Source organism: Plecotus auritus (genome assembly GCF_963455305.1).
Source record: "Plecotus auritus genome assembly, chromosome: 1".
Lineage (NCBI taxonomy): Eukaryota > Metazoa > Chordata > Mammalia > Chiroptera > Vespertilionidae > Plecotus > Plecotus auritus.
The window spans coordinates 227466393-227610571 of NC_137770.1; positions in this window are offsets into that span (position 1 = coordinate 227466393).

Genomic DNA, 144179 nt, shown 5'->3' on the forward strand with positions numbered 1-144179 from the left:
AAGTATTCTTAGAAGAAGAAATCTTACAGGGTATTTAAAGCACTCACCACTTTGCTACTTCTCTGATTTCTTCTCAAATCTCTATGACATTTGCCCATAAATGAAAAATGCCCAGTACTGCACTTGGACTTCTAAATGTAGATGAAAATAGATCACCCTGATATTTTGTTCAGTTTCTCTCCATTTCACATTTTGTGGAGAACCAGTTTACTGATCATGGTTTCTTATTGTTTATGTGAAAAGTCAAAGCATGTTGTATTATATTGCTTTTCCTTCAACCTATTCATAGCAAGTAAAAAAGCTCCCCTTTAATAACCTTTGCTTCCAGCAAAGATACACAGTGAAATGTAGAAGCGCTTCAACTTTAACGTAGGTAATTGAGTAAAATAAATAATACACTATTCTGAATACTGATTTAGCATGACATAGTCATAACAGCAAGGAAATGAGTGCATATTGTGAACAGGAAGTTAACTGAAACATGCAATTGCAATAAAGTAGCTAAGAAGTGAGTAAAAGATTTGTTTAATCCATAATGCAGCATCTAGGATTTAATTGGCATAAATTGCTACAGACTGCAAAATGAATTTCTTTATTCACACATTTTGAAAGTGGTTATTTTGTGATTCACATGCTAAAAATATGACAACAGTTGTTATATGCAAGCCATTCTTATGATGATGTTCATATAGGCAGAGTAATTCAACATTGTATTTTGACTTAAAATTTACTTATTTTCTCAAAATCCCAACATATTTTCCCTTGAGGTTCCTATGACTGGACCATAAAAATATGCTTACAAATAGCACATGATTTAAAATGTTCAGAATCAAATATATTCTAGGTAATGTGGTCAGATACATGCTGAGTATTATCTACACTAATAAAAGAGAAAGATGCAAATTGACAGTACCTCTGCGATGCCCACCAGCCAATCAGGAGTGAGTAACCCAACAAAGATGGTGGGTTAATTTGCATATGCAGGCATGGAGCAAAGACTGAAGGCTCTGGCCCGAGCAAAGACTGAAGACTGAAGACTGAAGAGGCTTGGCTTCTCCACTCCGGCTGGAGTGAAGGCCTGGGTCCCAGGTGCCAGAGGAAAACCAGGGCCAGCAGCCAGGGGAAGGAAGGCTTATTGCACGAATCTTCATGCAACAGGACTCTAGTCATTTTATAAAGATTAAAAGCAAGCCAGGAACATAATTTTGTTTTATACTGCCATTTTGGGGTGACTTGAGATGACCAAGTTTATACTCTATTATCTATGTGTCACTCATTGGGCTCTTATTTCAACAGCTTTCATTGGCAGTTAAATCACCCAAGTGGCCACAATGGTCCAAGAATTGATATTAGTGATTATTGTGTTAATGGTGCAGTAGTAAAATACAGAGAAATGATTTTCTGAGTCAGGGAAAACTAGAATGAATATCTTGCCATATATATATACTAGAGGCCCAATGCACAAAATTTGTGTGTGGGTATGGTCCCTAGTCCTGGCCTGTGATCAGGGCCATCTTCCCCAGCTGCTCACAGCCGGCCCCACCCCCTGCCACCACTCAGCCCAGTTTCCCGTTCGCCATCGGGTGGTCGGTGCCTGATGGCTGGGGGAAGGGACCAAGAGGTTGGTTGTTCCCGCCTGCTCACCGGCCCCGCCTCCACTGCGGGTGGCCATCAGGTGATTGGAGCCTGCCAGCCAGGGAAAAGGGACCAAGAGGTGGTCAGTGTGCCTCATAGTGACTGGTCCAGTGGTTGTTCTGGTTATTCTGCCATTAGGGTCAATTTGCATATTATCCTTTTATTGCATAGGATAGAGGCCTGATGCCCTGAAGGGGGCCCTGGATCATGGTGGGGGGTCCCTGCTGAAGGGCGAGGGGCCGTGGGGTTTGCAGGCTAGCCCCACCCCCAATCAAAGTGGGGGGTCCCCGCTGGTGGGCGGGGCTGGCCTGGGCTAGGGGCCACAAGCAGTTTGCATGAAGGATGTCCGGAATGACATCTCTAAGACATCTAGTCTATCCAGTCTAATTAGCATATTACCCTTTTATTAATATAGATATACTGTATACTAGAGGCCTGGTGCACGAAATTTGTACACGGGCGGGAGGGCCCTCAGCCCGGCCTGCACCCTCTCCAATCCGGGATATCCTTCTCGCAAGCTGGGACTGCTGGCTCCTAACTGCTTACCTGCCTGCCTGCCTGTCTGATCACTCCTAACACCTCTGCCTGCCTGTCTGATCGCCCCTAACACCTCTGCTTACATGCCTAGTCACCCCTAACCTTTCTGCCTGCCAGCCTGTTGCTCCTAATTGCCTCTGCCTGCCTGCCTGATGCCCCTAACTGCCTCTGTCTGATGCCCCTAATCCCTCTGCTTGCCTTCCTGATCGCCCCTAACTGCTTCCCTGGCAGCCTGATCGCCCCTAACTTCCTCTGCCTGCTGGCCTGATCTTCCCCTAACTGCTCCCCTGCTGGCCTGATCACCCCCTAACTGCTTCCCTGCCGTCCTGATCAGCCCTAACCACCTCTGCCTCAGCCTCTGTCACTGGGCTTTGTCCAGAAGGATGTCTGGAATGATTTGGTTGTCTGGTCTAATTAGCATATTATGCTTTTATTAGTATACTAGAGGCCCGGTGCACGAAATTCGTGCACGGGGGTGTGTGTCCCTCAGCCCAGCCTGCACCCTCTCCAATCTGGGACATCCCTCTCACAATCCAGGACTGCTGGCTCCCAACTGCTCGCCTGCCTGCCTTCCTGATTGCCCCTAACTGCTTCTGCCTGCCAGCCTGATCACCCCCTAACCACTCCCCTGCCAGCCTTATTGATGCCTAACTGCCCTCCCCTGCCAGCCCGATTGCCCCTAACTGCCCTCCCCTGCAGGCCTGGTCACCCCTAACTGCCCTCCACTGCCGACCTGGTCATCCCTAACTGCCCTCTCCTGCCAGCCTGGTCCCCCCAACTGCCCTCCTCTGCAGGCTTGACCGCCCCCAATTGTCCTCCCTTGCAGGCCTGGTTTTCCCCCAACTTCTCTCCCCTGCAGGCCTGGTCACCCCCAACTTCCCTCTCCTGCAGGCCTGGTCCCTCCAAACTGGCGTCCCCTGCTGGCCATCTTGTGGTGGCCATCTTGTGTCCACATGGGGGCAAGATCTTTGACCACATGGGGGCAGCCATCTTGTGTGTTGGAGTGATGGTCAATTTGCATATTACTCTTTTATTAGATAAGATACACACACACACACACACACACACACACACACACACACATATATATGATAAGCTCTGCTATCTTTTGATAATAAATGAACAATGATGAGCCTCAATTTTTTAAAACAAATACTAGTACTTGCTCTAAACTTACAATGTGAAAACTCAATAACTTTCTACAAGGACAGCAGACAAACATGCAGCTGATGTTTCCATCTGTATTAAGTTTATTTATTATCAAGGTATTGGACTCCAGCAGGTGTAAAATCAAGAACAGCTCTTTTTGCTTTGTGTTCTAAATCTCCATTGTCCTTTTAAGCCACAGCAGTTACATCATCCTTCCTGGCTTTGCCCAATGCTTGAGCTGATCCACAGCTTTTCCAGATACTTTCAAATATTAACATACTGTTTCTGTTTTTCAGATATTACTAACTAAAGACAATGTTGTATTCTGTTTTATTTCAAAGATACTGAGTGCTCAGGCTTTGCCCCCATCTCCAATCATGGTAACACCAAATCCTCATTGTCATTCTCTCTAAAACTGAGATAAAAGTCATTTCTGTTTTCCCCCTCAATTCAGCTAACCTCATTCCAGGGAAAATAGAGGCCACATCCCTCACTTGGATTGGCCCCTGACCATTATGCCAGAGGGGATCATAAAGGAAAGTTTCAGAACTTTTAATTCCTTTACAAAATTTCTTTTCTCTGGAGGGTAGCAAACCTCATTACCTGTCCTAGATCATAAACACATAAATTTATTTGCACTCTAGTTGCAATTCCATGACTAAAGTCAGGTCCCCTAAACTTATCTTATTTTTATAGTTGGCATAGTCAATTATTTCTTATACTAAACTATTTCCTCTTATTTCCTTAGTCATCAGCACCCCCAATTTTCCATATGAATGATATAACTGACACTTTATGTAAATATATGATTCAAAGGAAAGTGTTGTTCATTGTAAATGAAAACACATTGTTGTCCATCTTCCACCAGAACATTTGAGCCTTTTACAGGACTAAATGCTGTCTTTTTCATTTTTTTGGATGCATGTGCTCACTTTTTATTCCTGTTGACTAACTCCTCTTTGTCCCAAGGGCAATATTGAGTATTTGTTAGATACTGGAAACATGGGTTTAGACTGCCCTGATTAGACTCCTGCTACTACTTCTAAACCAGCTGGGTAAATTTGTGCAAATTAGCTTTCTTTTCTGTGCCACAGTTTCACTGTTCAAGTCAGCAAGTTAAATGAGAATGGAAAAGGAATCACCATCTTTCCTCACAATGTCATTAATTTCTTCTGTTCTTATGCCATTCTAGAGCAGCGATTTTCCAACTGGTGTGCCGTGGCACACTGGTGTGCCATAAGAATTTTTAAAACATTCACTACCTGGCTATTTAGTCAGGGGCAATGACCTCTTTTCCCTTAGATCAGTGGTCGGCAAACTCATTAGTCAACATAGCGGCAAACCGCAGCTCGCGAGCCGCATGTGGCTCGCGATCCGCAGTTTGCCGACCACTGCCTTAGATTGTCAAATATAAGGAATGACAACAGCCAACATAACAACAGCCATCCAGTCTGCCTGAATCAAAATTATACCTATTGTTTTGTCAGATCAGCCAAAACTATATTTTTGGTGTGCCGCATAATTTTAATGATTAGCTTATGTGTACCTTGAGATGAAAAACATTGAAAATCACTATTCTACAAGATAGACGGAACAGAATTCTTCAAAGAAGCTCACTGTTCCAGGTCAATACATTTGAATGCCTTGGAGAACGCATTTCCTCTGGGCCCTTTCAGGGATTATGGTTAGCAGGTGGCTGATTAAGTTGCTCAAAGTGAATTAATTCTAACATTTTCATTGCTTGAACCTTGAAACTCCTTTATAGTATGTAAGAGAAATTTCAACAGTTTAACTTTATTGACTATCTGTCACTATTGAGTCCAGGCTTCAATTAGTTAACCTAATAGACTATTAACAGCACTCCCAGTAGATCAAAACAACACATAAAATCCCCAAACCTGGGTAAGTACACCCAGGCTACTGACTTTGTCTAAACTGAGTCTGATATTTGACTTATCTTTTGTCTATCTCCCACTCCCTCACATGCCCTCCAGGACCTTGCTGATGTGAATTGAAATGGTCTGTTAGATATTTTTAGTGTCAAACCCTTGTCTGCTTATATTTCTCTCTCAGGCTTACCTAAGTCTTGTGACAGGACAGGTGGCAGAGGTGCTGATAAGACCACCATTTCCCTTTTGTATGTTTCCTATTTCAAAACAGGATGGTTTCCTGAAGAGTGCCATGGAGTTGCCTCAGGCAATGTAGTTCTGGATTCTGGAGGCTGGCTTTCTCACACTCATCTGCGTTTGCTCAAAGACTCCATCGCATATCGCAGGGTCCCACAAATTCTCCACAAATGCCATCCTTATAGCACCAAGGTTCATAAGCCTGTTCTTTCAAGAGCAAGATAAGAAATATTTTTTGTATTGTGGGCCATATGGTCTCTGTTGAAACAACTCAGCCCTGTTAACTCTACCATTACTATCATGTAAACCAATGTTGTGACTATTCCAAAACCACTTTATTTTTAAAAAGAGGTGGTAACCAGAGATCTATAGTTTGCCAATCCCAACCTTAGCATCCAGGATTTAGTAGGATTTAGCCTTTAATAGGAAGTGCAACTTTTCTACCCTTACAATTCGATACAAGCTGGTCTTTAGCTATAGCGGCCTGGTGATTACAGGTGAAAAGAAACACCTTCAAGTTGTGCAGGTCTTCTGGCTCTAGACACGGGTTGCAATTTGTATCTTCGTCATTTTTCAGTGTTCTTTTCTCCTATATGTGTTCTCTGGGAATGTCAGAAGAAGCCAACTGCCTATCCCAGCTTGTATTTATCTTGTTACCCATGGCACCTAATTGTCACAGTCATTTGGATTCTTACCACCTTGTACCTCTCCTGTATTTCATTATATCAGGAATGATCGGGATAATTAAGATGTGTTATATTACCCCAATAGTGAGATCATCCCAGTACTGTTTGAATATTTGAGAAAACCAAACTAGTCTCCGGTTTTCACAGTTGCATGGGGTCCCTTCTGGTGCCAATTATTGAATCAGTGATAACATAACAATCCATCCCAGCAGATAACAAATGATATAAACAAATTAAAGTCATTTGAGGATGTTTAACAAAGGTGCTATTTACAAAGGGGTGGGCAGTGTGTAAAAGGACATTATGCTCTTTGGCAGATGTTTTATCTAAGAGAAATTGATTTGTATTCATTTGAATTTCAGGTTGATTTTTCAGGATATCTGTTTAAAATATTGGAGCTATATTATGATACCTTCTTATGCAGTAATTACAGACTGCTTAAATACTGGTAGAAATAGCTGTCAAATTACAAACATTGGACTCAATCTTTCATGGAATTTATCCCTAATAGCATTATATAAAATTGAAATAAATTGGGATAAATTTTGCAGATATTGGTTTTGCACGAAACACCATTAAAATCCACAATTTTGGGGAGGGAGGAGAGAAAGAAGGAGAAAAGTATATAGCTTAGATAAACCATTAGTTTTTAGTACTAAAATTAAGATAAATATAAAGTATAGAAAAACTTGGAAATATATATGTATATTCTCTGTTACATATAAAATTTTAACTAGCTAAAGGTGTTCTGGTTAAAATATTAAGAATTGGAAACTTGTTTAAAACCACACATATATTAAATGGTAGATCCTAGGTGAGCAAGACAATCCAGTCCACAGCCCCTGAACCACAAGGTCCACAGACCACAATTGATCCATAATAGTAGGGAACTATCAATAATTACTTAGAATGGTTATTACTAACATGTCCTCCAATCTTATATAAAAAGCATATAAGGTACTGCAAAAATTGCTTAATCTAAAGTTATGAAACTATTCTTCCTGCAATAATTTATTTTGGTGTTTTATTGCTAATTTTCCACCTATTAAAATCTAGTTTTATGGCCTGGCTGATATGGCCCAGTGGTTGAGCATCGACCTATGCACCCAGAGGTCTCTAGTTCCATTCCCAGTCAGGGCCATGCCCGGTTGCAGGCTCGATCCCCAGCAGGAAGCCTAGAGGAGACAGCCCATTGATGTTGATGTTTCTCTCTCTCTCCCACTCTCCCTTCCTCTGTCTCTAAAATCAATAAAAACATATTTTTAAAACTATATAGTTTTATGTTAACCTTAAATTGGCCTTTTACAGTTTAATTTTTGCCAAACCTAACTGCTGAAATGTAAAAAAGATTTGATGTATACTGGTATAATACCTCCATATTTAGAATTATTTTTCTTATATTCAATCAGAAATTTTCATGTTTTTTTTGTTTGTTTGTTTGTTTGTTTGTTTTGTTTTGGCCTGGCCATCAATAGAAATGTTAAAGTTATATGTCCATTTCTCTATATTATTTAATATCAGTAATTTCTAATTCTAGTTGTTTTTATCAAAATAAAAACAAATAAAAATGTCCAGGAAAGAAGTTATACATTATGCAACTCAGATACTATTGAGATAAGTATGAATAGAAAACAAGGTGGTAACCACAAAAAGGTAGAAGTTTAAATTTAGGGAAACTCACACCTTTGATTATAAAATGCATTTGCTTGAGGAATGTGTAAGGACCTATAGGATTTAGGTGATATTCATTCTCCATGTGTTTAATATTTAAACAGTACACCAATATTACACTCAAAAGGAATAATATTCAAAATTCAAATATTAATCATCTTCTTTAAACTTAGTGGCATGTAGAAATGCATTTTTTATGGCTATACATTTTTATCTTTTAAGATAACTTTGCTATTTCCTTTGCTCATGATAGCCTTTTCTCTCACATGAGTATTTGGTTCATATTTCATTTTACTGCCATGAAAATGTAACAGATTTGGGTAATGCTCACATTTCTATTCTCTACAACTAAAGTTACTTCCATGCAACACCCATTACTCTTTTAGAAGCACCCTGATTTTTACTATATATCTAATAATATAAAGCTACCCCAATGAGTCTCATTCTTAGGGTCAGCACACTTCATGCCTTTTATGGAAAACCATCAGTGGCAACTCATAGCTTCTTCTACTGGGAGATATACTATGCAGTCACACATAATCACGTATTTCTTTTCAGCTGGGCTTGACTAAATAAAGCTATCATGTAGAATGTCCAATGGCTATAAACAGTCTTCAACAAAAGGTTATGTATTTTGTACATTTAAAAACATATATTTGTATTGATTTCAGAGAGGAAGGGAGAGGGAGAGAAAGAGAGAACTATGAATGGTAAAAGAGAATCATTAATCAGCTGCCTCCTCAAGCCCCCTACTGGGGATCAAGCCTGCAACCCAGGCATGTGCCCTTGACCAGAATCAAACCATGGACCCTTCAGTCTGCAGGCCGATGCTCTATCCACTGAGCAAAACTGGCTAGGACAAGACATTGTTTTCCTTACACACCATTCTGTAAAAACTGGGATGTGAAAGATCACATAAGTAAAATAACACTTCTCCAAATTGTATTACTGCCTTCTCTCAGATTCACAAACTAAGAAAAAATAAAATCCTCATCAGCTTTTCTGGCATCCCATATATCTTTATGTTTATATAATTTCAGTAAGACCTTGATTTTGAGTCTAAATGAACACAAATATAAAATTTCGTAAAGCAAGCAAATAACACTAACAAAAAATCATACTGTGTACTTAAAATTAAATATATAAAGATACTTGGACTGAGAAGTGATAATATATGTGTAAATAGAATGCTAACCTAGTATACAAGAATGAAAATATCACAGAATTTTTCTTGGAAAGCTTTGATTGATTCTGAGGAATTAATAGAATGAAGAAGGAATAAGCATTCTAGACAGAACACAATGAGCCCCAATGAAACACCATGATACATTCAGAAAGTAATCATTTTATAAATCTTACCCCTGTAATAGCATGGAGGGACCTGGAGAGCATTGTGCTAAGTGAAATAAACCAGTCAGAGAAAGACAAGTATCATGTGATTTCATTCATATGTGGACTCTACTGAATAAAATGAACTAACAAGCAAAACAAAGACAGACTTAGAAATAGAGATTTAGGCTGAGCAAATAGAGATTTAGGGATTGAGCAAAAAATAATAAAAAAAACTAATGCACATGGACAACAGTGTGGTGATTATAGGTTTGGATGGGTCAGGGTAGGTGGAGGAGGGTATAGTGAGGATAAATGGTGATGAAAGGAGACTTGACTTGGGGCAATGAAAACACCATACAGTGTCAAAAAAGAAAAAGTAAATGTAAAAAGAAATCTAGTGATGTAATCTAAATATGTCTAGACCCCAGTGTTTTAAATGATTGGTATCAAGATGGGAAATGAAAGGGAAGGACACATTTTGAGAAACAGTAATGAGTTTAGCTTTTGGGATTTTGAAAGTGAGTATCTGTGGGACATTCAAGAAGACCTATACAGCTCTTCCTGATTCAAGAAGAAAAATCTGATAGCTAGTAGTCAAAATCTTTGTATGCAAAGATATCAATAGAGTGACTAGAAATCTAACATTTAAAAAAAATCAAGTCATGCTTTACCTTCCTCTACATAGCAAAGAAACCATAAAAGATAGTTTAAATAAATAAATTAGTCAAGGAATAAAATGAACACCCTCCTATCTTACTAACAAGGTGCACTTATAGCTTATATTCCCATGCCTCAATTCAGAGGAATTAAAGGAAATAATTACTGTAATTTAGACATGTGAAATATTGAAGTACTTTTTCCGCCTTGCCTGTAATTCTGTCCTGTATATAAACTGACCCCTAAAAGAAATAAAACGTGCCCTCTATGATGTCATTATTAATAAACCCTTCATAACCTTCAAAAACTGTGTGGAAGAATCTGAAAAGAATATTAAATATGGAAAGAATCCTGTGATCACATAGATTAATCTAATAATAAACTTTTAAGCTAATGACTCTTAGAGTACAATTTAATAATTTAGTAAATGATTCAATTCCTATTCCTATAGACCTTTTGAGATATAAATTTCAATTTAGTATTTCTCTGGCACACTAAAAGTAAAATACATATGCAAGTCAATGTCTTATTTAAAAAGACTTTGAAATAGACCAATTCATTAACCTTTTTCTTCTCTGCCATTTATTTCAGTTGAATAAATACATTTCTTCCCTGTTTTGATTGAATAAGTGAGACAGAATATGCCTTTGTAATCCTTGTACTCATTAATAGAGTGTTCTTAGAATAGACAAAAGAGAATTAATGCATTCATATCTATATTAACAGGCATTTATTCTGTGATTTTTTTAAAAATGAGGATGAGGACTGATTAGTTGTATAATAATTATTCCTAAAGTATAAGTGTTCTAGCTAATTATTTAAATTTGTGTATAAAATTATGTTTAAAATGCAAAATTTTATAACTTCCAAATTCTTTCATGATTATAAAATATTCTATGTAAAAATTCTATATATATATATATTTATATATCTATAAAATAACATATCATGAAGACACTAAAATTATAATATGATAGCATTCATAATATTAAGAAAACATGTTCACTATTTTTAATATGCATAAAAAGTACATATAAAACAAAATATCAGAATCAAATTTTGCACAAAACTATATAGTACTAAATATAGATGCACTCAAAATGTAAGTGTTTTGTAATGCAATGTTAAATTATGATCAGTTTTTATTAACTAATTTTGGATAGCTGTACTTTGTTCCATGAAGATATGTCATTTTTATAATGATAGAAACTAAAGAAACAAACAAAATAAAATGACCACAATACATTTGTAAAACATACACCAAGAAACAAAAGAAAACTGCTCACAGTTCTGCTTCCATAAAATTTTAGAAGGAAATTTACTCAGATATAATCTATCTGGCAGCCAACACCAGGATAAAAAGATACAACTAGTATTATTTAAGACAAATAGTGAAACCTTTAGCAGTAATACATTTAAAATTAATCATTGGTAAATTTCAACATAGTTCACTTGATTTCTTATTCGGTCAGAAGTGTTCTCATGTAAACCAACACACTGACTATACTTAACTTCCATAAAAATGACAATTTCATATCTGCATTGAAGGAATTGGTGCTTTAATCATGGAAGTCTCTTTCATACAAGTCCAATTGTGTCATTCAGATTTTTTTTCTTATTTGTTTGTTTGGAATGGGCATGGAATTGAAAGCTGGTGGGAAATGACAGTTTGCAATGACTTTTGTACTTAAGATCTGTTTTAGTTATCTATCACTGCATTACAAAGCACCCAGAATTTAGCTGCTTAAAACAGGAGTGCATTTTTAGCTTTCATGACTGGTGAATTGCTACACATAGTTGAGCACATTTTGCTTGGGGTTTTTCAAGCAATTGCAATCAGTTGTTAGATGGGACTGCTGTCATGGAAAGCCTGAACTTGCTGGATGCCCCAGGAGGCTCACTCACCAGCCTGGAAGTTGGTTTTGACTATCTTCTGGCTGCTCAGCAGGGCTTGTCCCTGGGAGTTCCTGCACATAATTTCTCAGTGTGGCCTGAGCTTCCAAATAATACAGTCAGAGCACCATGGGTTCTGTGGTGTAGCCTCAGAGTTGTTGCATCATTGTCCACATTGCATTCTCTTGGTTACATAGACCTTCCCAGATTTAAAGTGAGAGGAGCTGGAGGAGGAGGAGAAAACCAGGAGTGGCTCATTGGGGAAGGGGTGTGGGGGAAAGTGACATTTTTTAAAGGTAGCGCCCTCAATCAGAAAATTTACAAACCATTTGAAATCATTATTTGACTGTTTAAAAAATACTACACTCACTGAAAATAATTCTCTAAACTAAATGGATCTACAAAAAATGATTATCACTTTAAAATATTTTCAGCCCCATTTATATACTCCTAGTGGCATTGCTTCCTGATTTTGATCTATTTCTCACTGTCTTTACTTTTAATTCATTGATTTTTTTTTAAATCAGGAAAACTAAAGCATCTAACACTGTATCCCAAACATGAGTTTGGTTTTTAAGTGAAGTGAATACCACTACAGTTATAGTCAATTATAAAATAACCATGTACTGGGTGAGGGTGAGGGAACGTTCAATATGAAGTAGACATTTGAAAAATATAGGATATTGCATTTACACACTCAAATTATCCTACTACAATCCACTCATCTCTGTAAAACACTATTTTATTGTCTCCACTATTTACTAAGCTTGATCAACTTCCTTTTTTATTCCATCCCTGCTTTTTAAAAAATATATATTTCTTTATTGATTTCAGAGGGGAAGGGAGAGGGAGAGATAGAATCAATGATGAGAATCATTAATCGACTGCCTCCTGCACGCCCCCTACTGGGGATCGAGCCCACGACCTGTGCGTGTGCCCTTGGCCAGAATCAAACCTGGGACCCTTCAGTCCGTAGGCCAATGCTCTATCCACTGAGCCAAACCAGCTAGGTCTGTCCCTGCTTTGTTGTTGTTAATCCTCACCCGAGTATATTTTTCCATTGATTTTTAGAGAGAGTGGAGGGGAGAGGAAGAGACACAGAGAGAGAAATTTCTATGTGAGAAAGACACTTCCATTGGTTGCTTCCTAAAATGTCTATTTAGACGCATTTCTAAAGTTTTATTTTATTATAATCATTACTAAAAATAATTTTAAATAGTATTTCAAATGAAATTATCCATGTTACATGTCCTAAATAACAGTACAGTGGCATGCCAACACACACACCCACACACTCATTGCATATCTTTCTTATTGGATTGAAATGATCAATACCTGCTTATTCCTTTAGTTGAATCAGGAACAAGGTAATTTACAGGTTGCACTAACTCTTTCTTTAGCATTTTTTGAAAAGATAGTAACTATAAAAGGCATAAAAGGAAGATATAAGAACCCAAAGTGAGAACTTAATTGTAGCTGAGAGAATTGTAGTGATCTTGGAATGTACTAAGCATATAAATGCAACCACTTTAAATGATGCTGTAAGGCCAAAGCCCATGAGGCTTTTAGAAATATTATTTTATTCATTTTTTGTTTGTTTTGCAACCTTACCTCAGAGACTAGTATGTTTATATAGCTTCTACAACAATACGGGATTTATAAAAACAGTTTTCTTAAAAATCTTAATAATAAATACCTTTACTGACCCTATGGGGGATATCAGGTTGTTCATGTTTAAACAATTGATTATTTTTTTGACATACAAAAATGGATCACAGACCCAGAGCAACTTAACTTTAATAATTCAAATAACATCCTTGATCACAGAGATTTCTAGAAATATTATGAGTTTATAGTGAATCAAAATTAAAGCTATATTTTTGTTTGGATTATTTTTGCTAGGTTTTTTATTACACAGAATAACAACACATCAAAAAAAAAGAGCGTCTCTCTGTGTTTCTGATTTAATGTAAAATGCTATATGAATCAGAGATGAGATACAAAGACTACATTAACTTGCAACAAACATATAACTTACTCTAATTTATTTAAGAAAAAACATAAAATGAAGCCTCATTTTTGTAAATATAGTCTATCTTTCAGTAACATGATTCATCAAGATTTATTTACCAGCTTTTTTTGTTATTTGAATATAAACAGCCATCCTGAGTGTTTCATGCTTTCAGAATTATAAACTCTATTCATCTAAGGTTTCAATGTATGTTTCTGAGAAAAGAAAAATGCATAAACATTCTTTCAGTGTAATGCACATTGAGTAAATATTTCTATTCAAATTATAAATGAAACGGGCTACTTCTGAAGCATTAAGTTGCTGGTAAACTTCGAAAAAAGAGTGATGATGTGGAAACATTATGCAAAGATTAGATGTAAGGAATGAGGTACGAACATGTGCAAAATTCCATGTCCTGTTGTTTTCCAAAATGCCTAGGAAAAAATGTACTGTATGAAAGGACTTGCCAACATCTGCTGAATTTCCTTGGCTGCCATTAACAATGATAATAATAGATAATTACAAAGCATTACTAAATTAGGCACTGGTCTAACCACTTTACATATAATAATTCACTCCACCTTGGCAACAACCTCATGTAATATTATGTCCAAAGTACAGATAAGAAAACTGGACATACCAGATTAGGTAATGAACCAAATCAGAATAAAGATCATAATTGTAAAAAAAAAAATTGAGCTTTAAATCTTCATAAACATAGGAAGGAGTTTGACCCGTGGACAAGTAGGAGGAATTTTTCCCTTGTGGTCAATAGAAAACACTGATGGAGTCATTTTCTAAACTAAGATTAAAAAAGCTGCCTCTATCTGGTTTTGGTATTAGGGTGATGCTGGCTTCATAGAATGAGCTTGGAAGTGTTCCTTCCTCTTGAATTTTTTGGAATAGTCTGAGAAGGATGGGTTTTAGTTCTTCCTTGAATGTTTGGTAAAACTCCCCTGTGAAGCTGTCTGGTCCCAGGCTTTTGTTTGCTGGAAGCTTTTTGATGACTGCTTCAATTTCTTCCATAGTTATCAGCCTATTGAGATTTTTAGATTCTTCCTGATTGAATTTTGAAAGGTTGTATTTTTCTAGGAATATGTCCATTTCCTCCAGGTTGTCCAGTTTGTTGGAATAGAGTTGTCCACAGTATTTTTTAACAATCCTTTGTATTTCTGTGGAGTCTGTTGTTATTTTGCCTCTATCATTTCTGATTTTGTTTATTTGGGTCCTCTCTCTTTGCTTCTTGGTGAGCCTGGCTAGAGGTTCATCAATCTTGTTTATCCTTTCAAAGAACCAGCTCTTGGTTTCATTGATCTTTTGTATTGTTTTTTTGGTCTCTATGTCATTCATTTCTGCTCTGATCTTTATTATCTCCTTCCTTCTGCTCACTCTGGGCTTTACTTGTTTTTCTCTTTCTAATTCTTTGAGTTGTGGAGTTAGATGATTCATTACCATTTTTTCTTGTAAAGGCAACATAATGAAAGAGAATTACAGGCCAATATCCCTCATGAACATAGATGCCAAAATCCTCAATAAAATTCTAGTTAATTGGATCTAGCAGTACATCAGAAATATCATACATCGTGACCAAGTAGGATTTATCCCGGGGATGCAAGGATGGTGCAATATCCACAAATCAATAAACGTGATACATCACATAAAAAAATTGACAGATAAAGATCACATAGTTATACAAATTGGTGCAGAAAAATCATTTGACAAAATCCAACACCCGTTCTTGATAAAAACTCTCAGCAAGGTGGGAATAGAAGGATCATACCTCAACATGTGACAAACCCACAGCCAACATCATACTCAATGGGCAAAAACTAAAACCGTTTTCCCTAAGAACAGGAACAAGACAGGGATACCTACTTTCACCACTCCTGTTCGAGTACTAGCAATTATGATCAGACAAGAAAAATAAATAAAAGGCATCCAAATTGAAAAAGAAGAGGTAAAACTGTATTTATTCACAGATGACATGATACTCAACATAGAAAATCCTAAAGACCCCATCAAAAAATTACTAGACTTAATAAATGAATTCAGCAATGTAGCAGGATACAAAATAAATGCAAATAAATTTATGGCATTTCTATACACCAATAGTGAACTTATAGAAAGAGAGACTAAAAAAGCAATCCCATTTACTATCATACCAAAAAAATTAAGATACCTAGGAATAAACTTAACTAAGGAGGTAAAAGATCTATACACAGAAAATTACAGGACACTGAAAAAAGAGATAGAGGAAGACATAAACACATTGAAGAACATACCATGTTCATGGATTGGTAGAATTAACATCATCAAAATGTCCATACTACCCAAAGCAATCTATAGATTCAATGCACTCCCCATTAAAATACCAATGGCATATTTCACAGACCTAGAATGAAATTTCCAAAAATTCATCTAGAATAAAAAAAGACCCTAAATAGCTGCAGTAATCCTGAGAAAGAACAAAGTAGGTGGATCTCAGTACCAGATTTCAAGCTGTATTACAAAGCCACTGTTCTCAAAACAGCCTGGTACTGGCACAAGAACAGACATATAGACCAATGGAATAGAATAGAGAACCCAGAAATCGACCCAAACCACTATGTTCAATTAATATTCAACAAAGGAGGCATGAACATATAATGGAGTCATGACAGTCTCTTCAATAAATGGTGTTGGGAAAATTGGACAGATACATGCAGAAAAATGAATCTAGACCACCAACTTACACTATACACAAAAATGAACTCAAAATGGATAAAGGACTTAAACATAACAAGGGAAACCATAAACGTACTAGAGGAATCCACAGGCTGATAAATCTCTGACATATGCCGAAGCAATTTCTTCACTAATACTGCTCCTAGAGCAATGGAAACTAAAGAAAAAATAAACAAATGGGACTACATCAAAATAAAAAGCTTTTGCACAACAAAAGAAACCATCAACAAAACAAGAAAGTCCACTGCATGGGAGAACATATTTGCCAATGATATCATCGATAAGGGTTTAATCTCCAACATTTACAGGGAACTCATACAACTTATCAAAAGGAAGATAAACAACCAAATCAAAAAATGAGCAATGGACCTAAATAGACACTTTTTGAAAGAAGACAGAAGGAAGGCCAAGAGACATATGAAAACATGCTCAAAGTCACTAATCATCCGAGAGATGCAAATCAAAATGACAATGCGGTATCATCTTACACCTGTCAGAATGGCTATCATCAACAAATCAACAAAAAACAAGTACTGGCATGGATGCAGAGAAAAAAGGACCCTCGTGCACTGCTGGTGGGAATGCAGACTGGTGCAGCCACTATGGAGAACAGTATGGAGTTTCCTCGAAAAGCTACAAATGGAACTCCCATTTGACCCAGTGATCCCACTTCTAGGAATATATCTCAAGAAACTAGAAACACCAATCAGAAAGGATATATGCACCCCTATGTTCATAGCAGCACAATTCACCATAGCTAAGATTTGGAAACAGCCTAAGCGCCCATCAGCAGATGAGTGGATTAAAAACTGTGGCACATCTACACAATGGAATACTAAGCTGCTGCTGTAAAAAAGAAGGGATTCTTACCATTTGCAGCAGCATGGATGGAACTGGAGAGCATTATGCTAAGTGAAATAAGCCAGTCAGAGAAAGATAAATATCACATGATCTCACTAACTTATGGAATATAATGAACAACAAAAACTGATGAACAAAAAGAGATCCAGAGACAGAAAAGCATAGATCAGACTATCAAACCTCAGATGGAAGGTAGGGGAGGGTGGGGGTAAGGGCGAGAGATCACCCAAAGGACTTGTATGCATGCATAAAGGCCTAACCAATGGACACAGACAACAGGGGGGTGAGGGCATGAGTGAGGGGGGGTGTTGGGAGGGTAATGGGGGGGATAAGGACACAAATGTAATAACTTAATCAATAAAGAAAAATTTTAAAAAGCTTCCTCACATCCCTTTGAGTTTATCTTCACATTCACTACAGCCTGTTTAGAACTGTTCTATTGTAAAGCTTGAGGTAAACTAATTGTACTAGGCCCATGTTGCTGTTACATGACTAAGCACAAAATGTAAGCACTTGAGTTCTCCAGCCTCCATTATAGTCTAAACTTCTTACTGCTTCAAACTTCCTTTCCCTGGGTTAGTCTACTCCCTGCTTCCCAACTTTCCCAAACCATCCACCTTACATCCACAAGGTCATCACATGTTGAAAACAAAAATTGCCGTGTATCTTGCAAATGCTCAGGTAGCACCATGTAAGAGAAGACTTTGCAATGGAAAAAAAAAAGGCAAAGAGGACTTTATTCAAGACTATTAAAATAAGGCCGAGGAGCTAGAACTGGAACTCAACTTCACTGAAACAAAAGGTGGGAGGATTTCTGAGCGTTGGCATGAACTAGTAGAAGGCTACTGAGGGATAGTACGGTAATTGAGAGTTTGGTCAAAAAGATGTGCCAAACATATTGAGTTATTCCTGAGTTTGTAAATGTTTTAATCTGTGATTAGATCATCTGTACTTGCTAATTTGCAGCAATGGAAACTAAACTCCTACCCTCACCCTGAGACTGAAAAATAGTGATGCTGTCCTTAGTGAGAACATTTTGAAAGGATGGCTCTCAGGATTTTGTAAAGATTTACATCTCAAAGGGGCACAGGAGTAATTTACAATAGCACATTTCCTAAAGTAAATACTCTAAGAAAGAGTGGTCAAGGGCCTGTAGTCAAAACGTCTTAAAGTTTCAACTGAAATATTAAGTCAGTCTTGATCAATACTTAATGCCTTGGGCTCCATTGTCTTAAATGCAACCAGAGTTTTCTCTGAAGACAGTTTACTTTTCTTGGGTATAGGAAAGAACTTAGTAACAGAAAGTGTGGCGGTATTTCTCTTGTGCATGCACTGATTCATTCTCAGTTGTATACTCGTGCTGGGTTCTCTACAAATCTCTCTAGTTCTCTTTCTGTGTAGCTCTCTCTTTCACAGTATTCTTTTCAAAAAACTTATGCTGGTTGCTCTGCACTCTCAGCTCATCTCCCCAAATCAGGGATCTGCAAAGATCTCATTAATTACCTTTTCCATGCACTACATCCTAAAAACTGTTAAGGGATGACCTTGGAGTTTTGCTAATGTTTGTTTATTTGCTTTTATAAAAACTAGAGGCCCAGTGCACGAAATTCGTGCACAGATGGGGGGGGTGTCCCTCAGCCCAGCCTGCACCCTCTCCAATCTGGGACATCCCTCTCACAATCCAGGACTGCTGGCTCCCAACTGCTCACCTGCCTGCCTTCCTGATTGCCCCTAACCACTTCTGCCTGCCAGCCTGATCACCCCCTAACCACTCCCCTGCCAGCCTGATTGATGCCTAACATTTTTGCCCCTAACTGCCCTCCCCTTCAGGCCTGGTCACCCCCAACTTCCCTCCTCTGCTGGCTTGGTCACCTCTAACTGCCCTCCCCTGCAGGCTTGATAGCCCACAACTGCCCTCCCTTGCAGGCCTGGTCCCTCCCAACTGCCCTTCCCTGCTAGCCATCTTGTGGTGACCATCTTGTGTCCACATGGGGGCAGGGTCTTTGACCACATGGGGGCAGCCATCTTGTGTGTTGGAGTGATGGTCAATCTGCATATTACTCTTTTATTAGATAGGATAGAGGCCTGGTGCATGGGTGGGGGCCAGCTGGTTTGCTCTGAAGGGTGTCCGGGATCAGGGTGGGGGTTCCCTTGGGTTGTGGGGCGGCCTGGGCGAGGGGCCTGTGGTGGTTTGCAGGCCGGCCACGTTCCCTGGTGACCCAAGCGGAGGCCCTGGTATCTGGGGTTTATTTATCTTCTATAATTGAAATTTTGTAGCCTGGAGCAGAGCCAAGCCTTCTGCTTGCTCCGTGGAGGCAGCCATTTCTGTTGGGATTCATGTATCTTCTATAATTGAAACTTTGTAGCCTTAAGCGGAGGCCTGGGCCAGCCAGGATGTGCGGAAAGCTTGGCTTCCTCCATCACCGTGGGCTACCCTAGCCTCCTGCTCTTTCCAGCTTTGTGGCTGCCTCCATTTCTGTTTGGATTTATGTAACTTCTATCACTGAAACTTTGTAGCCTTGAGTGGAGGCCTAGGCCAGCAAGGGCCGGTGGAAAGCTGGGCTTCCTCCATCACCGGGGCAACCCAAGCCTCCCTCCTGCTCTCTGTGGTGGTAGCCATCTTGGTTGGGTTTATTTGCATATTCGCTCCTGATTGGCTTGTGGGCGTGGCTTGTGGGCGTGGCTTGTGGGTGTAGCGGAGTGATGGTTAATTTGCATATTACTCTTTTATTAGATAGGATTTACATTTTTTACCATCTTTTACCTTCTTTAGGGGAGCTAAATTATATCCAACAGGACAATTATATCCTCTTGCATCCATATCAAAAATTGTGCCCACCCCAGATATCAACATCTTCATCATAACTAAGAGACACCTGAAGCTAGAAATTAGTGTATGATAAAACAATTGTACTAAGGCCAGACCCTGCTGCTCTAGACAAAATATGATGCCACCTCTATTGCAATGTTTGACATGGTGTAGTTTGCATGATTTGGCATTTGCAGGATTCAGGCTTCAGTGTCTACCTTGACTTCCTGGGCAGTTAAGGAAGAAATGTAATATGTAGATAGAGTGTTGTTACTCAATAACTCAACCTCTATTTGGACTTGAACTTACAGTTTGTTACCTTTATAGAGAATTCAAAGTTCTGAAAGTCAGTTTGAATGGAATTTTTAAAGCAGAGACTAAAGAGATGAAAATACAATTTTATTTGCTCTATTTTATGGTGTGAACAGAAGCAAGATTGAAAGCACAATGGGTAGTAGTAAATCTGATTTTTTCTAAATCCTACTGTAAGTAGTTTTAGGGATAAAATAGGTAGGTTTAGGGAGTTTTAGGAATTAGGGGGCCCATAGGGGAGGAAGGAATAGGTGAGGACTTGGAGCTGCTAAAAGCATACATTCATAGAGGAAAAAAAAAAAAAAAAAGAGGTGCTACACTATAAGGGGAGAGGAAGACATCCATTCACAGAAGATAGGGAAAAGTCACAGGGCATGGGGAGGAAAAGGAAACAAACTTTCACAGAGGATAGAGAAATGCCAACAAATGGGGGAAAGAGGAAAATAGATTTTCACAAGAGATAGAGAATTCTACCACTGAAAGGGGAGAGATAAAGAGGAGGGAACCATGTGGGGTTTGTGCTTTGAAGCTGATATAGTGACCAATTAGAAAGGAATATCTATATATATAAAAAGCCAGAGACCCTAACGCCGTAATGACCATAACAACCTAATAACCAGTCACTATGACACCCACTGTGGCCAGCGAACTGGCCTCATCCACGTGGCTGGCAGAAATTAGGGGTCTGGGGACCTTGGAGTTGCTCGGTCTCAGTCTTGGGCAGCTGCACTGGTAAAAATCTCCTTTGGTGGCAGTGGACCCAGGATCAGGCCGCTGGAGTCAGGGATGGGGTGGGGAGGCTTTCCTGGTGGCCACAGCAGTCCCCATGGGCTGTGCTCAGACCTGGGCATCTGGCTCTGGTCAGAACAGCAGCAGGGATAGGGGCCGCGGGGTGCAAGGGGCAGCGGCACACAGGAGCCAGGAGGTGAGAGGCCTGATGTGGGCTCTTACCCTGCCTGCTGGGCCCAGCAGCACCAGTACATGGGCCATGATGTGCAGCAAGGTGCTGTGCCGCAGATGGGAGGGGAAGTGAGCTAGGAGGGCAAGGCCCGGCGCCAGACAGAGTGGAGTTGGCGGGTCCAGAGATGGAAACCCTGGTGGGGTGGGCAGGGCTGCAGCCCTGTGCCTTTTCTGCCTTGGCCTTGGAATTCAGAGGTCAACCCCACTTTAAGAGAGAGGATGTAGTGGAAAGTGGCAAGGCCTCAGGAGAGATAGGAAATGTTGTGGCCATCTTTGGGAAACACAGCTGCCATGGTCTTCAGTAACTATGAACAGTAATCTTTGGTCTCGGTTCTACAGAGAGAAAGCTGAGACTCAAAGAAGGAAGCCTTCCGCAACACCTCACCCACTTCTCAGACCTGACCCTGTGCAGCATTGTTTTCATTGAAAGTAGAGGATCCAAAATGTTTTTAGATCTTTGCTATTTTAGGCAGGAAAGAATTTAGCACAGGGAGTTGGTACTTGGGAAATCATCGGAAAGCTGGAGGAGAGGGTATTAGGCTGGGCCCCCAGGAAAGACTCCTAGCCCAGAGGGAGGAGCTGGCCACTCAGCCACAACTGAATTCTGGGACACTCTGGCACAATTGTGACCTGGGGATCAGAAAACTGCTGCCCCCGCAAGTGCCCTCCAGCTCCCACAAAACAGGTCACTGGGCACTGCCTCTGCCACAACTGCCTGTGCACAGCCTGGATTCCGCTGCAGAAAACCTCACACATCTCTGCAAACATGATCACCAGCAGCAAACAGCCCAAACTGCAGGAAGATGCCTCTGCCCCACTTCTGCCTTCAAAATATTGTGCAAGTGCATCCAATAGGCAGAAACGAATTCATATCCAGAAACCTAGCTGCAAAGGAGGTTGGGCAATTTCAGACTTTCATCTAGGAGTGAGATCTTGCCAATGTACCTCATGTGCCTGGTTTAGAAATGTGACCTGGCTGGTGGGTCTCAGTGGTTGAGCATTGATCTATGAACCAGGAGGTCATGATATGATTCCTGGTCAAATTTCGGGCTTGATTCTCAGTAGGGGCATTCAGGAAGCAGCTGATCAATGATTCTCATCATTGATGTTTCTATCTATCTCTCCTTCTCCCTTTCTCTGAAATCAATAAATATATATATATTTTAAAAATAGGGTCATGCTGTATATATATGTTATAATGAGTTTTTCACTTCATAGATCACTAATGTCTTTCCTGTTAAAACCATACTTAAAGAACATTATTTATTTATCATTCATTTTAATAGATCTCAGAGAGAAGAAGGGAGGGAGAAACATTGTTCCATTGTTTCTTGCACTAACTGGACTGGGTATTGAATCTGCAACCTGGACATGTGCCCTGACTGGCAATCAATCCATCACTTTCTGGTGTATGGGACAATGCTATGCTGGTACTCTGACCCCAAATTCCAGTCTCTAGAACTGTGAGAAAAATACATTTCTGTTGTTTAAGCCACACAAATTTATTATATTTTGCTATGGCTGTCTGAGCTGACTAAGCTATACTAATAAAAGGGTAATATGCTAATTAGACTAAGGTCAACAGAACATCTTCTGGTCATCCTTCTGACAAAGCCATGGTGGTGGGGGCCGAGGCAGAGGTGGTTAGGGGTGATCAGGAAGGCAGGGGAGCAGTTAGGGGCAACCAGGCAGGCAGGTGACCAGTTAGGAGCCAGTGGTCCCAGATTGCGAGAGGGATGTCTGCCAGTTTAGGCCCTATGGGATTGGGCCTAAACTGGCAGTCGGACATCCCCTGAGGGGTCCTGGATTGGAAAGAGTGCAGGCTTGGCTGAGGGACACACCCCTCCCATGCACGAATTTAGTGCACCAGGCCTCTAGTGAAGAGACAAAGAAATGCAGCCTTTATAAACCTTAGCAAAAAAGAGCTTGGAGGGTTAACCCCTTGGGACCTCCTCCCTATGTGGGAGTCTGTGTGGGAAGCCACCCACTGCCCATACTATCATGAGTCTGCACCAAGGAATGTGGAAGGCAGATGGACCTTGGGCATTAGCAGGGCTGATGCTAAGCACCTCATCAGTTGAGATAGTGGTGGCTCAAGGCAATTCCCTAACCTGATAATCCTCTTAACTGTTTATCAAACTTTACCTTTGATATGTCTGTATGCATTGCTAGAGGGCAAGATGTGTATCTAAAACTGAATAAAAAGCAGAGGGGTGCCTCTGGGGTGCCTCTTCAAGAAAGAGGTCTCTACCTGGCCCCCAATGCTTTCTAAATTCATATTTCTTGTATAGCATTTTCATTTGTGCATCAGCCCCTCCTTCATATCCTGAACCCCGCCGTGAAGGTTGCAGCAAGTCTGTACTTGCTTCCAATAAATTTCCACCCTTTTCATCAACCACCTTTTGTTTGTGCCTTCATTCTTTGAATCCATGTAGACAAGAACCTGGGGAAGAAATCACCCTTGCATCCTGCTCAGGAAAATCCACCCAACTCACTAGTTATTCCCATTCATGTTGACAAACCCAAATTCGAGAATTTCCAGAGTTTTCTTACAAATAAATCAATAATATGTATTCAGTCTCCAAACTGAATATCCATCATATTTCAAATTTTACTCAAATTTCAAGTCATATCCAGAGCACTAGTATGCAATGTGTAATTGCCAAGTCTATTTCCCATGCACTTACATGGACCCTTTCTTTAATTTTTCACTTTAAGAGTCCAGCAATGATTTGCTATGTAAGTGGATTTATGTCTTGCAATTTCTATCTTTCTCTACCTTCTATTTGTTTTTTCTCATGCTCCCCCAAGTTTCTGCACATTTAATATGGAATAGAAAATTTTATCTCCTGCAAAAAAGAGTGAGAGGTATGAGAAAAACTTTCAGGTAATACAGAAAAATGCCATTTTTAGCCATTCTAATATAATCAGAAGCTAGATATGTAGCAGTTATTCTAACTCACATCTAGTTTTGATGTCACACTCGCTTATAAATTAGAGATTTAAAATGCACTTTGAGAGAACAAGGGGCATATAAGGGCCATTTATTGAATTGTAATTAAGATGTTACTGCATGCTACAAAAACAGAAAGGAAATAAAAACAACAAAGACTATCATAGCTAAGAATGCTGGATATGCCAGAGAATATTATGCTCCAATCTTAGTGTTGTTGTTTTTTTTTTGTTTTGTTTTGGTCCTTTGCATATCTATTAGTGTTCTCTTTCTAACTATCTATATTGGTCAAGAAGTAGAAAGTAGTTTAATCAGTATTTTTCACTATTAATAAATGATTTTGTTAAGACCTACTTTCTGACTCCATGTCCTTGTTCCCTAAGAAGTACAATGCTATGAAAATGTAACTGAGCAGTTTTTTTTAGAGTGCCTCCAGCAGGTTATGATGTCTCAGCATATGAATTTTTTTCTTAATGAATGAGTCTTTTCATCTAAAGGGAGGATGCTAATTCACACCATATTTCTCGCTAATCCTAAACAGCATGTGTTAGGACTAAAGTGCTTATTGATTTAAATTTCATTACCTGTTTACTGCGAAATAGAAAATAGTCTTGGCATTTTTTTTTGAAATATTGATGAAAGAAAGAATAATGTAAGAATGAAAAAAGTAACTTTATTGAAGCTCTGTAATAAAATGTAATGTATCCTTAATGAAAAAGATGAATTAGAAAGTATGACCATATGGCATCTACACACCTGTGTTCATCAGCATATGCATGCAAGGAGAAATGCCAGTATTTCATAAAATTGATTTTATACTAAGCATGGGAAAAGTTCAGCACATTAAATCAGGGACAATGCTATTATTTAAAGTGTCTTCTGTTTAGGAGGAAATAAATGTCTCTTTGTAAGAGTCTTTTCTCTGGAAAACAATTCTGGGTTTAGAAAGCAATTCTTCTTTGCAAAAGCCACATGTTAAGCAATTTTAATACCTTCTGTGTAGAAAAAATAACGTTTAGGTGTCTTAAGGCTTTGTAATTATAAAGAATTCCACATATGTGAGGCACAAATATTGGTTTCAGAATAATCCCAGGTTGTAGGTCTCACTGTGGCTTCACTTGCTCACCACTTAACAGCAACATGATCTCTACTCATAATGTCTGGATGTCGCTTTCTACTGCCTTTCTTAACACTTCCCCTTTCTTTTCTTTTACTCTTACTATCATGTTATTGATATTATTATTTTAATTGAGGAACTTGAACAAAATTCAATCTCCATTATAATTTGGAAGATCCAGTAAATCAATCCTAGTGTCTGATTCCAAGTCACAGCTAAGCGTGGCAGTTCTCTTTTCCAAACCTGGGATACGCCACATGAGAGCAATCAAATGTGTCAGTTGGAAATCTCACCTCACAGCTATTGAACAGATGGGTTTTAAGTGTCCATCCCCTTGAAGCATCCTGACAAGACAATCTGGTTTGGTTGTTAAGAACAGTGTCCATGTCTGAGCATGTCTATACGCTCTTTCCCAAGAACCCAATGAGGTTGAAATTAACTCTGAAAATGCTTGAAAAACTCATAATATTAAGAATCCTCTTTCATGAAATGTTTTATTTTTTCTTTGCTGAATAGCAAATTACTACAAATTTAGTAGTTTAAAGAACACAGATTTATTATCTTATAATTTCTGTAGTCAAGAGTTGAACACATTTAATCTGGATCTCCTCTGCTTGTGGTCTCGCCAGGCTGAAATGAAGGTGGCAGTTGAACAAATCTCAACTAAAAGCTCATCTAGGAAAAGACCCACTGCCGGGTTCCTTCAGGGGATTGATAGAATTAATTTTCTTGTGGCCATAGGAAGTACTGGTCTTTTGCTAGGTGCTGACCAGAGATCACTCTTAGCTTCTACATGCTGTTCTCAGGTCTTTATCATGTGGTTTCTTCTATATCAGCAACAAAGAACCTCCCTCTCACATTTCATATCTCTCTGACTCTCCTTCAGTGACCAGATCTTTCTTCTTTGCCCTTCTGTTCTAATCAGAATTGAATTATGCCTACCCACAGTGGGGAGGGCAACCTATTTTAATAAATCCATTGATTCAAATGCTAACTTCAATCAAAACATTCTCACAGAAACACCTAGAAATAATATATAATCTGGGCACTCCTTGGCTCAGTTAAGTTGACCTAAAAAATTAATCATTACAAGCTCCCTATCCTAAAGTCAACTATGCCATATGGTATAATCATGGGAGTAAAAGCCATCAGACACTTAATCTCAGGGATTACATAAGGCATGTACACCAGAAGTATACATATTGGAATTCCACCTAGAATAGGTGTGGATCAGTTATCTATATGAAGAGTTTAGTTTTATTCCATTTATATCAGTTCACTCCATAGAAGAGAAAATCAAAAGAAACAAGCACCAAAATATTATCTATGAAACTGACAGAGTAATCTGTAACATCAATGCACTATATGCACACACACATCTTGGAGGAAGATATTAACAACATTTTTTTAAGTTACTGGAGTCCAGTTTCATATTTATTTGGATTCTTCATTTACATCAACATAGCAATGTAAAAATTGAAAATTGAATGTATTCAACATTTATCTATTATTGTTATTGAAATTATTAATTCAATTTTTGTCATATGAGAAATTACTTTATCTCTTTAACAGAATAATATCCCAAAGTATTAAAAATGTTGGCTATAGATTTCAGATTTTGCATAGCTCAATTGAAACCAGACTATGACCTAGGCCAAGTTTCATATTTTATCAAAGTATGGCTTTATTAATCTCTAAATCTGGGATGATAAATTTAAATTGAGATATCAGTAAAATGCGTGTAAATCACTTAACATACTTACATGGCAGACAGAATACAAAGATGGTCCTTATGAATGCTGCCTATTGTGTGTGATTCCTGCCTTTTAGTGTGGGGGACCTGTTGATATTACAATAAATCACTGCCCTGATTATGTTAAATTGCAAGGCAAAGAAGTTTTCCTGATATAATTGAGGCACATGACGTTTTGATTTATATACCTGAATTCATGTACCTAGTATACAAACTAATTTAATCAGTTGGCTTAATACACAATGAGAATCTCTGGCCTGGCCCTGACCAGATCAGGTGGGGACTTAAAATCTGGAAAACCTTTCAAGAGTTTAGAGATATTTAATGTGCAAAGGGGTCTATGGAGGAGCCAGGTGGCAGGGAGTTTATTTGTCTCTAATTGCTGAGAATGGGCCCAAGTCTCAAGCCAGCAAACAGTGGTCTCAATCCTACAATGTCAATAAACTGTTCTTGAAAGAGAACTCCAAGCTCCAAAAAGATATATAACCTTCCTAATAACTGGAACATATCCCTTTAAGGCCAATCATCACAGAATTGGGTCACATATGCCTGAACTTTTGATTAAAGAACTGCCAGTTACTATATTGGTGTTGTTTTTAAGCCACTAAGTTTTAGTAATTTGTTACATGACAATATAAACTTAATACTGTTTAGCTCATGTAATCCTATATAATAAAAGGCTAATATAAAAATCAACTGAATGGTGGAATGACCAGTCATTATGAGGTGCACTGACCACTAGGGGGCAAACACTCACTGCAGGAGCTGCCCCCTGGTGGTCAGTGCACTTCCACAGGGGGAGCGCTGCTCAGCCAGAAGCTCTGAGTCAGGCTGATGGCTGGTGAGCACAGTGGCAGTGGCAGGAGCCTCTCCCACTGCCGAGGCAGCACTAAGGATGTTTGACTGCCGGCTTATGCCTGTTCCTGGGGAGCGGGCCTAAGCCGTCAGTCAGACACCCCCCAAGGGCTCCCGAACTGTGAGAGGGCACAGGCCAGGCTGAAGGACCCTCCCACCCCCAAGTGCATGAATTTTGTGCACTGGGCCTCTAGTCCTATCTAACAAAATAGTAATATGCAAATTGACCATACCACCACTACACCCACAAGCCACGCCCACCAGCCAATCAGGAGAGAGTATGCAAATTAACCCAACCAAGATGGCTGTGGCCACGGAGCAAACAGGAGGCTTGGGTTTCCCCGGCAATGGAGGAAGCCAAGCTTCCTGCACACCCTGGCCAGCCAAAGCCTCCGCTCAAGGCTACAAAGTTTCAATTATAGAAGATAAATAAATCACAGATACCAGGGACTCTGCGTGGGTCACCAGGGGGCGTGGCCGGCCTGCAAACCACCACAGGTAGGCCCCTCGCTCAGGCCGCCCCACACCCCAAGGGAACCCCCACTCTGATCCGGGACACCCTTCATGGCAAACCAACTGGCCCCCACCCGTGCACCAGGCCTCTATCCTATCTAATAAAAGAGTAATATGCAAATTGACCATCACTCCAACACACAAGATGGCTGCCCCCATGTGGACACAAGATGGCCGCCACAAGATGGCCAGCAGGGGAGGGCAGTTGGGAGGGACCAGGCCTGCAAGGGAGGGCAGTTGGGGGTGATTAAGCCTGCAGGGTAGGGCAGTTAGGAGTGACCAGGCCGGCAGAGGAGGGAAGTTGGGGGTGACAGGGCCTGCAGGGGAGAGTAGTTGGGGGGGATCAGGCCTGCAGAGAAGGGAAGTTAGGGATGACAAGGCCTGCAGGGGAGCAGTTAGGCATCAATCAGGCTGGCAGGGGAGTGGTTAGGGGGTGAACAGGATGGCAGGCAGAAGTGGTTAGGTGCAATCAGGAAGGCAGGCAGGCGAGCAGTTGGGAGCCAGCAGTCCTGGATTGTGAGAGGTGTCCCAGATTTGAGAGGGTGCAGGCTGGGCTGAGGGACACACCCCTATGCACGAATTCCGTGCACCAGGCCTCTAGTTTATTTAAAAATATAAATGATGGATATATTTATCATTACTGTTATCTTCCAAATTAAAAATAGTGCTCACAAATTTTTTTAGAGAAATGAAGTAGCTGCCCAGCCAGAATGGCTCAGTGATTGAGCATCATCCTATGAATCAAGAAGTCACAGTTCGATTCCAATCAGGTTACATGCCTGGGTTGCAGGCAAGATCCCTAGTGTGGGGCATGCAGGAGGCTGCAGATCGATGATTCTCTCTCATCATTTATGTTTCTATCTTTCTCCCTCTCACTTCCTCTCTGAATAAGTAAAAATATATATTTAAAAACACAAAAGAAAAAACATGAAGTAGCCAAAAACTTTTAGAAATAGTTGAAACAATTTTAAAGTGGTCAAAAAATTTTAGAAAACATAAACATTACATTTTATGTATCTCAGTAAAAATCATCACCAAGATTACCTGCCAAATATTTTGTATTTTTATACACATAGTGAGCATAACAATGACTGAAATTCATAAAACATGAAATCTGCTAATTAATAAGATAGTGATTTTTTTCATTTTAATAAGCTTAAAAATTTTTGAGACCTAAAGTTCCAGTTATTTTGAAAGTATGTTATGAAATTATTAAAGAAGAATGACAAAAAGAAGGAGGCAAGATGAAGGTAGTAGGTAAAGGAAGAGGAGAAGGAGGAAGAAGGAGAAGGAGAAGCTATCATCATTGACAGAGCCATGGCTCCTCAGGAAAAGAAGTGATATATTAAGGTATAGAGTACATTGAAAAAGCACAGAGTAGAGGAAAGAATTGGAATTCCATAGCTTGAGGAGTAACTTTAGAAAATGATCTTTGGGAATCTCCTTCAAAGTCTAAAGCAATTTATAGGACATGGAAAAATGACAAAAAAGAGCAGGAAAGGCACCAAATGTCACCATACAATGGCATATTTGAGGTACAAGTTATATATGGCTCTGTGATATTAATAAAATGATACGATCATAAGAAATAGCAAGTACCCAAAAGTAGGTATTACTAACACTTAATACACCTATACAACTTTATAACATACCATGGTGGAATGTTAGTGTAAAAAAAAAAACAGAACTCTGAAATAGGAGGCAGAGATCTGAGTTTTGCCCCTAAGCCGGGTTCTGATGCTTTGAGCCTCAGTGTCAAATGAAAGAATAGCTACAGGATTTTGGTGATATTTCCAGCTAGAAAATTGTGTGACTCTGAAAATTTCTACATCTAGACACCTTCTAGTGTCTCTTGGGGATTTTATACAAGTAGCATATCCACATAGGATTTTTTTTTTTCCTTTCAATTTCTGTTAAGTCAATATCTTCTGTTAAGTCAGTATCTCCATTTTAGCAGGTCTCATTCTTCTTAATTTATCAATCTTGACAACCGAATCTCCTCTTTAGATGAACTAATAACCCTTATTTCTCTGGGGACGGCAGTGTCTTTGCTAGTAATACAGCTCCACTCTGGAACAACCTCTCACACTTTTCTCTCTGAATGCAAGACTTGATCTTCTGAAAGCCAGTCAAGCAAGAGATTAAATAGACCAGTGTAGATAGCTCTGAAGCCACCTCTATTTTCCATTAGGAAGGCATTAAGAACTTCACTTAGGACATTGGTCAGCAAACTCATTAGTCAACAGAGCGGCAAACCGCGGCTCGCAAACCACATGTGGCTCGCGAGCCGCAGTTTGCCAACCACTGGCTTAGGATATTGGACTCTATTAAAACCTACCTATAGCTCTTACTAGGTTAATTTTTTTTTTATTTTCTATTTTCAATATATAGGCTTCCAAAATTCAAAATAGATAGGAATAGAGATAAATAACTGTGTAGTAACTATTTAAAACTTTAGAAAATTTGTCCATAAACCATTTTAGTGAATAGAGCCAGTTTTAGCCGGTTTGGCTCAGTGAATAGAGCATTGGCCTGCGGACTGAAGGGTCCCTGGTTTGATTCCAGTCAAGGGCACATGCCTAGGTTGCAGGCTCCATCCTCAGTAGGCAGCCTGAAGAAGGCAGCCAATTAATGACTCTTTCTCATCATAGATATTTCCATCTCTCTCCTTCTCCCTTCCTCTCTGAAATCAATAAAAAATATTAAAAAAATAGAGTCAATTCTCAGAAATGAGGAAGGTCTTTAATTGTGAGCTGATAATTAATTAATCAATGAAACAATTAGCTGTAACAAGGACTTTTTTATATTTACTGGAACATATTTAATAAAATAGCAATCATTTGTCAATCTACATACTTACATGAGATAGATAGTTTAGTTTGGTACTCTGTACAAAATAGGTGCTCAAGTAATGTTAGTTAATTGTGAATTACATATCAAAACCACCAGCATGATGAACACACCTAGTTACTATGGGATGTATAAGCACTTAAAACTGTACTTGAAAATCTACTATTCCAGCAGATGATTAGTTTGTGCCTAATTCACCAATTTTGAAAGAGCAATGAGTTGCTCCGAGCTATTACATTCACTGAGATTTATTTACATGGAAAAGGTTTTATTTGTTATTAACACAGTCTATCAAAATAAGGCTTTGTAAACAAACCACTATGTTTATTCTGTTATTTCATGATATATTTATTCCACTAACCCCACAGATGGTATAATGAAATCTATTTAGCTATTCAGAAACAGAATAATGCAGTGATCTCTTAGGTCAAGCTTTGAGCATTCAATGATAATGAAATTTTGTTTCCATGTCTATTCAGTCTTTGTACCAATTCTTACATTGATCCGTCAAAATAGATTAAAAAACAATAATGATTTCTATAATTACAGTTATTTCCACCACAAAAGCCTAAAATCACTGTATTGTCCCATGTTTGGGCTCCAGGTGTAGTGAACCCCTTTCACATCCCACATGGTTCAGGGTTCAGGTTCAGGGTTCAGGCTCTGGAGGAGGCCGCATGCAAATGAAAGAGACTAGAAAATATTAATTTGAAAATATTGGGGGCCAGGCAGCAGCCCAACTCAAGGGGAAGGACTCCACCTTGCTCTGGCCTAGTGATCCCTTTATTAAGACTGTGGGATACACCCATAGCCTTTAGGCAGGCAATTCCAATAATAGCCAATCAGCAAGAATTTACATAAAACTAGAACGTGGAAGTTGCTTCAGCTACCATTATCTCAACTAAACAGTGGGTGGAGGCTCTGACCTTTCAGAGCTTCAAGGTTGACCAGCCTTCCAGGTTCCTTGTCCACACCTCTCTGCTAGTGAGGACAATGGGCGGCTTCCAACATCTCCCCCGTATTTTTTTCCTTAAGAATTCTTGCATCTACAGACTAGAAATAAACATATAAGAACAAAAATGAGACAAGCAATAGTGATTATTCTGAGAGGCAAATGAATCAATCAGTCTATAGTAAGTTTCTTTCTAGGCCAACAGTTCCTTCAGGCCCAATTTCAATGTCCAACAGTTCCTTATGTGTACATGTCAGCAATGATATGCTAGTTCTGGATGGTAGACAAATGGTGGCAATGCAGGTCCGACCCTCTCTGGTTTGGTCCTGGGCAACCTGCAGCAATGCACAGCTGCTGACTGCTAGCATGGCAAGGCGTCTTCACCATCTTCCTCCTCTGAACTGTTTCTCCTATTGTCTTCATGGCTGGAGCAGTCCTGTCAGATCCTCTCCAGGATCTGTTGTTGTAGGAATCCACATGGGCTTTTCTGGAAATATACAAATATATTCTCAACCAAAGGTTAATAAAAGAATTCTTTTCTATAAATTTGACTTGGGATCCTTTTTTATTTTTGCCCAAATGATTTTATTTTGGCTTATTTTGACACCATGTGATTTTTCATGGGTGTCTTGCTATTAGCATTACAAATGAAAATTAATTTTCCAAAGTAAAAAATGTTGATATAATTTATTTACAGGATATTTCTCCACATATATTTTTTTTACTATCCCCCCTTTTTTTATTTAAATTTTAGGAGGCTTTTGGAAATTTTATAATGCAGACTTAATAACTATAAATTTAATTTTTTGCATAAAACTATAACTGCTTCAGACTCATAGCATGTTTGGCAATTTTACTATGAGATGAAACATCAATAAAAATTTTAGTTAATAGTTCAGGAACAGTGTTTTGTCCAGTACAATTAAGTTTTCTTGAATATTCACTTATTTCAATTAGCCAATTTAAATTAATCTGAAATAAGGTTTAGTTTTTAACTTCACTTGTCCTAGGTTATGGACAATAAATGACATTAACCAAATTTTTGCAATTAGTCTTTGAGTAACTTTACATAAATTTTTTCAGGGAGACAAAAACATAAATTATTTACTTCAGTTTATCACTGCCAAGCCAGCAATGCAAGAAATGCTAAAGGGACTGGTGTATAAAGAAGAAATAAAAAGGTAAGAAGGAACACAGACACAAAAAATAAAAATGGCTACAAATAAGTTCCTTTCAATAATAACTTTAAACGTAAATGGAATAAATGCTCCAATCAAAAGACATCGAGTGACTGAATGGATAAAAAAACATGACCCATATATATGCTGTCTACAAGAGACCCACCTCAGAACAAGGGACTCATACAGACTGAAAGTGAAGGGATGGAAAAACATCTTTCAGGCAAATGGAAGTGAAAAATAGCTGGGGTAGCAGTACTTATTTCTGACAAAGTAGATCTCAAAGTAAAGGCCATAACAAGAGATAAGGAAGGCCACTTCATAATAATAAAGGGATCGATACAACAAGAGGATATAACCCTGATAAACATATATGCACCCAATGCAGGACCACCCAAATACATAAAAAAACTCCTGGAAGATATCAAGGGAGAGATCAACAACAATACAATCATAGTAGGAGACTTTAATACACCACTGACATCACTGGATAAATCCTCTAGACAAAAAATCAGCAAAGAAACAGCAATTCTAAATGACTCACTAGATCAGATGGACCTAATTAACATCTTCAGAGCATTTCACTCCAAAGCCACGGAATATACGTTCTTCTCAAGTGCACATGGGACATTTTCAAAAATAGACCACATACTGGGTCACAAGCAAAGTCTCCCCAAATTCAAAAAGATTAAAATCATATCAAGCATTTTCTCAGACCACAATGGCATAATATTAGAAATAAACTACAATAAAAACATTCCAAAAAATTCAAACACTTGGAAGCTGCATAGCATGCAATTAAACAATGATTGGGTTATCAATGAGATCAAAGAAAAATTAAAAACATCCTTCAGACTAATGACAATAAAAACACAACAATGCAAATACTATGGGACACAATGAAAGCAGTCCTGAGGAAAGTTTATAGCTCTACAGGCCTACCTCAAAAAAAAAGAAAAAATGGTAATAAATCATCTAATTCAACAACTCATAGAATTAGAAAGAGAGCAACAAGAAAAGCCCACAATGAGCAGAAGGAAGAGAATATTAAAGATCAGAGCAGAAATGAATGACATAGAGACCAAAAAAAAAAAAAAAAAAAAAAAAAGATCAACAAAACCAAGAGCTGGTTCTTTGAAACGATAAACAAGATTGATGAACCTCTAGCCAGGCTCACCAAGAAGCAAAGAGAGAGGACCCAAATAAACAAAATCAGAAATGAAAGAGTAGAAATAACAACAGATCCCACAGAAATACAAAGGATTATTAAAAAATACTATGAACAACTCTATTCTAACAAACTAGACAACCTGGAGGAGATGGACACATTCCTAGAAAAATACAACCTTCCAAAACTTACTCAGGAAGATACTAAACATCTCAATAGGCTGATAACTATGGAAGAAATTGAAGCAGTCATCAAAAAGCTTCCAGCAAACAAAAGCCTGGGGCCAGACAGCTTCGCAGGGGAGTTTCACCAAACATTCAAGGAAGAACTAAAACCTTACCTCCTGAGACTATTCCAAAAAATTCAAGAGGAAGGAACACTTCCAAGCTTCTTCTATAAAGCCAGCATCACCCTAATACCAAAACCAGATAAAGACAACACAATGAAAGAGAATTACAAACGAATATCTCTCATGAACATAGATGCCAAAATCCTCAACAAAATCCTAGGAAATCGGATCCAGCAGTACATCAGAAAGATCATACACCATGACCAAGTAGGATTTATCCTGGGGATGCAAGGATGGTACAATATTCACAAATCCATAAACATGATACATCACATAAACAAACTGAGAGATAAAAATCACATAGTCATATCAATTGATGCAGAAAAAGCATTTGACAAAATCCAACACCCTTTCTGGATAAAAACTCTCAGCAAGGTGGGAATAGAAGGATCATACCTCAACATAATAAAAGCCATATATGACAAACCCACAGCCAACATCACACTCAATGGGCAAAAACTAAAATAATTTCCTCTAAGAACAGGAACAAGACAGGGATGCTCACTCTCACCACTCCTGTTCTACATAGTACTGGAGGTATTAGCCATTGTGATCAGACAAGAAGGAGAAATAAAAGCCATCCAAATTGGAAAAGAAGTAAAGCTGTCCTTATTTGCAGATGACATGATACTGTACATAGAAAACCCTAAGGACTCCATCAAAAAATTATTAGACTTAATAAATTAATTCGACAACATAGCAGGATACAAAATTAATGCCAAGAAATCTATGGCATTTCTATACACCAATAATGAACTTACAGAAAGAGAGACTAAAAAAGCAATCCCATTTACCATCGCACCAAAAAAATTAAGATACCTAGGAATAAACTTAACTAAGGAGGTAAAAGACATATATGCGGAAAACTACACGACACTGAAAAAAGAGATAGAGGAAGACATAAACACATGGAAGAACATACTATGTTCATGTATTGGTATAATCAACATCATCAAAATGTCCATACTACCCAAAGCAATCTATAAATTCAATGCACTTCCCATTAAAATACCAACGGCATATTTCACAGACCTAAAACGAACTTTCCAAAAATTCATCTGGAATAAAAAAAAGACCCTGAATAGCTACAGCAATCCTGTGAAAGAAGAACAAAGTAGGTGGGATCTCAATACCAGATATCAAGCTGTATTACAAAACCACTGTTCTCAAAACTGCCTGGTATTGGCACAAGAACAGACATATATATCAGTGGAAAGAATAGAGAACCCAGAAATAGACCCAAACCACTATGCTCAATTAATATTTGAGAAAGGAGGCATGAACATACAATGGAGTCAAGACAGTCTCTTCAATAAATGGTGTTGGGAAAATTGGACAGATACATGCAAAAAATGAAACTAGATCACCAACTTACACCATACATAAAAATAAACTCAAATGGATAAAGGATTTAAACATACGATGGGAAACCAAAAAAATACTAGAGGAATCCATAGGCAGAAAAATCTCTGACATATGCCAAAGCAATTTCTTCACTGATACTGCTCCTAGGGCAATGGAAACTAAAGAGAAAATAAACAAATGGGACTACATCAAAATAAAAAGCTTTTGCACAGCAAAGGAAACCTTCAATAAAACAATAAGAAAGCCCACTGCATGGGAGAACATATTTGCCAATGATATCAACGTTAAGGGTTTAATCTCCAACATTTACAGGGAACTCATGCAGCTTAACAAAAAGAAGATAGACAACCCAATCAAAAAATGGGCACCTGATCTAAATGTACACTTTTCGAAAGAAGACAGAAGGAAGGCCAAGAGACATATGAAAACCTGCTCAAAGTCACTAATCATCAGAGAGATGTAAATCAAAACAACAATGTGGTATCATCTCACACCTGTCAGAATGGCTATTATCAACAAGTCAACAAATGACAAGTGCTGGCGAGGTTACTGAGAAAAAGGGACCCTCGTTCACTGCTGGTGGGAATGCAGACTGGTACAGCCACTGTGGAGAACAGTATGGAGTTTCCTGAAAAAAAACAAACATGGAACTCCCATTTGACCCAGTGATCCCACTTCTCTGAATATATCCCCAGAAACTAGAAACACCAATCCGAAAAGATATATGCACCCCTATGTTCATAGCAGCACAATTCACCATAGTTAAGATTTGGAAAAAGCCTAAGTGACCATCAGCAGATGAGTGGATTAAATAACTGTGCTACATCTACACAATGGAATACTAACCTGTGGTAAAAAAAGGAGTTCTTACCATTTGCATATGCATGGATGGACCTGGAGAGCATTATGTTAAATGAAATAAGCCAGGCAATGAAAGAAAAATATCACATGATCTCACTCATTTGTGGAATATAATGAACAACAAAAACTGATGAACAAAAATAGATCCAGAGACAGAGAAACATCAATCAGAACGTCAAACCTCAGGGAAGGTAGGGGACAGTGGGGGTAAGGGAGAGAGATCAACCAAAGGACTTATATGCATCTATATAAGCCTAATCAATGGACACAGACAACAGGGGGGTGGGGGCATGAATGGGACGTGAGGGGTAATGGGGGAATAAGGACACATATGTAATACCTTAATCAATAAAGAAATTTTAAAAAAAAGAAAAAGAGTGACACTACAAACCTAAAAAAAAAAAAAATTTGCTTTATTTAGAAATTTTGTTTTGTCCTCCTTAGATGCCAAAACTTTCATAACATTTATAAGTAAAATATAGTTTTCATTTTTATTTGATAAAGCTTTCAATGCAATTTCAAGTATATTAGATTGGTTAAATTCAAAATATTTCCTTTAAGAAGAGAGAATAACTTCTTGAATTACTCCAGGCGCCCTTGGAGCTCTCTAAGAATCATCTCTCGGTTAAAGCCTTGAAATTTTAACTTGGAAAAAACCATCAAACAAATATCTATATATGATTTAAACATTATATTACTTTTTATAATTATCTTAAGATATCAATTAAATTTAAATTGGTTTTTATTTTAAAACTTTTGGTTGGGATCACAGAATTAATCCTTCTTATTTAATTAGACCAATAAGCAACATATTTTGAATTCCTAATTATTAGAGAAAACACATTTTAAATTTCTATACTTTACGCATTTAATTACCACTATAAATTTATCCCAATTTAATTTAATTTGAATCTTTAAACTTTTAGAGCTGGCAAATCAAATATTTAGCAGTTCCTAAATTAATAACTTTACATTTCTAAGAATAAATTTCAAAAATACAAGACAAAATCAATTATGTCCTCTAGGTTTGTCTCATGAGGAAGCAAATTCAGATTATTGAACAAGTTTTTATCATTTGATTTAGTAAACTTCAAAGTTTTTAAGTTTCAAGTGGACAGGCCTGGCCCAGCTGCTTGACTTTAAAATGACCATATTTTTTTCTGCTGGGGGAAGAGCGGCTAGCAAACTTGTAGCCATTTAAATGCAAATTAGCACATTCTTTAAAGATGGCTGCTGGTGGGAAACTGGATTACCTGTTCTTCTGGGGGAAGGGCGTCTACTCCTTCCTCCATTAACAAAGGGCGTAGCCAGTTACCTGGGCTACTTAAATCTTTATAATATATTTTTCAACAATTTTTGAGATTTAAATGCAATTCCAATTATTTTAAGGCATTTGCTTTTGTAACACAATTCACTGATTTTCTTGAAGGCCTTAAAAGTTAGCTTTTAAACACCCTTCATTAGCATTTTAAAAACTACTCTTTATTATGGAAATGCCAATCTGCTGCTGGAACTAGCTTGAATTTCTTTCCTTTTGGTCAAATCCGCCATTTTTCTTAGAGAAAAAAAAAACAGTCTTGGGTTTTTCATTTCTGTAGCCCTTGTAAAGAGTCAAGTCCAGCTTAAGACTTTATCTAATATCCAAAATTGGACCCTGCGCACATTTTGTCTTACACTAGCTTTTCTCTTTACACGTGCACAGATATCCCAGACGCATTTCTAAATTTTTAAGGCGAGAAAACTTTTTCATGGTGAGAAAAGAGACTTTAAATTAGCATACTGGGAGAGTGGCCTTCCATATTGGATTGCCACGTGTCTCCCTTCCCCCACATCCTGCTTACTCTGGGGGAAGTTTTCAGTAAAAGATCTGGCTGCGTATCTTTTCATGCTTAATAAATAAAGACATCTTAATTTTTTTCTTTCTTTTTCGCTTTCTGAAGTAATAACTAGCACCCAATTTGGCCAAATTTTGCATTTCCCTGTGAGTTCTTCTATAATTTTTAAACAAAACTTTAAGTAATCTCATTGCCGGAGAATGGATAGCCCTGCCCTCTTTTGCCACCTTTGAATTTCTCTGAATCAGAGGTTTTGGCAGCGGAGTTTCATTTCTTATTACAGATTCCAAATACAAATTAAGATTTTAATGTGAACAAGAAACCACATTCCTTAAGCATGCAAACCAAAAGTCTATAATAAAGTTTACTTTATAACCTAATTCTGCCCCATTAACCTGGCTGAAAAAGACATTCCCACCCTACTTACAGATCTCGACTTCTGCAGCTGATCGTGGCTTTATGTGTGGTGAATTTCCTTCACCTATATGGTGATCTTTTCCCCACCTTTTTGGTGTATTTTTTCCCCCACCTTTTCGGTGTATTCTTCCTTTCTTCGCTCTAGGCGAAAATATCATCCCCTCCAGAGGTCCCATGTCAAAGGCGCCAGTTTGTAGTGTCCCACGTTTGGGCTCCAGTTTGTAGTGAACCCCTTTCACATCTCACGTGGTGCAGGGTTCAGGTTCAGGGTTCGGGCTCTGGAGGAGGCCGCATGCAAATGAAAGAGACTAGAAAATATTAATTTGGAAATATTGGGGGCCAGGCGGGAGCCCAACTCAAGGGGAAGGTCTCCACCTTGCTCTGGCCTTGCTATCCCTTTTATTAAGACTGTGGGATACACCCAATAGCCTTTAGGCAGGCAATTCCAATAATAGTCAATCAGCAAGAATTTACATAAAACTAGAAGGTGGAAGTTGCTTCAGCTACCATTGTCTCAACTGAACAGTGGGTGGAGGCTCTGACCTTTCAGAGCTTCAAGGTTGACCAGCCTTCCGGGTTCCTTGTCCACACCTCTCTGCTAGTGATGACAATGGGTGGCTTCCAACAAATCCCAAATTTTAGAACTGGTAGGGACTTAAACACAGGCACTCACATTAGGAGAGTGTCTTGGCTAATGTGGCTCAGTTCATTGGGAATCATCCCATGCACTGATAGGTTGCTAGGTTCGATTCTAGGTCAATGGTTTACTCTCACATTGATATTGATATATCTCCCTCTCCCTCCCTTTCTCTTTCCCTAAAAATCAATAAACATGTATGAAAAATGTTAGGAGAGTTATACAGTTTATGTGTTTTAGTAGACAGTCACTGCTATGATTTAGTCACCAAAGAGTTAGTATTAATATGAAAAAAAAAACAACACTTGGGTCTTTTACTGTAGCGATTAGGAGTTCAAAGTGAAGAAAGAGCAACTGAAAATTAGATAAATAATCAATTTAGACAACATTGCCAGAGCTCATCTTCTATATTATAGTTGAGGATATAGGTGTAATATTTTGCTAAGACGGTAGTAACAAAAGTATAATACAGTGGGTGGCTAAAACAACAGAAATTTGTTTTTGTAAAATTCTGGAGTCTGGAAGTCCAAGATCAAGGTACTGGCAGTGTTGGTTGTCCTGAGAGCTGTTCCCTTGACTCACAGATGAATGATGCCTTCTCTCTGTGTCCTCACATGGTCTTTCCTCTGTACATGTGCCCATCCCTACCTTCTCTCCTTCTTCTATAAGGACACCTCATATTAGCTGGATGAGGGTCCCAGCTACTTTTAATCTAGTCATTTTAAAGTAATCATTCTGACATAATCACCTCTTTAAAGTGCTTATCTCTAAATATGGTTACATTCTGAGGTATTGGGGACTTTAGCATATGAATCTGTGGGGACACAAGTTAGCCCATAACCTAAGTATACTTAAACATTATGCAATTTTTTACGTTAACATTCTAAATATTGTATTTCCCGCATACTGTAGCATGCTGAAGTGGAACAGACCAGGCTTATGTAAAAGAAGGCATGTGCTGCCCTGGTCAGTTTGCATCAGTGAATAGAGCTTCAGCCTGCAGACTGGAGGGTCCTGAGTTTGATTCCAGTCTAGGGAACATACCTCAGTTGCAGGCTGGATCATCAGCTGTCTCTCTTACATCAATGTTTCTCTCCCCCTCCCTTCTACTCTCTCTAAAAATCAATGGAGAAAATATCCTCCAGTGAGTATTACCCCCCCCCCAAAAAAAAAGGCATGTCTTTTAAACCTTACTGGCTTTGAGACAGAGCACTTAATACCTCAGACCTCCAAAGTTATTCTAGATAAAATTAACATAATATCAAATATGTAAATATTGTTCAATATAATTAAGTAGCAAACAAGATCTTTTCTCTAAATTTTTTGAAGGTTATAAACTGTATATAAATGGAGTCATTATTGTTATCTTCTCATGGTGGGAAAATTTGTTTTGGTCCTGAACATTTTTTATTTATTTATTTTATAGTACATTTTGGTTGAAATCAACTTTATGTTCAGCCTTTTCTTAATCATCAGGTTAATACTAATATACTAGAGGCCTGGTGCATGAAATTCATGCATGGGTGCAGTCCCTAGACCTGGCCAGCGATCGAAGCGTGAGCATCTGGTGTGGAAGGGCAGGTCCCAGCTGACCTTTGGGCCCTGGGCAGCACCTGGGCTCCCAGGCCTCCGTGCTCCTGAGTCACGGTGCCCGAGTCCCCATGAAGAAATGCGATGAGCGCAGCCATACGCTGCAGGCCAGGGTGCAGCGTGGGCTTCTGGGACACCCAGCGGTGCCACGTGGAAGCCGGGTGGGCGGTGCACTCTCTCTCAGCCGGCCTTGCAGACCGGCTCCTGCACATACCCACTGGGAGCCTGACTGGCTCCTGTGGTCCCAGAGGCTGTGGCCTGGCTCACCTGGAAGAGGTCACGCTGGTGTGGAATAGGCGCCTGGCACCTGAGTGTGGGGGTTTCCCCAGCACATGAGCCCTGGTATCCTGGCATTCTCACTGCACCACTGTCCCCGTCACCCCTCCCCCAGGTAGCTGGCTAGAGGTCACAACCCTCCGTCCCGGCACTGCAGGAGGTTGGTTGCCACCACCCACCCACATTTCCTCTTCCCAGCCTGGGGCCTGGCCCCAATTGGGTGATTAGGGCCTGCCAGCCACTGGTTGCCATCTGCAGAGCAATCGGTCAGGGCTGGGCCCCCTGCCTGGCTCCCTCAGTGCCTGGGAGCTGGGCAGTGGCCCTGCCCCCCACTGCTGCCACTGGTCACTTTCTGCGGGGTGATTGCAGGCGATTGGGCCCCTGTTTGCACCTACCTTGGCCTGGCGCTGCCCCACTCACCTGCTCCACCATCCCGCTGCAGCCCCTCTCTCATCTGGGCCCACTGGGGCCAGCAGCGCCTTCACTGCCACCCGCTGCCAGCACCGTGTTGCTGATGCCCACCATGTTCCACTCTGGCTGCCCCCTGGTGGTCAGTGCACATCATAGTGAGCAGTTGAACTTCCAGTAGAACTTCAGGTGGAACAATTTGCATATTAGGCTTTTATTATATAGGATGAGAATCGTCAGATTAAGGACATTGTTTCTTTGCTTAAGTGTGCTGACTTCCATATTTTATGTAGTTACACTGAATAATTTAACCTCATAGAAACTCATCACCCTGAATTTGCCTTATTTGAAATAGCTCTGAATCAAATTCTGTGGAAATTAGCCTCTTCCGCATGAGTTTAACTATGAATTATACCATGAGATTGAAAACCATCTTTAAAACTGCTATTTTTCCAAAGTATTTCAAATTATAAGCAGTTTATGCTGTTGTCGGATCATAAACCACTAAAGTATCAAATGTGTATGTGTCCTTTTTTTCCTTTAAATAAATTTTATTTTTTAGAATAGTTTTAGTTTCACAACAAAATGATGTGGAAAGTACAGAGAGCTCCCAGTTACCCTTTACCCTCACACACATACTGCCTCCCCATTAGCAATGTTCCACACCAGATGGGTTGGTATATTAGTTACAGTTGATGACCTACATTGTCACATCATGATCCTACAAAGTTCCTAGTATACATTAAGGTTCACTCTTGGTGCTGTTCAGTATATAGGCGTAGACAAGTGTATAAAGACATAAACCCACCATTATATTATTTTACAAAATAATTTAACGACCTTGGAAATCTGAGCTTCACTTGTTTACCTCTCTCTCCCTTGCTATAGTCTGGCAACAGCTGATCTTTTTACTGAGTCCTTAGTTTTATATTATGCAGAATGTCATTTGTTTTTAGGACATTGATATGAAAACATTCTTCTACTCTTTTAATATGGCCATGAATTTATATTAGCCCAACAGAGACCTGTTATAGGTATATTTGCATGAAGCAGAACATATGCACTCTAGAATTCTGAGTTTCTCATTTATACATGGCTTCCTTACAAACAAAACAAGATGCAGAGTCACTTACTTGTTTATCGTCTACAGCATGTGTTATTATAAAGAAGTGTTTAAGATCATTTTGTGTATAGACATAACAGTCTATAGACTTTATAAAATATAATGTAATTATGTCATTATTTTGAGAAAAATCTTTGAATTCACCTTTATTCCAAAGTTACTGTGAAAGGATGACAGGCCTTACCATATTTTGAGGTAATTAAAACATTCAGAGTTTAAAAATGTACTTTATAAGTAAATTGTATCACTACTATTGTAATAATTATTAAATATAAATGTGATCTTCACTCTTAGATTTAATAGCATACAGTATTTTAAAATTTAGTTTGTTTTTGATACATTAAAATAAATATTTTTATAATGAATAAACATCATTTGTTTTTTTCCTGGGACTTTTAAGCTTTGATCCCGATTTGTAAGAACAATTACAGAAAAATTTAGAATTGAAGTTTCTTCTATTAAAGTTTATTCTTCCAGCCAGTACTTTGCTGAGATGATTCAATGAAACCAGTGTTCATTGAGAACTTAATAATGCTTTGTACTGTGCTTTTCTCATATGAAAGAAACATAAGCTGAGGTCCCTGACTTCAAAGAGCTTATAAAACTCATTGGGAAAATGTGATTTATACACTGGAAACAATTACCTGGAAATAGGAGACAGGCTATGACTAGACAGAAAAGTAAGTGCTACTGAAGATGAGATGGTTCTTTTCATTTGTGACTTTTTATCTGGACATTTACAATCATCTTTTCTTTTGTCTAGCCAATTCCCATTACAATCCATTCCAGATATTGCCACCATTCAAAACAATCTTTCTTAAATGCAGAAATCTTCTGTTCAGATATTTTCAGTTTATTGCACATTTTTCAGACTAAACAAAAAATCTCACTGCTTGCCCATTGTGTTATGCCCAGATCTTCAACACTAACTCAAACCCATCTTTCCACTTTCATCTCCCTCAAATCCACACACAGAGAAGCTCTGGTGTAAATATTCTTCCACTATGTTGTCACCATGGAAAAAATTAGCTAATACCTCAAAGAGCTACAAAATTACTCAACATGCCCACTCAATGATTAAAATGAAGAAAAAAAGAAAAGAAAAAAAAATGCTGACCATAGCAGGCACTGGCAAGGGTGTGAAGTGTCTAGAACTCTCATACACTGCAAGTAGGAAAATGACTTTGGAGTCCTCTTTGACATGATTTACTTGAGTTGAACTTAATGTTGCTATAAATTAACAATATAACAACAATGTAACCTAAGGATATAACCAGCAGAAATGTACACATATGTTCACCAAAAGCCACTTAGATACATATGCAATAAAAATTAGTACACATGTTCACTTCCTAGACAATAAGCTGATTGAAAACACATTAAAAAAACAACAAAAAACTGAAAATTACTCAAGTATATGTCCATCAAAAGTAGAAGAAATAAGTGTATGATTGAATATTAACACAATGGAACAATGTACAGGAAAGGAAAAGAACTATGAGAATACCCAACAGCATGGATATGTTTTACAAATAAGGTGTTGAGCAAAAGAAAGATACAAAATATATATTCTCTGACTATATTTATACAAATGTTCAAAATGGGCCAATTAATCAATGGAGATAGAAGTCAAAATAATGTTTACTTTGGGGGCATTGGTAAGGGAAATGGAGCTTAAGAAATTTCTGGATGTTGTTAATGCAATATATCTGGAACTGGGAGGTGATTAGCTTTAAAAACATTCTTTCTTAAAATTAGTACATTTTCATATATATTTATTAAAGTATTTTATATAATTTAAGCATATGTAGTTATATTTATCATATCATATTTATATTTTAAGCAATGTGTAGTAGGTAGAACAACATAATTTCTTAAAGCATTGTGTAGTACATAGAATCAAAAGGAACTTAGTTTACTAAGAATCTACACTAATAATAGACAAATATGTAAATTGACCAAACCTCCGTGATGCCCCACAGCCAAATCAGGAGCAAGTATGCAAATTAACCTGATAAAGATGGCAGGCTTGTGAGCGTTGTGGAGATACGCAGGCGCCAAGTGGCTGGGGGCGGGGCAGGGCAGGCCGCTCTGGGCCTACGTGCGCAGGCACCGAGTGGCCGGGGGCGTGGTGGGCATCCCTGGGACCCCACCCGCTTCGAGCCTATGGCCAGTGCACGCGTGCACGCTCTAGAGCCGAGCAGCTGGGGTCCTGGGGATGCCACTGGAGTGGCCGGTCCTGTCAGCCTGGCCTGGGGTGGCTGGGGTTCACAGTCCTTTTTGTTTGTGCAGCCTCTGGACCAAAAGTGGGAACCAAGAGTGCGGGAACCAAGAGCGCGGGACGCACCAGGAATTCTGGGAATCATAGTTCTGGTAGCAGCCCCTGGACTGGAAATGGAAGCCCAGAGCGCGGGGAGCATCAGGAATGCTGGGAATAGTAGTTCTGGTGGCAGACGTGTTGCGGGATCTCCTAGACACTAGAGCAAAGTGAACCTGGAGCAAGTTACTGTTGCGGGTGGGGGATGGAGGGAAAGCAAAGGTGAGAAACATAAGTAAAGTCACAGTATTGAGGAAAAATTAAAGGGAAGATATCCTGCAACTTCTAGGAAATCTCCACCAATGGTTCAAAGAAAACAAAAAAAAGACTTCTATTATTCTGTGAGCACCAAACCAAACTGGGTTGGGGTCTCAGACAATTTGCTCATATGAATGCAAAGACAGACAGAAACTCCCAGATTGGAGAGGGCTCCCCTGAGGGCTCCCAGATTGGAGAGGGTGCAGGTCGGGCTGAGGGACCCACCCCCTGTGCATGAATCTTCGTGCACCGGGGCCCTAGTAGTAAATAATATTATATGGCTTCCTCCCCAAAATAATGGTGAAGCATGCCACATACACACACAAAAAACACTATCATACACATACATTAGAATATCATTCTTACAAATCTTGAAGACAGTATTAATCATGGTGATGGGGAGCTCCAAAATTTATAATCAGATATGAAGAACTCTTTTGCTCTAGATCACTGGTTTAAATGTTCCTGATACACTAATAAAAAAAGTTCATTAACTTCCAATAGCTGTTTGGTGTTTTATGTAAAATGAGATGATGGCCTCAGCTGACACCATTAAAAGTCATGTCTATAATTTAAATTACAAGAATAACTTTCCAGCCTATCTCCTCTGAGGCCAAAGATGAAAAGGGCATTGAGGTAGTAGAACTCTTTGGCCCTTAAATTTAGACTTCTATATCTGTTGGGTTTATATAACATAGCAAATGGTGCTGAAAACCTAGTGATTATTTAGATAATTGTTTAGTACCATCTTTTCATGCCACCATTTTTTTTTTATTTCAAGCACAAGGTAATCTTTTCTTTCTCTCAGGCTCATTTTGTTCATGTAAAACAGTATTTATTCAGTGGGTGGATGTGGCTCAGCAACTTCTGTGCCCATACTTTATGACCTGGCAGCTGGCAGAGAATATACAATTTGGCTCTGTCTGTGTGGATTGTGCAGTTTGGCATGATAGGCTTTGTCTTTGTTAGGAAGGTTGAGAAGAGAAATTCAATCGAAAGCAAATAAATAATCCCATTTGGCTGACCCTTTAAGGCATATTCTCCTTATCTATATATAGAAAAGCCTAAATAACTGAACACCCATTCAACCGGTAGCTATGATGTACACTGGCCAGCAGGGGGCAGACACTCAATGCACAGGCATAGAAACAGGGAACAGACTGATGAATCTCAGAGGGAAGGAAGGAAGGGGGAGGGCGGGAAGAGATTAACCAAAGATCTTATATGTATACTAGAGGCCCGGATTTGTGCACCGCTGGGGTCCCTTGGCCTGGCCTGTGGGGATCGGGCCAAAACTGGCTCAGTGCATGAATCAAGATGGGCTGGACACACCCTGGAGCCCTCCCTCAGTCCCTCAAGGCTGATCGGGACTGGGTGAGACGGGCTGGTCCCTGTGAGGATTGGGCCAAACCCAGCAGTCCGACATCCCCTGAGGGGTCCTGAATTGCAAGAGGGTGCAGGCAGGGCTGAGAGACCCCACAGTGTAAGAATCCATGCACTGGGCCTCTAGTTTAGATATAAAATAAATAGGGAGATTCAAGGAAACGATGAAGACCCAGAGCTGACAACCCAGGATGAGAAGTGAGAAAAAGTTATTGAAGAATATTTTTTCCTCATGCACAGTGATCTTACCACTGGTATCTCTCTAAACAACAACAAACCTTCTAGGCTAAATCTGTTTTGCTGAAAAAATGGGATGGTATCTTAGTTAACTACCTGGGTAACATAATTCAATGTGTCTGTCTAGCTATAAGATTAAACTCAGGGTAGGAGTTGGGGTAGCATGGAAAGCCTAAAAACAAGCCTGCTCCAGGTTTGGTGGAGTTGTGGATATGGAGGATATGGAATATTAATGGTATTAAGGTCCCAATTCTTTGCTTAACCCTCCAATGACTTGTAATCTTACCATGACTTCACATTCTAGCTTGGTCATGTGACTTGACTTGGCCAATGTGATGTTGCCAAATTTTATTCAGAAATTTAAAAAGTACATTCGTGTTTCTATTTATCCTCTTGCTTCTCTGCTTTTACTACTTGAGAAAAACATGGCCCAATCAACTCCATTGTCCCAGAAGATAGTCACTTAGCTGCCAGACATGGGAGTGTGCCCAGCTGAGATCAGAAAAATTCCTCAGTCAAGCCCAGCCTAAATCACCTATCCACACTAAAACTCTTAGAATTGGGGTAATTTGTTAAATAGCATCTATCCTATCTAATAAAAGAGTAATATGCAAATTAACCATCACTCTGCTACACCCACCAGCCACGCCCACCAGCCATGCCCACCAGCCAATCAGGAGCGAATATGCAAATAAACCTAACCAAGATGGCTACAGCCACAGAGAGCAGGAGTGAGGCTTGAGTTTCCCCGGCGATGGAGGAAGCCAAGCTTTCCACCTGCCCTTGCCGGCCTAGGCCTCCAATCAAGGCTACAAAGTTTCAATGATAGAAGATACATAAACCCAAACAGAAATGGTGGCAGCCACGGAGCTGGAAAGAGCAGGAGGCTAGGGTTGCCCGCGGTGATGGAGGAAGCCAAGCTTTCCGCACACCCTGGATGGCCCAGGCCTCGCTTAAGGCTACAAAGTTTCAATGATAGAAGATACATAAATCCCCCCCAAAATGGCTGCCACCACGGAGCAAGCAGAAGGCTTGGCTTTGCTCCAGGCTACAAAGTTTCAATCCCAGATACCAGGGCCTCTGCTTGGTTCGCCAGAGGGTGTGGCCGGCCTGTAAACCACCACAGGCCCCTCGCCCAGGCTACCCCACACCCCAAGGGAACCCCCACCCTGATCCGGGACACCCTTCAGAGCAAACCAGCTGGCTCCCACCCATGCACCAGGCCTCTATCCTATCTAATAAAAGAGTAATATGCAGATTGACAATCACTCCAACACACAAGATGGCTGCCCCATGTGGTCAAAGATCCTGCCCCCATGTGGACACAAGATGGCCACCACAAGATGGCCAGCAGGGGAGGGCAGTTGGGAAGGACCAGGCCTGCAAGGGAAGGCAGTTGTGGGCGATCAGGCCAGCAGGGGAGGGCAGTTGGGGGGGCCAAGGTCTGCCAGGGAGGGCAGTTAGGTCTGACCAGGCCTGCAGGGGAGGGCAGTTAGGGGTGACCAGGCCTGCAGGGGATGGCAGTTAGGGGAAAACAGGCTGGCTGGGGTGCAGTTAGGCATCAATCAGGCTGGCAGGGGAGTGGTTAGGTGGTGATCAGGCTGGCAGGCAGAAGCAGTTAGGGGCAATCAGGAAGGCAGGCATGTGAGCAGTTGGGAGCCAGCAGTCCTGGATTGTGAGAGGGATGTCCGACTGCCCGTTTAGGGGATCGGGCCTAAATGGGCAGTTGGACATTTCTCGAGGGGTCCCAGATTGGAGAGGGTGCAGGCTGGGCTGAGGGACACACACCCCCGTGCACGAATTTCGTGCACCAGGTCTCTTGTATATATAAAAGCCTAAGTGACTGGCTGACTGGCTGACCAGCTGCCCCAATGACCAGCCGACTGGCCAACTAGCTGGTAGCTGTGACATGCAATGACCAACAGGGGACAGACACTCTGATTGGTAGCTATGATTCACACTGACCACCACGGGGCAGTTGTGCAACGCAGGAACTGCCAAACTGTGGTAATTTGGCAGCTGCGGTTCTCGGATGACACATCCGGAACTAGAGAGGAGGGAGCCCGATTCTGGGGTGTATTACCTAAGAACTGCCCTCTCGCAATCCAGGACCCTTCTGGGGATATCTAAGAGCCAGTTTCAGCCCAGTCCCCACAGGCCAGGCTGAGCAAACCCACCAGTGCATGAATCTGTGCACTGGGCCTCTAGTTACTATATAAAAGGTAACTGATATAGTGCACATTAAGGAAGAATACCAGTGATATGTATTCTAGTGGAGGCCAGTGCACAGATTCATGCACATTGAAAGGAAATTAATTACAAGAAATATTTGAATATCGCTATTTGCCCTTTCTGTATAATAGAAGTGTCAACCAAATTCACAATCAACAATGACAGATCAAAACACAAAAGTGTGATTGGTGCCAGCAAGAGCTTTATATGTATCGTGTATGTGCGAGTCAACTTAGCCTTTTATATATACAGAATAAACTTGATTAATTAGACCTACTTTCTGAATTATCTAAACTTTTTCCAGCCCAGTGAAGCACCCCAACTTCTCTTTCAGGTAATTGTCAGCAACACAGCAGTAAATATCAACATGAAGCAGATTATTATTGTAGATCATGCTGGAAGAACAAAGGTTAAAATATTTAACTGCAGCAGTGTTTGACTATATTCTGTGCAGTGAGAAAACCTGAAGTCATTTTCAAGTTCCACCATTTCTTTCTTCTTTTCAGTCGGGTCAAGTTTCTAAACTTTCTAAAACTCTGTTTTCTGGCTAATGAAAATAAAATAGGATTCTACTGAATCCTCTGTCTACCTACTTTAGGACTTCTGTGAGGATCAAATGAGATAAGGCACATGAAAACACTTCACAAATATTTGGTTAAAGTGTAAAATGTTTGCACTTGGCTATAAAGCAAGTCATATTTCTGGGCTGAAGAATCTCCAAGGAGGCTAGTGGCTAGGAAGAAGAAGCCAGGCATTGCTATTTGACGTCATTACCCAGAGCCCACAGCGATGACCATTTCCGGGCTGGGCTGGGCTGGTCTGGACTGGGCTGTGGGCTGTGGGCTGTGGGCTGCATTTTGCGCCATGGGATCTTGGCAGCGTCAACTGCGATTTGGTGGGGTGTCACTCCAGGGTGGTGGTGGGACCTATGTCCCACTTGGGGGAAGCCAAGGGGTTGCTTTGTGGGTGCCAGGTCCGTGGTGCTGGCCAGTGTGCATCACGGCAGCTCCTGTGTTGAGCATCTGCCCCGTGGTGGTCAGTCCACTCACAGTGACCTATCGGATGGTCAGAAACTTAGCATATTAGCCTTTTATATATAGACTAGAGACCTGGTGTATGAAATTTGTGCACGGGGGGGGGTCGGTTCCCTCAGCCCAGCCTGCACCCTCTAGCAATCTGCGACCCCTTGGGGGATGTCCAACTGCAGGGATTGGGACTAAACCAGCAGTCAGACATCCCTCTCACAATCCAGAACTGCTGGCTCCTAACTGCTCGCCTGCCTGCCTGATCTCCCCTAACCACTCTGCCTGCCTTCCTGATCACCCCTAATGACTTGCCTGATTGCCCCTAATCACTCTGCTTACCTACCTGATCACCCCTAACCCCTCTGCCTGCCTGCCTGATCACCCCTAACCACTGGCCTGCCTGCCTGATTGCCCTAACTGCTTGCCTACCTGCCTGATCTTTCCTAACCACTCTGCCTGCCTGCCTGATCGCCCCTAACCCCTCTGCTTGCCTGCCTGATCGCCCCTAACTACCTCTACCTTGGCTCCCACTTCCGCGGCTTCATCTGGAAGGACCTCTGGAAGGTCGTTTGGCTTTCTGGTCTAATTAGCATATTATGCTTTTATTATCGATCTAATAATAGAGGAATATGCAAATTAGCCAGGACACCATAATATCATGACCTTTCAGCAGGGTGGGCAGGGCTGCGGGGCTGCCGTGTAGTACTCTGGGTCTGACACAATTTCGTCCTGCCCAGGCAGACTCCCCCGCGGCCCCGCAGCTGAATCCCAATGTGGACCTGGGGTTTACTAAACTTTACTGGAGCTGTTCCCCGCACCCCCACCCCCTGCCCCAGGACTGCGCTACACTCAGCAGGGCACCCCGGTAGCCTCCTGACAGGTGGGCGGCTGGGGAGAGCTGAGTGGGGCGGGGGCAGCAGGGAGCCATGGAGAGGCAGACATCTGGAGCCAAGTTACCGGGGGTCTGAGGAGACTGCCTGACAGGAGGCCGGACTGCAAAGAAGGAAGAGGAAGCAGCCACGGGGAGCTCTTCCAATTCCCTGCACGGACACCCTACCCCAGTCCCCACACTCCTGAGGGGCCAGGAAGGCTGACTGGATGGGGAGAAGACCCAGCCTCGGGGGTAGCTGCAGCCTGCACCTCCAACTCCCGATCTCTTCCCCCGCCACCCCTGCCAGGGGCGCCCACAACAATAGCACACTGGCGATGACCTGTCAGCACCCCTGAGGCACCCAGGGCCCGCGGCTCGCAGCAGCTAGGCCCCCTCTGCTGGGGCCTGGCACACCTCTCCTCCCTACAACTCCAGACCCAGGTGGAGGCAGGCCCGAGCAGCCCCCCAGGGTCAGACCCATCCCCCCCAACAACAGCAATGCTGTCTCCACAGTAGAAGCACACTGAACCTCCCAGCTCCCGGCCATGCTCCAGGAGTTTGGAGCCCTGACGTGAGCACATACAGCTGCTAAATGGCCACATACAATTTAAGGAATGGCGCCAAGCAGGGAGGTTTGATAGTTACTACCCCTTCGGCCTCACTGCCCCCCTAGCGCCCCCCTAGCACCTCCCTGGCCAGTGCCTCTGGGGATGACCACCACTACAGGGCTGCTGGCCAGAGCCCACCCCTCCGAGGTCTGCAGAACTCTCTACAAAGCTTCGATAGCTACAGTCCCAGGAAACAATCATGCCCTCCTCCCCTAATCAGCACCTGCTACCTGTGAGGGTACCCGTGGGCTTAAAAATAACAATCCCTTCCCATTTAGACATCACTTACTTGATGAAACATTTCTAGGTTTATTAGCTCACAACCTCCTCATGACAACCCAGTGAGGTAGGCAGAGAAGAGATTACAATTCCCATGGTATATGTGTATGTATTCAGAAATGAAGCTCAGAGAGGAAAAGTGTCAAGCCCAGTGGTTCCCAAGGTGCAGCACATGCCCCACAGGTGGGCAATTTGATTTTAAGTGGGGGCAATTCGAGAATGAGTTAACAGTGATTTTTTTTGCATTTCTTAAGGTTCTAGGGGGCCTCATCTACTGTGCATCCTATATAATAAAAGGCCAATATGCAAATGACCAAATGGTGGAATGACCAGTCCCTATGATGCACACTGACCACCAGGGGGCAGACCCTCAATGCAGGAGCTGCCTTGTGGTGGTCAGTGTGCTCCCACAGGGGGAGCACTGCTCAGCCAGAAGCTGGACTCACGGCTGGAGAACACAGCAGCAGTGGTGGGAGCCTCTCTTGTCTCCTTGGCAATGCTAAGGATGTCCGACTGATGGCTTAGTGGGCCTAAGCTGTCAGTCAGACATCCCCCCAGGTCTTCTGGACTGTGAGAGGGCGCAGGCCAGGCTGAGGGACCCCCACTCAAGTGCACGAATTTTGTGCACCAGGCCTCTAGTTATAGATAATAGATTGAGAATTACCAACTATTGATCATTATTAGAATCACCTACAAAGCTTTTAAAGATATCCATATCCCTCTCTAATCTATCAAATTCCTTGTACTGGGAATATGGGACTCAGCTTGCATTTAATATTGAGACCCACTGATTTAAGCATATTGTTTTAAGAAGTGGGAGGGAATATTTCTAGAATGGTTACACATTTTCTCACTATTTTAATCTGCCAATAAAGAGAACCAATTAAGTTTTATATTATGCCTTAATTATCCTTACAGCCATAATTTATTTTCCTAATCTATATTCTGGTCATGTGGACCATGAACTGAAAATTCACATAAGCAATGGGGACTTAAAATCATATATATATATATATATATATATTTTTAAATGCCCCCTAGCAACAAGATGAGTAATCATATTCATCTTCTTGATAAAGGTGAAAAGAGGATGTGGATGCATGTAATCTGGTCTCTAAAATGAACACAAGTTCCCTTTTTTAAAACAAAAACAAAGCAAACAAGCTAGTGAGGCAAAGCTCAAACAACCTCTCCCAAGACCAGAAAAGTGTCAGCTTCACTGCCAATTATTTTATTCCTCAACTATGATAAAACCTCAGGATTTTTACTCCACTGTTCATTTGCCAGGGAATCTTCTCATAGCTGGCTCCTTCCAATCATACTGACCGTCTCTGACCTTGCTATAAACATATTCTTGCCCATCCTTCTCTCCACCTCCACTATACATCTTTCTCTATTCAATTACTTCTTATTTCCTTCAGAGCAATTAGCATTGAAAGGATTACTGAATTGGGGGTATATCTATAGCACTAGTTGGATACTGGAGATCCTGTTTCCTGGATACTGGAGAAAAGGTCATTTCATTGATTAATTAACAGTCTTACTTTTGGTCAGATGAGAAGAAACTAGAGTACCCATAGAAAACTCACCACTGAAATTCATGCTTTCCTTGTGTTGCATATTCTTAATTCTTGATTGTATACAAAAGTCTTAATCATTACAAGCTCCCTGTCCTAAGGTCAACTATGGCATCCTATATAATAGAAGACTAATATGCAAATTGTCCCCTGGACCGGGAGTTTGACTAGGGGTCAGGGCTGGCCAGACAACTGCTCGGGACTCCTCCCCCCAGCCAGCCCCACCCCAGATTGGGCCCCCACCTCAATCACAGGTGGGGCCAGCTGGACACCACCTGTGCACAAATTTGTGCACAGGGCCTCTAGTATGATATAATCATGGAAGTAAAATCCATCAAACACTTAATCTCAGGGATTACATAAGGCATGTATACCAGAGGTGTACATATTAGAATTCTACCTAGAACAGATGTTGATCAATTATCTCTATGAAGAGTTTAGTTTTATTCTATATAATTTGAGTTGAAACTTACTGTAAATTTCTAGAGGTAGGTGTCTTTCTTTTTTTTTTTTTATAGCTTAGTCCTTTTGAAGATGCTCAATCATTCTTATTGTAACCACTAGAGATAAAGCATAAACACTTGGAATTTTGAAGAATTATACAAGTGCAAATTCAATTATCAATATGCTGCATTTATAAATTGATAATAATTCCCAAGATTGAAATAGTTATTTAGAGGATTTATGTCAGATTCAATTTTCAACACTTTAAATGCATCATTTTTAAAACTGAGGAAAATATTATCTGAAGCATTATTTCAGAATTTTCTTATATGTATCCTGTTGATTTATATGTAAATACTATTACTTTGTTAGTATGGGCATGGTGCAAAATTTGCTTTCTTCTTATGAATAAATGGAACATTATTTTGGCAGTTTTGAAGTAAAATACACAACTGATTATAAGATGTTGTTCCAGATAAAGAACTTGTTTTCCACATTTTCCATGTCTAGTCTAAAAATGTAATTATTTTGGAAGCCTTCTAAAGTCAACATGCTAAATGGCTCTCTTTGTTCTTTCATTTAAGTTCTAGCCAAAAATTCTCTTCAGCAAACTTGCTATAACTGCAATTTTAGGTGTAAAATATTGATGCAGCTGAAAATGAAACACACATTGTTTATTAATAAATCTATAAGTATGGGCAACATTTGCATAAAATGATTTAAAATCAAGTACTGTCAGCTAATTAGTATTTTTAATGAACAATAAAAACAAGTCCAGCCTTAGCTAGTTTTGCTCAGTGGATAGAGCATCAGCCTGCAGACTGAGGGGTCCCAGGTTCAATTCCAGCCAAGTGCGCATGCCTGGGTTGCGGGCTTGATCCCAAGTTGGGGGGGGTGGTTATGTGTGCAGGAGGCAACCGATCAATGACTCTCTCTCATCATTGATGTTTCTATCTGTCTATCCTCCCTTCCTCTCTGAAATCAATAATTTTTTTTTTTAAATAACAAGTCCAAGAGTAATAAAAAGGGTGTATGTGGAGGGCCAAAAAAGCTGGCTATAAAAGCTAAGTAAAAATAGGTATGAACTCTTAAGATTCTTCAAAAAGGCAATTTGACTTTTTGATGTTTTAGTGGGTGAGGGCTGAATATCTAATTTGTGGAGATTACCCATAAATAAGTTCGTAGTTTGTGTATGAATGTGTGGTATATGTCAGTCAGCATATGCCCAAACCTTGTTTCTCCACCTCCCTGCAACTTTTTTTTTTTTTCAATATGACTCTTCATTTCTGCAAAAGCTTGATATTTGGAGGATGGTAGTACATTGATTTGAAAATTATGAGTGTTGAAACCAGAGAGAAGGGACTATCATAACACAGTCTCTGAGAACAGAGTGAGATTGTGTTCACCTCCTTGGCAATAAACCCTGATAATTGAAGAGATAAAGAAAAGGTGAGAAAGTGAGAGGTGTTGTGTCTGCTTCAGCCACCTGGATAATCTATCAGGTTATGCTTCCAGATCAGACAGATCAAGAGTTACTCCTGGGTGATAACATTAAAATAAGATAGTTAATACTCTTAAGTTTTTAATGAATCCCAAGTACTTTTTATACAGGATATCATTCCACCATTACAACAACATTGTTATGGAATTGTTTTCTCCTAAAATTCCCTAGTTGAAGCTCTAACCCATTGTGACTAAGAAGGGAATTAAAGTTAAATGGGGTCGTAAGGGTGGGACTCTAATCCCAACAGGATTTATGAGAAGAGTCAGAGTCTCCTGGAGTTCAGATCACACAGGAAAGCCCATGTGAGGATGCAATAAGAAGGTGGCCATCTGCAACTCAGGAAGACAAAACTCAGAAGGAACTCATCAGTCAGACCTTGATCTTGGACTTCCAGCCTCCAGATTGTGGGAAAATAAATTTTTGTATTTAAGCCACCAGGTCTATGACATTCTCTGATGACAGCCTGAACAGATGAATACAAATGCCATCAAAAGAATGCTATTATTTCCACATTTTACAATTTACAGGAATGAACCTCTGAGAAATGAAGTGATTTTGTTCAGTGATTCAGGAAATGGCAAGGCACGTCTTGAATCCAGGTAGTTTTACTCTTGAGATTATATGATTTCATTTGCTTTATAAGTCTTCCTCTCTGATATAGTTAGACATGTACATGGCATATTTTTACTTCATTTACTCATTATAATATATAACAAGTTGTTTTATTGAACCCAAATTAAGTTTCCTGTTATTACATGAAAATCAAGCAAGCAGCAAGTAAACTCTATTTTCTTTGGTAATCCTATATATAGTCAGCTTTGTGTAGTCACCTGTGTAACTTGGCCCATAATGAGTTTTTCCATGAATCAGCTGGTTAATATTGGTAATGATTTACAAATAGAGGGTCCTAGATTCATACTTGCTAAGTGCTTATAGAAAACATTTTTTAATCTTAATATTTTATTCAGCTAATTATTGGAAATATTTGAGTTTCAATGAATGGTATTTTTTCCCCATTTATATTCTGCATGTGCTCATATTAGACAAGAGCTGATTGGGTATTTCTGTGGATGTAGAAAGATAAGCCTTTAGGAAAACTGTGCTAAATGAAAGTGCCTTGCAGCAATTACATCTTCTTATTTGCCCAATTCACGATTAATAAAATGGAGCAGTTGATCAATGAGGTGATTTATCAATAATGTGAAATCATTAAGTGAGAGACATGGACATACATACTATGAAAGGTTTTGTTTAGATATTTGTTTTCTATTCTGCAGGGTTCTTTTTTTTAATGCTTTATTGTTTAAAGTACTACATGAGTCTCCTCTTCTCCCCCACTGATCTCTCCCCCACCACCCCCTGCCCCAAGCACAAGCCCTCACCTTCCTATTTGTCTGTGTCCATTGGTTCTGCCCATATGCATGCATACAAGTCCTTTGGTTGATCCCCCCCCCCCCCGCCTTCCCTCACAGGTTGTACAGTCCGTTCGATGCTTCTGTGTCTCTGGTTCTACTCCTGTCCATCAGTTTATGTTGTTCATTATATTCCACAAATGAGTGAGATTATGTGATATTTATCTTTCTCTGACTGGCTTATTTCGCTTATAAAACTAGAAAACAGGTTAGATTTGGAAATGCCTAACAATATATAAAAATCATTTCATTATTTTACTAACAACTGTTTGTAGACAGTAATTTTACAATTCTTCTAATTGACAGACAATCAGTAGTGATGCCAGACAGTGCTTTCCACACGTGTACCTTCACAGAGGCAAGTCCCAGGCAGCCCCACAGATACCTTGATGCTAAAGTCCCCATGTCCTCAAGATATTTATACACTCCTATTCCTTGAAACCATTGAATTAATACTGTCTTTTCTTTTTCAGAATGACCAAACTCACTGTACTTTTTTTTTTTTGGGGGGGGGGTGGTTTCTTGCCTCAGAATTTGCTGCAGGTAAATAATTGTTCCCATCCCCTCCTCTTTTTTCTTATTTCCTTCTTAGAAGCTTGATATTACATATAATGGAGACTCAGAAATGACAGGCATATAATAAACACTGTGAGAATTAAAAATGATTCCTAAACTCTCTTAAAGTTGTTGAATGAATAAATCCTAATTTGTGTTGCTGACTTATTTTTTTATATGACAAGGAAGCCCAATGCCCACTCACTTCTGTTTTTCATTTTTTTAAAATCTATTTTTATTGATTTCAGAGAAGGAGAGAGAAACATCAATGATGAGAGAGAACCATTGATTGGCTGCCTCCTGCACGCCCCCCTCTGGGGATGGAGCCCTGAACCTAGGCACGTGCTCCCGACCAGATTGAACCTGGGACCCTCAGTCCACAGGCCAATGTTATATCCACTGAGCCAAGCTGGCCAGAGCTGTTTTTCATTTTTAAGACTGTATGTACTTCACATCTCTGCATCTACATTTACTCTTATGTATTATCAAGCAGTAGCATTAGAATCACTCCTTTTTTTTTTTTTAAATATATTTTATTGATATTTTACAGAGAGGAAGGGAGAGGGATAGAGAGCTAGAAACATTGATGAGAGAGAAACATCGATCAGCTGCCTCCTGCACACCCCCTACTGGGGATGTGCCCGCAACCAAAGTACATGCCCTTGACCGGAATCAAACCCGGGACCCTTCAGTCCGCAGGCCGACACTCTATCCACTGAGCCAAACCAGTTTCAGCACTCTTTTGTTTCTCTAAAAAGCTACAATTAAAAATAGTTTATCTTATATTTTAAAATGTCTTTTAAAGGATTATAACAGTTTTCAGAATCTAGTGAGGAGCTAAGAGAAGGGGAAATATCATAGCTTTAGTCATCACTCTATCAATATATGCATTTCAGACATGTCTCTATATGTCTAGCAGCCTGCTGCAGACTCTTGTAATAATCCCCTGAGAAGCATCCTGGGAGAGAGCTCATCATAAAGGAAGTCAGGCAGTCAAGCTTGGCTCAGTAAAAAGCTTTCATTATCAGCCAAGAGAAGAAATGTCTGAGTACAGCATGATGTTCATCACTCATATTTTTCTTTAAGCCTAACCACCCATGAACTTCTATCTGAATTGTATTAAGAAAAGAGAGACACACGTAAAAAACGGAGTGGCTGTTTTTTCAATTAATACTGTGACATCAACTACTTTGATACATATCTATAAATGGCACAATAAAGATTTGTCTCCTCTTGTGTAGATAACACAATGTGGATTCAGTGCTGAAAGTACTCAGGCGAATACCATGACTTGGGACCACCTCAAAGACTGATCCATCAATAGTAATAGAATCTGCTGGGAGATAGTATTATTTCAAAGCAATGGTTTATCCACGTGAACCATAGGCAGCCTGTTTCTCCAGAAAGTGTAGTGTGTAAGGGGATGATGATGGTGGTAACCCTCTATGCAATAGCCTATAGGATTTACTTTGCATATAAACATGACACATCTTAGGGATCTGCAAAATAATCATTCATTGGAGAAAGGCCCCATGATGGTTAGGTTTATGTATCAACTTGGCTAAACCACAGCACACCGATATTTGGTCCAACATTATTCTAAATGTTCCTATGAAGATGTGTTGCTCTTTTTTTATGAGATTAACATAGAGATTGGTGGACTTTAAGTAAAGCAGATTACCCTCCATAATGTGGGTGGGTCTTATTTAATCAGTTGAAGGTCTTAAAAGAGCAATAACCTTGAACAAGAAGGAATTCTGCCAGCAGACTGCCTTTGGGCTTGAACTACAACTCATGTCTAGATTTCCAGCCTCCTAGTCTATCCAGCAGATTTAAGCTCAACAAGCCTCCATAATCACAGGATCCAAATTCTTAAAATAAATCAATATCCCTCAATTTCTCTTTCTGTTTTTCTCTGTCTCTGTTTCTGTATCTACCTATCATTCATCTATCTATCTATCATCTATCTATCTATCTATCTATCTATCTATCTATCTATCTATCTATCTATCATCTATCTATCTATCTATCTATCATCTATCTACCTATCTTTCTATATATCTTTCTATCTATCTACTAGTATCTATCATCATCTCTATCTACACACATCCTATAGAGTCCATTTTTTTTGAGACCCTGAACTAAATACAGGTGCTTTGTTACATATGAAGCAGAATAATGGCTTATTAAAGATATGCATGATTTAATTTCCGGAACCTATGAATATGACAAAAGGGACTATGCAGATATGATTAAGTTCAGTATATTGAGATGAGAAAGTTATTCTGTATTACCCAGGAGGGCCTAATGGAATCACAGAGAAACACTGAAGTGGACTATGTGAATTAGAAAATGTTCTGGGGCAAAGTAACCCTGCAGAGTGACTGAAATGGGTTATCAAAGCTGCTTTCCGTTTTCTATTGGCTTTTCCATTTTCCCTGTGTACTTTGCTGTAGTAGGCAAGTTTATCCCTATCCACTTGTCAATTTTTAAAGGCTATTCAGAGTTATAAGCAAAGATGAAAGTCAATACATTTAATAGTATCCTTGGCCTTTATGATTTTAAGTTGGTAGGACATCACTAGCATGGGGGTTGTGGAGTAACTGAATTTATTAAGGCTAAATTGAACATTCAAGCAGAAAGTATCATTTTACTCCACATTATAGCTAACTTAATTATTTTTGAAAGTTTTCGGTCAAATTATAACTTTACAACCTTCTTTCCTTTATCTGTTGTTTCCTTCTTTCTTTATCTCTTTCAAGTTATAATAAAATATTAAACAAAATATTGTCCCATTTAGATTTAATATAAATTCTGAAGAGCTTATTGCTTATATAAATATAGGCGCATTTCAAGGATTTATTTTGAAAGAATGAGCTTGTAAAACCACAGGGAAAAGTCATTCTCCCTTGGGTTTTATATTGAAATGTTGAACACCATGGCAATATTTTAAGAAAACATAAGAAGCAAGTAAACTTTACCTTTGCATACTTTCTCAGTTTTGCTTCAGTAACCTTGGAGGCAATCTAATGAACTGTTACATCGGTATTCCCTTTTTCAACTACTGGAAAATTAATCTGATATCTTTGCCATCTGCTGCACTGTTCAATATTTGTTTACCCCCACACTCCCAGGAGGAGCTGGCTGTAACCTACACTTTCTTAAAGATTTGCATCACATATCACTTCCTCTGTGATGTTAGTTTTTCCCCCAAATGATATCACTCTTCCGCATCCCACAGTAATTTGTATTGCCAACTAAAATATATGCTTTGGTATTTTTTATAGTTCTTCAGTCATATATAGACATTCTACAGATACATGTAAGATATAACATAAATCACCCACACCCTCATCCATGCACTGTCTCAGTTAGAAATTTATGCCACATGTAATAATAAACCCAAGTAATAGTGGCTCTGTAAACATAGAGGGTGTTTTATTTTTTCACAATGTAATGAGAGATTTGGATGTTTGAAGTTCTGAGTAGATGCACCAGCTCTAACATGTCAGTATCAAGGTACCGAAGTTTCCCTTGTAAATTTATTTATTTATTTATTTGTTTGTTTGTTTATTTTACTGTCCGTTTTGAGAGGGCTACTGGAGCAAGGTCAGTGAAGTGAAAGCAAACATTTCTAAGATACACAAGGTTTCTCCTTACATTTCTTTCTACTTAATTGAATGAGTACAAGACAATCCAACACTTGTTTCCTAGTAAATAAGATGTTGATAATATCATTCACATTCAACATGGATGCAATTATCAGTCAATTCTCAGCTTTTAAGTCAATGTCCACTTGATCAGCTCAACTTCAGTCAATTTTCTGATCACTAGGTGTCAGTCAGTATTATTGTAATAATATATATTATGATGTTGCCTATTCAGATATAATTCAAAATTGATTTAGCTTACTGTATGACAGATATGACAATGCACTAGGAAAAGAGAAATAACACTACTCTATTCTATTTTATATACAACATTATCCTCTTTTAATATTGCAGAATTTTTTCATATATATATATATATATATATATATATATATATATATTAACAGATTCTATGTAATCCAAGCTAATCAATCTCGGTTTATCTCCTACTAATATATTAGTAGGAGCTTGGATTACATAGAATCTGTTACTATTGACATAAATAAACTTTTAGTATAATTGAAAGTCTCAAATTTAAAACATTAAAAATATCCTTATAAACAATTCAGTTATCTTAACCTTTTCAAACATCTATGAAATATATCACTTGTTTTTTTTTTTTAGCCAGATTTAGTTTCCAACTATAATTAACCAAAATCAAAATTTTAAAAAACATGATGAAAGAGATTTATACGAGAAAAGGTAAATGGCTCACATGGATGTGACATGTCAGCATTTCAGTGACAAGCCCACACATGTTAGGACTGATACTATTAAGTGCAAATTGTAATGATTGATCTATTAATCTTAATATATATACTCTCACAAACACATTTGCATGTATAAAAATGCATACTTATATACACATGTATCAGTGAATATAGTGCTGTTTCTTGTTCATATATTCATTCGACAATTATTTAAAGCCTAAGTGATATAAACTGTACAGGTTATTAGAAAAACAAATGAATAGACATTGCTTTTCCAAGATCATGATGAAAAAATAAAATAAAAAATAAGTGACAATATAGTATAATAAAATGTAAAAATATATGCGATAGTATGATGGAGACAAACATTGGCTGTGCTTTGAGAAATAAGGGATTTCACAGACTAAACAAGTGACATCAAATTTTGAGAATAAATTTGAAAATTGAAATATATTTGGTAGGAAAATATAAAGGAGAGGCAAGCTGATAATTTACTTATTCTATAGCCAAAAATCATGATTTCTTACAATTTTCCTTCTTTAAAAAAATGTCCTCTATGTTTTGACTGCTCACTTTTGTTGTTTAAAAAATGCAAATATTGATTGTTTCTACTTATGTCTGTACAACAACACAGTAATAATTTAAAAATGAAAACATTTGTAAGTGAAATGGACTTTGTGTTGACATGATTCCAAAGAAGTGGCAGAATGGTTTTGGTTTGCACTGAATTAATGAGTTGTATTAAAATTTGCTAGACAGGGGTATAAGTCAAACATTATGTCTGAAATATTATTTAGTTTCTTTTCAAAAAAATATTTTTTATTGCTTTCAGAGAGGAAGGGAGAGAGATAGAAACATCAATAATGAGAGAGAATCATCCATCAGCTGCCTCCTGTACACCCCACACTGGGGATCAAGCCCGAAGTCTGGGCATATTCCCTGACTGGGAATAGAACCCTGACCTCCTGGTTCACAGGTCAATGCTCAACCACTGAGCAACACTCCTTTCTGTTTATGTGCGAAGGCTTTGAGGGCTGATCAGGGAAAAACATAAGGCCACGAGGTGGCAGTGGTTTGCACAGCTTTATTGGGCCGTCTTTGTTTACAGCGAGTCTGTACAGCAGCTGCAGTGTGGGGGTCACTGCTCAGAGGAGGAGATGAGCCAGAAACTCCCAGGGAGAGAGGTTAAATCAGAGAGGGGCTTACATGTGTAGGGATGTCCCTCAGCCGCAGGTGGGTGGTCTCTGGGTCAGACCTCTCAGAAGAGTTGCACATGCTTGGGATCTTTATGACCTGTGGCTTATTTGATCTATTGCTGTCAGATGTTCAGTGAGGTTTCATGAAATATGCAAAACAGGCAGACTCTTAGTGGCTGAAATCTGCTTGTTTGGGGTATTTTGAAAATAGTTTTATATGTAAAAGTCTGAGTTTGGCACCAACAGGCCTTCTTACTAATAAATCTCAGCCTGCAGTGAAGAAATAAATAACCTAAAGGCCAAATCAGAGACCATATTTGGCACATTTATATAATAATTTGCAAAAATAAATAATATTGAAATGACTGAAAATGTTAATTAAGATTGACTAAATAGAGGGTCATATCAGCACCATTTTACTTTTAGGGTAAATCTCATGGATTAACAGCCTCTGATAATATATTTGACTCACCACAGCTTTGAAAGCTCCATTAAGACATAATAAATTATTAATTAAGATCATAATCTTAATTTAATGACTTAATGGTTCCTTAGAGACAATGCCAGAAAATGTTTGCTATACCTTTGTATACAAAAAAAAATCTGACATTAATGGCATTACCAATAATTTATATTTGTTTCTCTTATCTTAACCTACAAATACAGAGCAAATAAATTCTGTCTGAATAGTTATTAATGCAAAATAACTCATCAGCTAGAATTGAAAAATTATGTGTTGTGATGACACAAGTTAAAGAGCATGGTCACACCTTTAAGGCATCAAGGTCAAGTGAAAATGTTTTATTAATCCATGCATTACATTTTTAAAAACACGGATTGAGATGTCTTTCTTCTATGTCTTCACACAATCATTTGCATGTATCTGACTTGAGCATTCTTTCTCACATTACTGTCAATGAATGTGAATGTGTGTGTGAAGCAGGGTGACTGAAATCATTCAGAACCATGGTTCTTTCCTTATTTTACTTTAATTTTTTTCCATCATCATTTATCCCCTTTATGTCCTCTTCTACTTCCACCCCACCCCTGCAATCACCACATTGCTGTCCATATCCGTGAGTTCTCTCTCTTTCTTTTTGCTCAAGTAGGAAAAATGATAGAATGAGAGAAACTTCCAATCTTAAATCATACTTTAATTCTTTCTTTCCTTTTTAGTAAGTGGGGATCCATTTGAAAACAAGGAGCTACTGAATTCCGCTTCCTGTGATGACAAATAATGCTTCTCATTATATTTGTATCACATCATTCTGTTTTTCCAAAACCAAGTAAATCTCTCTGTACTCCTGTTGCCATGAGAAAAATTTTCATGAAAAATAGTTATTTGTTGTGTTTCTTTCCCAATCACACCTCTGGTTATCTGAACATTTCAGGGATTGTAGATTTCTATGTTATTCAGTCCTGTCCAAGTCTGCTTCATCCCCTGAACATAGGCAGGCATAGCTGCTTCTTTGCATGGGTGACCATTTGGCCTTTTGCTGGGAAAATTAATCAGTAGGTGATAGAAAATCACAAACATCTGTCCTCTAACCATTTTTAGTTAGCTCTGGATGCTTCAGTCTTTTCACATTCCACGTCAGAAAACAACCACTGTCCGTGATCGTGTACATAACACATTCAGCTTTGGAAAATAATCTTATGTGTGATTTGGAGATAAGGGAAATCTCAGATCTGTAGAGCTTCTGAAGTCCTATCCAGATGGAGGTTGGAAAAAATAAAATAAAATGCTCTATTTCTGAAATTTCCAAAGTTAAAATAGGGATTAATTTTCTAATAAAATTGCTGGCTACATTTATGTTATTTGGTTTTGAGCTGCAAATTTGTTTTCCTGTGCTTATAAAGAAAGTAAAATAGGTCTCTTGTTGATATTCAGGAACTGATCTTGTTTATTTTTCTGCAAAATACATAAAGGTACTGATTTTCATATTTTGTAAAAGGATTTGTATAAATTTATATGGCATGTTTATGTATATATTGAATGGAGCTTGAGGAACTCATTGAAGAAAATAAAGTAAGTATATGTCGGTTTATCATCTTATTCATCTTGCCTCATCCTTATTCTATTATATTTTGCTCTAATAAGACAAAAGTTCTGCAAAATCAGCTATAGGAAGGTTAAAGTAGATATTTCTTTTATGTAATAGATCAGAGAGAGAATCATATTAATTTATGTAAGGCAGTTTTGGAAAGCTACCAAGATGCAAAGATAAGAAGACTGCAGAAAGCAAATGAAACAACAACAAAAAAAAAACACCACCACAAATACCACAACACAAAACGTTTGGCAAATGATGAAAAACAAAAACGTTAACTGTATCTCCCTGTTTTGATTTGAAATTGTGAAATTTTGCCTGACCTCTGAAAAATGCAGTGTGCCATTGAAGTATTTTGGCATATGCTTAATCACACATTGGCTCTGCAATATCAGAGTCTTTGTCTCTTCTACATCTAACAGATGCCATCTTCCCCAAACACTCTTTTAACGCTAAAATTTTAAAAAGACATGTTGCCAATCCTCCCTATCCCTAATTTTTATTTTCCTAATAAACAAAATCTATGAAACAGTTGCAGAATCTATGTCAGGGCCCTGCTGCCAGGAGGAACTCAGTCTGACCAGATCCCACTGCTGGTTTCTGTAAGCCCTGCCCCCTTTTCCTCCTCAACCTGAGCTCTAGTGGTTATGTTCCACTGATTGCACCCTTGATCCCGGTGAGGTAGGACCTGAGTGGGCCTCCTGGGAAGCAACCAACAGTGTTAGAAGAGGTGGGCTCTTTCTACCACTGGAGCAACTGTAGGACCAGGGATACCCTCTTGGTGTGTCTCATTGTCAGCTTGGGGAAGGGACTATGCAGTCAGAGTTTAGGCAGCCTTCTTCCTCTTTTAATGTGGATATTTCCAGTCTCTGTGGATATCTACACTAATAAAAGAGAAACATGCAAATTAACCATCACTCCACTATGCCCACCAGCCAATCAGGAAGGAATATGCAAATTAGAAGGAGAAAGATGGCAGCAGCTCAGCTGCTCCAGGCATGGAGTGGCCGGGTGGGGCAGGATGCCTCCTATGAGAGGGAGGGCGGGGGGCGAAGGGATCTACAGGAGTGGCATTCTGGCCACAGCAAAGACAAAGACTGCGGACTCTGGCCAGCATCTGCAGCGAAGCAGCGAAGACCAAGATGGCAGCTCCGGCCAGAGTCTGCAGCAAAGACTAAGGCGGCAGACTCTGACCGGAGCAAAGGCCTGGGTCCCAGATGCCGGAGGAAAACCGGTAATGGAAGCCAAGGGAAGGAAGGCCTATTGCACGAATCTCTTCGTGCAATGGGCCTCTAGTTTAGAATAATGTCTTACCCGTGGAGAGTTGCTGGTTGGTCTTCTTGAGAGGGAACTAAAGTTGAAAACAACCTATGTTGTCTTCTTGATGATGTCAATCTCCCCAATGTTTTTCATTTTAATGAAGGTCCACTTTTCAATTATTTCTTTTGTGCATCATGCCTTGGTGTTGTATCTAAAAAAAATCTTTGCCATAAATGTGGTAATCTAGGTTTCTTCCTATGTTATAATTAAGAATTTTATAGTTTAGTATTTATATTCAGGCCTTTTGTCCATTCTGAGTTAATTTTTGTGAATTTTTTCTGTGTCTACATTCATTTTTTTTTTTATTGTGGGTGTCCACTTGATTCATCACCATTTATTGAAGTGACTATTGTTTTCTTTTCTGTATTGTCTTTGCTCCTTTATCAAAGATCAGGTGATTATACTCGTATGAGACTATTTCTGGGCTACATATTCTATTCTATATATTTGTCTATTATCCCACCAAATACCAGATTCTGTTGTCTACTGTAGCTTTATAGTAAGTCATGATGTTGGGAGGGTATGTCTTCCCATTTTGTTCTTCTCCTTCAATATTATACTGGTGATTCTAGGCTTTTTGCCTCTCCATATAAACTTAGAATCAGTTCATGGATATCCAGAAAATAACTTTCAAGGAGTTTGCTTGAAATTGCATTTAATTTATAGATTGATTTGGGAAGAAATGGCATCTGCACAATATTGAGCCTTCCTATGCATTGACAAGAAATATCTCTTCACTTATTTATTCCTTCTTTGATTTTTTTTCAACAGAGTTTGTAGTTTTCTTCATAGAAATTTTATATATGTTTTGTTTGAGTTATACCTAAATACTTCTTTTTTGAGCAATAATGTAAATGGTTTGTGTTTTTAATTTTAAATTTAGCTTGTTAACTAGTCACATGTGAGTTGCTCTTTTGGTCCCATTTATTCTTTATCATTTTACCTATTATAATCTATTCCCATATATTATATGCCATTTGGAGACTTTGTTTCCATTTCCTCCCACCCATTTCGTGTTATTGATGTCATTCATTTTACTTTTGTGCAAATAACCAACTTAAGATATTGTTAAACATTTTCCTTTAGACAACAAGAAAATGACTTATATTTAGCCTTATTTTACCATTTGTGTCCTTTATTTATTTATGTAATGCAAATTTTTACTTGGTATTATACTGTGCTTTTCCTGAAGAACATTTCTTACGGTGAGTATCACTGGGAATACATTCTGTTAAGTTCAAGTTGCTAAGTAAATTCTTTATTTGCTTTCACTTTTGAAAAAAAAAAATTCACCAGGTTTAGAACACTAGGATTAAAGATTTTATATATATATTTCAGAATTGAAAGATGTGGTTCCATTATCTTCAGTCTTGTACAGTTTCTGATAAAAATGTGCTGTTTTTGTTTTTAAGTATGCAATGCTCCTCATCTTCCCTTCGGAAAGTCCTAAGTTTCTCCTTTTAGCTGTATTAATGTGGTCTGTCTAGATATTTATATTTTTGATTGTTTGTTTTTTGTTTATCTGGCTTTTTTCTTTTTAAATCTCCATTGGGTTTGCTAAGCTTCCTGGTTATGTGGTTGTTGGAACTCAGTTCCTTCATCCTGCTCCAGTATGCCAACTGTCAGTCCGAGCCCCTCTGTCAGGGACTGGACCTCCTGGGACACCGAGTAGTCGATGGAGAAGCCATGAGAAGTTGTGGGTATAAGAGAGTCTTTCTTGTAGAAGCCAGTGGCCGAGTAGCCATTGCTAACAAGGAGCCACTAGACAAAGGGAGCCACTAGCAAAGTCCCATAAAGTAGCCGCACACCAGCTGACGAAGAATACAGCTTTCCCACACAGCAGCAGGAGCCTCTGTCCGACAATGGCCTCACATAACAGTAGCATGTTGGTCAGTAACATACTTTTACACCAACTCAGACCAAAGAGGCTTCTTTCCAAATAGTGACATCAATATACACGCTTGTGCAGTGTACGTAGTAAGATAGCTGTGTCCTTACTTCTTGCATCTGCGTGTAGTATCTCAGCCTTGAACATTCTGATTAAGATTCCCATGTTCAAAATGGCCTTGAACATCCAGCGTACCCTGAACAGGGCCTCCACTCTCCAATTGACCTTGAGCATCTGGCGTACTCTGACAGGATCCCCACAGTGGTCTATTAATTTTTGAAAATCACTGGTCATTATCTCTTTAAATATTGTTTCTACCCTGTTTTATCTCTTTTCTCAATCAGAGACTTCCAATAACATACATATATGTTATATTATTGATATTTGTTTATATCCTAAACTAGTGGCCCAGTGCACGAAATTTGTGCACTCAGGGATGGGGGGATCCCCCTGCCTGGCCTGTGCCCTGTCACAGTGTGGGAGCCCTCCAATCCATTGCCTCAAAGAGGTAGGCCCCGCTCACCCATCTGGGGCTCCTCGATGGATTGCCCCAAAGAGGTAGGCCAGAGATGGAGGAGACCTGTGGACCCTGGGCCAGGCTGCAGTGGAGGCCTGAGGACCCCCGGGGGCAGGCTCACAGTGGAGGCCTCCCTCTGCACACACCTGCCTAACCCCCACTGCGGCCCCACCCCTGTCCTCGACGCTACAAGGCCCCACCCACCTGCACCTGCTGTGCATGTGGCCTGCTGAGTGGTCGTGATGTTACGGCATCCCGGACAATTTTCATATTCCTCTGTTATTATATAAGATATCTGTAAATTTTCAATCTTTTTTCTTTTAATGTTTCTGTTTGTAAAATTTCTATTTATTTATCTATAAATTTGCTGATATTTCCTCAGTTCTATCTAGCCTGCTGATTGATTTTCTGAAGGAATTCTATATTTCTGATATTACTTTTTATTTATTTTTTATTTTCATTTATTTCTTTTTCACATCTGAATGAGAAGGGAAATACTGAATAACTCAGTGAATCATAGTTAAATAGATTCTTGTTTCATAAACAATAGAAACCAGAAACCTTCTGGAAATCCAGTTAGTGCAAATGAATACACGGTCTTGTCAGAGAGTTATTTTCAGAATGAATCAGCTTCTACCCTTTTTATCTTGAGATGTTCTCCTTAGTGTTCAGGTTCCAGAGAAATAGATTTAGATTGGCCTCACCTGAGTTATGTTCTCTCCCTTGCTCTTCCCAAGGCCTTACCGCACATTTTTGAAATGCAAATGAAATGCAAAATGGAGAAAGATAATTTAGAAACATAAGCTCTTTACTTACTGGGGTAACTTCCCAGGCACATTATTGTCTCTTATTTCTTATGGGTAAAATCCTCCTTATTTTATAGACTATTTTGACCCCTAAAATTTTTATTGTATCCTCCCATATTTACATAATCAAATTTATTAATTTATATTCCTGCTTTCTAGGAAGGCCCTGGCAGAAAAGTATTATAACCATATTATTATTTAAAATATAATATCAAAACTATATGGGATTCTCTTGTTAGGCAGAAAGAAACCTAAAGGTTTTATCTGATAATTGAGCATTATTTAAAGGGAAAAGTTATTGCCTATTTTTCATGGCAGAAATGATTGGCCTAATTGTAATCTCATTGCCTCACTGCAGTAAAGCAGAGTCAATGAGCAGGTTTCTCTCTTTTCAACAAGTGGAAAAAAACAACAAAAAACAACAACAACAAAGGAGTACAATATTTCCAAAAATATTTCCCGTTACAGGCATTATATATTTTAGTCACTGCAATAATTTGAAATTTATTTTTTTCAGAAGGTTGCATCCAACTAGTGTTTTTGTTTGAGAACAACAGTTACAAATCACAATTTGTTATTTTCACTTTTTAGCAATACTATTAGGAAGAATCATGCAATCATGCTTAGTGTTAAGTGTGTTTTTAAACTTGTAAAGAATATTTTGATAAACAATCTCATGTACAAAAACATATCTGAAGATATATAGGAATGATACCAACACTTAGCCGACATATTATTTTATAGGGCGTCAATGTTATTTAATTATGTTAAAAGTAACATGTGAAAAACATTAGGGATGATTCATATAAACTACTATCCAAGTTTAAGAGAAGTAACTTATGATTTCTTATTGTTTTAATCAGGGAAGACTTCAGGAGTTGGCTTATTTTAGTAGTTTTTTGAAAGATAAAGCTACTCATCCTATAAAATAAAGAGGTAATATGCAAATTGACCACCAAACCCTCACAAGATGGCTGCCATGACCAGTCTGGCAGGGGGTTTAGTGAGGGACAACCAAACGACTGAACAAACAGGCTGCGTGGGGCAACCAGGCCAGCAGTGGGGTTAGTGAGGGATGACCAAATGACTGAACAGCAGGCTGCATGGGGAGACCAGACCAACAGGGGGGGGGGGGGGCAGTTAGGGACGACCAGGCCGTCAGGGGGAGCAGTTAGGGGCGACCAGGCTGGCAGAGGGGAGCAATTGGGAGCAACCAGCCTGGTAGGGGGGGCAGTTGGGGGCCATCAGGCTGGCAGTAAGAGGCAACCAGGCTGACGGGGGGTGCAGTTGGGGGCAATTAGGCTGGCAGTAGGGGGCAGTGAGGGGCAACTAGGCTAGCAGGGGGGGCAGTTGGGGGCCACCAGGCTGGCGGGGGGGGCAGTTAGGGGTGACCAGGCAGGCAGGCAGGTGAGCGATTAGGAGCCAGAGATCCAGGATTGTGAGAGAGAAGTCCAACTGCCGGTTTTGGCCCAATCCCTGGAATTGGGCCAAAGCCGGCAGTCAGACATCCACCAAGGGGTCCTGGATTGGAGAGGGTGCAGACTGGGCTGAGGGGAACCCCCCCCCTGCAATGCACAAATTTTGTGCACCAGGCCTCTAATAGTTAATAAAATGGAGAGGGTAAATCCATGGATACAGAAAAGCATGAAAACTGGGAAAAGGCAAATATTTCAATAAATCACATGAATAGTTTTATTGGGGAAATAGTGGGAGATAATCCTTGGAAAAAAAGAGCCAGATCATAGGCATATGTTATGGAGCAATGTAAAGCAAGGGTGGGAAGTATGAAATACAGAATGTGGGTTAGCTTGTTCAGTGAAGAACTCCAAAAAAACCTGATAATGGCAGTGAGGAAGAAGAGATCTTCATGCAGACAGAGCAGTAAGTGAAAAGTTCTGTTGTGTTTAAAAACCATCAGACAAGGGCATTGTGGTTGAGATTGAAATAATGTTGGAGGTGGGGTGCATAGTAAAATATTCTGTGGTAGAGTTAGAGAGTATATTTTGAAGAGCTTTGCAGGCTACTACAAGAATATAGTGCCTTTCAATTTGAGATAAATTAGGAGTCCCTGGGGTATTTTGGGTAGAGAAATGATGTGATGCGGCAAACCTTTAACAGAATTATTCAGGTTGCTGTGTTTTAAACAGGCTGACTCTGGAAAGCAAGGGTGGCCAACACATGGACATAAGCTATGAAGTGGTTATAATCACCTAAGCAAGAGAAGATAGTGGCTTGAGTGATGATGTTAGTGAAGAAAGAGAAAAGAAACATTGGCATTTTGGATTATTTAAAGTGAGAGGCAATAGGGTATGATGAGATATAGGATGTATGGCATGAGATAAAGAGAAGAATGGGATATACAAGGTTTATGCCTTCCCAACTGGAAAGACAGAGTTATTTTTTATAGAGATGACACTTCCTTAGTTCCATTACTAAAATCTTTATTTACTTTCCCCTAAAATAAATTTGTTGGTATCTCCAGTCTTCTGATTGTCTCTGCTCTCTTATTGATTATTATTTTGAGCCTATTTATTTTCACATTCATTTTATTATAGTCTCAGAGAGAGAGGAACAGTAGCATAAATACAGTTTACATTTTTACTGGAAGGTCCACAAATTGTTTTTCAGAATTTGATAAATTGATACAAAGACAATATTTATGACAGGAAATAAAAATAACCTCAAATAATTAACTATTTTCCAAAGTAAATTTAATGTTAAAAGCAATGCTATATGTATACACTGAGAGACAGTATCCGCTAGCAGAAAATAGTACATTTTTTATGTTGGGCATACCTAGATTTAAATATTATTTTATTTCTAATAATTGTAGAACCCTAACCAAGTATTACGATTTTCAAAACACGTTTTCTTAAATGTGGAGGGAGAATTATTTGTATCTATGGCATAGGTTTTAAAGAATTAAATCAAAGATTACATGTACAGATCTGTCTGGTTTGGCTCCATAGGTGGGAGCATGGTCCCATACACTGAAGGATTGGGGGTTCAACTCCTGGTCAGGGCACATACCTAGGTTGTCAGTTCCATCCACAGTCAGGGCATATACAGGAGGCAACTGATTGATGCCACCTTGATGTTTCTCTATCTTTCTTTTCCTCTCTCTCTAAAATCAATAAACATATCCTCAGGTGAGGATTAAAAAAGTTATATGTACAGTAACTAGTACAATACTTGACAGGGCTTGATATATAATGAGGACTCAGCATGTTTAGATAATGCTGTTACTTAACCCTGATTAAGGACTAATGAATATCACCTGGGAACTTTATATATATATATATATATATATATAGACACAAACAATAGAGTGGAGAAGGCCTGGGAGGGGGCAGGTGCAGGGTGGAGGGGGTCCATGGTAAAAAACAAACCAACAAAGGGGACATCTGTAAGGCTTTCAACAATAAAGAAAAAAAATACATAAAGCAAGACAAAATCAAAGGAGTCAATGAGAGAAGACCCTATATACAATACTTTGTTCAGATGAGCTGTGTTTTGTTTTATTTTATGGTTAAGTAAAGAGTTAAATCCCTTCTATATAAAGAAACAAAAAACAGCAATAAAGAACTAATGAATTTCATTACTACAACACTATTATTCTAAACCAAATGTTGTTATTGGAAACCAAAATACTATTCCTCTCTATCCTCTCTATCTTTCCAAATAATAGAAGACAAAGCAATTATATTTTTACTTCAGTTTGTTTTAAATTAATACATGATGGAACTTAGACACATATAGGAACTCATAGTTTGAGTGACTTCATCTCACAATGACTTTTGTAACTTTCACCCTGAAAATGTTGTGACTGTTTCTCCAGGCATTCATTAATGCCTGGGCATTGTCTGAATGATGTGTGAAATGATGCCTGGTAGAGCAAACATATTCAATGAACCCCACTATGTGGCAAATCACTGGTAATTTACAAATTAATAGAATTACTTTTCTTTATTTTTTTAAATGTATCGGGGTGACATTGAATAATCTATTATATGAAAAGCCTGCAGTCATCATGCCATCATGCCGTAATGACCACTCAGCAGGAGGCTGTGTGTGCAGGCTGGGCGGGGCTGCATGCATGGTGAGGCATGTGCTGGTGGACGGGGACTTGACTCTGGAGGATTTGATCGGAGGTGCGGGTGTGTTTCTGGGTCCCACTGGGGTGGTGGGTGGGTTTCTGGATCCTGCCAAGCCGTGGGACTCTGGGTACTGGGTCTCACACGATTTTGTGCTCTGGGTCCCTAGTTACTTATAAAAACCCTTTGTCTTAATGCCTGTAGCTCTCTCCTGATGAGAGGCTTACCTTAAAGATTCTTCAAATATCCTCTCTACATATATATATAGATTAAAATAACCATTGGTATGCTTATGCCCTGTGTTCAGAGGGTGTTGATTGTGTGATATGTTTCAGATTTTGGCTATGGGCACTTACATATATTCAAAGTATTTGATAATTGGTTTTAGCATGGAGCTCAACAAATGAAGGAAAAGGTGCCTGTATATAACCTGTGTGCATAGCAGTGCAGAAACTGAGTAACAGCACTCAGATCTTCTCTCATTTGATCTTCACAGAGGGCAGATATAAGTGGCCTTCCCATCGTACTGATCAAAATATACAGAAAGTAAGAAACTTATTCAACAGCAGATAATTAAAAAGCATAAAAATTGAAATTTGAACCCAACTCTATCCAACAACAAATTGTCCATTGCTTTATTTTTGGTCATTTAATCATTGTCACTTTGCAAATGGCCTATATTCAAATTTACTAAAATGTGTTTATCCAATGCAGACTTTTAATATTTACATAAATCAATACTGCTTAGCTATGATAAAGTGGAGATCAGAGTGAGGTATCATGAAAATTTCATCTAATGAATCTGAGATTCTGAGTGTTCCCTCAGCTTGATTTGGTAATGCTAATAATTCTTAGCCTCAGTGCATTCTATTGGTCTGATAGACCTTGTCTCATTTCCAAAGATATGTAATAAGTTAGTTAATCAAAGATTACGAATAGATCAATAAGGAATTATGGTGCTCTAAATTATTTCATAAAGGAAGAATTTCTCCAAATCAAGACCCTGCCTGCAAATATTGCATAAAAGTAATGATGGCTTTGTCTTTCATGAAAATTTATAGATGGAGAAGATGACAACATCATTTACAGCTGCAGGATATAAATGCATGCTGCAAAACTTTGAAGATACATCACTTTTGGTCAAAAACATTAGCTCTATAGTTCAAAAATCCATCACAAAGCACCCGGTTTTATTGCAAAGCCTGAGGACCTGTACTAGAGAATTGTGCAATTTGAAATTCTATGTAAGCAGATGAAAATTCAGGTTCACAGAGGCCATGCTTTTCATGGAGATAGACTCCCAATTCCTTTCACGTAGCTCTCCTTGGACAGCACTCACATTCTGGGGGTACGTATTGTCTAGCATGAAACATTTGGCACTGCTCTTAGAGGTTTCTTGGGTACCCAGTGGCCCCAGTTGGTGTGTAGGATGTATACATAGTTCAAATAGTTCTCTTGACTTCTGGCAACTTCTGACAAACTGGAAATCCCAGCAGGAACTAAAATGACATTGACAGCTGTGGGATGGTCTGCATTGTATTTCACCTTCCAGCATTTTTACTCTTTCAATAAAGTATATCATCGAGGGGGATTGGAGGCCTGCCAGGTCACAACTACAACACAAATGAAAAATGACAGAAGTTTTGCTCATTGTATAAATAGGGTCTTATGGGGAGCTTAGTTAAAGTCATTCAGACTCTTACAAAATGTTGAGAAATATAGTAAATGAATTATGATGATTCAAAAATCTATTTGCCACGCAGTTCGATTTGAGGAACGAGTGAAGCCACCCATAAAACATCGTATTACATTTAATAAGATCTTAGGTCACAGATCCTTGACATCCATGGAACCCACCAGCTGCCTATCAGGGCCTCATTTCTAGGAACTGATCTCTTCACACATATGTTGTTGGGCACCTCTGTAAAGTCATCTCATTGAAATATTAATATCCATGAACAAGTACTCTTGAGGGGTAGGGGGAAGGTGATTATGACCTAGGGTGTGCCAATCAGTCCCTTTCTCAGGGATTTAGAATTGGGAATAAAAATAGTAGATCATTCGTTCCTGGGTGATTGGAACAATGAAATTAAAACTCGAGAAGTGAGTATTGAACAGATCCCCTTTGTAACTTGAGAAAGGAAGCAATAGAAATGCTCATTTATTTAAAGAGACAAAGGCAAAGCAGGAATGCAGAAAAGAGCAGGGAGGGAGAGAAAATGTATTGGCTCCTTATGCCTAGCTTCAATCCATTTTTGAGACCCATTTGTTTCCTGAAATAGGCCTTCTTTGTCTTTGTAACAAGTTTCTTCCCTTTTCCCTAAGCTAGTGTAAGATGTTAATGGAATAAAAAAAGTTCTCACTAATAGTCTCTACTAATGGAAATAAAGTGTTTCTCGCCATGCCCCTTTTGGCAGAAAGCATATATTAAACACATACCCTATCTTATAAAAGAGTAATATGCAAATTAATCATCACTCCGCTACACTCACAAGCCACGCCCACCAGCCAATCAGGAGTGGATATGCAAATGAACCCAACCAAGATGGCTAGGGCAACAGAGAGCAGGAGGGAGGTTTGGGTTTCCCCGGCAATGGAGAAAGCCAAGCTTTCGGCCTGCCCTTGCCAGCCTAGACCTCCACTCAAGGCTACAAAGTTTCAATGATAGAAGATACATAAATCCAAACAGAAATGGCGGCAGCCATGGAGCTGGAAAGAGCAGGAGGCTAGGGTTGTCCCCGGCGATGGAGGAAGCCAAGCTTTCCTCACACCCTGGCCAGCCCAGGCCTCTGCTTAAGGCTACAAAGTTTCAATTATAGAAGATACATAAATCCCAAGAGAAATGACTGCTGCCACGGAGCAAGCAGAAGGCTTGGCTCCACTCCAGGCTACAAAGATTCAATTGTAGAAGATAAATAAACCCCAGATACCAGAGCCTCTGCTTGGGTCGTGGGGGGCGTGGCCGGCCTGCAAACCACCACAGGCCCCTCTCCCAGGCTGCCCCATGCCCCAAGGGAACCCGCACCCTGATCTGGGACACCCTTCAGGGCAAACCAGCTGGCCCCCACCCATGCACCAGGCCTCTATCCTATCTAATAAAAGAGTAATATGCAGATTGACCATCACTCCAACACACAAGATGGCTGCCCCCATGTGGTCAAAGATCCTGCCCCCATGTGGACACAAGATGGCCACCACAAGCTGGCCAGCAAGGGAGGGCAGTTGGGAGGGACCAGGCCTGCAGAGGAGGGAAGTTGGGGGCGACCAGGCCTGCAGGGAAAGGCACTTGGGAGGGACTCAGGCCTGCAGGGGAGGGCAGTTGGGGGGACCAGGCCTGCAGGGGAGGGCAGTTAGGGGCAAACAGGCTGGCAGGGGAGCAGTTAGGCATCAATCAGGCTGGCAGGGAAGTGGTTAGTGGGTGATCAGGCTGGCAGGCAGAAGCGGTTAGGGGCAATCTGGAAGGCAGGCAGGTGAGCAGTTGGTCCTAGATTGGAGAGGGTGCAGGCTGGGCTGAGGGATACCCTCCCCCCACCATGCATGAATTTCGTGCACCGGGCCTCTAGTCTTATGATAATAGAGAATACCAATGGAATACCCAACACCTAAAGTTTTATGTCAGATCATTATATGAAGGAAGATTTAGCTGTGAGTTAAAGAGTTTGTATTAGTCATTTAAAAACCCTCAAACTTTCTTATTATTACAACCACATCTCTTTATAATTATACAGTCAAGTCTCATAACTGTATGCAAACCCTGCTAATAATGGCATAAAAGTGACATTATTTTTTTAACTTGGGAGTTCACTTTCAATTTTAATGTTGATACATATATCAAAAGATTTTAGGGTTACTTATGTCTATGTCAATGCACAGGTGATGGACGCATATAGCATGAAATCATTGTTGAGACTGTTGAATGCCTACTATTTCATAGGTGAGAAAACCAAGGAGCAAAGATAATGGATTGCTAGTTTATGATTATACAGTAAATAATAGGGCCTCATCTAGATAATAGAGATACACTTCTACCTACACTCAGCAGCTGCTTCTCAAATCAAACTAATGCCTGTTATTGTTTAGAATCTGAAAAGTCAATGTACACTTGCTTGTCTATAATTTACATCTGTCTCTAACAAATTATATCATCACTTTTCATAATTCATAGTTTATGTAAATTTGAAATTGAAAGCAAACTTAGAACCTCATTAATGACACCACTAAAGATTAATTTGTTTACTTGAGGGCAAGATTCTTGAAATCAAGCCACTTAACTCACTACCAAGCTAATATTTTATGTCCCTTTGCATTTTATAAATATGTTAATTAGAAATTCTGAAAACTTTGAGCTATGAATATCATAAATCATTTCAGTGGTCTTTATAAAAGTGGACTATGAGGGAAGCCTACTACATATTGGAAATCCTATTTGATGTCATTGTCTTTGAGCCAAATATCTGATTAATATTCATTGGCTTTGTCTGAAATTGAAGGAGTATGATGTTTATCAACATATAATGGTGTTTGTTCATTACATTAATTTTTATTATGAGTTTTCACAATTTGAAATAATAACCACAAAAGCAATCCAAATGGATTTCTGATTGTTCATTGTTTATAGCTTCTGTAGAAAATATGTTGGCATGACATTCACAACTGACATGCTCTATTTAAAATTAAGGGGGAAATAGTGCTAATTATAAACATTGTCTATAATGGAGTTTTGTAGTTTACATAATTACGTTTTGTAAAAGAAAGGAGGCAAGCTTGGTCCGACTTCATTTTTCCATTAGAAAGGATCTGACTGTCTTCCTCCCATGGCACCAGCTGCACAGTTCTTTGCCTGAGATCAGTGCGCTTCATTTCAATAGCTGCAGAGCGAGTGTACTGTCGAAGAGCTTCCTCTTGCAAATGTCCCTGGGGAGAGATAATTTTGCTCTTTATAATAACAGAGGGCTAGTCCTGCCCAGAAACTTTGCTTCAAACACTATGTCTAGACCATCCCTGACCCCAAAAATTTCAGTCTCGAATGCAAAGGAATTTTTTTTTTTTTTTTTGGCCAGGTTCTTCTCAAGTAGTATTTCCCAAATTAAATAAATGCATAAGTACATTTTTAAAAGTGGATAAGCAAGTAAACAATTTTCTCTGTGATTTCCAATCTTAGGCTTCCCTCTAATTCTTTTCATGCAGGAAAATATTACATTAAAACTGACAAAATGCCTGGCCAGCATGGCTCAGTGGTTGAGCATGGACCTATGAACCAGGAGATAACTATTTGATTCCCGGTCAGGGCATATGCAGGGGTTGAGGGCTCGATCCCCAGTATGGGGCATGCAAGAGGCAGCCAGTCAATAATTTTCTCTCATCATTGATGTTTCTGTCTCTTTTCTTCTTCTCCCTTCCTCTACATGCAATCAATATATATATATATATATATATATATATATATATATATATATATATGTAAAAATTGACAAATGAACTCACAGTGATGTGAAAATTAAAATGATCTGGTTTAAATATATTCCATTTAAAACTTAAAAGTAGTGAATGAGAAGACCTAAAATAAATATTTCAAACAATTAAAGGTTATGTGTTTTCCTCAAAATATTATAAATCAGCATACTGAAAACAAGACTTTTAAAAATGTTTAACGGGCCCTAACTGGTTTGGCTCAGTGGATAGAGTGTTGGCCTGCAGACTGAGGGACCCCAGGTTCAATTCCAGTCAAGGACATGTACCTGGGTTGTGGGCACATCCTCAGTAGGAGGTGTGCAGGAGGCAGCTGATCGTTGTTTCTCTCTCATCTATGTTTCTAACTCTCTATCCCTCTCCCTTCCTCTCTGTAAAAAAATCAATAAAATATATTTAAAAAATGTTTAACGGAATACTTTTATATAGTAAAAGGAAATTCACGGAGTTTGCCATCGGTAACACAAGATGATGTAAGGTCCTTCTGGTGATCTTCCCATACTCTAGATTCCATCTCTGCTTTTCAGGCACAATGATCTGCAAGCCTTGAATACTATGCATCTCCATATACTTAGCGCCTAGAGCAGTGCATTGCATAAAATGGGTCATTTTAATTATGCTAGTTTTATATCATGTTAACTTCAGTGAAATAGACAAATTATAGGCACTGTTTTGATGTCCTCACTGTGTGATCTTGGGTAAGGTATTTCACACCTTGGCTCTTCTATTTCCACATCTCTAAAGTGAGGTGAGGGGTAATAAATACCTACAGGTAAGTTAGCCACAGTCCAACATAATCTATATAGTAAAAGCCTAAGCGACCATTACTGCAGAAGAACCAGAACGACCGGTCGCTATGATGCACACTGATCACCAGGGGGCAGATGATCAATGCAGGAGCTGTCCCCTGGTGGTCAGTGTGCTCCCATAGGGGGAGTGCCGCTCAACCAGAAGCCAAGGTCACGGCTGGCAAGTGAAGTGGCGGTGGTGGGAGCCTCTCCCGCCTCCGTGGCAGTGCTAAGGAGCAGTGAGCCAAGCAGTAAGGAGCAGAGAGCAGGCAGGTGGTAAGGAGCAAGGGGTCCCAGACTGCAAGAGGGTGCAGGCTGGGCAGAGGGAACCCTCCCCCCCAAGTTCATGAATTTCGTGCACCAGGCCTCTAGTAGCTAATAAAAATATCTGATGGCATTTATTGGTAAATATTATTAATGAATTATAGATGAAAAGTCAATGATAGAAAATAAAGGCAAGGGCAAATGGAGATCATTATAAGTCTTCACAATATATGATATAATTCAGACTTGTTTTGTGTAGCACTTGTTAGAGCAATAAAATGACAAGGATTTAAAAGCAAAATGATACCCATAGCCTTTAAAGCTAGCCAGGCCTTAGAAGAGAAGAATGCTGAAATTACAAAGCTATTTAGAAACATAATGCTAATCCTTTCTTAGGGGATTAGAAAAGGAAACTAATAAGGCAAAAATCTAACTACTCCTTGGTGAAAAATTTTAATCATTTATAATGTAACCTGCTCTAGTGAACATTTAATTATTATTAAATGTTAACAACACATATGTGCTGGTGATGTTTTCCAACTGCTAAGAATCATCATCTTTTAATGTGCCTGAAAATATTTTTGGAATCGAAATGCCTTTTGGAAGTTACCCTGTTTTTACAGTCTCTTGAATGGTTCCAGGCTGAAAAAAGGAGCTTGTATAAAAGATGACTGTTATTTTGATATTATTTTAAAAAATAAAAGACAAATCTTAGAGACCAGAAAAAAAGATTAGACTTTTACTAATACTAAATTAAATTGAAACATAAATGGATCACTGGTTCATATTTTGAAAAACGAGGAAGGCTATGTTGTATTTGTATGATTGATAACAAAGGAAATACTGAAATGCAACATAAATCAAATAATTTACATTATCTAGATCCAAGAAATAAAAGGCATAGCATGACTATTGCGTGCAATATTGAACAGAATGTAAGCCATCACTACAAAAACAGCTTATAAATCTTCATACTCTATTACATTCGGTTCTGATATTGTTGTATTTAACCCATTTATCAATTAACTAGTGAGGACTGGGTGACATAGGGAAGATGATTGTCAGTCACACCTGGGAGGAGGTCATTGGACAGAATAGGCTTGGCTACTGCAAGGGCATGACATCTGAGACCCATAAACGCCTGAACAACGGCGTTCCCTCTCTTGCCTCTTGCTCTCTTGCTGCTCCCTCCTGGCTTTTGACTTGCTGGACTCTCATGCTCTGCACTCACCCACGTGGCCCACAGCCTTGTGGACCCCCCACACAATGGACTGATGGACTGGAACTAGCCTGGTGCTGTGCCAGACTCAACTCCACCGTGGAGTGGAAACTCCGGACACTGGCTTTGGTTTTAGCTCTCCTGAATCCCCAGCTTCCACAACTAGTTTAAGAGAAATGGAACTATTAAAATCCAGAGATGTAATTCCATGAAAATAAAGCTTTCTACCACATCTCATCCTCCTGTGGGGGCCTCCAGAAATTCTTATTATAGTGGCACCCCAAGACGCCCACTCTCACTAGCAATGGAGAAAGGCAATCCATGCACTTCTCCAATAAGTTCTATTTACTGAGCGTGTGTGTGCCACATCTTCTAGTAGATGCTGAAGTTTCAAAGACATTATTAAGCCACTAGAGGCCTGGTGCACAAAATTCGTGCAAGGGGGTGTGTGTCCCTCAGCCCAGCCTGAACCCTCTCCAATCTGGGACCCCTAGAGGGATGTCCGACTGCCCGTTTAGGCCTGATCCTACTGGAATCGGGCCTAAACAGGCAGTTGGATATCCCTCTCACAATCCAGGACTGCTGGCTCCCAACTGCTCGCCTGCCTGCCTTCCTGATTGCCCCTAACCGCTTCTGCCTGCCAGCCTGATCACCCCCTAATCACTCCCCTGCCAGCCTGATTGATGCCTAACTGCTCCCCTGCCAGCCTGTCTGCCCCTAACTGCCCTCCCCTGCAGGCCTGGTCACCCCTAACTGCCCTCCCCTGCAGGCCTGGGTCCCTCCCAACTGCCTTTTCCTGCAGACCTGGTCGCCCCCAACTTCCCTCCTCTGCTGGCCTGGTCACCCCTAACTGCCCTTCCCTGCAGGCTTGATTGCCCCCAACTGTCCTCCCCTGCAGGCCTGGTCCCTTCCAACTGCCCTCCCCTGCTGGCCATCTTGTGGTGGCTATCTTGTGTCCACATGGGGGCAGCCATCTTTGACCACATGGGGGTAGCCATCTTGTGTGTTAGAGTGATGGTCAATTTGCATAGTACTCTTTTATTAGTTAGGATAACCAGATTTCACAGTCTAAAGGGAAAGACATTACTCATAAATACCTAATGTCACTGGTGGTGGTGAAAGGCACATCTGTGCTGTTCATTCTCACCAGCATTCTCTTTCTTCTATAAAATGTGCCGAGCTCCCATCTGCTACTGTGATTGAGTTAGAATTTGTCATCTTCCATGCTCAGGCTATCTGGATTCATTAATTTGGCCAGGATCAACTGAAGGTGAGTTAAACACATACTCCAGCCCATTGAGTAGCCAGACCATTAATTCCAGAGTGGGCCAATGGCCACCCTCCACTGGGATTCTTGCTACTGTTTGGTGGCAGATGTATACCTAATTACTGTAAGTACCCTTATTTCCAAATATGCAGAGAAAGCTGAAGGGAATATTTTATTAAGATATCCAAGTATTGCTGCTATTTTTGTCCTGAGGCGTGGGTTTGTCCCCACATTTCCCAGTTTTACTATTTGCAAGAATATTTATTTTTGCATAAGAGTCAGGTTGAGTTGCATTTCTGACATTTAGCACCAAGATGGTCATTGATCATTTATTGTTTTCCAGGTATGATTTCCAAAGATAATTAATACCTATGACACACAATACAATAAAGGTTTTCTAAAGGTGTTTTATCAATCAGGTTCTTCATTTATTCTGGGAATTTAAGGAAAACTCTCTTATTATAGAAATAATGAGAAACTATATTAGCAATGAATTTATAATAGCCTTGGGGATATTTTTCTTTAAACAGCACTTTGATAAGAGATATTAATTCAGTTAAGAACAATTTTAGGTGTTTTAGATGAGCATTTATGCCCATTAGTAAGGTCCTCTAATAGTCAAAGAATAAGTTAAAACATTTCTATGAAGGAAATTCATTCCCTCCAGTGAAGTGCTATTCCAACAAGATTTCTATGATTAGGGAGATTGATAACAGTCACCAAGTATCTGTGAATAAAGATTTGAAGGCCCTCTGTGGTACAACATAATCTCACAGGCCACTTTAAAAGACCATAGGAAGCAAAATGCTTGGAGTAAGGCTGACTGCCAGTTTTAAAGCTAGGAAGAGATTCAGAGAAGGCCTGGGAAGTTTATGCCCTCAAAAAAAGATGCAGACTTGATTCAAGACTCTGTATGAGACAATGCATCGATAACATATTTGAAAAAAGCTAAGTTACTAGCAAAGTAAATTATTTTTTTTACTCCAATGTGAATATTTTTTCTTAATTTAATTATAGCATTCCAGATTAAAAATATATGTTTTCTCCTTGATAAAAATGGTATCTTGTATTATTAAATGAGTTTAATTTGTCCTCCTACTTTTCTCAGAATAGCATGTAACTTGTTCAGCAAGATGATTTCAAAATATTCCTGATTTAATTTTTCATTAAAAACATATCAGTGGCAATATTATGGATGAATCTATTATTCCTTCAATGCAGAAAATTATGACAGCAACAACCCACTGGTAATATAAAACTAAGTTAACTTAAGTTGAACCTCTTGGTCTACTTTTTTGCATAAATATTTTATTTTGCATTACATTATGGAAACATCAGTATCACAACAGAAAGCAATATTGCTATTATAATGAAATGCCTTCTCTGAATTAAATAATGATGTGTAAAAATTTATGGAGCTCTAGCTGGTTTGGCTCAGTGGATAGAGTGTCGGCCTGCGGACTGAAGGGCCCCAGGTTCGATTCCAGTCAAGGGCATGTACCTTGGGTGCGGGCACATCCCCAGTAGGGGGTGTGTAGGAGGCAGCTGATCGATGATTCTCTCTCATTGATGTTTCTAACTTTCTATCCTTCTCCCTTCCTGTCTGTAAAAATCAATAAAATATATTTTAAAAAAAAGTTTATGGAACCCTGGTTCTGTATATTTGTGTTATAAGATCAAAATTTGGGTTCTTGTCTGGCTGGTGTGGCTTAGTGTTTGAACGTTGACCCATGAACCAGGAGGTCATGGTTCAATTCCCAGTCAGAGCACATGCCTAGGTTGTGGGCTCAATCCCCAGTAAGGAGCATGCAAGAGGGAGCCATCTATGATTCTCTCTCATTAATGATAAAATCTCTCTCTCTCTCTTTCTCTCTCTCTCTCTCTCTCTCTCTCTCTCTCTCCCCCCCCCCTCCCTCTCTCTGAAACCAATAAAAAAACATATTTTAATAAAATTTGGTTCTTAAATCTATTTGAACATTTCAAAAGATGTGGAATAAAATTTATTTAGAAATTAAGTTTAATGGGATAAAATAAAAATTTGGAGATTACCTCCTAAACTTGTACTACTTGGCAATTTCAATTTTATTTTATTTTTTTTTTATTTTTATTTATTTTTTTTTTTAAATATATTTTATTGATATTTTACAGAGAGGAAGGAAGAGGGATAGAGAGCTAGAAACATCGATGAGAGAGAAACATCGATCAGCTGCCTCTTGCACACCCCCTACTAGGGGTGTGCCCGCAACCAAGGTACATGCCCTTGACCGGAATCGAACCTGGGACCTTTCAGTCTGCAGGCCGACGCTCTATCCACTGAGCCAAACCGGTTTTGGCAGCAATTTCAATTTTATGAAAACCTCAGGTTAAAATTGACTTTGCAATCTCTCTAAATGCATTTATATATTTTATAGATATATTATAGACTAGTAATGATATGGTTCTTCACTGGACTTAACACTATATATAGGGTGCCCCCCAAAAAACACATGTATAGCTGACAGCTTAAGTTGAAAGTGAAATATATATTAATAAATACTGCCTTTATAATTATTCAAAGTGTATGTATACATTTTTGAAACTACTTTCCCTTTGAAGTCCCAGACCCCTATCACCTAGTCTGGAATGACATATAAGAATCAGCTGCCAGCCCTAACTGGTTTGGCTCAGAGGATAAAGCGTCGGCCTGCGGACTGAAGGGTCCCAGGTTCGATACTGATCAAGGGCATGTACTTTGGTTGCGGGCACATCCCCAGTAAGGGGTATGCAGGAAGCAGCTGATGGATATCTCTCTTTCATCAATGTTTCTAATTCTCTATCCCTCTCCCTTCCTCTCTGTAAAAAATCAATAAAATATATTAAAAAAAAAAGAATCAGCTGCCAAATTGTCCTCGATTCCCATATTCTTAGGAAACCCTCATATGTACATACATAATTAAATTGTTATTTTCTCCTGCTAATGTATCTCATGTTAATTTGATTATTAGACCAGGCAGAAGAACTAAGGGGGAAAAGAGGGAACATTTTCCCTTTCCCACAGCAGCAGTGCTATTTTTCAAAATACTCATGTAGTTGTTACCATGCTGCACCATTTAAAAACTAATGAAAATTATATAAAATACAAATATGCAACTTTTAATGAAAAAAATAGGATAAACTTCTGCAAAACTGTGAAATAAAATTTAAATGTTAAAATAAAATGGACTTATGGTGCCCTCTAATATTATCATACCATACTTTAGGAGAAAGCATATCCCAAGTGAATGTCTCAATATCTTCAATGACTGCATTTTTTGGGGAAAATGTATTATTATAAATTGAAATAAAAAAAGTCAAACTGTTTTGTCCACATTTGTGTCAGATATTTTTGTTATAAAATTAGTTGGGGAGTTCTAGCTGTTTTTCCTCAGTGGTTAGAACATCAGACTGCAGACAGAAAGGTCCTGGGTTCCATTCCGGACAAGGTCACATACCTTGGTTGCAGGCTGATCCCCCGCCCTTGTCAGGGTGCATGCGGGAGACAACCAATTGATTTGTCTCTCTCACACTGATGTTTCTCTCTCTGTACTCTCCCCCTCCCTTCCACTCTCTCTAAAAATCAATGGGAAAATGTACTCAGTGAAGATTAACAACAACAAAAAATTAATTGGGGAATATGGGACATCCAGTTTGAATTCAGAACACATACTCATAAACAGAGTACATAAAAACACAGACCATTCAGAACAGAAGTCAAGGGGGAACAGTTGTTAAGGCCACATTAAGGCATTCCAGTTGAATGATCAGTCCTCCTCATAAGTTAAATATAAACATGTTTCCTGTGAAAACCATCATGCAAATATTCCTCTTACATTTTAATTAGCCACGTTCATAGTTTGCTGACACTTAAACTGTCTGGTGTTAACATTTTCAAGGCTTTAATTAACAAGTACAACAGGGTTTGCTTAATGCTCTAATATGAGAGAACATAATTTTATGTATCTATTTTAACACCCAAATATTATCTGAGAGCCAAAGACTTATATAAACTTTAAATATCTGTTCCAGTCAAATAATATCACATTGACTTCATTAGCATTCATGAAGTCTCACAGCTGGAATATAAATGGCGCTTTGTTTATTACAACATAAATTTCTTAGCTGTTACAATTGTATCTATCATTCTATTCCTCTGATATTTTGGAGAAATAGGCACAAATACCCACTTCTAAGTAGACGCATTTCCAAGGCCATGTCAAGAGGATGTGATCTTTAGGAACAGCTTTTTGTCCAGTACCATTGATTTTTCTAGAATATTCGCTTATTTCACTTAGCCAATTTAAATTAGCCTGAGAACTTGACTACTATTTTACTGTCAAATTTAATACTCTAAAAACAATCTTATTTTACCCTGTAAATATTAGTGGAAAGGATTATTTGCCTTCTTGAGTAGGCCCTGAGCATTCCTGGTACTAGGTTGGATTTAGATATCAAAAACCCACTTCCTCACACCATGGTACAAGACAACTCAAACAAGTCTTGTTGCAGTGAGAGGGCAGCTGCTGTTGGCCAAGTCTCTGTCTGTTACCTGGGTCCCGATTTTAGCTGGGCATGGGAAGCGAAGCAGCCATGGGGGCAGGAGACCTCCCTCAGAAGGGGTTAACTAAAATTTTTATTGGTAGTTCATCTCATGGTAAAATTGCGTAACATGTAATGAACCTAAAGCAGTCATATTTTAGTGCAAAAAATTAAAATTTAAAAGCTATCAAGACTACATTATAAAATATCCAAAAGCCTCCTAATATTTAAATCAAAAAAGGAGGGATAGTAGAAGAATATCATGTAAGGAAAAATATCTTGTAAGTAAATTACATCTAGAAAATTTTTACTTTAGAAAATCAACTTTCATTTGTAATGCTAACAGCAAGACACCCATGAAAAACACACATGGTGTCAAAACAAGCCAAAGGAAAATTGTTTGGGCAAAAAATGAAAAAGGACCCCAAGTCAAATTTATAGAAAAGTTTCCTTTATTAACTTTTGGTCAAGAATATGTTTGTATGTTTTCAGAAAACACCTCCAAGACCATGTGGATTCCTGCAACAGAGAGGAATTGACAGGACTGCTCCAGCCATGAAGACAGAGGAGAAACAGTCCAGAGATGGAAGACGCTGACGACGCCTTGCCATACTAGCAGTCAGCAGCTGTGCGTCACAGGACCAAACCAGAGAGGGTCGGACCTGCATTACCACCATTTGTCCACCATCCAGAACTGAAATATCATTGCTGACATGTACACATAAGGAAATGTTTGACATTGAAATTGGGACTCAAAAGAACTCTTGGCCCAGAAAGAAACTCACTACAGACTGATTCATTTGCCTCCCAGCATAACCATTATTGCTTGTCCCATTTTCAGTTCTTATAAGTATATTTCTAGTATCACATGATCTCACTCATCTAGGGGAAATAATGAACAACATAAACTGATGAACAAAAACAGACTCAGAGACAGGGAAGCATCGATCAGACTGTCACACCTCAGAGGGAAGGTAGGGGAGGGTGGGGGTAAGGGGGAGAGATCAACCAAAGGACTTGTATGCATGCATATAAGCCTAACCAAAGGACACAGACACCAGGGGGGAGAGGGGATGAGTGTGTGGGGGGCAATGGAGGGATAAGGAAGCATATGTAATACTTTAATCAATAATATTTATAATATTTTAAACAATAAAATTAAAAAAAGAAAGTTGCTAAGAGTAAATCTGTAATAAGTTTGCCATAAAAAATGAAAAGGTAATTATGTGATGTGGTAGAGATGTTAGTTAATGCTATGGTAGTAATCATTTTGCAATATATAAGTGTATCATGTTAACATGTTGTACATCTTAAACTTATTCAATGTCATATGTCAATTACATCTCAATAAAGTTGGGGGTAGGTAAAGTCCTTACCTCTGAGGAATGAAGATTAGCAAGTACCGTTTTTCTTTACCTCTTTTTGTCCTACTGAATTCAAATAAAATTTAACTGAATGGTTGCATTTGTATAATCTTATTTTTAATCATTTTTTATCCTTCCAGGCATTCTCTCTATATCTATTAATAAGGAAATACTTGGAATGAAAAAAAAAAAGTTAATTATAGTTTTATTCTGTAGATTAAGAAAATTTTAAATTTTCTTTGTATTCTGGATGAAATTTCATTTATTCTTTTAAATTTTACTTTGGTTTTGAGCATGTATAATTATTTAAAAATTAAGGTCATTAAAAGAAGACAGTTAAAATTTGAAAATAAAAAGAAAGATGCAATGTTTGAAGTCCAGGTAGTCTCTTTCCTAAACCTGTGCTTTCAGCTTATATATCTTGCTGCTTTGCAAATGCGTCCTCATTTATTAGTTTTAACCTGAACTTGGGTGTTACTTCATTAGCTTCAGTCTGACTACTCACATTTGGATGGCTATTATCATTGCTTAATAAATGCTGTAATAATTGTATTTAAATATTTAATATCTGATGGTCACCAATAATAATGTTTTTTCTTTCTTCCAGTATTCTACCACTGAGTCTGTAACTAAGTTCTCCCCTTTGTGACATTCTGCTTTATTTTGGGGTAAGCCAACGGTGAAGAGCCAGAAGGCAGGGGATTTCTAACGGATAAGTAATCAATGCCTGTTATGATTACTGTCCTACCTGGCTGAGAAGCTAGAAGTAGAACGTAATGTACACCCTTGGTTGCCTACCCAACATGTGTTTTCCCCTTAGTCTTTCTTAACATCTCAGACAAGCATGCACCCTTTTTCCACTTCTCCATGTGCCTTTGAGCAAGTTGGTTCCTCAATCTGGCCCCAACACTGACCTTTACTGCTCTGCATATATTGCCTCAATCGAACAGTCAGTCATATGCTGTTATTCAGTTGGTATTGATGAAGCCCAGGCAATCTAAATCTAGAATCCACACTCTTTACCGCTATGCTATATTGCTTCTCTCTCATATGAGCCTCCATATGTACCATATCATAGAAGAAACTCGTAAGATACTAGAAATGATTACATATCCATATTCCTTTTAACACAGCAAAAACTATTTCAAGTCTATCTTCTGAGGTAAGTGTGCTCAGCGCTTAGTAGACAATAACGATAGCATATTTTATTATGATAGTAGTCATAAGTATATCTATTATGGGCTCTTGCCATTTTCAAATTCATTTTCAGAGCCAACTCTAAGAAAAATGATAAAATAAATGAAGTAGTTTCATTGCGTTCCCTTCTACTCTTCTTTCCAAGGATCACTTCCCCAATAGCCTCCCCAGGCAATAAGAGCCCTCATTCTGCCTTTCAGCAGCTCAGACCTCTACAGCTGAAATGCCCCCAAGCAAGCCACTTGCCAAACCTTCTCTCTACTACAACAAATCTATTGTACATTTCCTATATCAGATCCTATTAGCAGCTTAATAACAATAATCTTGCAACTCAGGTGCCCTTAGTTGGTTAATGTATTGCTCCATTCTTTATACATTAATCAGAAAATGTTCTTTTAAAAAATCCCATGTGCAAAAGACTGTAGGGAAGATAAAGAATGGGTGCCACCCCTCAGAAAACGCTGACTTCCTGAGCATATGGAGCACCTATGAAAATAAATAATTCACACTAACGAAACTGGTAAAGGGGTCACTAACCTGGTAGAGCTAAAATTCTGTGGAAGTTAGAAAAGAGACTGTCAATTCTTGGATAGAGACTAGAAAAGAGAGACTACTTTGCTAATTCAGGGGTTTTTTAGAAGATATAAGGTTACAACTCTGAATTTTAGTCCATATGACATTTCTTGGATTTATTTATATTAATACTTTCGGGTTTTTCATCTTTAATGATGTCAGCTATGAGGTCATCTTCATGCTAGACATCAGGATGGAGAGAACCCACTCAGTGCTTGGAAGGATAAAAGAGATGGCATTTCTCTAACTACTGTCTGTGGTGTTGCTGGCCAATGACACATTTCCCCAGTGATGAGTATGGATATCAGACTGGGGAAAGAAGCAGAAACTCAAGCCATCTGCTAATCTAAAGTATGTGTAAAACAACAGATTTTTGTCTCTTCATAAGACCTTAATATCCCCTTAACAGCTTTACTTTTTTTTCTATAGTAAAAATATATGGGATTTTAAGACAACTCCTCTGGGTGTAAGTATCTTTGAGATTCTGAACATTTCTGATCCTAATTAGTATCTTCTGTAAAATAGATAAAGTTTATCTGTTCGACACTTGCAAAAGAAGGACTCTGGCAGCAGCAGTTTTAAATGACTCAAAAAAAATGAGATTTTGCATCACTTTTTTGTTAACTGATGTTTTCCTGGAACTTATTCTGTTATCATAGATTCATATTCAGATTATTTCTTCCTTATTGAAGAAAATACTTGACCTAAAAAAAATAAACAGGAAGGTTGTTTGAAATAAGTTTAAACTATTTTCTGTGAAATATATTTGTCCTCAAATTATATTGATTTTGACAGGTAGAATGCAGTTCACACTATAAGCTTCGAAATAATTGTGAATAAAATAAAAAAAAACAACAACCTGGCTTTTATCTAGTGGTCTTAATCTTCAGCTGACTAAAACCTCTAAACTATCCATTTTTCAAGCAAGATTATAGTAGAAAGAATCTTAATCCCCTAACCACTTCCAGATTCTCATGAATTAATTCATCAGTTCATAAATAAATTACATCCTCAAACCTCTGCCTAAACTAGTGTGTAGCCATTCATTTTTATCCCTTTGGGTGTCTGAGTGTTAGTTCAGATTTCTTTAATTACTAATCAGCAACATCAACAAGAAATACAGTGTGTTCTATTCACAAGAAGATGAGATGAGGGGAACCTCTAAGAGCTACATAAACATTTGCCCTATTATATCTTGACTTCTTTAAAAAAATTAATCTTTTACAAAAAAAATATTTAACCAAGTTAAAGATGAACAACCTAGCCAAAGAAATGAATGTCAGAGAACTCTAAGATATTTGAGTGTTTGCCTGTTGTTCTACTTTTGATTTTTATGTCTGTATGGATTGGATAGGGCTAGTCTTTGTTATCAGTATTGGGAACACATAGGCAGCACAGTTATAGCTTAAAATATTCAAATATTGATTCCCACGGATATTCAGGATTCTCAGCATAGATCTAAAAATCTAAACCTAAAAAGAGGTAAATTCCTATGAACTGACTGTACACTGCTGTATCAGGGGAATACAAATCTGCAATATATCCCCAAAGCTGATTTTTCTATTTGGTTCTACAAACCAAGGATTTATTTATTTTATCTATCTATCTATCTATCTATCTATCTATCTAATCATCTATCTATCTATCATCTATTATTTATTTACCTTTTATAGTCATGTTTATTATTTGCTACAATAACAACTCCTTAGATGGCACTACATATTTCTAGGACAATAATATAATAGTCTTGCCATTTATGAGGATTTTCACTTTGGTAAACCATATCATTGTACTCCTTTCAACAATGCTAAGATTATAGTTCTATTATTTTAAAAGATTTCTATTATAAAGTGTAACTCAGACTTCTTAAAGACCAATGCTATGCCCTTTCACTATGTCCTCAGTGACTAGCATCATTTCTGGAATAGTCAATAAAATCTGTGTTCAGTGAATGACTGGTTGAATGAATTATTGTCTGTGTGTATCTATACAATTTGAATATATATGTGTATATATATATATACATATACACATATACACATATATGTACATATATGTGCTTTAAATATATTTCTTCATATATTCTTCTATTTTTATGTTGAATATCTCTGGGAGTGTATCTGTCTTAGTTCGTTCAGGCTGCTATGATAAAATAGCACAGATTGGATAGCTTATAAACAACACAAGTTTATTTCCTACAGTTCCTGAAGCTGGTTCATATCCAACACCATTTCACTATGTTCTCATATGATGGAAGAGGCAAGGGATCTCTATGGGGTCTTTTTGATAAGGCACTACCCTCATTTATAAAGGCTCCACCTTTATGTTTTAAGTACCTCTTAATACCATCGTCTATGGGGATAAGGTTTAAATATATAAATTTTGGGGGCAGGCAAACATTCAGAGCATAGCAGTGTTATCATTCATTTGGCATCATTATTTTAATACAGTTTATAAATAAATAAAAACTAAAAGGAAAACCATACTGAGATAAGAAAAGAAATGCTCTAGATTTTATTTTTCAGTTAATCATGTTTGGTGGAAATCAAATGACCTATATATCATCCCCCACTGTTCACTTGCGACAGCACATAGAATGGCAGACACATGGCACTTAGGCTAAAAGTTCTCAAAGTTAGTGTGCATAAATGCTACCAGGGGAGCTTGTTAACATGCCAGCTTTTCATATCCCACCCTTTAAAAATCTGACAAATGGTTCTGGAATAACAACATAAGTCTCCAGTATATTTGTATGCAGGTAGGCACGAATCCTCCTTAAGGGAAAAACCTGGTCTTGCATGAGTGTAATGAGGTGGGCCACATCTATCCACTGTGTGACTTTAAGGACATAGGAACATAACTGTCATTTCACCAGTAGTTTATATTTGTGTGAGTTTTAAACGAACAAGTAATTAACTGATTTTTTAAGTGGATTTTGCAAGGAAGAAACTGGGACTTCCTGAAATAGTTAGTTTGTGTGTATTCATAGAGTGCAAGCAACTAGCAGTTCCTACTCCCCAGGCCACGTTACTTAGAGACACACAAGTTCTTTAACTTGTTTTGCTAGGCAGCCACATTCTGCCAAATGTTTGAATAATGGACTAGATGTCGGCATTGCAAACTCATGACACTTGCATATGTCTGTGGAAACTTCCAATGTCAAGGGCATGCACCCTTAGCTCTCAGACCAAAACATTTCTCATTCTCTGCTCCTCAGAGAGGTCTTTCCTAAACAGTGAATTTAATAGAACCTGTCTGCCCACCCACCTTTAATTTCCATCCAAAAGTTATTTTTCCATTTCTTTCATAATCTGAGATTATCTTGTTTATATATTGCTTCCTCATTTAATATCTGTTTCTCCTCACTAGGATGCATGCTTCCTGAAGGCAGAGGGCACACATGTTTCTTATGCACTGATGGGTAGAATAATCCTGGTGACTAAACCTGCTCTGGGCTTTATATACTACACAGGATCTATAGGTATGTATTGTATAAGGAATGAATGAGGGAATAAATGTTTTAATGAATTTTCTAGGCTAAAGTGGCTACGTATTTCATTTAAATAGGTTTTCAAGAATTTTGAGAATAGATTAAGTAATAAAAGAGAATATTTGGGGGTTAATATGAGGTATTTTGTTTTTGTTTTTTTTTATAATTTGCTTATGTCAGAATATCAAGATTCGAAAATACCATTTACCAGACTTCTGAATTTCTGTAATCATCTTACATACCAAAGAATCTGAGAAGTACTAAAGAAACTTTTCTGAGCTTCATTTAATCAGCTTACCTAAGGTATTTCTGACAACTAACTCCCCATCCCAAATATACTAAAGATGTTTGTTGTCAAGAATATATTTGAGGAGTTGTTATCTCAAGCATCTTTTCTCTCTATTCTGTAAGATCTTTATTATGATTGTGATGGGTAAATAAAAAATGAGTTATGATTATTAATTGTTTTTGTACTCAGCTTTTCTGAATCATTTTTCAGGGCAGGAAATTGGTATATGATTGGAGAGCAGAGATCAGTCTGGGAGGAGGAAATTTGCATGCATTTACACGTTTTATCTCCTGACTACTGTGGAACTGGGTAAAGGGACTGCTTTTATATTCTATAAGCAAAAAGAGATGTCTCTGTCTTTGAAAATTTGCTTTCATAAAAATCAACTATATTATTTTCCTTCACCTCTGGTTATTTTAACAGTCATCTCTTATAATTGGAACCTTCAAAACATGACCTCTTGGCATTGATATACTTGTGAAATTTACTTTTCTGTCTTTAAAAATCACATTTGTAAAAGTGAGTTAATAAGAGGCAGCCTATGTTTTAGCAAGAATTTTTGTTGTTATTTTGTGGGAAGACAATGTTGGTTTATGTTAAACAATTTCTATTTACCTTAGGACATTAAAACAATTAACCAGCTTAAATATTGTGTTTTATATTATTGTATTTGAAAGAGAATTTGTGACAATACTTTTTCTTTCAGTGCTAGCACATAATAGAGGGGAAACCCTGCTCTTTAGTGTTTCTCTATATAATTTAACATATTTGTCATTTCTTATTAGCTCTTCAAAGTTCTATTATTTATAACCACTTTGAGAACAATAAAAAAGTTTTCAGACAAAGCTCATTATTTCTAATTAATACCACAACAAGACTTCATGGCTGTGCTATAAAGTGAGTTTTTTAAGACAATAGTGTCTTATTATCCATTTCATTTTCTAAATTGTACTTTTGAGGTATCAGAACAATTTTGTGTAATATACATTTTCTGTTGCTTAATATGCATCCAGACTACCAAACGAAAAATGTGATAAGTTATTCACATCTGTGAGATTATAACTTTTGCCTTTGAATTATAAATAAGATATTCCAATTAACAGTTTGGAAATAATGCCTTTCGGCTAAATATACAAAACACAAAAATAAATTTAATCTTTATTATAAGCTGATACCATCTGAAACTGGTAACATGTGAAATGGAATTTATATTGTGAAGCCATAGATTCTCCTGGAAATATACTATGTTATTAAAGTAAAAGAAATGATCCTACTTATCATCAATTAGAATTTATCTTTAAGAGAAGCATTAATCTTTGGCAATTACATCTTTCAACTTGCATTCATGTCATTGATAATGTTTTTGTTTTATCCTTCCCTCTTGATGCTTTGTGAGATTTGCTAAAAATTAGAAATTTAAAGTCAAGTAATCAGTGGAAGAGAATAATCAGAAAATATCTGTGTGTACCATAACATAAGACTACTAGAGGCCTGGTGAACGAAATTCATGCACGAGAGGGGGATCCCTCAGCCTGGCCTGCACCCTCTTGTAATCCTTGTGGGATGGTGCCTAAACTGGCAGTCGGACATTCCTCTTGCAATCTGGGACAACTGGCTCCTAACCTCTCACCTGCCTGCCTGCCTGATCACCCCTAACCCTTCTGCCTGCCGGCATGATCACCCCTACTTTGCCCCCCTGTCTGCCTGATTGCCCCTAACCTCTCTGCCTGCCTGCCTGATCACCCCTAACTGCTTTCCCTTGCCGGCCTGATCTTGCCCCTAACTGCCCTCTCCTGCTGGCCTGATTGCCCCTAATTGCCTATGCCTTGCCCCCCCACCACCATGGCATTGTCTGGAAGGAAGTCAGACATATGGAAGATGGCAGGTCGACCCAGTCTAATTAGCATATTACCCTTTTATTAGTATAGATAGATTATATAGGATAGGATTGCTTAAATGGGGTGGGGAGCCTTTTTCAGCAGGAGAAGATGCTCTTGGCAGACAAAAACACATAAACCCTATATCTGGACTGATAGCCAGCCATATGCACTATACTACCAAATTGGTCATTAAAAAATTGAATCACTTTCTTACACCTTACACCAAATAGCTGTTTCCCTTAAAAACCCCTCCTTAGCCCCCACCTTAGGTTCTGCCTTCACAGTTCACCCAGATTTGCTTCTGATTGGTCAGTTTTTATGCCAGTCAGCGACAAAAGCTCTGCCTCCTAGGCAGCCATTGGCTCCTTGCAATTCACCCAGATTTGGTTCTGATTGGTCAGTTTCTATGCCAGTCAGCATCTCCGGGCCTATCTTCAGGCCTGATCATAGAGGTGAGGCTGATCAGCAGCCGCCCCAGGCTTCTGGCAAGCGGGCTGAACTGCTGACCTCTGGGAGAGAGAGAGAGAATTGGCTGCTGGTGAGGCCGGGAGAGAGAAGCAGGGTCTGATCACCCTGTTTCTCTATCTGGACCTTGCCAGCAGCCACTGCCCTTGCTGATCAGCCCTGCCTCTCTCTCTCTCCCAGAGGTCAGCAGCTCAGCCTGCTCGCCTGCTGCATGTGCAGCCTGGTGAATGGTTGAGCCTCCGGTCGTTGTGGATGTTATGACCCTGGCTCTTTATATATATAGATTGTTTAATATCAATGATTTTTTTAAAAAATTAAACTTATGCTGGGGGTGGGTGGGATCACATTTAAATATTTCAAGACTTAGTCAAAACAATGTATATCATATAGAAAAAACAAATCTGCAGGAGCTTGACTTGATTTTTTAAAAAGAAAACTGAAGTAGCTAACATTTACAAATGCATACCATAGTGATCAGATTAATAACAACATTTAAGGTATAAGAAAAGGAAGTTGTCAGAATCACCGTTACTGCTTTGACTAAAACCTATTTTCCTGTGTACAAATGGGGACAGATTCACTTACTTCAAAAGGTGGTTGGGGTGATTAAGTAAAGGCACTTTATATTCCTGATTTTGTTTCTTCATTCCCTATAAGGAAAACCTTTTAGGTTTACATAGGGTACATTTATTCATTTACCCTGTACCCTAAATCATGAAATCATAAGAGTGACTATGACCCAGTAAAAATATCTTCTGATCTCTAAAATTAACATTTTAATTATTTCAAACATTCCACTGTTGTCCTGATTTCTGAAAACTTTGCCAATCTGTGATCTTCTATAAACCCCTTGCCATTGACGATGCCTTAAGAAATGGTAAGGAGGTCTAGAGACAATATTGTAGCTCTTTAGCCCATCACAGGGCATACCCTCCCTATTCTGAAAAATTATTCCTGGTTTAACTAAAAGGATAATGTGACCATGATAAACTTTTTTGCATATAAATGTTTGATATGTGATGTTTCCCATCCATTTCTTGGGAAACATTTTACCAATCATCGCCATCAAAACCAGGAATGATGTATAACGATAAGGATGCTCTCCTTGTCTATCCCTAGTCAGGCTCCTCTAAGCACTCTTCTCAACCAGACCTTAACCTGGAGTTTCAGTTTTGGACTGGTGTGATATAACATATCTGTCTCCAGTTGCTGGCACTTTCCTAAGTGATAAAAAGACTAAGGTTATCTCTTGTTCTAATATACTAGAGGCCAAGTACATGAAATTTGTGCATGGTAGGGTCCCGAGGATTGGCCGGTGATCAGGGCAGAGCTGGGCCTTTTGGCTGCTGGCTGGGGCCTTCCTTCATTCTGGGCTGTCCCCTGGGGGTCAGCATACATCATAACAAGTGATCAAATTCCCGTTCTTGCAGTCAAACTCTCAAGGGGACAACATTTTGCATATTAGCCTTTTATATATATAGATGTTCTTTGATTAGGTTCCTGACACAGCACTTCTGAAACCCTTGGGATTTTCTGGGTGACAAGAGTGTTTTTTATTCTAATGAGCTGATTTTGGGTGGGCTCCTGGATGGTTCCTGGATGAGACCTGGTGACCAGAAAGAACAAACTATGATTAGAAGCTTGGAATTTTCAGCCCCATCCCCCATTCTTTTGAGAATGGAGAGGGCTGAAAATGAAGTTGAAGATTTGGTCATGTCTATATGAGCAAGCCTGGATAAAAAAAAAAAAAATCCCAAAAGTATATGATTAGGAGAGCTTCCAACCCCCAACTCTATAGGGAGAGAAACTCTTGTGCTCAGGACCCTCCCAAACTTTGCCGTGGCTGTTCATCTGCACCCTTTATCTCTTCCTTTAAGAAAGTAGTATATGTAAGTATTTCCCTGAGTTCTGTAAACTGTTCTAGGAAATTAACCAGACCTGAGGAGGGTATCATGGAAACCACTGATTGGTATTCAAATCACAAAAGTTGTGGTTAACCTGGGAACCTACTACTTGTGTTTAGCATCTAAAGTGGGGTGGGAGAAGTGTTATGGAACTGTGTTCTTAACCTGTGGGATTTGACACTGTCTCCAGGTAGATAATGTCAGAATTGAATTAAATTATAGGACACCCAACTGGTATGGCTTATTGTGGGGAAAAAACTTCCACACATTTGGTGACCAGAAGTACTAGAAATGAAGTGTTCTAAGCGAGTGTGGTAACAGGAAAGGAGACACAGGAAAAAAGACATAGAAAGGAAGAACTAGGTTTTTCTGTGCTATGGAAAACTAGATTTTCCTAACTCAGCCTACATTGTCCAGTTTTTGTGATAATCCCACTAAGTCATTTTAAAGAGAATACTTGACCCTTGATATCTGATCACCCTCAATATCTGGTCAAATTCCTCATCCCCCGGGTGATATCTGATCACCCTCACCTACCCTCAACAAGAATTCTTTTAGGTAAGTTTACCAAGAATTCCCATTTCCCTGCCTAGCTGGCGTGACTCAGTGGTTGAGCATAGACCTATGAACCAGGAAGTCACGGTTCAATTCCCAGTCAGGGCACATGCCTGGGTTGCAAGCTCTATCCCCAGTAGGGGGTGTGCAAAAGGCAGTCAATCAATGATTCTCATCCTTGATGTTTCTATCTCTCCCTCTCTGAAATCAATAAAAGTATATTTTAAAAAAGATTCCTGTTTCCCTTGATGTCTCCTCTTTGCAATCTTCTATCCACGGGACCATCTCTCAAAACCTTCTCCTTGGCTATAAATCCCTACTTGGTTTTGTTGTATTCAAAACTGAGCCCAGCTTTACACTGAGGTCTCTTCACCTATTGCAATAGTTCCTGAATAAAATATTGGTTTTACTGCTTAATTTCTGTCCTGCTCTAGTTTTCTTTTGATGATAGACAGATAAAACCTAGGTGTGATTAATTAAAATATAAAAAAGTACTTAGCTTCAGTTATTTTTAATGACGTAGGTAGAAAAATATCACCAATGATCTAGAATGGCAATTTTTAACCTGTGTGTCAGAAGAATTTTTAAAATGTGCAATTCCTGACTAGTTAGTAAGGAGCACTGACCTATTTTATCTTACATTTTCAAATTGAAAACTGACAACAGCCAACACAATAGCCATTTGGTGTGAGTGAATCAAAATTATACTATTTTTTGTTATACTGGCAAAAAATATAAAATTTTTGTGTGCCAAAATTTTTTAGTAATTAGTTTATGTGTGCCATGAGATTAAATAGGTTGAAAATCACTTATCTGGAATGTGGTATGATTTTAATTCTCAATATAATTTTTGCTTGAAATTGGCTTATGTCATGTTCTGAAAACATATATATATATATATTTTTTTTTTTTCTTAGCCTCAAAAGACACAGTTACGATAAAAATTAAAATATATCTCTCTTACAATAAGTCTGGTCCTGTTGGGAAATTTAAATGATATTACAGTGACAATAATGAAAGGCATACTGAAACTTGTTGCTATGTAATATACTTATCATCTCCAGGTTATTTGTTAACTGCCCTAATGTGATCATAGTTACGTTATGCTAGACAGTGTTAGGATGAAATTTAAATGGACCGTTTCTTTGCATTGAAGCACCTTATATATTAAAAACTAGAGGCCCATTGCACGAAGATTCGTGCAATAGGCCTTCCTTCCCCTGGCTGCCGGCACCAGTTTTCCTCTGGCACCCCGGACCCAGGCCTTCACTCTGGCCGCAGCGGAGAAGCCAACCTCTTAAGTCTTCAGTCTTTGCTCGCACCAGAGCCTTCAGTCTTCGCTCAGCACCTGCCTATGCAAATTAACTCACCATCTTTGTTGGTTTAATTTGCATACTCACTCCTGATTGGCTGGTGGGTGTCAGAGAGGTATGGTCAATTTGCATCTTTCTCTTTTATTAGTATAGATACCACTATTATCTCATTGCTAAAAAAGAAAGTAATCACCCTAACCAGTTTGGCTCAGTGGATAGAGCATCCGCCTGCAGACTGAAGGGTCCCAGGTTCGATTCTGGTCAAGGGCATGTACCTTGGTTGAGGACACATCCCCAGTAGGAGGTGTGCAGGAGGCAGCTGATTGATGTTTTCTCTCATCGATGTTTCTAACTCTTATGTTTTTCCCTTCCTCTCTGTAAAAAATCAATAAAATATATTTAAAAAAAAAAGAAAGTAATCACACATATGTACTAACACCATTGAAATTCCTTCAAAACTAAGTTATGATTTGGTATTTACTATTTCATGGCTCATTATAGTTCCTCTTCTTAATGTCCATCACAGCCTGGAAATACACATGGATAGATTTCATTATTTGTTTACTCAGTGTGCTCTATTCCATGCCACAAAGATGTAAACTTGGAAAGGGTTTACACTCATTACTATTTACTGCAGGCACACTTGTAACACTTAGCATTATGTCTAGCACACAGTAGGCATTTGACCAATATTTTTTAAGGAGATAAATCTGCTTGGTACTAAACTCTATAATGGTAAGAATTTTATTTAATTTATTGAATAAAGTATGCCTAGTAACTGGCATTATATCTGGAACACAGCTGAATGAAAGAAAAAGGAAGAAAAAAAGAAAGGGAGAAAGGAAGAAAATATAATGGAATAAAAATCTGGTTCAAATCTTAGAATTTATATATTTTTTCAAGTGTCATGGGGAATTTATAAATCATCCTGAAAATATACATAATATCTGTATTTTTCATATAGAATATGAGGTACTAAGACTTAGCTCTAAATTGATAAAATTCAATAATGTTGTTATAAAATTTTGTAACTGTCAAATATTTACTCTTAATAGATAAACCTATGTGCAAGAAAAAAGAGGTCAAATATACTTAGACTAGAAGCCCAGTGCACGAAATTCATGCGCTGGGTGTGGGGGGAAGGTTCCTCAGCCTGACCTGCGCCCTCGCAGTCCGGGTTCCCGCTCCCAGTCTAAGCCATCAGTTGGACATCCTTAGCACTTCTTCAGAGGCAGAGGTGAGAGAGGCTCCTGCCACCCCCACTGTGCACCAGACTCAGGGCTCCTGGCTAAGTGACACTCCTCCTGTGGGAGCACACTGACCACCAGGGGGCAGCTCCTGTGTTGAGCTGGCCCCCTGGTGGTCAGTGTGCATAATAGCGACCAGTCATTTCACTGTTCAGTGGATTTGCATATTACCCTTTTATTCTATACTAGAGGCCCGGTGCATGAAATTCATGCATGGGGGAGTGTCCCCCATCCCAGTTTGCACCCTCTCCAATATGGGACCCCTCAAGGGATGTCCAACTGCCCGTTTAGGCCCGATCCTACTGGGATCGGGCCTAAACGGGCAGTTGGACATCCCTCTCACAATCCAGGACTGCTGGCTCCCAACTGCTTGCCTTCTTGCCTTCCTGATTGCCCCTAATGCTTCTGCCTGCCAGCCTGATCACCCCCTAACCACTCCCCTGCCAGCCTGATTTCCCCTAACTGCCCTCCCCTGCAGGCCTGGTCACACCTAACTGCCCTCCCTTGCTGGCCATATTGTGGTGGCCATCTTGTGTCCACATGGGTGCAGCCATCTTTGACCACATGGGGGCAGCCATCTTGTGTTGGAGTGACAGTCAATTTGCATATTACTCTTTTATTAGATAGGATAGAGGCCTGGTGCACAGGTGGGGGCCAGCTGGTTTGCCCTGAAGGATGTCCCGGATCAGGGTGGGGGTTCCCTTGGGCATGGGGTGGCCTGGGCGAGGGGCCTGTGGTAGTTTGCAGGCCAGCCATGCCCCCCGGTGACCCAAGCAGAAGCCCTGGTATCTGTGATTTATTTATCTTCTATAATTGAAACTTTGTGGCCTTGAGAGTAGGCCTGGGCTGGCCAGGGTGGCAGGGAAGCTTGGCTTCCTCCATCACCAGGGGCAACTCAAGCCTCCTGCTCTCTCCAGCTCTGTGGCTGCCACCATTTTTGTTGAGATTTATTTATCTTCTATAATTGAAACTTTGTAGCCTTGAGTGTAGGCCTGGGCCGGCCAGGGCAGCAGGGAAGCTTGGCTTCCTCCATTGCCAGGGAAACCCAAGCCTCCTGCTTGCTGCAGCCCCATATCTGCAGCCATCTTGGTTGGGTTAATTTGCATACTCACTCCTGATTGGCTGGTGGGCTTCATGGAGGTACAGTCAATTTGCATATTTCTCTTTTATTAGTGTAGATGGTATTTCCAGAAGCACTAATTCTATTAAGTGGTGAGCCAGGACTAAAACTCATGTCTCTTAGACAATACATTATTTTTTTCTAACCAAGAATTCTTAATCAGCCTGTATAACACATTTAATTCTATTCAGCTAGGAAGAACCAGACATAAAATATTATGTTAGAGGTAAGATCTCTACAGATGAGACTATTACCATATTGCACATGGACTAGAGGCTTAAAATTTTATGTTAATTAATCATTCCATTCAGCACATACTTTTGTACCAGGCAACATTATATCAGCTAAAAATCACAGTGAACAGAGCAGACAAAAATCCCAGTGAATATTGAATGCCAATTCTACTGGGGGATTAAATGCATTATCAAATATTATAAATGTTTAATAAGCATCCAATGTAAAGAGTGGATAAACAAACACATCTCCCTCTATCTTTATCTTGCTAAATATATATCAGAATCTATCATTTATCTATCTATCTATCTATCTATCTATCTATCAACTATCTATTATTATCTATGATCTTATCTCTGTCCTGTGTACACACAAGCACATGCACATACCTCAACACTCAAGTTACCATTTCCCTCTACACCTTCATTATTTTCCACCTCTTGCTATTCAGAGGTAATCAATATTAAGAGCTGGATGCGGATCTGTACATACATTTTTGTGTTTACAGAAACCTCAAGTTATATGCAAGCATGTTATCTGCTTTTCTTAAAATGAATATCATAATTATTTTTGAAAAGGCAGATATGCCATATGGCCTTCTTATTATTTAGGACTTTTTAGCATTTTATAGTTAAGGTATATTTACATTCAATAAAATTCACCCTTTTTAGTGTACTGTTTTACAAATCTTGCAAATGTATATGTTGGACCCACCACCACAATCAAGATCCCAATTACCCATCATGACCCTTAGTAGTGAACCTTTCCCCAAATCTCTGGCAATAACTGATCTATTTTTTCTCTATGTTTGCCTTTACAAGCCTGTCATAGAAATTAAATTATGCACGTATAATTATAATGTGAATATTTAATAAATGTTAGTTATTATTGGCATATACCATATGTCACTGGATTTAAAAAGGCAATTATAATATTATGGGAGATTTTCTTCAGGTTAATACTAGTGAAGAAAATTTTAAACATTACATCTTAACATAATGCTTTCTTGTCAATCATAAGATAAATGCCTATGATGCTAAACTGTAAAGCAAATTAATGTAAAATTGAATCAGTGAAATATTGTATTATTGTTGCTTATTCCCACAATTCTGGGATCATCCTATAACATACACAACATTATCAGCAGTTGAATTTTCACAACATTATATTTTCTTCTAGCCAAAATATATGGATTTGACTGAATATCTTAATTGATATTCATCAATTCACTAAAGTATAAATAGACTTTACTCAACTACTTCTATGCTGATATTCAAATTGTTTGAAATTTTATGTTATAATCCATGCTGTAATCAAAATAATTGTTCATATATTTTTGTATCTTAGTTCCTTTATTTCTTTAGAAATTATTACCAAAAGAGAATTTGTAGTGCAAAATTATGTGTATATTAAATTTCCAAAAATTTTTTAGTTTATTTTTCACAATGCTTTAACAATTCACACACTCAGCTACAATGTAGAAAACAAGCCACTTTCCTCCAATTCTCATTGGATATAGTCCCTTTTCTAAAACTGTTGTGAAAAATGGCATTTTATTTCATCTTTAATATTATTATAGCTACTAGTGTATTGCAGTTTGATACTGATTCTAATGGAAGAGCTTAAAAGTAAGTAAGCAATTGATTATTGAGATTGTGCATGGCAACCACGGGAGTAAGAAAAATAAGAAATAGAAAAAATGTCAAGAATTTAATATTAAAGAGGATAAAACTCTGTGTCTCAATGAAATTTTTAATTGAGATATAGTAATTCAAATTCCTTTATGAGTGCGTGAGGAGGAAACTACATCTATGCAAGCAAGATCCAATAGGTTCAGATAACTGGAATCAGATGTTTCTTAATGAAGCTGTATTTACAGACAAGAGCTTTTAATTTATTTTATTTAATAATATTTTTATTGATTTCAAAGAGGAAGGGAGGGAGAGAGAGAGAGAGAGAGAGAGAGAGAGAGAGAGAGAAACATCAATGGTGAGAGAGAATCATTAATTGGCTGCCTCCTGCACATCCCTCCTACCCCCACTGGGGATCCAGTGCACAACTTGGGCATGTTTTCTAACCAGGAATCAAATCATGACTTCCTGCTTCATAGATTGAAACTCAAACACTGATTCATGCTGGTCCAGTCAAAAGCTTTTAAAACCTGCTTTCTTAATTTTTAAAAAATATTTTTTATTGTTTAAAGTATTACATATATTAGTACCTATATCTCCTTTTTTTTTTTCCTCCATTGACCTTCCCCCAGCCTCCCCTACCTGCTGTTGCATGCCCTCATCCCACTCCCCCCAGTGTTTTGTGTCCATTGGTGTGCTTATATGCATGCATACAAGTCCTTTGGTTGATCTATTTCCCTCCCTCCCCAACACTCCCCAGCCTTCCCGCTGTAATTTGACAGTCTGCTCGGTGATTTACTGCCTCTGTATCTATCTTTTTATTCATCAGGTTATAATGTTCTTTATTTTCCATAAATGAGTGAGAACATGCGGTATTTTTCTTTCATTGCTTGGCTTATTTCACTTCACATAATCCTCTCCAGGTCCATCCATGCTGCTGCAAATGGTAAGAATCCCTTCTTTTTTATAGCAGCGTAGTATTCCATTGTGTAGATGTACCATAGTTTTCTAATCCAGTCATCTGCTGATGGGCATTTAGACTGTTTCCAAATCTTAGCTATGGTGAATTGTGCTGCTATGAACATAGGGGTGCATATATCCTTTCTGATTGGTGTTTCTAGTTTCTTGGGATATATTCCTAGAAGTAGGATCACTGGGTCAAATGGTAGCTCCATTTTTAGTTTTTTGAAGAAACTCCATACTGTTCTCCACAGTGGCTGCACCAGTCTGCATTCCCACCAGCACGAGGGTTCCTTTTTCTCCACATCCTCGCCAGCACTTGTCGTTTGATTTGTTGATGGTTGCCATTCTGACAGGTGTGAGATGGTACCACATTGTCGTTTTGATTTGCATCTCTTGGATAATTAGTGACTTTGAGCATGTTTTCATATGTCTCTTGGCCTTCCTTCTGTCTTCTTTCAGAAAGATTCTATTTATGTCCATTGCCCATTTTTTTATTGGATCATTTATCTTCCTTTTATTAAGTTGTATAAGTTCCCTGTAAATGTTGGAGATTAAACCTTTATCAGTGATAACAATTGCAAATATGTTCTCCCATGCAGTGGGCTTTCTTGTTGTTTTGTTGATGGTTTCTTTTGCTGTGCAAAAGCTTTTTATTTTGATGTAGTCCCATTTGTTTATTTTCTCTTTGGCTTCCATTGCCCTAGGAGCGGTATCGGTGAAAAAATTGCTTTGGCATATGTCTGAGATTTCTCTGCCTGTGGATTCCTCTAGTATTTTTATGGTTTCCTGTCTTATGTTTAAGTCCTATATCCATTTTGAGTTTATTTTTGTGTATGGTGTAAGTTTGTGATCTAGTTTCATTTTTTTGCATGTATCTGTCCAATTTTCCCAACACCACTTATTGAAGAGACTGTCTTCACTCCATTGTATGTTCATGCCTCCTTTGTCAAATATTAATTGAGCATAGTGGTTTGGGTCGATATCTGGGTTCTCTATTCTATTCCATTGGTCTATATGTCTGTTCTTGTGCCAGTACCAGGCTGTTTTGAGAACAGTGGCTTTGTAATACAGCTTGAAATATGGTATTGAGATCCCACCTACTTTGTTCTTCTTTTCTCAGGATTGCTGTGGCTAATTGAGGTCTCTTTTAATTCCAGATAAATTTTTGGAGAGTTCTTTCTAGGTCTGTGAAATATGCCGTTGGTATTTTAATGGGAAGTGCATTGAATCTATAGATTGCTTTGAGTAGTCTGGACATTTTAATGATGTTGATTCTACCAATCCATGAACATGGTATGTTCTTCCATCTGTTTATGTTTTCCTCTATCTCTTTTTTTCAGTGTCCTGTAGTTTTCCACATATAGGTCTTTTACCTCCTTAGTTAAGTTTATTCCTAGGTATCTTAATTTTTTTGGTGCGATGGTAAATGGGATTGCTTTTTTAGTCTCTCTTTCTGTAAGTTCATTATTGGTGTATAGAAATGCCATAGATCTCTTGGTGATAATTTTGTATCCTGCTACATTGCCGAATTCATTTATTAAGCCTATTAGTTTTTTGATGGAGTCTTTTGGGTTTTTTTATGTACAATATCATGTCACCTGCAAATAAGGACAGCTTTACTTCTTCTTTTCCAATTTGGATGGCTTTTATTTCTCCTTCTTGTCTAATTGCAATGGCTAATACTTCCAGTACTATGTCAAACAGGAGTGGTGGGAGTGGGCATCCCTGTCTTGTTCCTGTTCTTAGGGGAAATGGTTTTAGTTTTTGCCCATTGAGTATGATGTTGGCTGTGGGTTTATCATATATGGCTTTTATTATGTTGAGGTATGATCCTTCTATTCCCACCTTGTTGAGAGTTTTTATCAAGAAAGGGTGTTGGATTTTGTCAAATGCTTTTTCTGCATCAATTGATATGACTATGTGATTTTTATCTCTCAATTTGTTTATGTGATGTATCACGTTTATTGATTTGCGGATATTGTACCATCCTGCATTCCTGGGATAAATCCTACTTGGTCATGGTGTATGTTTTCTTAAATTTATATATATTTTTTCCTAATAGGGAAAAATCTGCCACATATTTGCAATGGACAAAAAAATGCATATTTTATTATTGTTTTGCACCTCACCCTCCCTTCTTAGTTTTCTTTTCTAATTGCAACTTTGTATCTTGGATCAGTCAAATTTCTATTATCATACACATTGAGCATTTAAAAATTACTTCTAAAATAATTGTAAAGGTGTATGATTCATAATTTTATGTATCCTGAAAGTAAAGTTAACCAGTTATTCTCTAGTCTGTGCATATCAATATTTATATGCAGGTATGTATGTAGTGAATGTATGTAAGTGCATTTTAAAAATGATTTATTGATTTTTTTTGAAAGAGAGAGAGAGAGAAACAACCATCTCTCACCTCCCAAGTAACCGGGCATGTGCCCTGACCAGAAATGGAACCAGCAATCCTTTAATGCATGGGATAAGGATCCTCAACTAACTGAGCCACACCTGCCAGGGCTTCATTTTGTTTGTTTGTTTGTTTGTTTTTTATTGCAGCTCAGGCACACTTCACCAATCCAATAAAAATGTATGCCTGTTGAATCTGATCAATTTTGTATCCATCACTTCCTCTTGACTTAAAGTAAAATTAATTCGCCAGCATCTAAATTAGTCTAAGCAATTTATATAAGAATCCTTCATGTTAGTATTGATTTATTGTACCAATTCACTTAGTTCTACCAAATTATATCTGGTTTATTTAGAAGGTTAAAAATACAAGTTTTAACACTAATGACCATTCTGAATATCTCATATTTGGTTAACCCTTAGCTGAGAAAAATGTTGAAGACTTACATATAACAATTTGCACTTACAGAGACAGAGCTTCTTTCCATAGAATATTCATTTAAAATAAGTATTAGATTATTATTTTTTTCTACAGAATGACTAATAATGAGTTCAAGGGTGTTCATGGAAGTTTCACCCCTTTCCTTATATCACATCCTCTCACTCTGTCCTTCAGAAACAACTTTACTCCAGTCCCTATTAGTCATTTTTAGTGTTGTCTATGATCATATGTACATGAGATGGCACATAAAATTATCCAAGGCCTTAGAAATTAATGCTTACCTTTGCAAAAACAAAAACTTAAGAAAACGACCTGGGATTTACAATTTACTCCATTATATTAAACTAGAGGGCCGGTGCACAACATTTGTGCCCTGGGGCAGGAGACCCCTCAGCCCGGCCTGTGCCCTCTTGAAGTCCGGGACCCCTCAGAGGATGTCTGACTGCCTAAGTCGCCAATCGGACATCCCCCCAAGGGGTCCTTAGCACTGCCGTGGAGGCAGGGGAGACTCCCGCCACCACCACTGAGCTCACCAGCCTTGAGCCCGGCTTCTGGCTGAGCAGCGCTCTCACAGGGGAAGCGCACTGACCACCAGGAGGCAATTCCTGCATTGAGTGTCTGCCCCCTGTTGGGCAGTGTGCATCATAAAGACCGGTTGTTACACCATTTGGTCTATTTGCATATTAGCTTTTCATTGTGTAGGACTAGAGGCCTGGTGCATGAAATTCATGCACGGGGGCGGGGTGTCCCTCAGCTCAGCCTGCACCCTCTCCAATCTGGGACCCCTCAAAGGATGTCTGACAGCCCGTTTAGGCCCGATCCCAATAGGATCGGACCTAAACAGGCAGTCGGACATACCTCTCACAATCCAGGAGTGCTGGCTCCCAACTGCTTGCCTTCCTGCCTTCCTGATTGCCCCTAACCACTTCTGCCTGCCAGCCTGATCACCCCCTAACCACTCCCCTGCCAGCCTGATTGATACCTAACTGCTCCCCTGCCAGCCTGATTGATGCCTAACTGCTCCCCTGGCAGCCTGTTTGCCCCTAACTACCCTCCCCTACAGGCCTGGTCACCCCTAACTGCCCTCCCCTGCAGGCCTGGTCACCCCTAACTGCCCTCGCCTGCAGGCCTGGTCACCCCTAACTGCCCTCCCCTGCAGGCCTGGTCCCCCCCAACTGCCCTCCCCTGCTGGCCATCTTGTGGCGGCCATCTTGTGTCCACATGGGGGCAGCTATCTTTGACCACATGGGGCAGCCATCTTGTGTGTTGGAGTCATGGTCAATTTGCATATTACTCTTTTATTAGATAGGATAAGATCTCTTTTATTATGTGTTTCCTATTGGGGATAGGAAAATTATGGTGTAGAGTGAAGCATCATAAACCTAAGTATAACTAAGTAAGTAAATTAATACTTTTAGTGGAATACTAGTGTAAGAATTACGTTTTTTTATGCCCTCTTTGGCTTTCATGCTTCTCTCCACAAGCCACTACCTCTAAACATGTGGTGGTTCTCAGCTTGCTACCATTAAGAATATACAGGAATTCATGGAAAAAATTATAGCAGAACAAAAAGTTAATATAGAACTGTTTTCTAATAGCATGTAGCCTATTTATTCCAGCACAAAAGTAAGATGGAAGAAAGGAAAAATGGCAGTAAGAGAGGGAGGGATAGTAGGAAGGAAGGGAACAAAAAAGATATTCTTGCATAATAACAAGAAAATTCACATACATATTTCTTCAGATCAAAAATTATCATAATATTTTAATGACAGATGCTATATGAAAAGTAGCATAGAAATCAGCATTTGGTACATGTCTCATTAACAGAATACCAGTGAATATAAAGTCAAAATATGCTGTTATATAAGGAAATTTACTATAGATTCTCGTGTTTTGTAGATGTTGTATAACTGTCAACACTACAAAGAATGTGCTGATATTTAATTTTCATTTGGGACTCTCTTATGCTGATGTGGCTAAGTAATCCATGAAGAAGTATTACAATTATGAGGTACAGATGTATAAACTTGTTTTATAGAGGTAACAAGAAAAGAGAAAAATTGCTTTATATAATTTTATTTTTGCATACATGCTTACTATAGACCAATGTAGGAAATTATGGTAAAGAAAACGTCATTGTTATTTTTTTAATTTTTAATTTTTGTATCAAGTGAAGATCTGATATAGCCTCCATTTAGTGAGTGTCTTTATGCACAGACTTCTATTTTTCAACATTAATTATTACATACTATTCTTATTATGTGCCAGTAATTTAACTTTTCATTTGTCAACAGGATCATAGTATTTTAAGAAATGAGAATAGACAACTGATGGTCATTGGTGCCCATTCAACATCAACAGAAATCGCCAATTTGGGGTGCGGTGAGGAAGGAAACTTTGTTCCCTTCAAACAGACTAATTGTGATACAGCATGACTGTGAAAATGACTTGGCCGTGAAACAGCTCAATAGTGTTACAGCTCAATTATGAAACAGCATAGCTGCGAAACAGCACTGCTTGAGGCCGCCCTGGGGCGACCCTCTCTGGCTAGATTGCTGTGCTCTGCTCTGTTCTGCTCCACCTGCTCCAGTCTGGTGGGCTTCGCTCTGTGCCAATCCGCTCCGTTCTGCTCAGGTGCTATGTCTTTGGTGTTTCAGCTCCAACCGGGAAAAGCAGGCTTCAGTTTTCCAGGGAAAGGGCAAGTGCCCTCTCGGAGTCAGCAGGGAGCTGACTTCTTTAGACAGAAATCCCCACCCTAGCCCCTGATTGGTCTGTCCTCATGCAAATGAGGACTCCACATACTCACAGTTTGATTGGTCACACGTCACTGTCCTGATTGGTCAGAATGGAGGACTCTGGTTGGTGAAGATGCTGATGGGGATATAGCTGCAGGCTCCCAGTGGGCAGGGAAACCCTCAGTCCTTTAGGGTTCCAGAACTCCTCTATGCGGGTTGGCGCAGGTGGCAGCATCACACAGCAGGACTACAGTTCAGTGTGGAGGGCAGGCCGCGTAGGGCAGGCTTCTCTCTGAAGCGTGGTCTACATGGCAGGCCTCTGTGTGGAAATGGCTGCTGGGCTCTGTTTTCTTAAGTTTGGGCCCAGTTAGCTGCCAAGAGCCCTTCTTAGTAGGTATTTCTTTCTCACAGTTCAAAGAATGAATACTCATTTATAGCTGGATAAAATATTTTCTTTTTAAGTGTATTTTTTCCCCTGAATTTTCAGGTGTTCAAAAGATATTTGGAACTGGTTTGTATAGTTTAAGGATATTTGTTTTGTACTAATATTTGCGAAAATTCTGCATTTTTGGCAAAAATATAAGGTTCAGTCAGTTTCTTGTTTTCTGCATATTGATATTATATGTCTTATTTACAATGATTTCTCTGGCATGTTTTTGTTGTTTTGGTTGTGATTCTAAGTTGGATTCTTTATTATTATTATATTTCTAAAGGGTAATTGCATAAGATTTACTAATTTTTAATATTCAACAATTCGCTAAGTACTATTAGTATTACAAAAAACTTGTATGAGTTATCTCTAAAATAAGTTTTCAATAATTGCCTTAGAAAATATACAAAACTTTCAGAACAAGATGCATAATATATTTTTTGAAAATTACTATAAACCCAAATATTTCTTCATGTTTTCTGATTCCAGATTAATGAAAAGATTTAATTTTTATAAGAGAACATTATTTATTTTTTATATTTTCAAATTGACAACATTTTTTTTATTTCATGTTTTAAAATGTTTCTTGCCGAAACCGGTTTGGCTCAGTGGATAGAGCGTCAGTCTGCGGATTGAAAGGTCCCAGGTTCAATTCCGGTCAAGGGCACGTACCTGGGTTGCGGGCACATCCCCAGTAGCAGGTGTGCAGGAGGCAGCTGATCGATGTTTCTCTCTCATTGATGTTTCTAACTCTCTATCCCTCTCCCTTCCTCTCTGTAAAAATATCAATAAAATACATTTTAAAAAAATGTTTCTTATATCTCTTCTCCTTTTTCTGTTAATTTCTAGATACATGACCTTTTCCTTTATATTATTTTAAAGATATAATTAATTTTATTTTTATAATTGGTTTAAGGATTTGTTTTCATTTTAATATTGCTTGCTCTCTGTTATATATATGATAAAACATAAGTTATATCAGTATTTTTAGTTCCTTGGTAACATTCTTGCTTAATCTCTAGATCATAAGCGCTTCACACAATGAGCCAACATTAACAAACATTTAGTAGAACTGCTAGTGATTTGAACTCCTTTAAGTGGTACAAGGAAAAGCTGAGTTTTAATTTTTGAGACTTTTGTTGTAAAAGTGTCATTTAGCTATGTTTACTGATTATTACTTTCACCTACATTATATCTCTACGGAATTGATGCTTTAGAGCCTTATAAAGTCCTTATACTAAAGTGGGAGGACGGTGTACTACGAATACAGAATATAAAGGTTCTAAATAGTTTACTCATTGACTTACTGTTTGCTTAACTGCAAAACATATAGGGTGGTGCATGTGTATATTCTTTGAAGAAAATAAAGAGCTCTAGAGTTAAGCATGTTTTTTCTCATTGGAAAATGAAATTGATAGATACAGAGATAAATTTATCATTGCCAAGACAGTGATTTATTCAGATAGCCAAATAAGTGTTAAAATGTTCCCTGTTTAATTTTATCATGAGTAACTAAATTTGAAGTTCACTAAGTAAAAGAAGCAAATGAATTGAAATATTTTAAAAGTTCTTACTTGATATTCATCATATCTTAAGAATTTAAATATAGTTGTAAGATAAAATCTCACACATGCCTGTTTTCTTTTTCCAAATAATACTGTGAACTGCAGTTCAAAATGAAGTGAGTTGTGAGTAGGGAGATTGGCAAGTGACATTTTTCTCCATTAATTCTGCATTCCTCATTTCATTCTGTGTTACCCCCTCGGGCTGGAGTCCCAATATGAGCCTTGTCACAATCTGTAGCTGTCACCTCAAGTGAGTGAACAACTTTCCAATATGTCCCTGACAGCAGGATTTCAACCATGTGGGTGGATTTGGGAACAGCCCCTTGATTGACACTTCAAATATCCCTCATCAGCTCCATGGTGGTTTCGCTCTTGCTGAAGTTCAGGTGTTCTGAGATGGGTATTGTTAACTATTTCTGGACTGATTTATTTTTATCTTGGAAAAATATTCTAAAGCATATAATGTAACTTTAGAATATATAAAATAGGTTTCATTCCAATGCTATTTTATAATTTATTAATTACTTTTTATAGATATGCTTTATCTAATATTCACAGGAAAATATATATGTTTTTATAGATGAATGACACAAACCTGTCGGCTTACACATATTTATTAAATAGGTTTGTAATTTGCATAATTTAAAAAACAAATTTAGAGCAGAGATCAAATTTTTCACAAGATTCACCTATATTTATTTTCTCTTATTGCTCTAAATATTAATAACTATGTCTATAGGCAAATTTTCATCAACTAAGCACTTCACAAAAACTGAGGATACATAATATAAGATAGAAATTAAAATATCTTACTTCTGTGATAAAAACATAACTAAAAAACAAATCACTTCATTGATTTATATGTTGACTAATTCTGTATTAACATATTATTAAAGATGAGGAAACAAAATATTATGTATATACTAGTAGTTAGGTACTATAAAGGTTGTAAATAATAACATCATGATAAAAATGTTGGCGGGGAATGAATGGCCTTGAAACATTCACAGCATTAAGATTTATTTTAGAATGTACAATTTACTTAATGCTGACTTATAAGTGCACCATATAGGTTTTATGCTGTCTATAAATTCACCCTCAAGTATTCAGTCACTCTGAAAGGTCATCCATATAAACAAATAAATAAATCCAACCAAGTGAAGTAATACAAATGTTATAAAGAGAAATTTCTAATTTTCATGTTATTCATTTACAGTAAATAAATATATATTAAAAGCATAAATGTGTCAATAATTAAAGTATTAATACAATCAAATAAACATATTTATCACATAACAACTAATAATTTCAACAATGATATGGTGGGACAGGTAATGTTTTTCCTGGCTATCATTAACTCAATAATATATTGGATATTTATCTATACTTTATATATACTTTGAAATCAAGCACATAGATAAACAAAAATATTTAATTTAAAAACAAATTAAGTATACTGCACACAGGGTACTTAGCATGCAGATAAATAACAATAAGAGTCTTTTTTTAAAGTGTCATATATCATCATTTTAAAATATCCAGTGTCAAGAGATTGCCAATATGGAGAGACAATGAAACAGAGAGACAAAAAGAAAGCATAGCCTTTTTTGTAACATTAAAGATTACTTAAGAAACATAATATACATATATATGTATATACATGTATATATATATATATATGTTTTGCAATTTCATTGTAAATACAATTTTTTAAAATATATTTTTATTGATTTTAGAGAGGAAGGGAGAGGGAGAGACAGATAGAAACATCAATGATGAGAGATCATTGATCAGCTGCCTCCTGCATGCCCCTTACTGGGGATCAAGCCTGCAACCCAGGCATGTGCCCTTGACTGGAATGGAACCCCAGACCCTTCAGTCGGCAGGCCAGCACTCTATCCACTGAGCCAAACTGGCTAGGGCGTAAAAGCAATTTGACATAGACACCATTTTATTCTTCCCTACTCTATAATACTCTTAAATCTGACCCCAGGAATATGTCAACATGGCCAATGGACCTCTGAAACTGCCTTCCAGTCAACTGATTTCATGACCTATTAAAGACCAGACCTTAATTACTGAAATACATTTATTTTTGAACCTTGATATAAGAAAAGCTCTTCCCTCTCCACATCCTCAACCTTTACTCATCCACTCTCAAGTAATGGCAATACTCGGCCTTGACAAGCTACATTCCCCATATTATAGACAAACTTGTTTTGAAATACATTTAAAAATATTTTAGCATTAACTTTTCTTGTTTTGTCCTTTGAGTCTTGTCTCCTTATCTTTATATATAAAACTACCTATTTTTAACATCCATTTAGGAATCCATTATTATAAACAATAAATATGTACATATAAATTCTGATCTATTATTTTGATATTTACACAAGTTTATTTAACAGCATCACATTTATAGAAAAATAAATATTTCTTTTTTTTTAAATATATTTGTTATTGATTTCAGAGAGGAAGGGAGAGGGAAGGAGAGATAGAAACATCAATGATGAGAAATAATCATTGATTGGCTGCTTTTTGTACATCCCCCCACTGGGGCTTGAACCCAACACCTGGGCATGTGCCCTGACTGGGAATCAAACTGTGACCTCCTGTCCTGGTTCATAGGTCGATGCTCAACCACTGAGCACATGGCTGGGCAAGAGAAATATTTTTCAAAGGACTAGTCTGCATTAGCATTAGACATAGAAGTTGTCTAGTCTTCATAATAAAGCAGGATTGCTTGATCTTAGGAGGCCATGGTGGAGGCATAGCTAAACAATTGGAAACCAAATTCATGCAGAGAAGTTTCACATGTTTAATCACGTAATTATTAAAGGATTATAGAACAGAGGAAAAAGAAAGACAAAGACGTAACAAATGCTTACTACTTTTGTGCTATTCCAATCTTGGCTAATTGAAAATGTGTCCAGAAATTAGCCTGTAGTACAAATATAACACAAAACGTTTGTTTTCCTTTTTAATCCTCCAGTGGCATTATTTTCTAATTTTTTTTACATTATTTTCTAAGCCAACCTGCCCTTTGGGGTTCAAACAGTTAAATGATCTTGGATGGTGCTTTCTGAACTAAAGAATTAATGTTAACATCACAGATGAGAATTCTAATGGACTGTGCAGGTTTCATGAAAGTCTTCAAGAAACCGTGGCTGTATCTTCTGTTGTAACTGATCACAGTATTGCCACTCTTGCTTAATGATCAGGGATGATGGAGTCCTGATGATAGCTTACAGGATGATTGGAGGCTGCATGAAATAGTTCCTGCGCATAAGAAGTAACAGGTAATTGGACAAGAGGTGGACTGTGGCAGCTGAAGAGAAGTAAGAGAGCTGGCAGCTTTGAATACATGAGCTGATTTTAGTGACAAACAACAAAAGGAAAAGGATTTCCCACTGGGACTTGAACAATGCCAATATAGCCTACACACATCAACAGAAATCCCAATACAGTATTTTCTCTCTTTAAACTGGCCAAATAAACTAGATGAACTCAGATGTTTCAATCTCCCAGACTTCTACTGTATTAAGCAGCAAAAAAGAGTAAAATAGGAAGACACTACAATAATTTCTTTATGACCATATTCACTTCATTTCCATCTGGGTCTTAGGCTCTTTTCTTTGCATATATTTGGAGAATATTTTATTTAAACAGATCATAATGCTGATAGCTGACCTGATTTATAATTTTGTTATACAATGCCTTTTTTAATGGAGTGACCAACAAATAACTTTAAAAAATGGTGATAAAATTATTAGCCCGCATTCTCAAAATAAGAAAGAGCGAAGGAAAAAAAGAGGAAGAAAGGGAGGGAGGAAGAGAGGGAGGTAGGGAGAAAGGGAAGGATAGAGGAAGGAAGAAAGGAAAATAATAGGTTTTAAAGGCAGCAGGAACAAGCCTCACATGTACTTTTGGTGCACTATATTTGAAATAAAAAGTATGAAGTTAATATGCAAGGATGGAAAATATAAAACTAGCCTGGCCAGCGTGGTTCAGTGGTTGAACATCGACCTATGAACCAGGAGGTCATGGTTCGATTTGATAGGGGCACACTCTTGGAATGTAGGTCTGATCCCCAGTGGGACATGCAGTAAGCAGGAGGCAGCCAATCAATGATTCTCTCTCATCAGTGATGTTTATCTCTCTCTCCTCTCTTCCTCTCAGAAATCAATCTTAACTACCGTGTTTCCCCAAAAATAAGACAGTGTCTTATATTAATTTTTGCCCCCAAAGACACTCTAGGTCTTATTTTCAGGGGATGTCTTATTTTTCCATGAAGAAGAATATGGTACACATTTATTGTTAAATGAAAATAAAGGAAATTTATTACCTGTATACGGTACGGTAGTACCGTAGTTGTCAACACAAACCAGACAAACTGTGAATCCTACAGTATCAAGAATTTACTCATTTATTCAATGACAATCATGTCATCATCTTCTGGAACATTATCATAACAATCCTATTCCTGAATTTCCTGGTGAATTTCTTGTGACTCCATTTCTTTCAGAATCAGTGAACCAAATCTCTCATGTTTAGCAATAGCACTGTCTTTAAATGAGTACTTCTTGCCAAGGTAGCCTGCTCACAGTGCATTTGCAATGCAACTGTCAGTGATTTTCTCTCATGAATTCTTCACCCAAGTCACAACTTCTTGCAGTTTAGGTTTCACAAAGTTTCCACGCTGATTTCTCTCCATTCTATTTTCAATGTAGTCATTAATTTCCATGTGCAAATTGTCTTTGAATGGCTTGTTTATTGCAATATCAAGAGTCTGGAGATAGGCCATCATTCCTGTGGGAATCATTATCTGATCTATTTTTCTTTCGTGAAGAAATGTCTTCATGTCTTTAGCGTGGTGAGTGCTGGCTGCATCCCAGACTAGCAGACCTCTTTGGCTCCCTCGCATAACAAGCGGCAGCATTAAATCGACCCACTTCCTTATAACTGCTTGTGTGGCCCAGGCTTTTTCAGTTTCAAGAATAAAAACGCCCAAAACACGTTCAATCTTTTCCTTCTTGCCCTTAGAAATGATTAAAGGTGGGATTTTAGTGCCATCCAGACGAATTGCCAAAATACAGGAAACACGTGCACTTTCGTAAGCAGTGGAGGGAATGTACGCCAAGGAGGCACCCCGCTGTTCAATTGTTGTTTGAGATGATTGGCCCATAAACACTGCAGTTTCATCCATAGCAATCATGTTGGAAAGACTGTATTTAGAGAAGTCAGCATCATCAGTAAAGGACTTGAATGCAAGTGCTCGCTTAATAACTTGAGTATCTTCCAACCTAAACAATGTTGTAGATCTTCTTAAAGACAGTTCACTTCGCTGAAGGAAATTATCCAGCCAGTGTTGTGATGCTCTGAAGTCTTCGGGGGCTATGTCAAACTGTGGTGCCATTGCAAGGGCAAATTCTTGAATCTGAGCCCTATTCACAACCAAAGCCTTTGCTCTCCTGTCAACAACCCATTCACAAATCAGGTCTTCCAGCTTGGAAAATAATGGTTGCCGACCTGATCCACACTTGTGCTTTTTAGCATTTCCCTTGTCCACTTGTTCAATGAGGTTACCATACTCTGCTCGCCATTTTTGGACCAATCGGATACTCAACATCTTCTCTTTGCAGAAAGCAGTAAGATTTTGGCCCCAAGAGTCTTCCACGATTCCTTTCTTGTACTCCACAGATTAGCTTTTTCTTTTTACGCTCATTTCTAGGGGTAAAAAAAAAGGAATTGGGGTATCAAGGTGGGGATAGGGGGATCACTCAAAATGACAGAGGGGGGATCAGAGGGGGGAATCAAAATGGCACAGGAGAATCAGAGGGGGGATTACCATTTTAGTAACCCCTTTTGATCCTCCTGTGCCATTTTGATTGTCCCCTCTGATCCTCCTGTGTCATTTTGATTGTCCCCTCTGATCCTCCTGTGTCATTTTGATTGCCCCCTCTGATCCTCCTGTGTCATTTTAAGTGATCCCCCTCCCCCCACCCCTGTGCCACTGAACACCTTCACCAGACATCCCCCCTACCCCTTTATCAGACATTTACCCCCTGGGGCCTGCCTGGGGACTGTCACTGGGCTTGCTGGGGCCTGGATCTGGGCTGGATCCAGGGTCTGCCACTGACTGAGAACCTTCAGTCATCATGAAGGTGGCCGCGAGCATCAGGTAGTGTCACCAGAGACAGACCAGCACTCACCACCTTCGCCACGTCCCGTCCGCTCTAATCCTCCTGTTCTTCTACATGCATCTGCGAAAGTCTCCTCCTCTCTCCCGCTCCGCGCTCACCGCTCACTCCGACCTCCGCTCCGCCTCCACACAGCAGTGACGTCAGGACTCCGCGTAACATCACTGGTTGCTAGAAGCCAGTTGGGGTGGCCCTAGCGACCAGTTTACGGTAAATTAATTTTCATTCTGAGACAGAGCCTGGGGCATTATTTTCGGGGGATGCCTTATATTTCACTCAGAAGGAAACCTGTAAGTAGGTCTTATTTTCGGAGGATGTTTTATTTTCGAGGAAACACAGTAATAATAGAGAAACATGTAAATTGACCATACCGCCTATGCCCACAGCCAATCAGAGTGAGTATTCAAATTAACCCAACAAAGATGGAGGTTAATTTGCATACATACCTGGGTCCAGGGAACCTCATCGGCACCCAGGTCACTCCCAGCTGACCATCGGAGGGGCCAAGCCTGCGATTGGAGGGGTGGGGCGCTTCCCAAGTCTAAAACCTGGGGCGTGGGAAGGGGCCCAACCTGCGACCAAATGCAGACCATCAGGAAGTCAGTGCTGGGTTGCCCAGCTGCAGCCCCGTGACCCAGCACTGACTGCTCAGGTGGCTGAGACCCAGAAATTGAGTCAGGGTCTGATCTGCAGCCTCAGTGGAAGCTGTTGATCAGTGTACTTACCTCTCTCTTTCTCTCCCTCTTTCTTTCTGATCTTAGCCAGCAGCCAGGCTTTTCTTTCTCTCCTGGCCTCCACGGGGGCTGCTGTTAAGCCCCGCCTCTTTGATCAGGCCTGGAGATAGGCCTGGAGTTGCTGACTGGCATAGGAACTGACCAATCAGAACCAAAGGTGGTTGCTGTGGGGAACCAATGGATGCCCAGGAGGAAGAGCTTTTGACGCTGACTGGCATAGGAACCGACCAATTAGAACCAAAGGTGGGTGCTGTGGGGAGCCAATGGCTGTCTAAGAGGTGGAGCTTTTGATGCTTTCTGGCATAGGAACCAACCAATGAGAACCAAATCTGGGTGCTGTGGTGAGCCAATGGCTGCCTAGGAGGTGAAGCTTTTGATGCTGGCATAGGAACCGATCAATCAGAACCAAATTGGCCAGCAGAGGAGAGCAGTTGGGGGCGACATCAGGCCTGCAGGAGAGGGCAGTTAGGGGTGATCAGGCTGGCAGGCAGGTGAGCAGTTAGGAGCCAGTGATCCCAGATTGTGAGAGGGATGTCTGACTGTCGGTTTAGGCCCAATCCCTGGGATCAGGCCTAAAATGGCAGTTGGACATCCCACAAGGGGTCCCCAGTTGGAGAGGGTGAAGGCTGAGTTGAGGGAATCCCCCCTCCATGCATGAATTTTGTGCACCAGTCCTCTAGTAAAAATGTATTTTAAAAAACATATAAAACTAAAACCTTGGATATACAATGAGAACAATTAAAGAGCTAACCTTCTTTCTAGCCATTTTTCTTTTGGTTTTATAAATATCTTTCTAATTGCGAATGAAATATCATGGGAGTATTTGTATCCTAGATTATTATTGAAGAAATAGACAGAATTATTAGAAAGCTATTATAAGTTGATGAGAATCTGGTTAAGGAAGTACTAGTAGGAATTATAGTGGTGATTGCATTGAAAAAAGTATTCAAAATACAAACTTAGAAGGACTTTGTCATCCTCCAAATATAAGGATTCAAAAAAATAATAAAGCCAAAAGTTTCATTGGTGTGTGTGTGTGTGTGTGTGTGTGTGTGTGTGTTTAATTAGGCAAGATATGGAAGCTATCATGACTTTCAGATTAATACCTTTTTTTTTTTTTTTACTGTGCCACATCCTCTATTATTTTTCTAGATAATGCACATGCCTTAACCTAAAAAAGGTTAATGCCAGATATTTCAGACTCATTTTCCCATGCATAAAGGAAGTATTGCATAAATCTAGTATTTTAGCTTTAAAATATTATAATTTTATGGCAATACTAGAGGCCTGGTGCCTGAATTTGTGCATGGGTGGAGTCCCTCAGCCTGGCCAGCGATTTGGGGCCATCTTGTCCAGTCCCAATCGGGTGATTGGGGGCCACTGGTGGTGGCAGGGATGGGTGTGGATGGACCACAGGAGGTTGGCCAGCTGCGGGAGGATGGCCGTGGCAGCATACTGACCACCGGGGGCAGTTACTGCGTTGAGTATCTGCCCCCTAGTGGTTAGTGTGCATCATAGCGATCCATTGACTGGCCGTTCAGTCATTTGGTAACTTAGGCTTTTATATATATATATATGAGGCCCAGTGCACAAAATTCGTGCATGGGGGATGTCCCTCAGCCTGGCCTGCAGCCTCTCACAATCTGGGACCCTCGGGGGATGTCCGACTGCCGGTTTAGGCCTATCCGGGACCGCTGGCTCCTAATCGTTCACCTGCCTGCCTGCCTGATTGCCCCTAAACACTTGCCTGCCTACCCGATTGCCCCTAACCCTTCTGCCTGCCTACCTGATCACCCCAACCACTTGTCTGCCTGCCTGATCACCCCTAACTGCCTCTGCCTCGGCCCCCACTACCATGGCTTCATCCGAGAGGATATCCGGAATGATGTCCAGAAGGTCGTTCAGCTGTCCAGTCTAATTAGCATATTACACTTAATATATATATATATATATGTGTGTATATATATATACATATGTATATATATATATATATATATATGTATATATATGTGTGTGTGTGTGTATGTGTCTCACTGAAAGTATTCTGAATTGTTTTCTCTGATTAAAATATTCTGTATTGTCTTATAAGTATTTAAATACATTTTTCTCCAATCTATTAATCATAATGTGGTCTGGAAGGGAAAATACATTGTTACTAGGAAAATGAATCATATGAAAGATGATGTTTTCTTACTAGCATGATTGAATAACTCATGTTAAAGTCAGTTAGTAATTTGAGACTTTGAGTTTGCATTTCAACTAGTCATGAAAACCCCAAATATAATTAAAATGACAATGGGTGAGGGCATGTGCCAGGGGATAGGGGAAGCTGGCAGAAGGTCAATTGGGAAAAAAAGGAAACATATGTACTACTATTTATAATACTTTAAACAATAAAATAGAAGAAAAAATGACAATGCATATTATATCAGTTACATTCAATGATAGTAATCAGAGCAAATAATCATTTCAACTGAGATCTTTCAGACATTTTTATTTTTTATAGTCATGGTTAGACTATAAAAATATTATTTGACTGGACAATGTATGAGGTTCATAATAACCATACAGAATGTATTAGGTTCCTATGAATGTAATAAACAGCTACAATTCGTAGTGACTGAAAAGTATACAATTTATTATCTTATATTTATGGAAGATAAATGCCCAAAATGGGTCTCACTGGCTAAAGTCAAGGTATTGGTGAGGCTGTATTTCTCCCTGGAGGCTCTGAGGAAGAATCCATTTCCTTGTCTTTTCCATTTTCCATAGGCTGCCTGGATTCCTGGACTCATGGCTCCCTTCTATCTTCAAGCCAGTAGTCTATTAATTCCTTCTCACTTTGTATCACTCTGACCATTTCTGCTACTCTCTTCCAATGTAAGTTCTTAATTACATTGGGCCCTCCAGGATAATCTATATATTTTAAGATTCACTGATTAACAATCTCATTCTGTATGAATCTTAATTCTCCCTTGTCATATAAGGTAACATTCACTGTTAACAGGGCTGAGGGTGAGGATTTGGGGAGGGTCATCATTCTGCCTACTACACAGAATAAGAATATTAAAAATTAAATTAGAATATTGTTTTACAATTGAAAATTATGAAGATGGGGGAGAAAAATGAGAATCTTTATACACAAGTGCTTACAGGTTGGTTACTCTGATATTTTGATGGCTACATTAGGCTGCTTCAACTTTCTTTACCCTTGGGATCTGTAGCTAATTTAAATTAATTTTTCACTTATGAAAAATTAAATTAATTACATTCAATTTTCCTTTGAGAATATATTTTTTAGTCGTAGTGATGCATAGTTATTATGCTTCAGGAAGGAAGGTTTATAAATGCTTATTTACAGTCACAATTGTAGATATTCTTCAAAATTTATCTCTAAAGAATACAATTTAAAAACACATGAAATATCTTCTAATAAGACATGCAGTTGAGGGAGGGGAAAAGGAAAAAGGGGGAAGAAAGGGAGCAAAGAAAAAGATGCTTTTGCTTAAAATAAGTGAGGAATTGCATATTTTACCCTCTGGTCCTGATGTAAAAAGAAAAGGAGGGAAAAAAATCTAAAGTAGATATAGATGGATAGATCATAGATGATAGATAGATAGATGTTAGTTGACAGACAGTCACAGGAGAGAGGAAAAGATAAATAAAAAAAAAGAAGGAGAGTAAGAAGGAAGGAAGAAGGGTATTAGTATTATGCTGTCTCTGTAATCTACTCTTTTCAGCTCAATTTTCAGATATAAGAAATGTGACCTTTTAAATAGTCAGAATTCTTCCACTCAGAAGTAACAAATGACTATTATTTAGTGGTGTTCCCCCTCCCCCACCTTTTTTTTTGCTACATTTTTTATTTGTACTATGAGGGGTCTTGAGGCCATGGCTCCTAGGATGTGCTGAATGTATTTCTATATATATTAATTTCCATGGGTGAGTGTATCACTCACAATGATACTCTTTTTACCACTATTTAAAAAAAATATAGTTTTTTTTTCTCCTCTTTGCTGCTGTCTGTCCCTCTTGCCAACCATGTTGCTTTTCCCACTTCTGATCGTGACTGTGGCTGCTGCTGTTGTTCCTTTATTCTAGTTTTGTTTTGCTTCTTCTTTTTATCCTATATTTACTCCATATTGTCCTGCCTAATACCTGGTCAGGACCGATTAATGTGATCATACTTCCATTTGTTGACTAAACATTTTGCTTATAGTACTTATAATACTTATAGTACATAGTACATTTTACTTATAGTACATACTAGTAGTACTTATAATATTTAAATAGATAATTCATAAATTTATAAATGCTATCCACTCACTTATCCATTCACCAAATATTAATGGAATGTTTAAACTTTACTATGAATAGCAGTATTATTATTGATTGAGAAACAATAAAAATAAAAAATACATAGTTGCTATCTACAAAGAGTTTATACTTTAGTTGTAGAGAAGACACACAAAATAACTGCAATTTAAAATCCACAGGTAATGAATATAAGAATAAAACTAAGTACTGTAAAATGCCCAAACAAATCATCATTGTCTTATAAACTATTAGAGACTAGTTCGTGAAAGTAATTCTATTTTGGCCTAAGTTTCAAATATTATCCTTGTTAAAGATGACAAATTATAGTTCTTGAATGTATAGTAAGTAGTAGAATGTTTTAATTCTTAAATGATAGCTTGATACAACAAATGAAATCTAGACTCAAAATTCTTCCTTCTGTTTTTTTTTATTTTATTTATTTATCCATGTACCATTTACTTATTTTTAGTCTTATCTGTGCTCGAATCCAAATATCCTGAAAAGTATCCACACTTCCATAACAAGGAACACCTCAACATACCAGACTGGAGGGCTTATCAGAGCTTCCTACATGAGGTGTTGTCACTGTACAGACAAAGTGAAGTGATTTTCTTTCCAATCACCATTTTAGGAAACTATCATGGGATGTCAGAATGATATTTGCCTAAATATAAGAAAACTTTATCCCTGGGACTTGCTCTTATAACTTTACTAGAGGCCCGGTGCATGACATTCATGCACGGGGGTGCGGTGTCCCTCAGCCCGGCCTGCACCCTCTCCAATCTGGGACCCCTTGAAGGATGTCCTACTGCTGATTTATAGGGATCGGGCCTAAACCAGCAGTCGGACATCCCTCTCGCAATCTGTGACTACTGGCTCCTAACCGTTCACCTGCCTGCCTGATTGCTCCAACCACTCTGCCTGCCAGCCTGCTCACCCCCAACTACCCCTCCCCACCGCCAGCCTGCTCATCCCCAAATGCCCCCCCTGCCAGCCTGATCACCCCCAACTGCCCCCCATGACAGTGTGTTCGCCCCCAACTGCCCCCCTGCTGGCCTGCTCACTCCAAAATGTCCCTCCCCCTGCTGTCTTGATCACCCTCAACTGACCCCCACTGACAGCCTGCTCACCCCCAACTAGCCCCCCTGCTGGTCTGCTCACCCCCAATGCCCCCCGAACCCCCCTCCCCCCCGCCGACCCACCTGATAACCCACAACTGCCGTCCCATTCTGGCCTGATCACCCACAACTGCCCTCTCCTCTTGGCCTCTAACTGCCTCTACCTTGGCCCTGCCACCATGGCTTTGTCCAGAAGAACATTCGGAAGATCTCCTTGAAGGTCTCCCAGTGTAATTAGTATATTACCCTTTTATTAGTATAGATAGAGGCCTGGTGCACAGGTGGGGCCGGCTGGTTTGCCCTGAAGGGTGTCCCAGATCAGGGTGGGGGTTCCCTTGGGGCATGGGGAGGCCTGGGCAAGGGGCCTGTGGTGGTTTGCAGGCTGGCCATGCCCCCATGGGGTGATGGTCCTCGCTGAGGGGGCATGGCCAGCTTGGGTGAGGTGCTGATGGCTGTTTGCAGGCTGGCTACACCCCTTTCATGGTGGGGGTCCCCACTGGGGTGCCTGGCAGGCCTGGGTGAGGGGCTGATAGCTGTTTGCAGGCTGGCAATGCCCCCCAGCGGGGAACCTCACCCCATGGGGGTGTGGCCAGCCTGGGTAAGGGGCTTTTTTTGTTTCTTTTTTTTTTCAGCGCCTCCTTGAGCGGAGGCCAGGGCTGGCTAGAAGCAGGTATCTGGGATTTATTTATCTTCTATAATTGAAACTTTGTAGCCTTGAGTGGAGGCCAGGGCCAGCCAGGGCGGGCAGGAAGCTTGGCTTCCTCCATCGCCAGGGGCAACCCAAGACTCCTGCTCGCTCCAGTTCTGTGGCCACCGCCATCTTTGTTGGGATAATTTGCATACTTGCTCCTGATTGGCTGGTGGGTGTAGCGCAATTATGGTTAATTTGCATGTTTCTCTTTTATTAGTGTAGATAAAAACATGTGCTTTTAGCATGCAAACTTTAGATGCTTATGATAGAAGCCAAATACCCATATATATGCAAAGATGTAGTTGGGTACATATTTTTCTGAGACAATAAACTAACAAAATGGGATCTGACTCAATGAACTAATACAAAAGTGATATTTCCATAACTCAAAATAGTAGGATTTTATCTTTCTATGGCAAGGAACATTTGAAAGGAATATTGCTTACCTCCTGCCCCATCTACTCCCCCTCCCCCATAATATCCTACATTTCTATGGTACTGAAAATGTATAACAAATTACACATGAAAGAAGTAGGGGTTTAAATAAACAATACAATGCTCAACATGTTTGGACAAGCAGTGACTAGGGAATACTGACCCATTAGAGTTAACTTTGTAAATTACACATTTTAATTATTCTCTTAAGGCCTCTAACTATGACAACACTTTTAAAATGTTATAAAATGATTGAGAAATTGTACCTCCACAAACCATCTGTTTATGCTGTTAGGTTACTGACATTTTAGCCATGCTACACATATATTTTGTTTCTTAAAAATCTCATAGAAAACCATCCTTCTTAAAACTAAACAAGTTGTTAAGTATAAAACACACACACACACACACACGGAACCCTAACCATATATTATTTTAACCTATGTCCTTTCAAAATATGTATTTTAGTGATTTATAATTCATAGTTTACATTTGTACATAGATGGTAATTCTCGTAGAACATTCTAATCTTAGGGAAACTATTTGTATATTCAAAATGAATAATTATGTATAGGAAATAAAAAAAGTTGGATTTCTTTATAAGGTTACAATATTTCAAATTATAAAGACCATATTCTTCATAAGTAAAGATTACCATTTTAGAATCATGATGTAATATGTGTCTATTTAAAGCTAGTCAGCCCTACCTGGTTTGGCTCAGTGGATAGAGCATTGGCCTGTAGACCAAAGGGTCCTGGGTTCTATTCCAGTCAAGGGCATATGCCCAGGTTGCAGACTTGATCCCCAGATGGGGGCATGCAGGAGGCAGCCAATTAATGATTCTCTCTCATCATTGATATTCCTCTCTCTCTCTCTCCCTCTTCCTTACTCTCTGAAATCAATTAAAAAATAAAGCTAATCATATTTTATATTCAACTGAATAATATAAATTAGAATCAATTCATTCCATTTATCATATCTAAATATTAATAGTCTCCATTAAAACAAATAACTCCGAATTTTTTTTCAGTAACTTCACTGCTTCCACAACAAAACTAAATTTTTTCAGTTACTTTTTTTTTAAAAACCTTACCCAAGAAGTGAGGATATTTTCCCCATTGCTTTTCAGAGAGGGGGAGAGAGGGAGCAAAACATTAATGTGAGAGAAGACACATCGCTTGGGTGCCTTCTGCCCTCACCCTGATGGGTTGGGGATCAAACCTGCAACCCATGTACGTGCCCTTGACCTGGAATTGAACCCGCAACCCTCTGGTGTGCCAATGTTCTAACTACTGAGCCAAGCCAACAAGGGCAATTATTATTTAAAGGAGTGATTAGCAGCTTAATTTGCTAACTGATGTGCTGGGCTAGCTGGATATTTTTGTACTGCCTGCCTTATATTAGATTTTGAAGCTTCTGGGAAAAGCCCTTGATGTGTGACCTCCTATATAGAGTGACTAGTTCAGACCATGATGCCTGAATAGAGGACCTTTCAGGGGTAGCTATCTTAGTCCTAACAAAAGAACCTGAGCAGAATCAGTTCTTTTCCTGGGTAGCATACACTTCTTTGTTAAGGGAAGCAATTACATTCCAAAGGCAAGCTCACAGAAACAAAATACAAAAAAAAAAGGAAGAAGAAAAAAATGAGTTCTCACCAAGTTGTCCAAGAAGAGAGATCTGTAATCTCCCAGCCAAACACCTGATATGACCTGAGCGACCTAAACATCACATGTAGATAAGAAAGATGTTTTCAGCATGCACATCTATGATTTGCTTCTGGTGGCTTGGAGGCAGGGAAAGCACTTTGAGACAGAAGTGATTTTGTGAAGGCAGGGAAGGGCGAGTGCGAGGCAAAAGGCAGCCTGGGTCTGCACATATTATGGAGAGGGCCACATTAAAAAGTAATCCACTCCTACAGAGAGGAGGAAGAACAAATGAGTGCTGGTCCATTACTTTGCTTCAACGTGACCCTCATTACACTCAAATAAATATTCATGAAGGCCCCTCAACTATTGGGTCATAGGTAAGATAAGAAAGGTATCTGGAATAATAAATGGCAATGCTTGAGCTTAGAAGAAAAGGTGAGTTCTGTTAATTTGGAATCTGTATTTATACTCAAATAACATATTTCTTATAAGAAAATTATAAAATAGAAGCATTTATTGAAAACCTGAATTTCTTATTTTTAATAGTTATTTTTTAATAACAGACAAAGGTCAGTAATTGCCATTAGGTTCCATTTTAATATACTGAATATTTAGCAGAAAAACAGCATATTGGAACAGCATTTATTTGTTAACATAGGAAAATAACTTGAAATAGACATTTCTGATCGCTTTAATGAATTCAGCCTACCCCTAAGTAAACAAAACCATCATATTACTTGTCTGTGTTGTCAACAGTTTCCTATCAGCTTGTCCACACCACAGAATGAAAATAATGTGGGTTTTGTATTCCAGGTACATATGATACATTTAACAGTTTTTAAATAAAAAATAAGATAATTACACATTTTAATTATAAATATAATATAGTAATTATGATGTGATAAGTAAAAGTTCTTATGCCAATGTGAGTGTGAACATCCATTCATATTCATATATATATATATATATATATATATATATATATATATATGAAACTTTGATGGTGATATACATTTCTCTGAAATGTTGAATTTATTTTCATCTATAATATTTCAGATAAAAACACAAAATCATTTTGACTTTGTTGTTTTTATTTATAGATTAAATAAACCCATACTATTATTTTACCAATGTATTTACTCAATATACATAATCTATGCTTAAAATTTTATTTTATTTTTTTCCATTATCATTTATCACCTCTAGTCCCTCTTCCAACTCCCCACTCCCCTCCACAATCATCACACTCTTATCCATGTCCATCTCCATGAGCTCTCTTTCTCTCTCTCTCTCTCTTTTTTTTTTTTTTTGCTTAATCCTTCTGTAATCAGGGCAATTTAGTATCCTTTTCCTCACTGGGTGCTGGGGATGGTGTTCATCTGATATCTTGAGAAAAAGAACATTCTGAGACTTGCATGGGAGAATAAGTGATTCTTATTTTCATGGAATTACACCCCTGGGTTTCTAAAGTCCTATATCCCTTAGTCCAGTCATAGAAGAAGGATAATTGGGGTTTCAGTAGAGCTAGAAGTGAACACAATGTTCCATATTGCAGCCAGGTCCGATTTAGTGTTAGGATAGTTGAGTTCCTTTGTCCATTGTACTCTATTCAGCTATGAATTATAAATATAAAATTGAATATAAGTGCTTAATCTGATACTGTCTGTGATAATTTTGCACTAAGAATATTAGACTTTTATAATAAGAGTTCAAAAAGAATAGTTAAGTAAATAAAAATAAATATCTTATCTGCCAGGTGTTTATCCTGACAGACAAAATGTGAGTTCTCAAACTTTGAGGAATAAGTTTAGATTAGGTCATAGGAATATAATTTTGATGCATCTATGAATAAAAAAGTGACAAAAATATTAGTAATTTTGAATAAAATTTGACAAATTTGGCCAAATAGAAAGTATTAATTAATGAATTAATGATTAGCACACAACATTTATTGAGATAATAACTTAAAACATGCATTGTAAAATCTTGGCGTGCAGAGCCTGTGCTTTGGTAGTGGGTGTGCCTTTGCAAGCATCTTCACCTCTTCATTCTTTAGTTCCTACGTGTTTGAGGAAAATGAGGATACTAGAAATTTTCTCAGAAGTGTGTGGACTTAATGACTCTTTTTTTTGTAAAGAGCTTTCAGGGGTGGGCAAACTTTTTGACTCGAGGGCCACAATGGGTTCTTAAACTGGACCGGAGGGCTGGAACAAAAGCATGGATGGAGTGTTTGTGTGAACTAATATAAATTCAAAGTAAAGGAGCGGAGGGGAAGCAAGAGAACCCTCCACTCTTTCAGCTCCGCGGGCCGGATAGAACAGCCGAACGGGCCGGATCCGGCCCGCGGGCCGTAGTTTGCCCATGGCTGGCTTAGATGTATGCTTTTATATAAATGTTTAATAAATACAATTTCAATTAATGTTTACACATTCTATATTCTTAACTTTCTTTATGTTTCTTATCAATTCTTACTCTGTGACCTATGATAGATTTATTTATTTGTTTCTTGTCCATCTCACCCAGGATAATATAAAATCCCAAAGGGAAGGCATTTGCAATTTTAATTATTTCATACACTATGTAATGTTTGCAGTTCCAAATACATGAATCTTCAGTGTCTTTTTACACATTTAAAAAAAAATGGGGTCTTATTGTTTTACACATAAATTTTAAAATTTACATTTAGAAACTTTAACTTTTAGTAGCAGGGTGTTGAAAATGCTTTTCTCATTTTTCTTTTAGCATTATTTTAAATTCTAATTCCTGCCTTAATTTTCGAGCTGTTTTAAGTTTACAGAAGAATTCAAGAAGCTCTACAGAGTTCTCATGACATTTTTTATACAGAAGTTTTATACAGAAGTTTTTGGTATGGCATTAATTAATACATTAATTAATTTAATGTATATTAAGACATTATGCTAGGCCACATATTAATTAAATCATTGCTGATAGATCACTGTTCAGAAAAGGTGAGACACTTGGTTCCTTAGAGGACAAACAATAAATAAATTAACAGATAGTAAAAAAATATGTCTGATAGTGATGATAGCTATGGATAATAAACAGAATAGTGCAATAGCCGCTTGGAGTGTATGCTGAGGGTATGGGTTACTTTATGCAGGATACTTTATCTGAGGAGTTAATATTTTAAGGATGCTGGGAAGAGTCAGGTAGAAGGGAATCCAAGAGCAAAAGGTTTTGAGTGAGAATCAGTTTGGCAAGTGCAAGAAATTCCATGGAAAGTTGCTATTATTGAAGACTTGTGAATCAGTGGGTGGGAGTCCTATATAATAAAAGCCTAATATGCAAATTGACCGAACAGCGAATGACCAGTGGAACGACCGGTTGCTATGATGTGCACTGACTACCAGGGGGCAAACACTCAATGCAGGGGCTGCCCCTAGCTCGCAGACCTCAGGCCAGCCAAGGCGGGTTCCAGTGGGGACCCCCTGATCGCCCCGCCGGTCACCCTGCAGAGGGAGGTGACCTGGGTGGTGGAGCCAGAGAGTAGGCAATGCCAGACCAGCCAAGGCAGGTGCGAGCAGGGGGGTCCCGATCACCCCACCAGTTGCCCCACAGATTGGCCATGATCGCTGGCCAGGCCTAGGGACCCTACCCGCGCACGAATTCCATGTACTAGGCCTCTAGTCATATAAATAAGCTAGGAAGGAGGCAGGCAGTCAGATGAGGTAGTGCTTCATATGTCATGGGAGGAGGTTATTCTCTTTAATTCTAGATACATTTCAATACCACTTCACAAGACAGTGCAGAGTACAGGTCAGAGTATAATATCTGGCTGTGAGTGCTTGGGTATAAATCCTGCCTTGACTCCCTCCTGCTGTGCAACCTTGTTAAATTAATGCATGTTTTTAAAAAAGTAATACAGAATTTAATATTTTAGAGTCTTTATTTAAAAACAAGTATCATAATGGTATATACTTAAGCTACACATGAACATTAATGTGTTATTAGAACCAAAGACACAGATAATAAATGGCTCACAATAAATGTTCAAAAATGGTTAGCAAATCTACATTTGCTGCTGAAAGACTAGTGAAGTAAGCTTTTGGATAACTAAAACAAAAAATTTAGGAAACTAATATTGTAGTTCAGCTGTAACCTGTTTGGTGGTGGAAGGAAAGATGTAGAAAAATTGATAGATAAGAAATATTTTTGGTTGGATTTATTAATGAATGGGAATGTGGGGATGAGGAAATGAGATCATGTTTTCCTATATTATCTCTCCTTTTGCATATTTCTATTAAAGTCTTCTTCCATCCAGAATCCAATGAATAGTTACTTATACTTGCTGCTTTTAGATTTCATAAAGTAATTTTATTTTTTGTAGATAGCCTGGTATATAAATCTTTTTTTAATAATCATTTGCCAAGCACTGTTTTTTTAAATATTTCATTTTCTTATATTATTTGTTTAGTTTTTTCATAATATATTAAATGATTTATGTTCTAGGCTCCCATTTTAGGATATAAATTAGGCTTTCTATTATGGAATCAAGACCATCATTTACTAGTTATTGAAAACTTAATATAAGTCTTAATTTCTGCTAAGACAATTCCTTTTTATGACATTCTTATCCTCCAAAAATTTTTAGTTATTTTTACCTATTTAAACTTTTTAAAAAATTCACATTTGAATGTCATTGTATTAAGTAAGCATATATATTTATTTTTAACATCCAATACCAAGTAAAACTTACTATGAGACCACATAGTAATGGGGGCGTTTTGGATTCAGAGGAAAAACATGTCATACGCTTTTGGCTTCAATGCAGTATATCACTTGACATACTAGGATTAATTTCATACCATAACATTAGTTTCTCTTTTCTGTGTTTAAAAAATATGCAATATTTTCAGGAAAACATTGATTCAGAATCGAATATCTATAGATGCAATTTTAGAGCAACTATTAGAAATCCTAATTTTGCATAAGTAAAAATGTAATATTTATCTCAGAAGTGCTGACCTTTTTAATCCTAAAAAAGTTTTTTCTCAGTAACAAAACAGATTTTTTTTTCTGGAAAAAACATGCTCCTTTGATCTCATGAAATATTCAACACTCTAACGAAGCATGTTTTGCTTTCTTATAAACCTGTTAAAGAATTATTTTTTTCTGTGGTTGACTATGGTAAAACCTTTATCACACAGCATGAAATGTGTTATTTTGATACATCAACACCATATCAAAACTTATCTTTACACATTCAACTTTGTGACAAAGAATATTTCATATAAATTTTACAGGAAATTTCCATGGGATTTTAAAAACTTTTAGTTTCAGATGCTGAATGGCTTTTACACTGTTAACTGGCTGATGAATATATTGATGAAGTATTAACACTATATTATAACCTAAAGGCACATCTGTTATATAATTTCTGATAAATTATATATTCACATAAAGTGGAATCAAAGGTTTTTTTTAAATAAGTAATTAGCAATCTTACTTTCCAAATCCATTTACAAAACTTTCACTAATGTCAATGTGGGTACATTCTTTTAATTGGGTAGGAATGGAGTTTTAAAAATCTATTCCCATGATCAAAACACCAAGAGTACAATCTTTCTGTCTTTAGTTCTTTAATTCATATATATATATATATATATATATATATATATATATATATATAAAATGAAATTTTACTTTGGTAATATAAGATTTATAATGTAAAGAAAAAGAGAGAGGAAGATCTCTCCATGAAATAAATAAAATAACAATTATTAATAGTGCATAATAATTTGGAGTGATACCTTTCCTATATCTGTGATCAAACATACAATCAAATTCTATCTTTCTTTTGTTTTTCAAGAGAAGCAGTATTCATTGTAATGACATTTTAAAACTTAACTAGTTAAAACTTAACTACCTTTTAAATCAGTCCATATTTGTCATTTCCCACTGTTCGTACCTTAGGTCAAGTTACCTTATATTTTGAACTGAAAATTGAATCAACATCCACAGTGATCTTCCAGTCTTCCTCCTTGTCCTCCTCCTCCTCCTCCTCCTCCACCTCTCCTTCTCCCTTTCTTCTTCTTCTTCTTCTTCTTCTTCTTCTTCTTCTTCTTCTTCTTCTTCTTCTTCTTCTTCTTCTTCTTCTCCTCCTCCTCCTCCTCCTCCTCCTCCTCCTCCTCCTCCTCCTCCTCCTCCTCCTCTTTCTTCTTCTTCTCTTCTTCTTATTCAAAAACAAAATATGCATCAATCTTTAATAAATTCTTTTTACTACAAAATCAAGATCTGAATGGGAGGGTGAGGCCGGGAGGCTGTACAGGCGGGGTGCAGCTCCGGCTCACGGCTTCTTCGTCTTGTCCCTGGGAGCATGTCGTTCTTCTTGCCTAGAATCTTCAGAATGCCCTTGGACTTGTAGTAGGGACAGTCCTGGGAGCTATTGTTCTGACCCAGGTCTTCCAAGAAACAGAGGAAGAGTGTGTCCACACACATGCCAAAGATGCCCCAAGAAGCAGCTGGCAATAAGTTAGGCCCCAGGATGGAGGTATGGAAGACACAGGCCTGTTGGGATTTCTTTGGGGTATTAAGGGGAGTGGCAGAGAGGGGGAGTCACTCACCACGATGGGCAGCCAGCCAGTTTTCATTTTAACCTCCCTCCCATACTCCCTATAAACAACAGTCTCAATGGTTATTTAGGAATTAAGATAGAATCATGCTACTCCCCAATTTAAAATATTTTAATCTTTCCTATTAACTTTCATGATGAAAAACTCTGATTTACTGAATTCTTTTGTTATTGTTACTAAAATTTCAGCTCCATTCTCTCTTACTCTTGGTTGTACTTTCTCTGTTTCCTATGTATTGGATTCACTATTTTCACATACATCTAGGTACATATTTCTGCTATCAAATATCTTCCTATATCTATGCTGTTGTTTTGTTTGTTTCTTCCATGAAGGGAGAATTGTTAATGGCAAACGCTATCAGTAAGATAATTTTAGTCATTTTTAAAGATTTGACTCAAATATTATCTCCTTAAAGAAGAATTACCCAAAACTTTATGACTCCCCAAGAAAAACGAAGTACTCATTTTTCTGCAGCTCCATAAAACTTTATATCTCCAAAATAATGCATCATATTCTGCCTGATTTTATACTACATGTATATGTGTGTTAAAAAAGTAATCAAATCAAGAGAAGTGTGTTATAATTATGTTTTTATAGCCTTTTAGGATTAAGCTTAGTGGCTGTTGTAGTACAACAATGAAGAGATTTTTATAACTTGAATGAATATTAATTTATAGAGTAATTTCACCACATGCACATACACACTTGTATACCATATTTCTCCTGTACCAAAATCTCCTTTTGATAAATTTCAAATACACACACACACACACACACACACACACACACGGATATGCTAGATATAAGGTATCTGAATATTTAATATGTTCTTTTTGTTTCATAATATTCAGACCATCTATAATACGACTGTGTTAACTCAATGTCAATTAGATAGCTGTGTTTTTAGTACAAAAGCCTATTACATAATATCAGGACTCTGCTATATCTCACAACTATGTTTTTGAGGAATTAAGCCCTAACTGGTATGGCTCAGTGGATAGAGCATCAGCCTGCAGAATGAAGGGTCCCGAGTTCGATTCTGGTCAGGGGCACATGACTGGGTTGTGGGCTTGATTCCCAGTGGAGGACATGCAGGAGGCAACCAATCAATGATTCTCTCTCACCATTGATGTTTCTATCTCTCTCTTACTCTCCCTTCCTCTCTAAAATCAATAATCCTATCTAATAAAAGATAAACATACGAATTGACCATACCTCCGCTACACTACCAGCCAATAGGAGTGAGTATGCAAATTAACCCAACAAAGATGGCGAGGCCCACAGTGGCCAGGTGGCACTGGGGCTGTGGGGGCCGGATCGGAGACACAAACCAGCAGAAAGGCCGGCACCCAGCAGCCCCAAGCCCTGCCATGGCGGCACTGGGGCTGTGGGGGGCCGGATTGGAGATACAAACCCACGCAGGCCTGGCACCCAGCAGCCCCAAGGCCCACAGCTGAGGCACTGGGGCTGCTGGGGTGAAGGGTTGGGGGGAGGCAGTGGAGACACAAACCCACAAGAAACCTGTGGAAAGTGAGATAAACTATCATAACTTTATCTCCCTTTCCACAAGATGAGAAAACTGCCCCTGGTTTATGTAGTGATGTGGCCCACACCTTTCCACAAGCACAGGGTATCTTATGACCACTCCCAGGAAGGTCTGGTCAGAATACCATCTCCAGGGAATAACGCTGCTGTGGCAAATCATCTAAGGGAGGAAACAAGCTTTTGTTGGGTTTATTCTGAAGGTCAGAGAACATGCCACCCAACATATGCTGTGTTGTTATATTGATGATCTTGAGCTGCAGATGCTTGAAAAACAGCAAATGCATGCAGAGGCTTTCACTGAAGTCTCCTGATCTGCCTAAAATCGGACCCCCAAAAGGAGCTTAAATGTCATAGGTCCCCTTGACGGGAGAAGTGTCATCAGGCAGAGAAGACTGACTCCTGTCACAGGACAGGAGAGTAGAAGTTGACATCACATACAAACTTTGTTAAAAATATTTCCCCCATCCCCATTCATCTTTCCTAAAAATCATTTACTCTCCTCGAAGAGGCCTACATCTCCCTTCCCCTTTCCTTAGGAAGAAGGTATTTAAATATGCATTCTAAGCCACCTTGGGGAGTTACTCATTTTTCCCTGGGATCTCCCACATATACACGAGGTACACATGTTAATGAACTTTTGTTTTTCTCTTGGTGATCTGTCTTTCATTACAAGGGCCTCCACTAAGAACTCAGAAAGGTAGAGGAAAACTACTTTTCCTCCTCCATAATTCTATCTTGGGAAATCAAGTCCCCAGCTGAACAATGAGGTTGGCTCAAGTACCAAGCAATCTTGGCTGACGCTGATGGGAGGGAAGCTTCTAGGGAGAAATCAATGATATTGGCATCAAAGTGGGATGGAGGGCACACGCATGCTGCTGGTGGGAGTTTAAAGTGGTTTAACATTTTTGGAAAATGATTTGGCAAATTCAATAGAAATGTTCAAGGTACATACAAGAGTCTTCTACTAGGAATCGCACCTGATGAGATAAAGCACAAGCGCATAAGCCCTGGTCAGAACCCAGGATGCTACTGCGGGCTTCCCTTCCACGGTAGGAAAATCTGGGAACAATCTGCATTTTTAGGACAAGGTGGCATCTATACTAATAAAAGGGTAATATGCTAATTAGACTGAACATCTTCCGAACGACCTTCTGGATGTCCTTTTGGAATCCTTCCCGACAAAGCCATGTTGGCGGGGCCAAGGCAGAGGAGGTTAGAGGTGATCAGGCAGGCAGGGGAGAGCAGTTAGGGGGATCAGGCCAGCAGGGGAGAGAAGTTAGGGCAAACAGGCTGTCAGGGGAGAGCAGTTAGGGGGATCAGGCTATCCGGCAGATGAGTGGTTAGGAGCCAGAGGTCCTGAGGGGTCCCAGATTGGAGAGAGTGCAGGCTGAGCTGAGAGGACCCCTTCCTGTGCATGAATTTCGTGCACTGGGCCTCTAGTGTGTGTGTGTGTGTGTTTGTGTGTGTGTGTATATATATATATATATATATATATATATATATATATATATATATATTTTTTTTTAAAGAACATATAAATGTGGTCAACATAAACCTGTTAGAATTTTAAATAGTGGACAGAAAGTTGAAAACTACACTTGAGGAAATAGAACATCCTTGCTGAAATACTCTTGCAACAAACAGGTTGTGTTTTCATTTGCTTTCAATAATTAAAACTATCAAATGCTAATGCTTAAAAATGAAATCTAATAGCAAGTCTAAACTTTATCTTTCAAAGGATCTGGGAATGTTACCTAGGTTTTAGAGTTAGAAAGATAGATAACATCAGAGCATACACTCTCTCAAGCATATTTCTAGTTTCCCTGCTCTTTCACCCTGACCACCTACCTGAGTAATTGGAGCAAAGCCTGAGTAAGTAGGTCTTTCCAGCAATTTAATATGGTGTCTGTTAATGAAGGTTGAGAACAATTTTGGTGCTGTGACTAACACAGCCCTTTAGCTGTGAAATATATGTGCTTGAATCCATATAGTATATAGGCCTTTTGTAATTGAAAATGGCCCCAAGAATGCACATTGGTGTCAAGACAGAAAAATCTGAGCAGAATGAAATTTCTTTACATACATTACTTGTGGAATAGATGAAATGGAGAATATAAAGCTGTCCTTGAAATGACTGTCAGAGGAAATTCTTGAGTTAAGAACATTTAAGTACCTAAATGATTAACTTGAGTCTTATTCAAGCATAACCCTGAATCCAAACAAAATCCTCTTGCTAATATAACCAAAGCATACGGAATTAAATTCCTCAAGTGGAATGTTAGTGGATTGAATTTATCTAGATTATTTCAATAATTTGAAGTGTTGGAGAAATTACTTTATAACAATCAGGCACTTGATATGAATCTTGGAAATTACTTTTGGGAGTCTGAGTGGTAAATTCTTGGGGAGATGGTTATAACTACCTATCATTACTGGAAAGACCCATTGAGTGTTGACCTATTAACTCAGTCACATTGCTGTTGTGGGATGCAGGATAATAATTTGAGGAAAAGAGGCCTCAAATCTAAATAATTCTCCTTTTAATGCATTTTTATATTAAAAGAACATAACTTTCATATGACAATTCCCAAGGGAAACATGGTCTATTATACTTGTTTTTTTAACATAATACATGCATATAGGTTTCTGGAAAATAGGGTATGCTAATCAATTCATTATTTGAGTTGAGAACTTTATTGCTGGAATAAAGCAATAATTTCTGAAGTTTTTGATAAGTCTCAGGAAACACTACAGAATTTTGCTATGTCTTTTAGGTTTATCTAGTACTCTAGTCCATTTTAATATTTGGTCAATGGTGCTGTGCAGTTATTAAGGGTACAGCTAAAGCCATTTAAACATACAGACATGAAAAGATGTTCATTTCACATATTAAAGAATTGCAAAGTACAATTATGACATAGGACTATATATCTCTTAGAAAGACTATTTTTTAATGAAAATACCAAAGGATGTAGAGAAACAGGAACTCTCATTTATTGATAGTAGGAACACAAAGTGGAAAAACGACTTTGGAAGATAATTTGGTAGTTGCTTGTATAACTAAACTTAGTCTTATGCAATCCAGCAATTGTGCTACTGGATATTTAACCAGTTGAGCTGAGAAAATCATGTACACGAATACTTACAGCATTCTATTCCTAATTGAGAAAACTAGAAGCAACCAAGACGTTCTTCAAAAATTGACTATTATTCAGCAATAAAAATAAATGAGCTATCTAGTCATGAAAAGACATGGAGTAAACCTAAATGTATATTATTTGGTGAAATAAATCAGACCACCAATGCTTCATACTGTCTGTTATAGACTGAGTATATCCTCCCCAAATTCATATGTTGAAACCTAACCACCGATGTGATGGAATTTGGAGGTGATTATGTCATAGACATCTAGCCCTCATGAATAGAAAGAGTGCTCCTATAAAGAGAGCTCCCTTGCCCCCTTATGCCATAATGAGGTCACAGAAAAAATATGTTTATCTATGAACCAGGAGATGGGCTTTCACCAGATATTGACTTTCAGTTCCTTGATCTTGAACTTCTCAGCCTTCATAACTGTGACAAGTAAATGTTTGTTGTTTATGCCACCAAATTGATGGTATTTTTGTTACAGCAGCCTGAACAAGACATTGTATAATTCTAACTATATGACATTTGGAAAAGGTAAAACTATAGATACCGTAAAGAGAACACTGGGTACCAGAAAGGAGGGGAGGTAAGTAAATAGATGAAGCCCAGGGGATATTTAGGACAAGAAAATTATTCCATGAAAATAATAGTATATACACAATATTATACATTTTTCAAAACTCATAAAACTGTACAACACAAAGAGTGAAACCTAAGGCAAACTACGTACTTTAATTAGTAATATATTGATTAGTTAATAATAATATATCAATAGTGGTTCATCTATAATAACTAATACAGCATATAAATACAAGATGTTAAAAACAGGGGAAACTGCGAGTGAATAATAAAGGGGGTATATAAGAACTCTCTGTATTATTTTATCATCTCAATTTTCTACAAATCTAAAACTAAAAAAAAGTCTATTAATTAAAAAGAAATTTCCTGACTTGTACTTCACCTCAACTATTTAATGTAGATATGCTTGAAAATATGAATGATAAAATTTTTTTTCCTGACAGTATAGTTCTGAAAATGATTGGAGTTATGCATGTAAATAATATTTTAAAAAGTCTGTCACATAATAAAAACCCAGTAAAAGTTAGCTGTTACTATAGCATCTGCATTGAAAATCTGCTCCCTCTTTTTTTTTTACTTTAGCTTTTCTGACTTTTCCCAAGATAAAAATAAAAATCCATAAGTGGAGGTGTATTTTCTGTCCTGTTCACTGTTGAAACAATAGAATTTTGAATAATGATTGACATATAGTAGGAACTCAATTGATATTTGTTCAGAGAATAAAAGATAAGTATACTATTATTATTACAATTTAATAATTAAATAAGAAGCTACCATTTTGCTAGTAAAATTAATCTTGACAGACATTTCTCCTTCTGAATTAAATATAAATTTGAGGTCTTAAAATATTTAATATTTAAATATTACTCTTCATGTAATAGCATAAGTTCTGTTTCCCTAAATTACATTTTAAATATGCAAATCTCCCCTCCTCCTATCCAATTATAAAGTGTTCATCCAATCTATTATTCTGTTGCTATGGTTTCATAAACTGTTTTTTGATTAGTTAATCTGGGAGCTCTGTTCTCATCTTTCTTAGAAATAGTTGTCAAGGAAAGCCATCAACTTTTATTAGTCATATTGCATATGAAGAATCATTAAAATGCTTTATAGATTGAAATATTTCAATATATGAAGACTTTCTGTGCTGAATACTGGTTTGTAGTATGGCATATGGATACTGACACATGGATTTGAAACTTACCTTGACCACTTACTGGCTGTGAGATCTCTGCTGCTACTCAGAATCCTTACCATACAATAGACATAATAAGGTGCCAAATTCATAGGACGACTGATGGTAACATAAGCGCGCGCGTGCACACACACACACACACACACACACACACACACATCTATCTGTATATATAATCACACAGCAGAACCAGGCTATTGTAAACATTCAATAAAGAAGAAATGTTATCAGACAATGGGGTGGTGAAGGCCTGGGGCAGGGTGGGAAGGAGGGGATGGGGTCAGGGAGAGAAGAAAGGGGTGGGGGGCATCTGTAATACTCTCAACAATAAAAAATTTAAAAAATAGTTTAGATGAAAAAAATAGATGTCATATGGTAATAACCTTTCTTTCTAATGTTTGAGCAGAAAATGCATCTGAAGTTGCCAAGTAAAAACTAGATCACTGATTACCAAGGAAGCCTTTATTTTCACTCACAAGCCTTTTTAAAACATTTATTTTTATTGTTGAAAGTATTACAGTCTTTTGTGCCAATTCTTTGCTCAGTTCTCTGGCCTCAGATTGTCCATTAATCTTCAGCTAGCAATCTCAGATACTCTTCCTATTGATCACAATCATTATTGAGCGAGAACATACATAAATAAATGACAATTACCAGAACTGTCAATAGAACCAACATGACCGCGATAGAGAGAAAGCCCAGGTGAGCTAGTGCTGTTTGTAACAGAGGAAAGGTGCACCTTTTGCATCACATACAGAGAAAAAGAAATCAAAGAGAGTCTTCTGGCAACATTCAACCTAAAAGACATGTTCTAGAACACTTTTTCTGATACTAATGTCATGATTTGCAGCCCAGAAATTTCCACATAAGAATTACACCTCAGAAAATATTGGTACTGCACCTATTTGTACAGTTAATAAGATAGACTAGGGTTTTTATAAAACTACTTGTTGAGTTTTGTGAAGAAAAAAAGTATATATGGGTCAGTCTTTAAGAAACTGAAGACAGCCAAAACCGGTTTGGCTCAGTGGATAGAGCATCGGCCTGCAGACTGAAGGGTCTCGGGTTCGATTCCAGTCAAGGGCATGTACCTTGGTTGCGGGCACATCCCCAGTGGGAGGTGTGCAGGAGGCAGCTGATCGATGTTTCTCTTTCATCGATGTTTCTAGCTCTCTATCCCTCTCCCTTCTTCTCTGTAAAATATCAATAAAAAAATATATTAAAAAAAAAAATCCTGAAGACAGGGAGACTAAGAAGGCTACAAATATGTTAATGGTTTAAAACTGAAAAATTGAGATCGGTTGATTGCTTGCCTTCCCCACAGGCCCCAAGGTACAGGGGTCTCCCTCCCTGCATCTCTCTTTTGTCCCTTCCTCCTTTCCTCCCTTCCATTTTCTCTAAAAATCAATGGAAAAAAATATCCTGGGATGAGAACTGGGAAAAACAAAAATAAACAAACCAAACACAGACAACAGTATGTTTGCCAGAGGGAAAGGGGGTGGGGGGAGGTCCATGGAGCAAAGAGGGGGATAAATGGTGGAAAGAGACTTAACTGGCTGGTGAGCACTGGATGCAGTGTGCAGATGATGTGTTATAGAGTACACTTGAAATCTGTATGGTTTTGTTAACCAATGTCACCCAAAAAAATTCAATAAAAAATAAAAAATAAAATAAAGCTGAGAAATTGCCTGTTTAGCCTGAAAGTACCCAACATTAAAACAAAATAAAACCCAGAAACATAGAAAACTAAGCCACAGTAACTGAACCAGAATGAATAGAACATAAGTTATATTAAGAACAAGGTGAGGGTATATATTAACCGTATAGTAATTAAGTAGTAAACTAGCAATTAATAACTTTTAATCACAGAATCATATTATATGATACATTTTTAAAATACTCACTTTGAGATCAATGAGATTCTTGTCTTACACAAAAACACCTTCAAGTATTTCTGAGCGGATATCCTGAAAAAAAGTTGGATACAAACAATTTTAAAAGTAGTAAGTTACAATTCCAATTTGTAAACCAAACATGTCTCTTATTTTTTTATTTGGATAGCTCTGCCAAGAGGTGCTTCCTAAATTATGAATATTTGAATTTTGAAAAATCATTAAC